Here is a 144,179-nt window from a genome sequence, read left to right as displayed (position 1 = left end):
TGATGAAGTGATGAGGTACTCTATCTTAGAGCGGTCTGAGGGGAAGGAGGAGGGCTGCAGCTCGATGATGAAGCATCACTGAGCGAGAAACGCCCGACAGGTGCCCGACTCTCAATTGAAGCATTCCGAGGGAGGTAAGCGGGGTTCCCGGGAAATCGGGGTGACCGGGGAAGCGGCGGTGGTAACAGCCAGGTTACTGAGGGGTTGTTATCATTGTGGTATGCTGCCTAACAGACAACCTGTGGAATTGCTCCAGCAATGGGTTCAACGCTCGGTCATGGATGTCGGGCAAGGTCTGGAACCCTTCCATAAGACACGAAGCAACTCCTCGTGCCTTCCAATGGTGGCTCCTTAGGAGGAGATGCCATTGCGGAGCTAGTCTGAGTCTGCTGGATCAGTCATGGCCAGTTCGTACTGTCACGTTTCAGGAGAAGACCCAGATGCAGACAGTGTCAAAGTTACAAAAGTTTATTTCTAGAACAGGGAGCAGGAAAAACGACAGGTCAAGTGCAGACAGAGGTCAGTAATCCAGATCAGAGTCCAAAAAGAAACTGAACGGCAGGCAGTCTCAGGGTCAGGGCAGGCAGAGATCAATAATCCAGGGTGGTGTGACAATAGTACAGAACTGAAGGCAGGCTCAAGGTCAGGGCAGGCAGAATGGTCAAAACCAGGAAAACTAGAAAACAGGAACTAGTAGGCTGGTAGGCTTGACGAAAACAAAATGGCAACAGACAAACAGAGAACACAGGTATAAATACACTGGGGATAATGGGGAAGATGGGCGACACCTGGAGGGGGGTGGAGACAAGCCCAAAGACAGGTGAAACAGGTCATGGTGTGACAATTTGAGTCACTATGTGTAGGTAATCCTGTTTTACACAGCTTTTTTTAGGGTTAGGCATCCAGTCAATGGGGATGTTGTAAATCATGGAGCGCCTTGTGTCACCATCACAGATTTTAGAGAAACAAAAAATGTCAGTACATATAAGTGTCTTATATCGGCTGAAAGCTTAAATTCTTGTTAATATAACTGCACTGTCCAATTTACAGTAGCTATTACTGCACTAAATGCCATGGTATTGTTTGAGGAGAGCTCCTAACAACAAAACACTTTTTTCACCGCAATAGGTTTGATAAATCCACCTCTGAAGGTGAAATGTTTATTTTTTTTATTTTTTTATTTCACCTTTATTTAACCAGGTAGGCAAATTGAGAACACGTTCTCATTTACAATTGCGACCTGATGTGTATGTGTACATACATTCTGAAATATTGCTCTTATTTATCATCCAAAGGGTCCCAGAGATAACATGAAGTGTCGTTTGTTAGATAAAATCCTTTTTCATATCCTATAAAGGTCCATATAGCATGCATGATCGATTTTTGTATTCCACTCGTTCAATTTACAAAGAAAGGAACCTGTGAAATTCTCACCCTAAACGTTGTTTCAACCATTCAAATTGTGTTCGTATGTATTCTTCAGAGATCCTAGAACGTAACGAGACTTCACTATATCAGTAGGGGTGTAGTATATACTATAGGACACCATATTTGGTCAGAGAGCGACGCCTTCATGGCACCCCGATGACGCGGGCGGTCTTCACTTGATTGACTAACTTTGTCAAATAAGCACCAATCGGGGTCAAACAAAGCTAGCTAGATAGCCAATGAGCTGGGCTTTACTGAAGCTACTGAGTGATGGATGGGGATAGAGCAGAGCAACACTATTTTTAGAAACGCTGCACAGCTAGTGTTCATCATAAAGCTTTGTGTAAACCTTTCACATTTGATGACATAGTTAGGTAAGAGATTAATGGTTTCAGTGGTGTCGTGGACGGAGAAGATTACAGCGGAATCCTATCTCCCCTGTAACCTCAGTGTTCCTCCTCTCAGTACAGCGAGCAAGACCAAACAACACAGTCCCGCACCAGAAGACGCTATCTGAGAGGTTGAAGTCTGCGGCCATTTAAAGCAGATGCTGTGTTAATTAGCTGAGCCCTCCCCTTGGTGCCTCGTAAAGTACATGTTCTCCAGATACCAGCATTACTCCAGGTCAACAAGAGCTCCACTTAACAGCTGTGAAGAACAACATTTCTGACACTGTCCCCTCCTCTGCTGCTAATTGAGCCACGTGAGAAATATGAAATATTTTCAGCAGCTGAATTATCATGGGGGCAGAGTTTAAGCAGACATACTGTAGCTACTGATCAGTGGAGGCTGCTGATGGGAGGACGAATCATAATAATGGCTGGAACAGAGCAAATGGAATGGCGTCAAACCATGTGTTTGATACCATTCCACTGATTCCGCTCCAGCCATTACCACAAGCCCGTCCTCCTCAATCAAGGTGACACCAACCACCTGTGCTAATGATGTCTGGTTCCTCAGCCTCAAACTGATTGACAATGTGTTTCAGAAGGTGGGCTGTGGGTAAAGTGGGTTGTCAACAAGACCTATTTACTGATGTGACTGTTCTAAACTCCTGACACACGCCGGCTGGTTCTAATGTATCCTAAACTGTTACTTGCCTGAAAAGTGCCCCTGACATTTAGCACAATGCAGCTCTGTAATATACTGGAGACAGAACGGTGGGCTGAATAAATGTAACGAAATAGGAGAGCCATTTGATAAAGGCACTAAAGGTTCAGAATTTATGTTGACACTGTCATTGGGTGAGGACTTGTCAAAGGAGCATGTAATCATGTGCTGTTCACTCACTGACAACACTTAGAGTATGTTGAGTAATACAACATAATACATTAGGAAATTTAGGAAACACTATTTTGTTTACCTTATCTGCCTGGGAATAGAAGTACAAGATCAGAAAATACACGTTGCAAGATAACTGAAGCTCTGCTAATGAGTAAGTTATCCATAAAAAGTAGAAGTAAACTAAAAAGAAAACAACAGTTCATATATATTGTATGATGCTCACCCAACCGTGAGCCACATAGGAATTGCAATTTAGGTGACGGACATATATAGAAGCAATAGGTTTCCATAACAAAGAGCCTGGGAGCTGAAAATCTAAATTCTGTTTGGATTTTTGCCTGGCATATCAATTCTGTTATAGTCTCAGATATTATTTTAACAGTTCTAGAAACTTCAGAGTGTTTTCTATCCAATGCTACCAATTATATGCATATCCTGGCATATCTGGGCCTGAGTAACAGGCAGTTTACTTTGGGCACGTCAGTCAGGGTGAAATTCAGGAAACTAGACTCTAGCCCTAACAAGTTTTAACACATCACACTGATCTAGTGTTTACATGTTTCTGCAATGATCTACAGCTGCTTGACGGTCAAAATACTATGATCTTATCATACCAGCGTATAGAAATACCATGAACCCTTTTTATTTTATCAAGGACATAATATATTCACATAACAAAGTTGGCTATATATTATTGTTTATCATGAAGCCTCAAAATGTTTGTGTGCAAGTATATCCAACCACATCAATGGCATCCTTGTATACATCGCTCAAGGCTGCCTTTGACATTTTATGAAACTTACAAATCCTTTCTATCCTGTCAGCCACTCAATAACGACAGGCCACCAAGGTAAGCCTCGGGACCCAATACTTACACAGCATCATTAATAAAGATTTGGTCATTCTTCAAAGAACCAGAGAGAGAAAGAGAAAGGGGGAAAACATTGTTTGTTTAAATAAGAGTGAGAGTCGCTGCCTTGTCAATTCACATTGTCAGGATGTCGGTGAAAAGCCCAGCCCCTACCGATCACACTTGACATTGGGCCAGCTCACATAAATCCCGCTCTCTGCGAGGGACAAAGAAATATAACCTTTTTAATTTCAGTCATTAACCTGCTTGACTTATTGCTAAGAGATGGTGAAACTCCCTCACCCCCAGCTAGCAGGATACAGTGGGATGATGAAGCACGAGTGGCTGGTACCCTAGCTGGCCTCTCTCTGTGTGATACAACAGGGATTTATATTGCCTCTGCCCATTTTCAAAATGGCTCACGGTAAAATATAATTAGAGGTACTGTGAATCAGGGGATAGAGTCTTTCAATGTAATGCACACCATCCCACCACATTTTCCCCTTTATGCTCATTTACTTACCATGATAAAATAGGAAGCCAGGCATACAGAGAGACACAAATACTCAGAGAATTCCTCAGCCCCAGTGAGAAATGCAGTGTAAAAGCACTTGACCTTGACTACCCTTAAGCCCCGCACAGAATGTATGATTTTAGCCATCTTATGCCACGATGTTGCCTTCCCATACAAAATGTCCACATCGTGGGAAAATTATGAAGTCATAAGCGATTGTTGGACGTCTTGGCTCGTTCAGTGTGACAGGGTCTACATCGGATGATTTTAAGTAACACTACGTGCGGTCGTAGGAAAGGTTTTGGCAATGTCAGATGTGTAGTGTGGCTGGTGTTACGAGCCAATCCCGGTAACTGACCAATAAGAACACAGTCGGCACTGAGTATTCCCAGTTATGTGAAATCCATAGATTAGGTCCTAACAAATGTATTTCAATTGACTGATTTCCTTATATAAACTGGAACTCAATCAAATCTTAGAAATTGTTGCATGTTGCATTTTATATTTTTGTTCAGTATATATAAAACACAGAAAAATCACCGATCCCGAAGAAGTTTTAAATTCAACACTCATCATTCCCAGATGTAACTGCACCCTCAATAATCAATGTATGGTATAACTCAAAGAGCCTTGCCAATCATGCCAATGCAGGCCAAAAGGTGATGGCAACTGAGAGTTAGATCCACTCATAGTCTCTTCAGTAAGAGACAATTATTTAAATCCTACATACTTAAATATCTTCATAAGTGTCCTTATTTGCTTGAGTGGGAGATCATAGGGACTTCATCTGGAAGCGAAAGGTTGATCATGGCCCTCAGCTAAGGGCTTATTGGCAGATAATAATGCGGTAGTACCAGTGTCAGACTCATAAGCTGCTCCTTACCTCTATGGTGGTCCACTTAGTGCCAAGGCCCATGATGAGGGACCCTCAAGGCTCATGATGATGGAGGGAAGTGGGGTGGGGTGGGATGGTGATCAGAAGTGGGCAGTGGCTATGGTGCACTAGGGGAATTTTAATGAGAAATCATATTACCCAAAACGTATAAAGGCATTGTTGTCCAAGGCTGTTCTTAAAGCCTGTGTTAGTTACGGCAGAAACGCATTAAATCAGTCTAATTAATAAAAGGTGCTTTTTGCCTTTTGGAATCATTTTGAAGCCAAACATTCTTTAAGGTACACTTTTTCTAATTAGCATAGAAGCTGTTGTGTCATTTGCTGTATAAATAATTGTCTCGTGGTGTCTTGGAATTAAGGTAGTGTGGATCTAGGCTTGAGAGTCAGCTAAATGAGGCCCCCTCAGCAGTGTGTACTTGTGGGTGCTGTCACATTTCCATGGTTGCCTGCCCTTCATTTGTACAGTATATGTGCTGGTGAGGTGCTGCTGGCTATATCAAGCAACGTGCATGCCCTGCCCGTCTTTCTAGCCATTATTTCCCTGTTTTTGTGGGTTGTAAATTCACTTGTTACATAATTGTTGCTGAATACATTTATTTGAAAAGAAAAGCAATGTACATTCAAACTCTTGCTTGCACAAAGCACATCTTCCCATTCATTTTACGATTGTGCAAATCTCTGTTATGACCGCAATTCTGATGACCGTTGCTACTATCACTGTTCTTTATGGGTTGAATAATGATAAGAGGCCTACTGTCACAAAATACATAGGGTCCAAAACCAGTTCCTAACACTTCCTAATCAAGACAACCACATGTCCCATCTTTGTCAGTGAGGGAAAGATTGTCAACATATTACGGAAATGTAATATCCGCTTGATAAATCATTGTTAGTTTCAGGTGCTTAATCACTGAAATGAAAGACAGCAGCAATATGTTTCCCTTCCAGCATTCTGATAATTTGGGAAGAGATAATGAATTCTCATTTCATCTGGGGTGCCGGAAACAACCTTCACAGTAAATGGCTTCTGTAAAATGGCCTTATTTATTATCACCATAACAGCAATGGTATTATTGATAAGTGGATATAGCAGCGCACATAAAGAAAAGTGATTGTATTTAATGTTAACATAAGACACCATTCAATATTTTTTATATATTTAATCCCTAAAAATGTAAATTCATATTGGCAAGCTAATTGCATTTTGGCATTTGTCACAAAAAAACCATATACAGTGGGGAGAACAAGTATTTGATTTTGCAGGTTTTCCTACTTACAAAGCATGTAGAGGTCTGTAATTTTTATCATAGGTACACTTCAACTGTGAGAGACGAAATCTAAAACAAAAATCCAGAAAATCACATTTTATGATTTTGAAGTAATTAATTTGCATTTTATTGCATGACATAAGTATTTGATACATCAGAAAAGCAGAACTAAATATTTGGTACAGAAACCTTTGTTTGCAATTACAGAGATCATACGTTTCCTGTAGTTCTTGACCAAGTTTGCACACACTGCAGCAGGGATTTTGGCCCACTCCTCCATACAGACCTTCTCCAGATCCTTCAGGTTTTGGGGCTGTCGCTGGGGAATACGGACTTTCAGCTCCCTCCAAAGATTTTCTATTGGGTTCAGGTCTGGAGACTGGCTAGGCCACTCCAGGACCTTGAGATGCTTCTTACGGAGCCACTCCTTTGTTGCCCTGGCTGTGTGTTTCGGGTCGTTGTCATGCTGGAAGACCCAGCCACGACCCATCTTCAATGCTCTTACTGAGGGTAGGAGGTTGTTGGCCAAGATCTCGCGATACATGGCCCCATCCATCCGCCCCTCAATACGGTGCAGTCGTCCTGTCCCCTTTGCAGATAGCATCCCCAAAGAATGATGTTTCCACCTCCATGCTTCACGGTTGGGATGGTGTTCTTGGGGTTGTACTCATCCTTCTTCCTCCTCCAAACACGGCGAGTGGAGTTTAGACCAACAAGCTCTATTTTTGTCTCATCAGACCACATGACCTTCTCCCATTCCTCCTCTGGATCATCCAGATGGTCATTGGCAAACTTCAGACGGGCCTGGACATGCGCTGGCTTGAGCAGGGGGACCTTGCGTGCGCTGCAGGATTTTAATCCATGACGGCGTAGTGTGTTACTAATGGTTTTCTTTGAGACTGTGGTCCCAGCTCTCTTCAGGTCATTGACCAGGTCCTGCTGTGTAGTTCTGGGCTGATCCCTCACCTTCCTCATGATCATTGATGCCCCACGAGGTGAGATCTTGCATGGAGCCCCAGACCGAGGGTGATTGACCGTCATCTTGAACTTCCTCCATTTTCTAATAATTGCGCCAACAGTTGTTGCCTTCTCACCAAGCTGCTTGCCTATTGTCCTGTAGCCCATCCCAGCCTTGTGCAGGCCTACAATTTTTTCCCTGATGTCCTTACACAGCTCTCTCGTCTTGGCCATTGTGGAGAGGTTGGAGTCTGTTTGATTGAGTGTGTGGACAGGTGTCTTTTATACAGGTAACGAGTTCAAACAGGTGCAGTTAATACAGGTAATGAGTGGAGAACAGCAGGGCTTCTTAAAGAAAAACTAACAGGTCTGTGAGAGACGGAATTCTTACTGGTTGGTAGGTGATCAAATACTTATGTCATGCAATAAAATGCAAATTAATTACTTAAAAATCATACAATGTGATTTTCTGGATTTTTGTTTTAGATTCCGTCTCTCACAGTTGAAGTGTACCTATGATAGAAATTACAGACCTCTACATGCTTTGTAAGTAGGAAAACCTGCAAAATCGGCAGTGTATCAAATACTTGTTCTCCCCACTGTATATATATATATATGTATATATATTGTTTTTGAAGTATTGTTACCATGGCAATATTGTGTGTGTGGGTTAAATATTGAGGGCTGTAGGAGCAGACCCTGAGCTCTTTCCTGTGTTAAGCCTCTTTGTTCAATCATTCCTTGTTGGCTCTGTAAGAGTCATGTGGTGAGTGTTAAGCAGGGGCTGAGAGTAGGGTCATCTTTGAGAGAATTCAAATCAAATTTTATTTGTCAAATACACATGGTTAGCAGATGTTAATGCGAGTGTAGCGAAATGCTTGTGCTTCTAGTTCCGACAATGCAGTAATAACCAACGAGTATTCTAAACTAACAATTTCACAACAAGTACCTTATACACACAAGTGTAAAGGGATGAAGAATATGTACATAAAAATATATGAATAAGTGATGGTACAGAATGGCATAGGCAAGATGCAGTAGATGGTATAGAGTACAGTATATACATATGAGATGAGTAATGTAGGGTATGTAAACATTATTTTAAGTGGCATTGTTTAAAGTGGCTAGTGATACATTTTTTACATGAATTTTTTCATTATTAAAGTGGCTGGAGTTGAGTCAGTATGTTGGCAGCAGCCACTCGATGTTAGTGGTGGCTGTTTAACAGTCTGATGGCCTTGAGATAGAAGCTGTTTTTCAGTCTCTCGGTCCCTGCTTTGATGCACCTGTACTGACCTCGCCTTCTGGATGATAGCGAGGTGAACAGGCAGTGGCTCGGGTGGTTGTTGTCCTTGATGATCTTTATGGCCTTCCTGTGACATTGGGTGGTGTAGGTGTCCTGGAGGGCAGGTAGTTTGCCCCCGGTGATGCGTTGTGCAGACCTCACTACCCTCTGGAGAGCCTTACGGTTGTGGGCGGAGCAGTTAACGTACCAGGCGGTGAAACAGCCTGACAGGATGCTCTCGATTGTGCATCTGTAAGTGCTTTTGGTGACAAGCCGAATTTCTTAAGCTTCCTGAGGTTGAAGAAGCGCTGCTGCGCCTTCTTCACCACGCTGTCTGTGTGGGTGGACCAATTCAGTTTGTCCGTGATGTGTACGCCGAGGAGCTTAAAACGTACTACCCTCTCCACTACTGTCCCATCGATGTGGATAGGGGGGTGCTCCCTCTGCTGTTTCCTGAAGTCCACGACCATCTCTTTTGTTTTTGTTGACGTTGAGTGTGAGGTTATTTTCCTGACACCACACTCCGAGGGCCCTCACCTCCTCCCTGTAGGCCGTCTCGTCGTTGTTGGTAATCAAGCCTACCACTGTAGTGTCGTCTGCAAACTTGATGATTGAGTTGGAGGTGTGCATGGCCACGCAGTCGTGGGTGAACAGGGAGTATAGGAGAGGGCTCAGAACGCACCCTTGTGGGGCCCCAGTGTTGAGGATCAGTGGGGTGGAGATGTTGTTACCTACCTTCACCACCTGTGGGCGGCCCGTCAGGAAGTCCAGTGTCCAGTTGCACAGGGCGGGGTCGAGACCCAGGGTTTCGAGCTTGATGACGAGTTTGGAGGGTACTATGGTGTTAAATGCTGAGCTGTTGTCGATGAACAGCATTCTCACATAGGTATTTCTCTTGTCCAGATGGGTTAGGGCAGTGTGCAGTGTGGTTGCGATTGCGTCGTCTGTGGACCTATTGGGGCGGTAAGCAAATTGGAGTGGGTCTAGGGTGTCAGGTAGGGTGGAAGTAATATGGTCCTTGACTAGTCTCTCAAAGCACTTCATGATGACGGAAGTGAGTGCTACAGGGCGGTAGTCGTTTAGCTCAGTTACCTTAGCTTTCTTGGGAACAGGAACAATGGTGGCCCTCTTGAAGCATGTGGGAACAGCAGACTGGGATAAGGATTGATTGAATATGTCCGTAAACACACCAGCCAGCTGGTCTGCGCATGCTCTGAGGACGCAGCTGGGGATGCCGTCTGGGCCTGCAGCCTTGCGAGGGTTAACACGTTTAAATGTTTTACTCACGTCGGCTGCAGTGAAGGAGAGTCCACAGGTTTTGGTAGCGGGCCGTGTAGGTGGCACTGTATTGTCCTCAAAGCGAGCAAAGAAGTTGTTTAGTCTGTCTGGAAGCAAGACATCCTGGTCCGCGACGGGGCTGGTTTTCTTTTTGTAATCTGCAATTGACTGTAGACCCTGCCACATACCTCTTGTGTCTGAGCCGTTGAATTGCGACTCTACTTTGTCTCTATACTGACGCTTAGCTTGTTTGATTGCCTTGCGGAGGGAATAGCTACACTGTTTGTATTCGGTCATGTTTCCGGTCACCTTGCCCTGGTTAAAAGCAGTGGTTCGCGCGAATGCTGCCATCAATCCACGGTTTCTGGTTTGGAAATGTTTTAATAGTTGCTGTGGGTACTACATCGCCGATGCACTTGCTAATAAACTCGCTCACCGAATTAGCGTATTCGTCAATGTTGTTGTTTGACGCAGTGCAGAACATATCCCAATCCACGTGATCGAAGCAATCTTGAAGCGTGGAATCAGACTGGTAGGACCAGCGTTGAACAGACCTGAGCGCGGGAGCTTCCTGTTTTAGTCTCTGTCTATAGGCTTGGAGCAAAAAAATGGAGTCGTGGTCAGCTTTTCCAAAAGGAGGGGGTGGGAGGGCCTTATATGCGTCACGGAAGTTAGAATGACAATGATCTAGGGTTTTACCAGCCCTGGTAGCACAATCGATATGCTGATAGAATTTAGGGAGTCATGTTTTCAGATTAGCCTTGTTAAAATCCCCAGCTACAATTAATGCAGCCTCAGGATATGTGGTTTCCAGTTTACATAGAGTCAAATAAAGTTCGTTCAGGGCCGTCGATGTGTCTGCTTGAATATATGCGGCTGTGATTATAATCGAAGAGAATTCTCTTGGTAGATAATGTGGTCGACATTTGAGTGTGTGGAATTCTAAGTCAGGTGAACAGAAGGACTTGACTTCCTGTATGTTTTTATGATCACACCACGTCTCTTTAATCATAAGGCATACCCCCCCGCCCCTCTTCTTACCAGAAAGATGCTTGTTTCTGTCGGCGCGATGCGTGAAGAAACCAGCTGGCTGTACCGACTCCGATAGTGTGTCTCGAGTGAGCCATGTTTCCGTGAAGCAAGGAACGTTACAGTCTTTTATGTCTCTCTGGAATGCTACCCTTGCTCGGATTTCATCAACCTTGTTGTCAAGAGACTGGACATTGGCGAGTAGTATGCTCGGGAGCGGTGCGCGATGTGCCCGTCCCTGGAGCCTGACCAGAAGACCGCTTCGTCTGCCTCTTTTACGGCAACGTTGTTTTGGTTCGCCGGCTGGGATCCGATCCATTGTCCTGGGTGGTGGGCAAAACAGGGGATCCGCTTCGGGAAAGTCGTATTCCTGGTCGTAATGATGGTGAGTTGACGTTGCTCTTATATCCAGTAGTTCCTCCCGATTGTATGTAATAAAACCTAAGATTACCTGGGGTACCAATGTAAGAAATAACACATAAAAAAACGAAATACTGCATAGTTTCCTAGGAACGCGAAGCGAGGCGGCCATCTCTGTCAGCGCCGGAAGTCAAGTGTTAACGTGCCGAAAACCCAGGATTTTAACTTTTTAGTGATAGGGGGCCGTATTCGGAAATTTGGATAAATGTCATGGCCAAAGTAAACTACATGTTTCTCAGGCCCAGAAGCTAGGATATGCATATACTTGGTAGCATTGGATAGAAAACTCTCTGAAGTTTTAAAACTGTTAAAATAATGTCTGTGAGTATAACAGAACTGATATGGCAGTCATTATTTTTTTGATGTGAGTGGTTTTCCATTGAATGCCTATTGACTATGTTTTGGGTTAGGGCCCAGATTGCAGTTCCTATGGCTTCCACTAGATGTCAACAGTCTTTAGACATGGTTTCAGGCTTGTTTTCTGAAAAATGAAGAAGGAGACCTTTTGGTCAGGGGACTGGGGAATCATGCAGTACTGGTTTGCGCGCGTGACTGTGTGCGCGCTCTTCGTTATTTTTCCTTTCTATTGAATACGCTATTGTCCAGTTTAAATATTATCGATTATTTAGATAATTTACACCCCGAGGATTAGTTACAAACATTGTTTGACATGTTTCAACAAACTTTACCGGTGCTATTAGGATGTATTCGTCTGCATGTTTGACCGCCTTTGAGCCATTGGATTACTGAGTTTTTGGGATATAAAGAAGGACTTTATCGAACAAAAGGACCATTTGTTATGTAGCTGGGACCCTTGTGATTGCAACCAGATGAAGATCTTCAAAGGTAAGTGATTTATTTTATTACTCTTTCTGTCTTTCGTGACTCCTCTGCTTGGTTGGAAAATGGTTGTATACTTTTGTGTGCGCGGCGCTGTTCTCAGATAATTGCATGTTATGCTTTCGCTGTAAAGCCTTTTTGAAATCTGACAAAGCGGCTGGATTAACAAGAAGTTAATCTTTTAACCAATGTATAACACTTGTATTTTCATGAATGTTTATTATTACTATTTTGGTAATTTGAATTTGGCGCTCTGCAATTTCACAGAATGTTGTCGAGGTGGGTCGGTAGCGGCATGCCTTGGCCAAATAAGTTTAAGAGAGCAGAAATCAGTGAAGCAGATATCAGAGCACAAGTCAGAATTGGAGCTAGCAACAGTAGATGAGCCAGGGTGTTCATGCACATTTCCAGATATCATCAGCAGTAAAACTATCAAGGCAAGGCGTAGGACAGGGAGAGCTCTGCAGTGTGGCTTTATGACATCAGATAACATGAATACAAAGCTGGCGAGAGGTGGTTAGAATAGGATGGGAGGCGAAAAGTCTGCGTAACCAATAGAGAGTCAGTCCCGAGTGTGGGAACAAACATAGTCTGTCCCACGGTTGGGTAAACAAGAAAGTTTATAGTCAACAAAGCATGCAGGAGTCATGAGGCAAATAGCAAAATGCACAATATTTAAAATATATATATATAACGACTTGGGGATAGCCATTGTAAATTCAGCGTCAGTCACCCCAACAGTACCTGTACCAGAGAGGGGGAGACAGGCCAGGGCAGATGGTGAACAGATCGCCAGGAATCCAAGCAGCAGTGCAGCAGGCAACAGGAGTAGGTGTCACACCCACTTGGGAGAAGCTTTTTTCTGGAGGCAGATTTCTTGTAGAAAATGCCAGTGGATAGTCTTTGAACAGCGGGAGGGGACTTCAAAGACTCCTGCCACTTGTTGGGTCCAAAGGCCTCGACACAGCTCACTTCACACCTTAGTGCTAATTGAAGTTGTATCTGGTCTGTCCTAGCAAGCCTGGCAGCCTTAACTCAGCATTCAGTCCCATACAGTAAAATATATTATTGTAATGTACTTTATTATATTAAAAAATCATACAAATCATTAATTTTCTTCTTGGCTTTCAAAATAGCATCAGACCAAACACTACTCACTCAGTTCCAGGTTGGTTGGTGTCCTCGGGTCTCTGCTGTTTGTTTGCTAGAGCACTCTTTGTATAGCTTGGAAAATGGAATCCTTGGTAGCAGTAATCCCTCAAGGTAATTTTTGCCAAAATTAGGTTGTAGGTTTGGAGTTTTGATCTGGACCGAATGCCATGCTGTGGAGAGCAGCATCATGCATATGTCCCTGCCAAAAAAATCTAAGTTTATCTACCTCTATCCTTTTGTTAAAAAAACATGTTGAAAAATGTGAGAGCTCACATGCAGCTGTGTCTCTCTCTCTCTCTCTCTCAGGATACTTTTACAGTGGGGATTAATTTTATAAGTTGCATGGCTGCGCAGATGAGACAGTGGTTCTGTAAAAGTAGTAGTGCATTGCTAGGTAAGGACTTAAATGATGGCACTTTCTATGAATGTGGCTATGTGTATGTTGTCTAGTATATCATGGGCAGGATAGACTCTAACAATGGGAATTCCATACCACCCGATGTATAATTACAGTATTATGGACATATACCACAAGCCCCCGAGGTGCATTATTGCTATTATAAACTGCTTACCAACTTAATTACAGCAGTAAAAATACCTGTGGAATATGGTCTGATATACCATGGCTGTCAGCCAATCAGCATTCAGTGCTTGAACCACCCATTTTATAATGGACATTTGTAGTGCACACAACAAAGAGTTGAAGTCGGAAGTTTACATACACTTAGGTTGGAGTCATTAAAACTCGTTTTCAACTATAGATTTGGCAAGTCGGTTAGGACATCTACTTTGTGCATGACACAAGTAATTTTTCCAACAATTGTTTACAGACAGATTATTTCACTTATAATTCGCTGTATCACAATTTCCAGTGGGTCAGAAGTTTACACACACCCAGTTGACTGTGCCTTTAAAGGGCTTGGAAAATTCCAGAAAATGATGTCATGGCTTTGAAAGCTTCTGATAGGCTAATTGACATCATTTGAGTCAATTGGAGGTGTACCTGTGGATGTATTTCAAGTCCTACCTTCAAACTCAGTTCCTCTTTGCTTGACATCACGGGAAAATCCAAAGAAATCAGCCAAGACCTCAGAAAAAAATTGTAGACCTCCACAAGTCTGGTTCGTCCTTGGGAGTACCACGTTCATCTGTACAAACAATAGTACGCAGCCATCAAACCAATCAGGAAGGAGATGTGTTCTGTCTCCTACAGATGAACGTACTTTGATGCGAAAAGTGCAAATCAATCCCAGAACAACAGCAAAGGACCTTGTGAAGATGCTGGAGGAAACAGGTACATAAGTATCTATATCCACAGTAAAAGTAGTCATATGTCGACAACATGAAAGGCCGCTCAGCAAGGAAGAAGCCACTGCTCCAAAGACGCCAAAAAAACCAGACTACGGTTTGTAACTGCACATGGGGACAAAGATCGTACTTTTGAGAAATGTCCTCTTTTCCGATGAAACAAAAATAGATTAAACAAAAATAGAACTGTTTGGCCATAATGACCATCGCTATGTTTGCAGGAAAAAGGGGGAGACTTGCAAGCAGAAGAACACCATCCCAACCCTGAAGCATAGGGGTGGCAGCATCATGTTGTGGGGGTGCTTTGCTGCAGGAGGGACTGGTGCACTTCACAAAATAGATGGCGTCATGAGGAAGGACAATTATGTGGATATATTGAAGACATCAGTCAGGAAGTTAAAGCTTGGACGCAAATGGGTCTTCCAAATAGACAATGACCACAAGCATACTTCCAAACTTGTGGCAAAATGGCTTAATTCTTATGGCTGCAGTCCCGGTAACGGGACCGATATGACAACAGCCAGTCCAAGTGCAGGGCGCCAAATTCAAAAACCAGAAATCTCATAATTCAAATTCCTCAGACATTCATGTGTCTTATATCATTTTAAAAGTAGTCTTCTTGTTAATCCCACCAAAGTGTCCGATTTCAAATATGCTTTTCAGCGAAAGCACTACAAACGATTATGTTAGGTCACCACAAAACCACAATAAGCATAGCCATTTTTCCCAGCTAAATATAGCTTCACAAAAACCAGAATAGAGATAAATTTAATCACTAACCTTCGATTATTTTCATCAGATGACACTCATAGGACTTCATGTTACACAATACATGCATGTTTTGTTTGATTAAATTCATATTTATATAAAAAAATCTGAGTTTACATTGAGGCGACTAGATTGACTAAATGCAAAATTATCAAGTGACTTTGCATAGCCCATCGTTTCAACATAAATACTCATCATAAATATAGATGATAATACAAGTTATACACATTGAATTATAGATATACCTCTCCTTAATGCAACCGCTATGTCAGATTTCAAAAAAACTTTACGGTAATATAAACCATGCAATAATCTGAGACGGCACTCAGGTGATTAGCCACCATGTTGGGGTCAACAGAAACCAGAAAATACATGATAAATGTTTCCTTACCTTTGATGAACTTCATCAGAATGCAGTCCTATGAATCCCAGGTCCACAATAAATGCTTGATTTGTTCGTTCATGTCCATTATTTATGTCAAATTAGCTACTTTCGAATTGTTTACCAAAACCCTAACCAAAGTCTCAAAGCGCGACCACTATAACGTGACGAAATGTCCAAACATTCCGTTACAGTCAGTAGAGACATGGCAAACGATGTACTGAATCAATCTTTAGAATGTAGTTATTAACATACATCTTGAATAACGTTCCAACCGGAGAATTAGATTGACTTCAATTGAGAGATGGAACACAGCTGCCTCTCACGTGAACGAGCGTGGGAAATGCATGGTCACCTCATGGGACCTGATACTAAATTCTGTCTAATTCGACCCCCCTTCACATTAGAGTCATCAGACTTAGTTCTGTTGATTGCTGACATCTAGTGGAAGCAGTGCAACATCATTAATATCTCAAGTGGATTTCTTTAGGGACTCTGGTGAATACACACAGGCTCAGATTTCTGACTTCCTGTTTTGATTTCAACTCAGGATTTTGCCTGCCAATATGAGTTCTGTTAATCTCACAGACATAATTCAAACAGTTTTAGAAACTTTAGAGTGTTTTCTATCCAATACTAATAATAATATGCAAATATTAGGAACTATGACTGAGGAGCAGGCCGTTTGATATGGGCACCTTTCATCCAAGCTACTCAATAATGCCACTTCAGCCATAAGAAGTTAAGGACAACAAAGTCAAGGTATTGGAGGGGTCATCACAACACCCTGACCTCAATCGTATAGAAAATGTGTGGGCAGAACTGAAAAAGCGTGTGCGAGCAAGGAGGCCTATAAACCTGACTCAGTTACACCAGCTCTGTCAGGAGGAATGGGCCAAAATTCACCCAACTTATTTTGGGAAGCTTGTGGAAGGGCTACCTGATACATTTGACCCAAGTTAAACAATTTAAAGGCAATGCTACCAAATACTAATTGAGTGTATGTAAACTTCTGACCCACTGGGAATGTGATGAAAGAACTAAAAGCTGAAATAAATCATTCTCTCTACTATTATTCTGACATTTCACATTCTTAAAATAAAGTGGTGATCCTAACTGACCTAAGACAGGGATTTTTTACCAGGATTAAATGTCAGGAATTGTGAAAAACGGAGTTTAAATGTATTTGGCTAAGGTGTATTGAAACTTCCGACTTCAACTGTATGTTTTCATAAAATCTGAGCCATACTATATTTGTTCGGTCGTGAACGAGCGCTACAACCCCATCTGGACAACGCCCTCCTTCACCTTTTATGGTAACAAAAACACTTATTTGCTGTATGATTGGGAGATGTTGGAACTGGGCCATGAAAGTTCCTAAAAGAAAACTATATTGCAAATTTGACCACATATCTGTAGAGGTGTGGGCAGAATGCCTAGAACCTAGAGAGTGCCAAACACTGGCCGTGCAAATTTGATTGTCCGTTCAAACAATTTAAAATTAGGTTAAATGCTACAACCCACAATTTTATAGAAAATACAAAATGTTGTTCAATATTTTGTTCATCAGTACATGATTGTGTTTCTATCTCCTGTCTTGGCACAGGCTCTGAAATTAAATATGATTAGGAGCGCGATATAATAGCCTATTGCACAGCAATACTGTAGCCTACCCATACTGTCACATGTGTAGACTACCAGTCTATTTACTTTCGAGCATGCTTTGCTATTGAATTTTTATATTATTTCTATTTTATTTATTTTTTTACCGTTATTTTACCAGGTGAGTTAACTGAGAACACCTTCTCATTTACAGCAACGACCTGGGGAATAGTTACAGGAGAGAAGAGGGGGATGAATGAGCCAATTGTAGGCTTAGGTGACCGTGTGAGGGACAGCTTGGGAATTTAGCCAGGACACCGGGGTTAACACTTATGATAAGTGCCACGGGATCTTTAGTGACCATAGAGAGTCAGGACACCCATTTAACGTCCCATCCGAAAGACGGCACCCTACACAGGGCAGTGTCCTGGGACATTGGGGTATTTTTTTCAGACCTGAGGAAAGAGTGCCTCCTACTGGCCCTCCAACACCACTTGAGTGATTTAGCTTTCTATTTTTACTGTAGCGGGAATAATATAAAATCAGTTACGTCAGAAAAGGATTATGATTCACGTACAGCAATATGATTATGATTTAGGCCTACATAAATGTAAAATAAACATACAGTGTGGGCCTCCCGAGTGGCGCAGCGGTCTAAGTCACTGCATCACTCCCGCAACCGGGAGACCCATGAGGCGGCGCAGAATTGGCCCAGCATCATCCGTGTTAGAGGAGGGTCTGGCCGGCCGGGATGTCCTTGTCCCATCACGTTCTAGTGACTCCTGTGGCGGGCGGGATGCATGAACGCTGACACTGTCGCCAGTTGGATTGTGTTTCCTCGGACTAATTGGTGCGGCTTGCTGAAGGGTAAAGCGAGCAGTGTGTCAAAAAGCAGTGCGGCTTGGCAGGTTTGTGTTTTGGAGGATGCATGGCTCTCAAACTTCACCTTTCCTGAGTCCGTACAGGAGTTACAGTGATGGGACAAGACTGTAATTTGTCATGGAAATTTCAGTACTGAGAGAGACTTGAAAAATTATTCGAGCAATGATCTTTATTTAAAGCTTAACTTTTACAGAAATGCAGAGTTTTGTATATAGTAGACACAAAAATGCTGTCATGGCAGGCTAAACACACACCATATCTTGTTTATGGAATGCTAGCTTCATCAGACCGGAGACATATGTCTCACATGCACCACTAATCATAGAATTGAATGTGGCTGTTGGTTTTTATCACTAAGATGTCAGCTCGAGCTATCTCTAGTAAAACTATATGCCCAGGTTAGCTGCAGGGTAATAGAGTGGAGACCATAAAACACAGCATTAGCAGGACAGAAATATGTTACTGTTTGTTAAGTAAATAATTGGTAAATATCCAACAAATGAGGTAAATACGTAATTTATCCATCACAAACTACCAATTGGATATCATGAAATTGGGGAGAAAAAGGTTTAAAGAAAATAATAATAATACATTAAAATTGAAGGAACTTCACTGGACTCTATGCAAACTGGAATCCATATATCCTAATGCTGCATTTATTGTAGCTGTGGAGTTTAACAAAGCAAATTTGAGAACAAGGGCTACCTAAATTCTATCAGCATATTGATTGTAGCACTCATGTGGGCAATGCACTGAAACACTGCTACTCTAACTTCCGCGTGCATACAAGGCCCTCCCCCACCCTCCCTTTGGAAAATCTGACCACGACTCTATTTTGCTACTCCCGTCCTATAGGCAGAAACTCAAACAGGATGTACCCGTGATGAGAACTGTTCAACAATGGTCGTACCAATCGGAATCCACGATTCAAGATTGTTTTGATGACTTGGACTGGGAAATAATCCGGGTAGCCTCAGAGAATAATATTGATTGAAGGTTCCCCGACTATGTTCAAAATCTGTCAATTGTTCCTGTAAGTCACTCTGGATAAGAGCGTCTGCTAAATGACTAAAATGTAAATGTACAGTGCATTCGGAAAGTATTCAGACCCCTTGACTTTCTTTCCACATTTTGTTATGTTACAGTCTTATTTTAATTTCACTAGGGTATGCGTCCCACCTCGTCAACAGCCAGTGAAACTGCAGGGCGCCAAATTCAAAACAACAGAAATCCCATAATTAAAATTCCTCAAACATACAAGTATTTTACACCCTTTTAAAGATACACTTGTTGTAAATCCAGCCACAGTGTCCGATTGCAAAAAGGCTTTACGATGAAAGCACACCAAACGGTCAGAGCCAAGTCACAGAAAAACACAGCCATTTTTCCAGGCAAAGAGAGGAGCCACAAAAAGCAGAAATAGAGATAAAATGAATCACTAACCTTTGATGATCTTCATCAGATGACACTCATAGGACTTCATGTTACACAATACATGTATGTTTTGATCAGTAAAGTTCATATTTATATCTAAAAATCGGAGTTTACATTGGCACGTTATGTTCAGTAGTTCCAAAACATCCGGTGATTTTGCAGAGAGCCACATCAATTTACAGAAATACTCATAATAAACATTGCTAAAAGATACAACTGTTATGCATGGAATTTTAGAACCACTTCTCCTTAATGCAACCGCTGTCAGATTTTTAAAAAAACTTTACGGAAAAAGCACACCATGCAATAATCTGAGTACAGTGCTCAGACACAAAACCAAGCCATACAGATATCCGCCATGTTGTGTAGTCAACAGAAGTCAAAAATAGCATTATAAATATTAACTTACCTTTGATGATCTTCATCAGAATGCATTCTCAGGAATCCCAGTTCCACAATAAATGTTTGATTTGTTCGATAATGTCCATCATTTATGTCCAAATACCTCCTTTTTGTTCGCGCGTTTAGCCCAGTAATCAAAATTCATGAAGCGCGATCACTAGGTGCAGACGAAAAGTCAAAAAGTTCCGTTACAGTCCGTAGAAACATGTCAAACAATGTGTAGAATCAATCTTTAGGATGTTTTTAACATAAATCTTCAATAATGTTCCAACCGGAGAATTATTTTCTCTTTAGAATTGCAATGGAACGCAAGCTACCTCTCACGTGAACGTGCGTGGTCAGCTCATTGCACTCTGGGAGAGACCTTACTCAATCCCCTCTCATTCGGCCCCACTTCACAGTAGAAGCATCAAACAATGTTCTCAAGACTGTTGACATCTAGTGGAAGCCTTAGGAAGTATATGACCCCATAGACACTGTGTATTCGATAGGCAATGAGTTGAAAAACTACAAACCTCAGATTTCCCACTTCATGGTTGGATTCTTTCTCAGGTTTTTGCCTGCCATATGAGTTTTGTTATACTAACAGACATCATTCAAACAGTTTTAGAAACGTCAGCGTGTTGTCTATCCAAATCTACTAATTATATGCATATTATAGTTTTATGGCTGAGTAGCAGGCAGTTTAATTTGGGCACGCTTTTCATCCAAAATTCCCAATGCTGCCCCCTACGCTAGTGAAGTTAAAATGGATTAAATAAATAAAAATCCTCGTCAATCTACACGCAATAACCCCATAATGACAAAGTGAAAACAGTTTCAAAAATGTTTGCTAATTTTTTACAAATAAAATCAGCAATATCTTATTTACATAAGTATTCAGACAGTTTGCTATGAGACTCGAAATTGAGCTCAGGTGCATGCTGTGTCCATTGATCATCCTTGAGATGTTTCTACAACTTTATTAGAGTCCACCTGTGGTAAATGCGAATGATTTGGAAAGGCACACACCTGTCTATATAAGGTCCTACTGTTGACAGTGCATGTCAGAGCAAAAACCAAGCCATGAGGTCAAAGGAATTGTTCGTAGAGCTTTGAGACAAGATTGTGTCTAGGCACAGATGTTTGTAAGGGTACCAAAACATTTCTGCAGCATTGAAGGTCTCCAAGAACACAGTGGCATCCAAGATTCTTAAATGGAATAAGTTTGGAACCACCAAGACTGTTCCTAGAGCTGGCCACCCGGCCAAACTGAGTAATCAGGGGAGAAGGGCCTTGGTCATGGTTGGTCATGGAGGTGACCAAGTACCCGATGGTCACTCTGACAGATCTCCAGAGTTCCTCTGTGGAGATGGGAGAACCTTCCAGAAGGACAACCTTCTCTGCAGCACTCCACCAATCAGGCCTTTATGGTAGAGTGGCCAAACAGAAGCCACTCCTCAGTAAAAGGCACATGACAGCCCACTTCGAGTTTGCCAAAAAAAGCACCTAAAGGACACTAAGACAATGAGAAACAAGACTCTCTGGTCTGATGAAACCAAGATTGGGACTGGTAGACTAGTCAGGATTAAGGGAAAGATGAACAGAGCAAATTACAGAGATCCTTCATGAAAACCTGCTTCAGAGCGCTCAGGACCTCCGACTGGGGGCGAAAGTTCACCTCCCAAAAGAACAACGAACCTAAGCAAACAGCTGCCAGCAATGGTTTGGGTCTCATGTTCACGGTGCCTCCCTTTCAGATGGTTAAGCATTGCACCTGTAGTGCCACTGTAGCTCAATTCCACCTTGCAAAGTTTGCATTTCACCACCTTCTCAATGAATGGCCATGATATTGGTGGGCAGTATTTAACATTGGGGTGTACTGCATTTGCTACTACATTCTGTTACCATGTTCAGCAACTTCAAGGTAGACATTTTTGCTCAGAATGATAAGACGTTTGGTTTCAAAAAGTGTTGGAAGGAACTGCATTTTAGGATGCATAAACCAGCTGATCCAATGGAGTTGTTGATCTGTGTGTTTATTGCTAAGGGGGGAAAGCAATAAAAATGCATTGCTCTCTCTAGACGCCACACTGTGTCTGTTAGCGGGGATACAAATAAATTAGTCTCCCTGTCCCTTTAGAGTTTATTAGTAGTTTATTTTCTAGTAGACAGCAACGCAGCTAGCAAGCTATATCACGGTGTGTGTGGTTCCTGCCTGCTGCACTCTTCAGCTGGCCAATCAGGAGGATTCTCGAGACTAGCGGCAAGTAACCAATCGCAGCCTTTTAGCTTCAGCGGGGGTGTTACCTGGCCAGAAGACGAGATGGAAATCAAATAATGCCTCTCTGGCAATAGAAGAGGCTTTCTGTGGATAATCCAAGAGAGTCACTCCCGTGCTGTGAGGTTATGATGGCATATTTTAAATTGCATGTTTGTCAGTCTCATGCATTTTCACCCCACCTCGGCCCGCCACTCCATTTCCCAGGAAACAAAGAGCATGCGGTCCGCCCATGAGAGAGGCACAATTATGAGTAACATTTTTCACAGTGGAAAATAAGTAGCGACTAAGACATCCTGACACTGAGAAGGGGGCAATGTGTAAAGGACCAGTGCTGATTTTAGCATGTAAATCTTGGTTGGGCAAAAAAATGTGACAAACGGTGCACACAAACTGTTAGGGCCTAAATAAAGTTGTCCCAACAGCAGAGCATTCTTTTCAGCACCATGGAGTGAATCCTTACCACTGCTACACCTGGCAATCATCAGAGCCTCGTCTGGCAGCGAAACAGTTCATTCAGCCTCATTTACTGCCTTTTAAAAAACCATAGCTGATATGGCTGACTTGCTTAACTTCTACTTGCTACGCATCCCGGATCCGGGAGCACCCCCATCAGTAAAAAAAGCTGACTAGCATAGCCTAGCATAGCGCCACAAGTAAATACTAGCATCTAAATATCATTAAATCACAAGTCCAAGACACCAGATGAAAGATACAGATCTTGTGAATCCAGCCATCATTTCTGATTTTTAAAATGTTTTACAGGGAAGACACAATATGTAAATCTATTAGCTAACCACGAGAGCAAAAGACACAACTTTTTTTTCTCCATTTTTTTCCTGCATAGGTAGCTATCACAATTTCGACCAAATAAAGATATAAATAGCCACTAACCAAGAAACAACTTCATCAAATGACAGTCTGATAACATATTTATTGTATAGCATATGTTTTGTTAGAAAAATGTGCATATTTCAGGTATAAATCACAGTTCTACATTGCAGCTGCAATCTGAAATAGCGTCGATGCAGCCAGAATAATTACAGAGACCAACGTCAAATACCTAATTACTCATCATAAATCATTTCTGAAAAATACACAGCGTACAGCAAATGAAAGCCCAACATCTTGTGAATCCAGCCAATATGTCAGATTTTTTAAGTGTTTTACAGCGAAAACACAATATATTATTATATTAGCTTACCACAATAGCCAGAAACACAACCGCATTTACCAGCAGCAAATGTTAGCGATCGTAACAATCCAGCAAAAGATATATAATTGGACTAACCTTGATAAACTTCATCAGATGACAGTCCTGTAACATCATATTACACAATGCATATAGGTCTTGTTCGAAAATTTGCATATTTAGCAGCACAAATCGTGGTTATACAATGTGATCAGTAGCAGCATTTCATGCATTCTGGCCGGCGCCATCTTGGAGAGGCACCTAATCTAATCGATAAATAATCGTAAACTTGACAAAAAAATACAGGTTGGACAGCAAATGAAAGATGCATTAGTTATTAATGCAACCGCTGTGTTAGATTTTTAAAATTAACGTTACTAGACATACAGTGTGCGTTACAGCCAGACCAGTGCCGCAATAATGGCGGACAAATCCTTTTACATTTTTCCACATAAATACGGAATAACATCATAAATAGCTCTTACTTTTGGACGAGCTTCCATCAGAATCTTGGGCAAGTTGTCCTTTGTCCAAAAGAATCGTTGCTCGGTTGTAAAACGTCCTCTTCAACTTTGGAACTAGCAGCTAGCAATAGCTATGTGGCGCAGACATGCCCAAATGTTCAAAACGCAATACTAAGGAAATTCCGAAAATCACAATATACTCGCATAAACTGATATAACTCGGTTTAAAATAACTTTGTTATGATGTTCCTAACACCTATATCGAATTAAATCACAGACGGATATATCTTAGGCCTATAACGAGAGCTTTGGAGCATGCCATCCTGAGGTCCTCCTTTGCGTCTTGACGAACGTCGAAAAGAGCGCACCCCCCATGCCATGCCCTTTTATAAGGTCTGAGATCTACGTAGAAACTTCATTCCAATTCTCATTGGTTACTGACATCCAGGGGAAGGCGCGTGCAGTTCATGTCGACCCATAGGATACATACAGAGCTTTAAACTGATCTGAGAACAGAGCCTCGTTTTCAGACCTTCGCAGTTCCTGTCATGAATTTCGCTGCAGAAAGAGTTGTTTCACCCACAGACATAATTCAAACGGTTTTAGAAACTAGAGATTGTTTTCTATCCAATAGTAATAATAATATGCATATTGTACGAGCAAGAATTGAGTACGAGGCAGTTTAATTTGGGAACGATAAATGGTAACGTTGAAACAGCACCCCCTATATTGAGAAAAGGTTAAACAAATTTGGTTTGTACTGACAATTGAGATGTACAAACTATGGCATAAGGGGGCGACGAGCGGATAAAAGGCAATCCGTAATTCTGATTAAGACATTAATAAGCGAGCTAGAACAGAAGTATTTAATATAACAATTTTTCAGCACTTTTGAAATGTACAGCGACAGAATTCAGAACAGGGGTTGATATTACAGTATTCTCCCTGTACACCAAGTCAGAACCGTACGATAAATAAAGTGGGCATAAAAGCAGCAAATTAAAGCTCTTACAATATCCGATGATTACATTTCTAGAAAACAGGCTGCAGGCTACACGTGCACCACCAATTAGTAGGCAAAATTATGAGTGAGAAAGGGAACAAATTATTAGGGTGAGGTACATGGGCTACTAACAGCTTACTACACAACATACACTTAGTATTTCTTTCTTCGCTACAGTATACATATCTCCCTGGCATATAACATAATTTATGCAGTAGCACACAATACATTTTTAGACTCACTTTGTTGTGCTGAACAGGAAAGTGGCGCGACAGTCTTCGTGGGCAAATTTTGTCATCAAACTTTGTTTTCAAAGTCTGGTATTCTCTGGATTTATGGTGCTTTCAAGACAACTGGGAACTCGGAAAAAAACAAGTTTGAATCATGACGTCAGTGATGTTCAGGTCAGAGCTTTAGAAAGAGGCCCGACTTCCCGACTTGGAATTCCGAGTTGGACACATCTGCTTATTCAAGGGTTGTTCTTTATTTTTACATTGTAGAATAATAGTGAAGACATCAACACTATGAAATAACACATATGGAATCATGTAGTAACTAAAAATGTGTTCAACAAATCAAAATATTTTATATTTGAGATTCATCAAAGTAGCCACCCTTTGCCTTGATGACAGCTTTGCCACTCTTGGCATTCCCTCAACCAGCTTCATGAGGTAGCCACATGGAATGCATTTCAATTAACAGGTGTGCCTTATTAAAAGTTAATTTGTGCAATTTCTTTTATTGTTTGCAAAAAGGGACTAAAGTAAAAATGCAAAAAAAAAATATATATATATATAATAATAATAATTTTATGTCCTGAAAATAAAGCCTTATATTTGGGGCAAATCCAACACAACACATCACTGGGTACCACTCTTTATATTTTCAAGCATGGTGGTGGCTGCATCATGTTATGGGTATGGTAGTCATCGACAAGGACAAGGGAGTTTTTTCATGATCAAAAGAAACTGAATAGAGCTAAGCACATGTAAAATCCTAGAGGAAAATCTGGTTCAGTTTCCAATAGACACCGGGAGACAAATTCACATATCTCCGGGTTTTAGGACTACAAGCTGACGAGCGCTATTACTGTTTGATCATTATCTCATCATTCAATGAGAAAGGAAGTAGTACACAGGTAGTAGTACTTTTTTTAAAGAAACAAGATCTGTCAGCAACGTGGGTTTATAATGAGGACAATAACCTTAAACACAAAGCCAAATATTCACTGGTGTTGTGTACCAAGACGACATTTAATGTTCCTGGGTGGTCAAGTTACAGTTTTGACTTAAATCGTCTTAAAATCTATGGCATGAATTGAAAATGTCTGTGTAGGAATTATCAACAACCAACTTGAGAGACATTTAAAAAATGATATGTAAATATTTTACATTACAGGTGTGCAAAAGCTATTTGAGACTTATTTTTTTAACTTTACCTTTATTTAACTAGGCAAGTCAGTTAAGAACAAATTCTTATTCACAATGACAGCCTAGGAACAGTGGGTTAACTGCCTTGTTCAGGGGCAGAACGACAGATTTTTACCTTGTCAGCTCGGGGATTCGATCTAGCAACCTTTCGGTTACTGGCCCAGACTCACAGTTTAAATCGCTGCCAATGGTGATTCTAAGATGTATTGACTCAGAAGTTTGAATACTTATCTAATAAAAATATATTAGTGTTTTATTTTTTCATATTTCTTTAGAATATTTCTTCCACTTTGACATTAGAGTATGTTGTGTAGATTGTTGACAACAAATGACAATTAAAGCTGCAATATGTAACTTTTTGGGTGACCCGACCAAAGTCACATAAAAATGTGGCAGTTTTGATCTCTCATTCTCATTGAAAGCAAGTCTAAGAAGCAGTAGATCTGTTCTATGTGCGCTATTTCTATGCTGCGTCTTTTACTTTCGGCTGCATCTTTTACACCAGCTTCAAACAGCTAAAAATGGAAAAGGCCTGGTTTTAGAAAACAAATAAACCTCACGGCACAACACCTCTCCCCCCTGTGACCTACTTGTTGTGTGTATGTACTGACATGCATGTGTAATTTATAGAGGCACACACATACACAACATGTTAATGTTTTTAAATGTATTTAACTTGCAAAGTATTTTGTTTGTAATGTATTTTCTGTTATGTGTTGGACCCCAGTAAGATTAGCTGTCGCCATTGGCCAATGGGGATCTTGATACATTTTTAAAAAGACATGCTTGTTATTTCACATAAACTGAAATTAGGTGAATTATTAGAATGTCTGCATACTGCATCTTTAAATCCATTTTAATCCTACTTTGTAAGTCAATTGGTGTGAATACTTTTTGAAGGCACTGTACATTTTCATTGATAAAGCCATGCTGGGACCACTTTCAAAACCATTTTTGGCCATTTTGATAATGGATGAATTAGAGCCCAGTGATACAGCATGGGGAAAAACTACTTGACTTTGTAAGGAGAAAGTGGAGATGTGTCTCCAAACCCATAGAATGCCCTTACGGGTGATATAAGAAATCGATATTCCCGTGTGTTATCCCACAGCTCAGATTGAGGACTTCACATTAACTGAACAGAAAATGTAAATTACTCTGGTTGATGCCTCCTTCTTGCTGAGCAAATGTGTGCAGCCTGAAGGAAGTTCAATACCCAAAAATCTTTATAGTAACTTTTTTATCATTCCTTAAAAGTTGAGGTTGTTGACTCCCCAAACAATACTGCTACAAGTTATTCCTCTGTCATGCAGAAAGGTCCTGGATGCCTAGAGTGTTGCTTTTAACTTTAGGCATTGCACAGCACCCCTTTAGTGCTCCTAGCCATGCTAAATAATTTAATTATGCTCCAATATTGAAGATGTTCAATATGAGCCATGATCATTGGCTGGAGAAACCTAGCCCCCCTTAGGCAATATCCACCTGAGATTGTGCAATCACAGCAAAATACTGTAATTATTGGTAGGATATTAAGGAGACAAATGTAAACAACCAGGCAAAGCACAAGGGGTGAGACAAGGTGAGTGCATGCAAGGCCCAACCCTTGCTGTTTTCTCATTGGACATTGACTCCCTGTGCTCTGTAATAAATGGGGGGTCTAAAAGGTCTCTGTCGCAAAATAGGGCTAGCACTCAGATGGTGGTCTCTTCAGCACTGCTTCTCATCACAGAGGGCTGGGGTCAGCCTCAACCTCTAATTACTCATTAATATTGTATGAGGGTCTGGAGGAGTGCTCTTTCTCTCACATGGACGCCTGGCTGGTGGCTGGTGATGATAGGGAAAAAATAAAAATAAGACCAGGGGAGAGCTAGTGAACTGATTGCAGAGTGGAGTGGCAGTCCCTATTCTAGGGAATAGACAGGTGTTGTGTCCGAAATGGCAACCATTTCCCTATATAGCGCACTACTTTAGACACGGATCAAAAGTAGTGCACTAAATAGGAAATATGGTGTCATTTGAGACAACCAGGGGAATGCTCAGTGGTTGAACAGCTCCAGACGACAGTCCACACCTGCTGGTCAGGTTGTTCTATGATGACTCCTCCTCCCTCCCCTGTTACCCACCACACCCACAGGGTGGCTTCAAACATGGCCTCAGTCTTCAAAAAGAAAGGAGGACCAAGGCACTCTTCATATAATTAATTAAAATGCCTTTATTAGTATGGCATGTTCAATAGAAACAAAGTTGTTTAAAAACCGACGCGTTTCGGCTGCATGGCCTTCGTCAGGGAGTACAGAAAAAGGAGAATACAATGTCCTCTTTTGAAAGGCTTTTCCAATTAGCCCTAATTAGAAGAGGGAGTGGTTACCAAATTGGACAGACCTAGTAAGCAATAATATACACATGAAAAGGTGAAATACTTTAGCTATGTTATCATGAGCATACAACTCCAAGCTAGAAGCATCAGAACACCCAGAGAGGCAGTTCCAACCCTAACCATGACTGGGAGAAGTGTCCAGAACAAGAAAGCAATATATTCCACAGTACTGGCCTCAGTCTTGTCTCCTCAGTCATGTGTCTCATTTGGCTTCTCTCTCCTTTGAGAATGTGGAATGTGGTGACTAATGTACAACTCTGATTTAACAATACTTCTTTATACAATTTGATGAATCATTCTATTTGTTTCAGCTCTCGTTTTTGGTCCTCAAATAACCAAATGTAGGATGTACAGCAATACAAGTTAATTTGTTTGAATTAAAATGACTTGCCTTTGAAAAAAAATATGGCGCACTCTTTGTTACACAGACAGACTGCTAATCGGATAAGATTATAGTAGACACTCAAAATAACTTTGTCAGACAGTGACAAAGTAAAATTTGATTGCTTGGACAGTGATACACATATGCAAGACCCGGATTCTTTAGGATCAACTAGCACTATCATCCAGCTGAGAATAAATCCATTAGAATGACACAATCAAAACAACCTGGTGAGGGTTGAGATGGCCAGACAGTGTCCCTGGTCTGCTAACAGATTCTTCTCACTAACCTATAGACAGGAATAAAAGTCTTTTCCATTTAAGGTGAATGTTACGCACGCCTCTAAGAAGAGGGAACGCAACACCCTGCTGCCACTCAACTCCCCGTGAAGCAAAAGAGGTATGGGACTGTAGGTGCGAGTAAGGATGACAAAAGGCAGAGAATTACCATTTACTAGGAATTTATTCCTTCACACGGTAATGTGGGGAAAAGGGGCTGGACGGAACCAAAGCAAAGAAAGTAAAAATCAATTCCCTCTCCTACCTTACCTGCCTACCCACTACTTAAATATTTTAGCACCACCTGGTGCCCTAACCAAAAGGGGGTGGTCCGCCCAGGTCTTACCTAGTGTGCCTAGACAGTGAATATACTACGGGTATATGTATGCCCGCGGGCCTCTTGCCTAAGCACTCCCTAGGTGCCTTCCCCTTCCCCCCTGGGAACAAAAGAAACAGAATATTAAACAATTTCACAAACAAACTGAGAAACACAGGACATCAAATAAGCTCTATCTGAGCAACAAACTAACATACCAATCTGCTCCCATCAACAACTAACATAGTACATACCAACTGCCTGTGTCACTCTCAGCAATGATCTCCCTTCTGAACATAACACTGGCTTTTATATAGCTTCAGAAGGAATGGGTAATTGGAGACAGCTGCGTCTCGACGAGGGGGCGGGGTCAGCTCCAATTAGCCATGGAGTTGACCAATCAGCTGCTTGGGGAGAATTCAGGAAGCCAACTCCTGAAACACACACTCAAATACACAAACTACAACACAGAAACTGGGGAACGTAACAGTGAATTAGCATGAAATGGTGCTGGTCGGACGCCTGTGACAGACCTTTAAGTGGATAAAATCTGTCAAATCTTGACAGACTAGCAGGTGGAACATTATTCTGAGTTAGAGAGCACCAAGACGAAAGGCAACAAATATAAAATATATCTACGAGCAGCAATGAACAGGGTTCACAGGATGACAGAAAGGACACAAGATCAGTTGGATAACAAAACGAGCACTCTATCATGTAGGAACTATCTTCCTTTAAGTGTGTGCAATCAGTGAAAGAGTTACCATGTTTATCTCTCAATAACACAAGGATGACGGAATTAAAGTTTTTGAATGCAGCAGGTAATCATTAGTCAGTACGTAATTGAGTTTATATACCAATTCGGGAGTCAATTTCACTAATGGTTTATGAGTTGATAGTTCCCTTGTTTTTCTAGATATCAATACCAAATTTGTCCATGATAGTGATAACATATCCCTTAGCTTTTCACAAACTAAGTTAAGAGATGTACCATGGGCCGAAATACCAAATTTGGTTTTATTTGTAAAATGTCCAAGATGTAGGAAAATCTATCCTGATAGACTGCTTATAACAGCGCCACCTATAGGCCAATCGGTGATATTATTTTTGAACAAGTTACTCATGGCTTCTAGTTTCTGTGTGCCAAATTTGAAAAAAGTTACCAATCTATAGTTTAGTTAATTGAGCATGTCGAGGAAAAATAAATAATCTAAGAATAACAATAGGTTTCACAGCGTTGCTATGAACCCCTAATAAGAATTCAGACAATAACAATAAATCAAATCAAATTTTTATTTGTCACATACACAATGGTTAGCAGATGTTAATGCGAGTGTAGCGAAATGCTTGTGCTTCTAGTTCCGACAATGCAGTAATAACCAACAAGTATTCTAACCTAACAATTCCGAACACAATAGGTGTTAACAGTGAAGTAGTGAACACTAATGTGGCAGTGACTTTTGAAGGACGACCTACTGAAAGAGGAAATAAAAGTGAGGGAAGCTGTCCCAGAGTGAAGCTCTGTTCATTGGCCAGAGCTCAGAAAACTCTGCAAGAACATTTTAATCGTTTTTAATGAGTATAGAACCAGGGGAGGATGCTCAAAGTCCTATCACTTGTTGTCTGCTGTATTCTTGCCAACCTGAGGGTCTTTCCCTGTTTGGTTTTCCAATTCATATTTAGATACAGTAGCTTGGTGCTGCAATGTTTTCAGAGGCAAATAAAAACTTTGACACTCTCACTGAAACTTAGTTCGAAAGTGACATTGTTTGTAACCTATTGTGTCACATATCTGCGTACTGTATAGTACCAGTGATCTGATAGAAAGTGGTGCTGCTACAAAGTACTCAAATGATTTCAGACAAATGAAAACTGAAACTACTGAAACTCTAAGATCAACAGTGACAATGTCTGTGACCCATTGTATCACATGTCAGCATACTGTACAGGAGCAGTGGTATGACAGAACGTTATTGTGCCAAATGAACCAATTAAATTGCTGTAAGGACAGGTTCAAAGACCCCCGGGACTGTCAATTTGGTCTTAAAAAATGACTGCATGTAGTGAAATACTTTGCTGAAGCAAGTAGATTCTGTTTTATGAGGCCTGCCTACAGACAGAATGCTGTGTCAAACCAAATTTGATTTGCGTTCTGTACATCAGCGATACAACCCCCCTATATGAAACCCATTTGGAGAAACTTGTCACAAAAAATGAGAAATATGGAAAATCTATAAAACAACTTGCAGCACCACCATACCAATCTAAAAGCCAATGACGATGCATAAATCTTCCAACCATACCTAATACATCAGTACATAAGAACATTTTCGGTATTATAACAAAACAAAAAACGTATAAGTAAAACAGGCCAAATGGAAGGCAGATGAATCATTGTGCAAGATACATTTGCATGTCACTCATAAAAAATGATGTAACAAAACAATAATAGCTCTCAGGGGCAGAACCAGTGAGTGGACGCGGAGCCACGTTGGCGTCTGTCTTTTCCCTCTGTGGGTTAGTAGAGTTAGTAAATCAGTCATTATTGCACTGAGCTGGAGCTGGGAGAATCATACAAGGCTTGATTCATGGGGGGACTGCAGAGAGAAACACATGCTCTACAAAGCAGAGAAATATGTCCTTTGTTTAGAGAAAGCATGCGTGGGAATTTTACGGTTGAGATTTATAGATTTTGAGGCAAAAGATCCGGGTGCCGCACCGAGCTAAAGGGCAGAGCAGCCGCTTTCTAGGAGTGGGACTCTAACCCAGAAGCTAATAAGAAATCCCACTATAATCTCCGACGAATCATCAAACAGGCAAATCGTCAATACAGGACTAAGATCGGATCGTACTTTACCGGCTCCGACGCTCATCGAATGTGGCAGGGCTAGCAAACTATTACAGACTACGAAGGGAAGCACAACCGAGAGCTGCCCAGTGACACAAGCCTACCAGACGAGCTAAATAACTTCTATGCTCGCTTTTGAGGCAAGTAACACTGAAACATGCATGAGAGCATCAGCTGATACGGATGACTGTGTGATCACGCTCTCCGCAGCGGATGTAATTAAGACCTTTAAACAGGTCAACATTCACGAGGCAGCTGGGCCAGACGGATTACCAGGACGTGTACTCCGAGCATAAACTGACCAACTGGCAAGTGTCTTCACTGACATTTTCAACCTCTCCCTGTCTGAGTCTGTAATACCAACATGTTTCAAGCAGAACACCATAGTCCCTGTGCCCAAGAACACTAAGGTAACCTGCCTAAATGACTACCGACCCGTAGCACTCATGTCTGTAGCCATGACATGCTTTGAAAGGCTGGTCATGGCTTACATCAACACCATTATGCCAGAAACCATAGACCCACTCCGATTTGCATATCGCAACAACAGATGATGCAATCTCCATTGCACTCCACACTGCCCTTTCCCACCTGGACAAAAGGAACACCTATGTGAGAATGCTATTCATTGACTACAGCTCAGCGTTCAACACCATAGTTCCCTCAAAGCTCATCACAAAGCTAAGGACCCTGGGACTAAACATCTCCCTCTGCAACTGAATCCTAGACTTCCTGACGGGCCGCCCCCAGGTGGTAAGGGTAGGTAACAACACATCCGCCACGCTGATCCTCAACATGGGGGCCCCTCGGGTGCGTTCTCAGTCCCCTCCTGTACTCCCTGTTCACTCATGACTGCACGGCCAGCACAACTCCAACAACATCATCACCAACACATCAGTTTGCTGATGACAGTGATGAGACAGCCTATAGGGAGGAGGTCAGAGACCTAGCCGTGTGGTGCAAGGACAACTACCTCTCCCTTAACGTAATCAAGACAAAGAGATGATTGTGAACTACAGGAAAAGGACGACCGAGGACTGTCTTGACGGGGCTGTATTGGAGCAGATTGAGAGCTTCAAGTTCCTTGGCGACTACATCACCAACAAACTAACATGGTCCAAGCACATCAAGACAGTCGTGAAGAGGGCACGACAAAACCTATTCCCCCTCAGGAGACTGAAAACATTTGGCATGGGTTCTCAGATCCTCAAAAGGTTCTACAGCTGCACCATCGAGAGAATCCTGACGGGTTGCATCACCGCCTGGTTTGGCAACTGCTTGGCCTCCGACCACAAGGCACTACAGAGAGTAATGCGTACGGCACAGTACATCACTGGGGCCAAGCTTCCTGCTTTCCAGGACCTCTGATACCAGGCGGTGTCAGAGGAAGGCCCTAAAAATTGTCAAAGACTCCAGCCACCCTAGTCATAGACTGTTCTCTCTGCTAGCGCATGGTAAGCGGTACCGGAGCGCCAAGTCTAGGTCCAAGAGGTTTCTAAACATCTTCTACCCCCAAGTCATAAGACTCCTGAACAGCTAATCAAATGGCTAACCAGACTATTTGCATCCCCCCACACTGCTGCTACTCTCTGTTGTTATCTATGCCACTTTAATAACCCTACCTGCATGTACATTAATTACCTCAATTACCTTGACACCGGTGCCCCCGCACATTGACACATTGACTCTGAACCGCTACCCCCTGAATATAGCCCCGCTATTGATATTTACTGCTGCTCCTTAATTATTTGTTTTTCCTATCCCTTACTTTTTTTTAGGTATTTTCTTAGAACTGCATTGTTGGTTAAGGGCTTGTAAGTAAGTATTTCACTGTAAGGTCTACAGCTGTTGTATTTGGCCCATGTGACAAAGACAAAATTGATATAGTGGGTAGGGGGTAAAAGTCTTTGGCTGTTCAGGCAACATTTGGTCGGTGGTGTCTGCCTCTCCTACCCCCCAGTTTCTCCCTGCCTCCCCCATTTATCTGTACTCTCTCCTCTAGCTCTCAGTTTGGTTTAAGTTAATAATAAGAGATACCTGTTCTTTCACCTTGTGAGTTCCCTACTCTCCCTTTCCTGCATTTCAGTTTATGGAAATACACCCCGACGGAACTCAGGGATACTACCTTTGCAAACTCTTCTGATAACATTCAATGGTAAAGTTTTGAAAGTTAACAGTAGAGTGCTGAGATACTTCACAGAGTAAATAAAAGGGAGAGAGGCCAGTGAACTCCAGGCAAGCATAGGGAGGCAAAGGAGAGAAAGAAAAAAACTGACAGCCTCAGTCATAGCAATGATGAGAAAGTCGGATACAAACAGAAGTCTCGGCCTTGCTCCGACTGTTCTTCCTTAACCTGAAAGTACACAGACATGGTTCTCTAGAGTCCAGAGAAAAGCTGAGGAAGAATACTAATCCTGTCATTTTCATAGTAATGGCACAGAATAATCATTGGACATCTGTTGTTTCCTCTGAAGACGTTAGAGATGTTTAAAGGGACAAAACAAGATCGCTTTCAAATGTCAGCAAATATTGAAAAGATTTAAGCCCACATATTAAAAAAGTTAAGGACACTAGGAGCTGAATTAGGGAATTGGAAAAGTTTGCTGTGGTGTCTGTTTGTGTTGTAAAGTTTGAGGAGTGTTGCAACTCTATCACTGGCCAGTTGGCAGGCCGGTGCTTTGTTTGCAGAGAACGGAAAGCATTGTGTCTTCTCTAGCCACTTTGACAAAATGGCACTCCTACAGTGAACTGCAGCATAACCTAATTTCTCACTCATTTGCATTGCTGAGATATGGACTGAACTGTCACACAGGGAGTACTCCGACGTACTTCCTCATCTAAATATGTCCCTCCAATTTGTCCCATCACTGGGCGGTGGCGGGGTGGAGAGCTACAGTGGTGGCAAAATAATGGCATTCATCCGTTTTACTCTCTGGCTCCTATAATGCTGCTTCTCTCCAACGAATGTTATAGCATGTGGCTATGTCTCTAAAAATGTCCCAGTCTAATTCATATTTAATGACTATATTAATTCACATTTGCATATTTATTATATGTGAGGTTATAGCAGAATAGTCTGAAAGTCATTGCAGCTACCCACCAACCTGCAAATAACTTATAGAACATCACTTCAAGGCTTGTTCTAATGAGTTTCTAAATATTTCATTTCTATTCATATGTGACCCATTTCAGGTAGCTAGGCGTATTTCGCAAGTCACGACTTCACAGGACAGCTGTTTGAACGTAATATATATATTTTTTTCAAAATATTTTTGGGGGGACAGAAATGCCTTCTTGAACATGTGAACTTTCATGTGCCTTAATAACAAACTTGTATGCCATCTGTAAATACTGATACTGGACTGGACATGCCAAGAGAGGAGAGAGGATTGGTCTGCCATAGAAGCTCGTCAATCTGTGTTGGTAATCCTGTCGGACGTGGCTTTTGAAAAAATGTATTGTGTAGTGGAGCTGCAAAAGTGTTGCTCTCCACTTTCTGGAGGATCAAGTTTTGAAATCAGTGGAATTAGAGTATGATAGCTAAAGATATGGAGAAAACACCTGTCTCCAGATTACATCTTGAATGTAAGGGCAATTGTGGCATGGCATTCCTGACAGGGAGACATGTCCATGTATAATGATGTATACAGGTAAGATAGTCTATAGTTAGCTAGCTACATTTTCAGATATTACACATTTTTACATTTTGACAGAAAGTGGTTTCATTTCAAGCTAAAGTGTACTGTTAGCTAGCTAACGTTAGCTGGCTGGCTCCCTAGCTGACGGTATTATTTGCTGTTCTAGTTAGAGCCTAATGTTAGCTAGCTAACATTGAACAGGATTGGTTATCTCCCAGCACTGTGCTAACGTTGGCTGGCTAGCTGGTTAGCTAATGTTGTGTACAACACCCGTTGAATATTGCCGGTGTCAGTAAGCGTCTGCAAAAAAGCATAATAAAATTGTTGCCAGCAGAGCTGGTTAGGCTGTTTTCATGTTATCAGAGGTAAACAAATCATCAGCCAGAGTGTCAAGTGTGCGCTTCGAGAGTGAAACGAGATGGGTGGGGCTAAAACTTAAGAGGGCGTGAACAATGCTGAATGGGTGTAGACAAAGGAGAGCTCTTCACCAGATAGCAAAACATTCAAAGGCGATTTTATCAAAAGTGAGTTTACAGGTTGATCAACTTTCAAAGCAGAATTACTTTCCCATTGTTCCTCAAATGCAGTGTATAATATACCATTTTGTAGCTCTGAGTCTCTACTTTCATCTAATGTAAAAAAATATATATATATATTCAAATTTTGTTACATAAGACCGATTCCAGGTTGTGAGGTACAAATGTACTCTGAATGAATGCAAGTTTCTCTCAACAATGAAACTAACGATCATCACTTACTGTACTGTTTGTTGAGGTGCACTGTGTACTCACACTACACTAACTTTTTATCACTTACAAAAGACGTTCTGAAATTTTTGCACCCCTTGAATGTTCAGCCAGACGACTAAAGGCTATAGAGTCCTTCTCCAACTGCATCCATTTTTTCTTTACTGTTTTTTTCTGGGTGGTGTTGTCACTTTACTGTTTTGTTCTGGGTGGTGTTGTCACTTTACTATTTTATTCTGGGTGGTGTTGTCACTACTGTTTTATTCCGGGTGGTGTTGTCTCTTTAATGTTTTGTTTTGGGTGGTGTTGTCACTTTGTTTTGTTCTGGTGGTATTGTGTTTCTGACTTTTCTGACAATGTTTTTGTTTGTTGAATCATAACAGTTCTTAAGCACTAGAGGGAAGGCGGTTTGAACAGATGCAGCAGATGAAGAGAGGCACAGCCATAATCCCTCCAAAACATGAGGAAAATTAAAGCCATTCTCTGATACTCTCTACCATGCATCATCGGTGGAGAATGAACCCCAAAGAGCGAGGTTTGATGTAAACATATCCTAATGATCTCCATTGTGAAAGACAGTGAAGATTATTGCATCTCTGAATATATCGCATTTTAATTAAGGTAGATAGCATGCTGAGATTACAGCAGCTGCCTAGTAATTTTTTATAGATAGGCTGGCATGGCTGGTGTAGTCCTCCTAGCACAGCTATTACTACCAGCCCTGGCAGGGTACACCACCCTGTACCAGGGACTCATTGTGCTCCCCTTTGTGCATTCTCCCTGAGGGGAAAGGTGTGTCCTACCTCCTGCCCCCGGGCTGTGTGTGACACCGCGGATTCCACTGCAGCAGATGTGCCTTTGATGCACAATGGGACACATGCTTCCGTTGACAATGTTTTATTAACCTCTAACGAGCCTCTACCCCGGGTCCGGGAGCACCCCCCATCCCCCCACACACTGATTAGCATAGCTAGCATAGCTTCACAAGTAGATAGTAGCATTTAAATATCATTAAATCACAAGTCCAAGACACCAGATGAAAGATACAGATCTTGTGAATAAAGCCACCATTTCAGATTTTTAAAATGTTTTACAGGGAAGACAAAATATGTAAATCTATTAGCTAAACACGTTAGCAAAATACACCACTATTCTAACTCCATCAGTTTCTTACTCCTTCAGGTGCTATCACCAATTCGGCTCAACTAAGATATTGATAGCCACTAACCAAGAAAAAACCTCTTCAGATGACAGTCTGATAACATATTCATGGTATAGGATAGTTTTTGTTAGAAAAAAGTGCATATTTCAGGTAGAAATCACAGTTTACAATTGCACTGACCATCACAAGACGACTAGAATTACTATAGAGAGCAACGTGTATGACCAATTTACTCTTAATAAAACATTTCATAAGAATAGACAAAGCATAGCAATGGAAAGACCCAGATCTTGTGATTCCAGACAATATTTCAGATTTTCTAAGCGTTTTACAGCGAAAACACAATAAATCGATAAGTTAGCATACCACATGTGAAAACGTTACCAGAGCATCGATTCCAGCCAAAGAGCGCTATAACGTAATCACCGCCAAAATATATTAATTTTTTCACTAACCTTCTCAGAATTCTTCCGATGACACTCCTGTAACATCATTTTACAACATACATATACAGTTTGTTCGAAAAGGTGCATATTTAGCCATACAAAACCGTGGTTACACAATAAAAATACTAGGAAATCAAGCCTCAATATGTCTGACGTCATCTATCAGAGTGATCTAGTTTAATTGAAAGCTAATCATATACTTGACTAAAAAATACAGGGTTGACAGGAATCGAAAGACAAATTAGTTCTTAATGCAACCGCTGATTTACATTTTTAAAATTATCCTTACTTTTCAATACAGGGTTCGCCAAGTGAAGCTATACCAAACAAAATGGCGAAATATGCGTTTAAAATATTTCGACAGAACAACGATTTATCATATTAAATATTGCTTACTTTGAGCTGTTCTTCCATCAGATTCTTGGGCAATGTATCCTTTCTATGTTATAAACGTCTTTTGGTCGATAGATGTCCTCTGTCCTTCGAAATGTCCACTAACGATCGAACGGGACCCCAAAACGTGTCCAAAGTTTCAGAGTGCACAACAAAGAAATTCCTCAAAATCGCACTAAACGGATATAAATTGCTATAAAACGGTTCAAATTAACTACATTATGATGTTTTTAACAACTATAACGACTGAAAACATGACCGGAGAAATATTGCTGGTTAGACAACGATTTGGAATGAGGCAAGTCCGATGTCCTTCACGCTTCAGGCGCGCGACGAGAAAGGGAGGTCCCTATACATTTTGTGGTTTTATAATGGCTGTGATTGTGCAATCGATTCCATTCAAAACGTGATGACGTACAGACACCCAGAGGAAGACGTAGGCAGTGTCGGTTTCTTCATAGCATTCACTGTCGCCTTAAAAACAGACTCCAGATCAGGGGTAAAAATTTCTGAAATCTGACCCCTGTCATGAAAAGTGCTGTAGATATTGTTCTGTACCACTCAGAGACAAAATTCCAACTTCTATAGAAACTAGAAGGTGTTTTCTATCCAATAATAACAATAATATGCATATTGTACGATCAAGAATTTAGCACGAGGCAGTTTAATTTGGAGACCCAAATATGCTAATGCGGAACAGCACCCCCTATAGTTGCAAGAAGTTAAACAAGGCTAAAAAAAGAAAGAAAAAATGATAAAATAACAAACTGGCTTTATTTACCACAGTGTGGAAAGAGTGATAGCCCCCCTACACTGCCTTCGGAAAGTATTCAGACCTCCTTCACTTTTTTCACATTTTGTTACACTACAGCTTTATTAATAAATTGCTTAAATAGTTTTTTTTAAAGTTCTTGCAAATGTATATATAAAAAAACGTCAATATCACATTTACATAAGTATTCAGACAATTTACTCAGTACTTTGTTGAAGCAACTTTGGTAGCTATTACAGTATCGAGTCTTCTTGGGTATGACGCTACAAGCGTGGCACAGCTGTATTTGGGGAGTTTCTCCCATTCTTCTCTGCAGATCCTTAAAAGCTCTGTCGGGTTGGATGGGGAGCATTGCTGCACAGCTATTTTCAGGTCTCTCCAGAGATGTTCGATCAGGTTCAAGTCTGAGCTCTGGCTGGGCCACTCAAGGACATTCAGAGACTTGTCCCAAAGCCACTCCTGCGTTATCTTGGCTGTGTGCTTAGGGTCGTTGTCCTGTTGGATGGTGAACCTTCGCCCTAGTCTGAGGTCCTGAGCGCTCTGCAGCACGTTTTTTTATCAAGGATATCTTTATACTTTGCTCCGTTCATCTTTCCGTCGGTACTGACCAGTCTCCCAGTCCCTGCCGCTGAAAAACATCCCCACAGCATGATGCTGCCACCACCATGCTTCACCGTAGGGATGGTGACAGGTTTCCTCCAAACGTGACGCTTGGCATTCAGGCCAAAGAGTTCAATCTTGGTTTCATCAGACCAGAGAATCTTGTTTCTCATGGTCGGGGAGTCTTTAGGTGCCTTTTGGCAAACTCCAAGTGGGCTCTCATGTGCCTTTTACTGAGGAGTGGATTCCGTCTGGCCACTCCACCATGAAGGCCTGATTTGTGGAGTGCTGCAGAGATGGTTATCCTTCTGGAAGGTCCTCCCATCTTCACAGAGCAACTCTAGAGCTCTGTCAGAGTGACCATCGGGATCTTGGTCACCTCCCTGACCAAGGCCCTTCTCCCCCGATTGCTCCGTTTGGCCAAGCGGCCAGCTCTAAGAAGAGTCTTGGTGGTTCCAAACTTCTTTCATTTAAGAATGATGAAGGCCACTGTGTTCTTGGGGACCTTCAATGCTGAATAATTTTTTGGGGTACCCTTCCCTAGATCTGTGCCTTGACACAATTCTGTCTCGGAGCTCTACGGTCAATTCTTTGAAGAAAGAAGCCACCTCTTATGAGTTCCAAGAGCCAATCCGTTAACCTGATGAGGACAGAGGGCGCTGTTTTCACTTTGGGGGAAATTCGTGCCCAATTTAAACGGCCTCGTACTCAATTCTTGCTCGTACAATATGCATATTATTATTACTATTGGATAGAAAACACTCTCTAGTTTCTAAAACCGTTTGAATTTTGTCTGTGAGTAAAACAGAACTCATTTGGCAGCACACTTTCTGACCAGGAAGTGGAAAGTCTGAAAATGATGCTCTGTTCAAGGGCCTGCCTATAAATGGGCATGATACGTATTAGTATACATGCACGTCATACACCTTCCCCTAGATGTCAAGAGGAAGTGAGAGAAGAAATGAAGTGTTTATCTTGGTCTTAGGTGGAATAAATCCTCTTGGAATGACGTGTCCGCCATTTCCTGTTTTCTGAAAAGCGCGAGAAGTTGGACCTGGAATTGCCTTCTGGAAAGCTGTCGTTATAGGCGAGTACTATCTCCGGCTTTGATTTTATTTGATACATGTTACAATATCATCGTACAGTATGTTTTTTCAATATAGTTTTATTAGATTATTGAACATTTTTCGGGACGTTAGGCGTGTTGTGTTGTCTGTGTTTGTTGACGATGGAGAGCTTTGCGCCACTTGGCCAGTGTGCTTGCTAATTCAAGAGGGAAAAACGATGTTCTAAATCCAAACAACAACTGTTCTGGACAAAGGACCCCTTGTACAACATTCTGATGGAAGATCACCAAAAGTAGGACCCATTTTGTGATGCTATTTCATATATCTGTCGAACTGTGTACTAGTAGTTTTGCGCACAGGTTTTGGCCACTCTCTCGCTATAACGTAAGCCTTATGTCGTAATGAAGATATTTTTTGAATTCTAACACTGCGATTGCATTAAGAACTAGTGTATCTATCATTTCCTATACAACATGTATTTTTTTGTAATGTTTATGAATAGCTATTTGGTCAGAATAGGTGAGAGTCTAATAGAAATATCCGCACATTCTGGGAAAAAGATGCTACGTTAGCATAATGGATAACCACTGATTTCAGCTCTAAATATGCACATTTTCGAACAAAACATAAGTGTATGTATAACCTGATGTTATAGGACTGTCATCTGAGGAAGGTTTATGAAGGTTAGTGAAAATTAATATATTTTGCTGGTTTATTCGCTAACGCTAACGTGCCTATTGCTATCGCTAACGTGCCTTGATGAATGAATGCGGTTGTGTGGTAGGCTATTGTAGTAAGCTAATATAATGCTATATTGTGTTTTCGCTGTAAAACACTTAAAAAAACGAAAATATTGGCTGGATTCACAAGATGTTTGTCTTTAATTTGCTGTACACCATGTATTTTTCAGAAATGATTTATGATGAGTATTTAGGTATTTCACGTTGGTCTCTATAATTACTCTGGCTGCTTCGGTGCTATTTCTGACGGTAGCTGTGATGGTAGCAGCAATGTAAAACTGATTTATACCTCAAATATGCAAATTTTTCGAACAAAACATAGATTTATTGTGTAACATGTTATAGGACTGTCATCTGATGAAGTTGTTTCTTGGTTAGTTTGGTTGGTTCTTGGTTAGTTTGGTTGGTTTCGTGCATGCTACCTGTGCTGTGAAAAATGTCTGTCCTTTTTTGTATTTGGTGGTGAGCTAACATAAATATATGTGGTGTTTTCGCTGTAAAACATTTAAAAAATCGTACATGTTGACTGGATTCACAAGATGTGTATCTTTCATTTGCTGTATTGGACTTGTTAATGTGTGAAAGTTAAATATTTCAAAATAAAAAAAATGAATTTCGCGCTCTGCCTTTTCAGTGGAATGTGGGAGGAGTTCCGCTAGCGGAACGCCGGGGCTAGAAAGGTTAACCAACAAAATAACATACATTTATTTAGCCTAATTGTTTTTATGACAAAATTAGGCTATTATTCCTCTTTTCCTGCATGAATTATTTTGTCTGCATGTAGATTCAATATTTGGCTAAAAAGCGACCATGCCATGAAATAAGAACAATATATTATTTTTTTCTCACAATGCTATGCCGCACATTGACAAGCCAAATCACTTCTAAAGAGCCGTCTAATTTTTGTTAACAAATAAAACTACTAAAACAATATCTTCAAAAATTGTCCATCCATCACTTGTATTTCTTCACATTGCTGTGCAGGAAAAGCCTGTTTTCAACCATACATGGTCTTAGGCTCGCAGCTGGCTTCTCTCTGACACCACAAACCTATCTGTAGGTGACGCTTTATCCTTTGAAACCACACAATTACCAGGTGAAAAGTAGGCGGTTTGCTTGCATCCAAGGCAAGCCTGGCCTCTTCGAAAAATAGAGGAAATCAACACGAAATTCACAATAGCTGACCTGTATCTGCAGTTTTGAGCTGGAACTGTCCCTTTGTTGGTTTGCACCCTCTCCACGAGCACCCACTATTTGTTTTAAGTAATGGTCTGTAAGACACAATGATCCTTTTTTTTTTTCATCGTCAGTCCTCATGTCAAGTGTAATTGCGCAATTGTTTATTCCCAAGTTCACTCTGAACTCCATTGTTTAGATAATATTTGTTTTATAGAAACTTAAATAAACAATTCCCAAAATGGAATATAGGCTGCAAAAATCCTACGTTTTATTTAATTTGCCGACAAATAAAGCTAAAACAATGTAGGGCTGTAAGGCACAAGTATCGTAATTTTAGAAAATCAAATGTAATTTCACCATTGTATTTACCCATGTTCTCTCATGACCACCCACCAGCTGATTTTCTTGCCCAATGCAGTACGAACGGAGAGAGACTCTTGGACAGAAACAGTCACACTCCCATTAATTTACAAAAGGATAGTCTAATAGCTTGGCTAGGTGTGAATGCTGTGGTCAATCATCCGAGCGAGGGAAGGAGCAGAGACTAATCTCTAGAAATAGACTTTGATTTGTGCCACTGCAGTTCTCAATGCACTAGCAAGCTTTGAGAATAGTGTGAATACTGATGATACCTTATGGTAATAGCTTGTCATATTTAATGACAAAATATTTTAAAAAATATTTATTTTAAGCCTTCCCAAAACCATAACCCTAACCTTAATCACTAAACTATTAACCTTTTAAGTTGTTTCTGTTTTAACCCTGTAACAGATGCGGAATTAACCCTGTAAATATAAGGACAAAAGGCGAGACCTGAATGCAGACATAGGAAGCAGATGGTTGAGCTCCGATATTTATTAATCCAAGGGGTAGGCAAAAGGTAGGTCGGGGACAGGCGAGAGTTCATAAACAGTACAAGACGAAGGGCAGTCTCGAGGTCAGGCCAGGCAGGGGTTCAGTAACCAGATCCTGGTCCAAACAGTGCAAGGGGATAGGCATGCTTGAAGACATAACAGGCAGAGTGGTCAGGCAGGCGGGTTCAGTGTCAGGACAGGCACGGGTCGAAACCAGGAGGACTAGAACCAAAAGAGACCGGGAAAAAATAGGAGCAAGGAAAACCGCTGGTTGACTTGGCAAACAAGATAGACAGGAAACAGCAAACTGGCACAGAGAGACAGGAAACACATGGATATATACACCGGGGATAATAACCGACACTGTAGGGTGGGGGGGAGACAATCACAAGGACAGGTGAAACAGATCAGGGTGTGACAGTAAAGATAAGGAAAGAAAGAACACACTTTTTATGATTATATGTATATGACTATATATAATGATTTATTTTAGTTGCTGTGAGACTGGAATGTTACCGAATAGAATAAAGCACTAGATAAAACCAACACATGAAATAATAGTACAGCCAAGATTAAAAACAGGTGCATGCATTCGTGATTGGAATTGCTTTAGCCAATATGTTGCAGTTAATTTATTGTTTAATTGTTCAAGGCTCCCTTTGATATTTATTTTTATAAGTAAAATGCTTGAACTAAATTGTCAGACCAAAGCTGTCAGTTCACCTGACACAAGACTAAAGTTTGACATTTCTAAGTCATTATCACAGACCTGATTTGCCCTGATGTATCAACCCCCTACACATATGTAAATCTATTATATTCCTCATAATAATCAAAACTACCTTTTAACTTCTCTGCGCTACAGATCCCTTTTACGGGATCATTTTCCTAAACAACCGCTGAATTGCAGGGCGCAAATATTACTAAAAATATTTATAATCTCGCAATCACAAGTGAAATATACCAAAACCTTTGATAATCTTCGGATGTTTGCACTCACGAGACTCCCAGTTACACAACAAATGTTATTTTTGTTCGATAAATATTACTTTTATAACAAAAAAAATTGGGTTGCGCGTTTTCAGAAAACCAAAGCCTCGTTCCGTTCGACGTAAATTCCAAAAAGTATCCGTAATGGTCGTAGAAACATGTCAAATGTTTTTTATAATCAATCCTCAGGTTGTTTTTAACAAACTGTCACGATCTTGTGGAGGAGAGACGGACCAAAACGCAGCATTTGGAAAATAAGCCATCTTCTTTTATTTTACTACGAAGATGAACATGAAACGAAACACTATTACAAACTATACAAAAACAACAAACGACCGTGAAGCTATAAACGTAGTGCACACACACAGGCTACAAACGTTCAACATAGACAATTCCCCACAAACAGCTAAAGCCTATGGTTGCCTTAAATATGGCTCCCAATCAGAGACAACAATAACCAGCTGTCTCTAATTGAGACCCAATTCAGGCAACCATAGACTTTCCTAGATACCTACACTCAACCATAGACACAGCTAGACTACTATACTAAACATAAACCCAACTACTCTAATAAACCCCCTAAACCTTACAACCACCCTAGACACTACAAAAACCACATACATTCCCCATGTCACACCCTGACCTAACCAAAATAATTAAGAAAACAAAGAATACTAAGGCCAGGGCGTGACATAACCCCCCCCTTAAGGTGCGAACTCCGGGCGCACCAGCACAAAGTCTAGGGGAGGGTCTGGGTGGGCTTCCGTCCACGGCGGCGGCTCCGGCACTGGTCGTGGTCCCCACCCCACCATAGTCACTACCCGCTTTCGTAGCCTCCTCCAAATGGCCACCCTCCACATTAACCCCACTGGATTAAGGGGCAGCACCGGACTAAGGGGCAGCACCGGACTAAGGGGCAGCACCGGACTAAGGGGCAGCACCGGACTAAGGGGCAGCACCGGACTAAGGGGCAGCACCGGACTAAGGGGCAGCACCAGGATAAGGGGCAGCACCAGGATAAGGGGCAGCACCAGGATAAGGGGCAGCACCAGGATAAGGGGCAGCACCAGGATAAGGGGCAGCACCAGGATAAGGGGCAGCACCAGGATAAGGGGCAGCACCAGGATAAGGGGCAGCTCCGCACTGAGGGACGGCAGCTCCGGACTGAGGGACGGATCCTGGCTGGATGACGGCTCTGGCGGATCCTGGCTGGACGGCTCTGGCGGATCCTGGCTGGACGGCTCATGGCTGGCTGACGGATCTGGCTGCTCATGGCTGGCTGACGGATCTGGCTGCTCATGGCTGGCTGACGGCTCTGGACGCTCATGGCTGGCTGACGGCTCTGGCAGATCCTGTTTGGTTGGCGGCTCTGGCAGATCCTGTCTGGTTGGCGGCTCTGGCAGATCCTGTCTGGTTGGCGGCTCTGGCAGATCCTGGCCCGCTGACGGCTCTGGCTGGTCATGGCTCGCTGACGGCTCTGGCTGGTCATGGCTCGCTGACGGCTCTGGCTGGTCATGGCTCGCTGACGGCTCTGGCTGGTCATGGCTGGGGGAAGGCTCTGGCTGATCCGGTCTGGCGGAAGGCTCTGGCTGATCCGGTCTGGCGGAAGGCTCTGGCTGATCCGGTCTGGCGGAAGGCTCTAGCGGCTCCTGTCTGGCAGACGGCTCTGTAGGCTCATGGCAGACGGGGGGCTTTGCAGGCTCATGGCAGACGGGCGGCTTTGAAGGCTCAATACAGACGGGCAGTTCATGCGGCGTAGGCCTGGTGCGTGGTGCCGGAACTGGAGGTACCGGGCTAAGGACACGCACCTTCAGGCTAGTGCGGGGAACAACAACAGGGCGCACTATAGGACTGGTGCGTGGTACCAGAACTGGTGGTACCGGGCTGAGGGCACGCACCTCAGGACGAGTGCGGGGAGAAGGATCAGTGCGTACAGGGCTCTGGAGACGCACAGGAGGCTTGGTGCGTGGTGCCGGGACTGGAGGCACTGGGCTGGAGACACGCACCACAGGGAGAGTGCGTGGAGGAGGAACAGGGCTCTGGAGACGCACTGGAAGCCTGGTGCGTGGTGTCAGCACTGGTGGTACTGGGCTGGGAACACACACCACAGGGCTAGTGCGAGGAGCAGTAACAGGACGCACAGGACTCTGGAGACGCACAGGAGGCTTTGTGCGTGCTGTAGGCACTGTCTTAACCAGACGGCTAGCACGCACCTCAGGACGAGTATGGAGAGCTGTTCCCGGTGACATTAAATCACCAACACGTTCATTCGGACGGATGCCGTGCCTCATACACCAAACCAATACATCCCTCATAACTCTCTCCTCCAATTTCTCCATTAACTCCTTTACTGTCTCTGCGTCACTCTCCTCCAAATCCGCCCTCACCGGCTCCTTACGGTAAGCAGGAGGAGTTGGCTCACGTCTCCCGACTGACCCAACTAAACTACCCGAGAGCCCCCCCCCCCAAGAAATTTTTGGGTTTGACTTACGGGCTTCCAGCCTTGTTTCCTTGCTGCCTCCTCATATCTACGCCTCTCTGCTTTCGCTGCCTCCAGCTCAGCTCCTGGTACTTCGCGGTCCAGATTTTCCTCCCAATTCCAATAGTCCTGTGTAGGTGGGTCCTGTTGTTGTTGCACACGCTGCTTGATCCGATGATGGTGGGGAATTCTGTCACGATCGTGTGGAGGAGAGACGGACCAGAACGCAGCATGTGGAAAATAAGCCATCTTCTTTTATTTTACTACGAAGATGAACATGAAACGAAACACTATTACAAACTATACAAAAACAACAAACGACCGTGAAGCTATAAACGTAGTGCACGCACACGCACACGCACACGCACACGCACACGCACACGCACACGCACACGCACACGCTACAAACGTTCAACATAGACAATTCCCCACAAACAGCTAAAGCCTATGGTTGCCTTAAATATGGCTCCCAATCAGAGACAACAATAACCAGCTGTCTCTAATTGAGACCCAATTCAGGCAACCATAGACTTTCCTAGATACCTACACTCAACCATAGACACAGCTAGACTACTATACTAAACATAAACCCAACTACTCTAATAAACCCCCTAAACCTTACAACCACCCTAGACACTACAAAAACCACATACATTCCCCATGTCACACCCTGACCTAACCAAAATAATTAAGAAAACAAAGAATACTAAGGCCAGGGCGTGACACAAACATAATCGATAATATTTCAACCGGACCGTAACCTATTCAATAAGAGAGAAAAAGAAAATGGAGAGCTACCCCTCTTGCACGCAGGAACTAATCAGAGGACACCTGACTAGTTTTGAAAAATTTCGCTAATTTAAAAAAATAAAAGCCTGAAACTATGTCTAAAGCCTGATCACAGCCTGAGGAAGCCATTGGAAAAGGAATCTGGTTTATACCCCTTTAAATGGAAGAAAGACGGGCCAGGAAACACAGATAAAAAAATAAAAATAAATCACTTCCGGGTTAGATTTTCTCAGGTTTTCGCCTGCAGAATCAAATTTGTTATACTCACAGACAATATTTTGACAGTTTTGGAAACTTTGGAGTGTTTTCTATCCTAATCTGTAAATTATATGCATATTCTACGATCTGGACCTGAGAAATAGTCTGTTTACCTTGGGAACGTTATTTAAAAAATAAATAAAAAATCTGACCCCTAGCGTCAAGAGGTTTTAATAGGTAATGATTTATATACTGTATATCTAATAGAAATAAGCACATACAGTTCATTTCCATTATTAAAGTGGCTGGAGTTGAGTCAGTATGTTGGCAGCAGCCACTCATTGTTAGTGGTGGCTGTTTAACAGTCTGATGGCCTTGAGATAGAAGCTGTTTTTCAATCTCTCGGTCCCTGCTTTGATGCACCTGTACTGACCTCGCCTTCTGGATGATAGCGGGGTGAACAAACAGTGGCTCGGGTGGTTGTTGTCCTTGATGATCTTTATGGCCTTCCTGTGACATCGGGTGGTGTAGATGTCCTGGAGGGCAGGTAGTTTGCCCCCGGTGATGCGTTATGACCCCGGTGATGCTTTTGGTGACAAGCCGACTTTCTTCAGCCTCCTGAAGAAGGTGCGCCTTCTTCACAATGCTGTCTGTGTGGGTGGACCAATTCAGTTTGTCCGTGATGTGTACGACGAGGAACTTAAAACTTACTACCCTCTCCACTACTGTCCCGTCGATGTGGATAGGGTGCTGCTCCCTCTGCTGTTTCCTGAAGTCCATAATCATCTTCTTTGTTTTGTTGACGTTGAGTGTGAGGTTATTTTCCTGACACCACACTCCGAGGGCCCTCACCTCCTCCCTGTAGGCCGTCTCGTCGTTGTTGGTAATCAAGCCTACCACTGTAGTGTCGTCCGCAAACTTGATGATTGAGTTGGAGGCGTGCATGGCCACGCAGTCGTGGGTGAAGAGGGAGTACAGGAGAGGGCTCAGAACGCATCCTTGTGGGGCCCCAGTGTTGAGGATCAGTGGGGTGGAGATGTTGTTACCTACCCTCACCACCTGGGGGCGGCCTGTCAGTAAGTCCAGTACCCAGTTGCACAGGGCGGGGTCGAGACCCAGGGTCTCGAGCTTGATGACGAGTTTGGAGGGTACTATGGTGTTAAATGCTGAGCTGTAGTCGATGAACAGCATTCTCACATAAGTATTCCTCTTGTCCAGATGGGTTAGGGCAGTGTGCAGTGTGGTTGCGATTGCGTCGTCTGTGGACCTATTTGGGCGGTAAGCAAATTGGAGTGGGATTAGGGTGTCAGGTAGGGTGGAGGTAATATGGTCCTTGACTAGTCTCTCAAAGCACTTCATGATGACGGAAGTCGTTTAGCTCAGTTACCTTAGTTTTCTTGGGAACAGGGACAATGGTGGCCCTCTTGAAGCATGTGGGAACAGCAGACTGGGATAAGGATTGATTGAATATGTCCGTAAACACACCAGCCAGCTGGTCTGCGCATGCTTGGAGGACGCGGCTGGGGATGCCGTCTGGGCCTGCAGCCTTGCGAGGGTTAACACAATGGTTCTTCCTTTAAAAGTTGAGCTTATGTCTCAACAGATTGTGGTAAATGGTGGCAGATTGTGGTAAATTGCGTCATTCTGGCAACAATGGCTGACACATAAATAACGTGCCATAGAATTCTACGGCACCCCGCATGTTGTGCTGCAGTACGCCACAACTTTTAAAGGAAGAACCACTGTAGTTCCTTGCTCAAAGTGTGGAAGACCTTGGACAGGTCAACAAAGGTCATGGAAGGTCCTGATGTTTTTCACGCCACTTCTCCTGGAGTTGCAGTGCTGTGAATATCATGTTGACTGTACTCCTGTTCTTTCTGAAGCCAAATTGTGGATGCTGTCAGCGCCAGGAGTCTTGTTGTTCTTGAGGGAACGAATAGCTAATAACACCTCTTGAAAGCTTGGGGAATCGTGTTCTGTAGGAGAGCGCTGATTGAGTAGTGCTTCAAAGTGGTCAGCCCACCTCATCAGGATCTGGTTTTGGTCCTTCAAGAGAGTCAGACCATCAGCTGTTTTCAGGGGGTGATGGAGCAACTTCTAGGGCTATAAATAGTTTTAGCTGAGTTGAAGAAATTGTGCATGTTGTTTTTGTTGCCATAATTTTGCATTTCCTGTGACTTATTCATCCACCATTCATTCTGCAGAGCATGCAAGGTTGTATGCACTTCCTTGCGTGATGCATACCATTACTGGTGGAGGGTAGCAGATGTGAGGCTGTTGAGAGTAGCTCTTTGTACTTTGCACATTATCCAGTAAGTTTGTGATGGTGTCCGAGTTCTCATCAAAGCAGTCCTGATGTTTCCTACCTCAGTAGCCAATGGAATGGACCACTGCCTGATAGATGCACTGAGCTGATAGATGCCCTCTTCATGGACTCCTCTGCGCTCAGAAGAGGCTCAGTCTCCCTCAGCCTTCCGTCGAGAGAGCGATAGATCTCGTCCCTTGCTGCAGCTTTCTCATGCAGGGTACAATACAGACGCCTCATACTGGACTTCTGCAAGCATTTGGGGGTACGTATTCTCACCTGGAGTTTAGCCAGTATTATACAGTGATCTGTCCATTATGGCACCACTCATGGCACGTGTCAGAAGAACATCATTAGTGTCAGAATGTATCACTATCAAGTAGTCGATCAGGTGCCAGTGTTTGGAGTGTGGGTGAATCTATGATGTTTTATATTTGATCTTCTGCTGCAACAAGGTGTTAGTGATGATGAGATCATGCTCGGCACATTGAGGTAGCAGTCTCATGCCGTTCTGATTGACCTGGCCAAGACCATGCCTACCCAGCACTCCCCCCCTATCCTGTTGTTCTGTCCCACCCAAGCGTTGAAGTCAACCAGCAGAAAGATCTTGTCATTCCTGGGGATGCGGTGAAGGGCCTCATCTAGTTACTGGTAGAAGCAGTCCTTTGCCTCATTTAAAGCTACACTTGTTGTGAATCCTGCCAACGTGTCAGATTTCGAAAATGCTTTACGGCGAAAGCAAACAGTGCTATTATCTGAGGATAGCACCCCAGCTAACAATCACAGACCATCACATTTCAACCCTCCCGGCGCGACACAAAACACAGAAATAAAGATATAATTCATGCCTTACCTTTGACGAGCTCCTACTGTTGGCACTCCCATATCTCCCATAAACATCACAAATGGTCCTTTTGTTAGATTAATTCCGTCGATATATATCCAAAATGTCCATTTATTTGGCGTGTTTGATCCAGAAAAACACCGGTTCCAACTTGCACAACGTGACTACAAAATATCTCAAAAGTTACCTGTCAGCTTTGTCCAAACATTTCAAACTACTTTTGTAATACAACTTTAGGTATTTTTATACGTAAATAATCGATAAAATTGAAGACGGGATGATCTGTGTTCAATCCCGGAGGAATGTAGCATGCTTTCTGGTCACGTGCCTCTAACAAACAGTACACTTCACTGGAGCCTCATTTTGAACACGGCTACTTCTTCATTTCTCAAAAGAAAAACCTCAACCAATTTCTAAAGACTGTTGACATCCAGTGGAAGCGATAGGAACTGCAGGAAGGTCCCTTAGAAATCTGGATTCCCAATGAAAAAACATTGAAAAGAGAGTGACCTCAAAGAAAATAAATCTGAATGGTTTGTCCTCTGAGTTTTGCCTGCCAAATAAGTTATGTTATAGTCACAGACATGATTCAAACAGTTTTAGAAACTTAAGAGTGTTTTTTTTATCTAATACTAATAATAATATGCAATATGCATATATTAGCATCTGGGACTGAGTAAGAGGCAGATTACTCTGGGCACGCTTTTCATCCAAACGTGAAAATGCTGCCCCCTATCCTAGAGAAGTTAATCAATCGTCTTCCTCAAATGAAGGGAATGATGACTCAAGAGGGAGGGAATCTGATTTAATTGGTCCTCAACTCTCGGATCAGTCATTTCATTCAGGTTAAGTGGAGTTAGCCGTGAGTTAGCCTGCCCAGGAGCAGGGCCCCGTTTCCCGATAGAACTTAGGCTTACGAGTGTTTTAACGATGCATCTTTCCCACAACGGCCGACGATGTAACATGCTTTTCCCAATCACCACGCAGAAAGAATGTTTGCTAAGTGTGTCGTTGGAGTAGGTGTCGATACCGATAAGATCGAAAGAAAGGCAGAGCTGCTCTCTGATCAGATCTTTCATTGAAATCTTACCTTAAACCTGTTATGGCTGCAGCCCGACACCGGTACACCTATGACAACATCCAGCTCAAATGCAGGGCGCGAAATTCAAAATCTATTTTTTTTAAATATTTAACTTTCACACATTAACAAGTCCAATACAGCATTTGAAAGATAAACATCTTGTCAATCCAGCCAACATGTCCGATTTTTTAAATGTTTTACAGAGAAAACACCACATATATTTATGTTAGCTCACCACCAAATAAAAAAGAGGACAGACATTTTTCACAGCACAAGTAGGATGCAAGTAGGATGCACAAGCCAACCTAACTAACCTAGAACCAACCTAAATAACCTAGAAAAAACTACCTCAGATGACAGTCCTATAACATGTTACACAATAAATCTATGTTTTGTTCAAAAAAATTGCATATTTTAGCTATAAATCAGTTTTACATTACTGCTACCATCATAGCTACAGTCAGAAATCGCACGGGAGTAGCCAGAGAAAATAGACACCAACGTCAACTACCTAATTACTCATCATAAATCATTTCAGACAAATATATGGTGGATAGCTAATGAAAGACAAATATCTTGTGAATACAGACAATATTTCCGATTGTTGAAGTGTTTTACAGCGAAAACACAATATATCGTTATATTAGCTTACTACAATAGCTAGCACACAGCAACATTGATTCTAGTCAAACGGTAGCGTTAGCACAGTTCGACAGATATATGAAAAAGCATCCCAAATTGGGTCCTTATCTTTGTGGATCTTCCATCAGAATGTTCTCCAAGGGGTCCTTTGTTCAGAAACGTCTTTATTTCGATCCAGAACGAACAATTTCCCTCTTGAATTAGCAAGCACACTGGCAGTGCGACGCTAACCTCTCCATCTTGAAAAAATTCTTGCGTCGCATCACGTCTAAAGTCCAGAAAACATTTCAATAATATAATTAAAGTATATTGAAATAACATACTTTAGGATGATATTGTGACATGTATCAAATAAAATCTAAGCCAGAGATCATATTCACCTTTACAGAGTGTTTTCCAGGAGCCGAGTCCAGGTGCTACTTCGCGCCCAGAAAGAAAAATAAACTGCGCAACACTCAATCAAAGAGGCTGTGTTCAAATACAGGACGAGATAATCAACTGATTTCAACTCTCACTTCCGCATGACACACAGAGGAAGGCGTATGACGTGTTTCTACAGTCCTAAGTGACATGCCCTTTTATAGACAAGTGCTCGAAGAGCGACATCGATTTTGGAAATCTCACTTCCGGATAGGAAATGGACTGTAAAAATAGTTCTGTTCCACTTAGAGAAATAATTAAAACGGTTTTAGAAACTAGAGACTGTTTTCTATCCAATAGTAATAACAATATGCATATTGTAAGAGCAAAAATTGATTAAGAGGCCGTTTGAAAATTTGCACATATTTTCCAGTTTTTCAATACGCCCCCTGCAGCCATAACAAGTTAATTAACATTAGAATTATTTCACAATACCGACAACAGACAATCTCCGAGAGAGATATTATCACCCAAATAATGGCTGCAAATATTGATGCCGATTATTCTAATGCTTACCCTATAATAATGCACTTAATCACAGATTAATTTGGCACATCATTGCGCACATGTTACACATGAAATATATTGATGCAAAAATAATAGACAGTGTAGCCAGTGTAGCCTATAAATTACTGAACATGAAATTAATTTCAATATGAAATAATATAAATATATACGATATGTAGCCTATCGGCCTGCTATAGATGCAAAGACATTGGCAACTTTGTATGTGTAGTTGTCACACCCAATCCAGCTCCCCTCTCCAGTGCTCGACGCCGGTCTACTAACCACCGGTCCTGGCACCATCATTATGCACACCTGGACCTCATCATCACCTTGATTACTCTCCCTTTCTTTAGCCCTCAGTAACCTCAGTCATCAGGCAGTATTGGTTATGTCTCGTTCAGTGCGCTTCATCTGATTTTCTTTATTCTTTTGTGATATCCAATTGGTAGTTACAGTCTTGTCCCGTCGCTGCAACTCCCGTTCAGACTGGGGAGAGGTGAAGGTTGAGAGCCATGCGTCCTTTGAAACACGACCCTGCCAAGCCACACTGCTTCTTGACACACTGGTCGCTTAACCCGGAAGCCAGCCGCACCAATGTGTCAGAGGAAACACCATACAACTGGCGACTGAAGTCACTGTGCATGTGCCCATGTGCATGTGCCCCGCTAGAGTACGATGGGACAAGGACATCCCAGCCAGCCAAATCCCCCCTAACCCAGATGACGCTGGGCCAAATGTGCGCCGCCTCATGGGGCACCCGACCGGGATCGAACGTGGGTCTGTAGTGATGCCTCAAGCACTGCGATGCAGTGCCTTAGACCGCTGCACCACTCGGGAGGCCACTGTTTTGTTTATTCTGACTTTTATTATTATTAAACTCACCTTCTGGAGTGCTGCACCAGATTACCTGGCCTCCACAATCACCCGACCTCAACCCAATTGGGATTGTTTGGGATGAGTTGGACCGTAGAGTGAAGGAAAAGCAGCCAAAATGTGCAAAAAAAGTAAAAGTAAAAGCAGCCAAAATGTAAAGTAAAAGTAAAAGTATTCCAGGTGAAGAGGGTTGATAGAATTCCAAGAGTGTGCAGAGCTGTCATCAAGGCAAAGGGTGGCTACTTTGAAGAATTTATAATATAAAATATATTTTGATTTGTTTAACAGTTTTTTGGTTACTACATGATTCCATATGTGTTATTTCATAGTTGTGATATCTTCACTATTATTTAATAATGTAGAAAATAGTAAAAATAAATAAAAACAACCCTTGGAAGAGTGAGCTGTTCTCTCATTTGTGTCTGGAAGTAGCTAGCAAGCTAGCCAATGTCAGCCAGTTAGCTTGGGTGCTTCATTGCCGTTGTGAGGTCAGAACGTTCAGATCAATCCTACTCATCGGCCACAGCGTCCGGTGTGCGATCTGAACGCAAAACGCTCTGAATTTACGAATGGACATTCTGACAGCAAAGTTGCAGTCACCAACGCTCTTGATAACATAACAGCCTACTAGGGCAAGTAATGTTCAGTGAGCTGTTCTCTCTCACGTAGATGTCTTGAAGTAGCTAGCAAGTTAGCTTGGGTGCTCGAGTGCTGTTTTTAGTACATTCGGATCAACCCTTAAAGAGATGGGTGGGGCTAAAGCTTAAGAGGGTGTGAACGATGCTGAATTAGTGTCGACAGTGAAGGGCTCTCCAATAGTAGTACCAAAACATTCAAAGGCCATTTTCTCAGAAGTAAGTTTACAAGTTTCTAAACTTTCAAAGCAAAATTACTTTCCCATTGTTCCTCAACTGTAGTATATGATACACCATGTTTTAGCTCTGAGTCTCTACTTTTATCCAATGTAAAAAAACATAATTTGAAATTTTGCTACATAAGACTAAGATTTGAGCCGGTCAGTCACATATATATTCTTATTTTTTGCCAAAAGCAATGCCTTTTTGAACATGTAAAATATAATATGCCTTCATTACAAACTTGTATGGGATCTGTAAATAAAAATAAAAATGTTCATCCTAGTTGACCCAAGGAGCAAGCACTGAGCTATACAGTGAGAAAGACAGAATCCTTCCCTTCTTGTCATGATTGCCTGAGATAATGGAGTGGTTGGAAATAACGAGAGATGAGTCCTGATTGGTTTGTCATGTCACAGGCTTCTGTCTATAACAGAACGGGCTCTTACCTGGTCCGTCTATACATATACAGTGCCTTCGGAAATTCGTAAAACCCCTTTACTTTTTCCACATTTTGTTACGTTACAGCCATATTCTAAAATTGTTAAAAAATATATAAATCTACACACAATACCCCATAATCAAGAAGCAAAAAACGTTATTTCGACATTTTTGCTAATTTATAAAAAATATATCAGAAATATTATATTTCCATAAGTATTCAGACCCTTTTCCTCAGTACTTTGTCAAAGCAACTTTGGCAGTGATTACAGCAGATTAAACTCTTTGACCTGAATTCCAAGCATCATGTCTGGAGGAACCTGGCACCATCCCTATGTTGAAGCATGGTGGTGGCAGCATCATGTTGTGGGCATGTTATTTAGCGGCAGGGACTGGGAGACTAGTCAAGATCGAGGCAAAGATAAATGGAGCAAAGTACAGAGAGATCCTCAATGAAAACCTGCTCAGGACCTCAGACTGGGGTGAACAACGACCTTAAGCACACAGCCAAGACAACGCAGGAGTGGCTTTGGGACAAGTCTCTGATAGTCCTTGAGTGGCCCAGCCAGAGCCCTGACTTGAATCCGATCTAACATCTCTGGAGGGATCTGCAAATAGCTGTGCAGTAACGCCCCCCCCATCCAACCTGACAGAGCTTGAGAGGATTTGCAGAGAAGAATGAAAGTAACTCACCAAATACAGGTGTGCCAAACTGGTAGCGTCACACCCAAGAAGATTCGAGGCTTTAAACACTGCCAAAGGTGCTTCAACAGAGTACTGAGCAAAGCGGCTGAATACTTATGTAAATGTGATATTTCAGTCCCTCTCCAGGACTCAGGTCACTGCTTCATACTGTCAAATCCAGGCATAATATCTGCAGCTATTTTCCTACCGCCCGCTCTCTCTGTCCATCAACTCATCCTGAATGTCACTCAAATGAAGCCCTGAAAATTAAATAGGACTCAGATCTACTTATGAGCACCGATTACTTTTTATACAGAAACATTTGTTCTGTTTAGGATCACCTATCTTGTAGTTTCCCCATTGCTAATTACCAGCCTCAATCTTCCTTGTTAGGCAATTAAATAAGTAATTAGCAAACTCTTTTCCAGCTTGAAGAAACACTTTCAAGAAAAAAACGTAATCAGTGTCTCCTCAGATGTGTGGAAACAAACAGGCAACTAGGGCGTAGTAATTATTTTACAGTGCAAGCGATAGGTAAATATTGGTCAGGTCATATCCCTATCCTTATTTTATCTGCATTTTTATTCACACATTAAATCAATTAATTATTTATTTATTTTGTTTTTCTGTGTGTTTGTAGAATTCTGTTGATCTTTTTTGATACAGATTATCAGCCAGTATGTTCTAACTGCCAAGTCAGTTCTTTAGGTGATGTCTCTATGTGAGAATTCTTCCAACATTTTGCATCACAGACAGACATGGTTCTGCACAAGTTTCCAGGGAATAGGACAATACAATTTGTGATTAAGCTGAGCACCTGGTCATTCACTGGACTGTAAATATGCACCAGTGTCATGTCGTCTCTCTCTAATAAACCACAAAATGTTTTGCTCGACAAACATACACGTAAGCCTAACAGAGGACATTGGATAACAACATGGCTGATGCACTTTGGGGCTGGTTGTACTGACATCCTCTACATTTCTTCATAAATATACATTTTGTTTGAAAGCAGGAGTTTTTGTATGAATATATTGCAAATATGCAGCACATTATTCATAACCCACAAACCTAAAAACTGGAATATGCCTCTGTACTGTTCATATTCATAGCCAGCTCATGGTACCTGTAACATTTTAAGAATAGTTTAGTTTTTGAAGGAAACCAGTTACATCTGTACAACGGAGGAACAAAAGTAACCCGGAAATATACGAGGCCTCTCTGCCTCCCTCCTCTATGTTCTGCTGAAATCTGCTGTGAGTCAGAGTTGAGTGAAGCGGATTGCTAAGGGGCCATGGTGAATCCAAAATCAGTTATAAATAACCCAGTGCAAGGGAAGGACAAGGGATCACACAAATCATTAACATAAAAAATGCAGCCATGGCAGAGGGTCAAGCTAATTGAACACATGAATGGACGAGTGTGAATAGTAAGGCAAGAAAGTGGTGTCGCGCTGTATACTGCAACTTCTGTACTTTTTTGATACTAGAACATGAAAAACTAGTTTGGTACTAGAATTTCTGTCAAATGTGTCTCACGGATGAAGCCTGTCTATCAGTGCAGCTGGCCTCTTATTATAGTGCCTGCTCCACTTACTCATTGCTAGCCTGCACTGGGAGTCTGGGCTGCATTATGTTAGCTCCCCACTCATGCGAAACAGAAGTTAATATACTTGAATAAGGTGTGTAGAAATGTTGAAACTGTTAATTACTGTTAGCAAATCAATGTCCATACAAGCTAGAACACTTTATAATACAAGAAGAAACCGGTGGCTTCCAGGTAGCTAACTTTCCTTGTTAGCTAACAGCTAGGTTAGTATTGTGGAGTAACTTGTCACGTTCCTGACCTATTTCTGTTAGTTTGTTGTATGTGTTAGTTGGTCAGGACGTGAGTTTGGGTGGGCATTCTATGTTGTCTGTTTCTATGTTGGTTTAAGGGTTGCCTGGTATGGCTCTCAATTAGAGGCAGGTGTTTGGCGTTCCTCTAATTGAGAGTCATATTTAGGTAGGTTGTTTCACAGTGTTCGTTGTGGGTGGTTGTCTCCTGTGTCTGTATGTATGTTCGTGCCACACGGGACTGTAGCGTTTGTTTGTAGTCGTGTACCTGTTCGTGCGTTCTTCATGTTGTATGTAAGTTCCATGTTCAGGTCTGTCTACGTCGTGTTTGTTATTTTGTAATTTTCAAGTGTTTTCGTGTTCGTTTCGTAATTCAATAAATATCAGTTATGTCATCATACCTCGCTGCACATTGGTCTTCAGATCCCTCTCTCCTCTCCTCGTCCGAGGAGGAGGAGGAATTAGAGAATCGTTACAGAACCACCCACCAAATTACCAGAACCAAGCAGCGGGGAAAAGGGCAGCGACAGCAACCGCAGAGATCCCAGGATTCATGGACATGGGAGGAGATCTTGAACGGAGAAGGACCCTGGGCACAGGCTGGGGAGTATCGCCGCCCCAAAGCTGAGCTGGAGGAAGCGAAAGCTGAGCGGCGGCGATATGAGGAGGCAGCACGGCAGCGGGACAGGTACGAGAGGCAACCCCAGAATTTTTTTTGGGGGGGCTAGAGAGGAGTGTGGCTAAGCCAGGTAGCAGACCTGAGCGCACTCCTCGTGCTTATTATAAGCAACGCGTCACTGGTCAGGCACCGTGTTATGCGGTTAAGCGCACGGTGTCCCCAGTGCGTGCCCATAGCCCGGTGCGCTATAGAGCAGCCCCCCGAAAGTGTCATGTGAGTGTGGGCATCCAGCCGGGGCGTATTGTGCCTGCTCAGCGCGTTTGGTCTCCGGTACGCAGTTTCGGTCCAGGGTATCCTGCGCCGGCTCTGCGTGCTGTGTCTCCGGAGCGCTGGGAGGGTGCAGTGCGTCCTATGCCTACGCTCCGCTCGTACCGGGCAAATGTGGTAGTAGAGCCTAAGAGAGAAGTGCGCGTAGTAGGCACTAGATCTCCAGTGCTCATCCACAGCCCGGTTCAACCTGTGCCTGCACTCTGGAGGGTACGGGCTGGTGTAGTATTCCAGCCTGGGGGAGTGGTGCCAAGGCTGCGCACCAGAGCTCCAGTACTCCCCCACAGCCCGGTCCTTCAGGTGCCTCTTAACATCAAGCCTCCTGTAGGTCTCTCCAGCCTGGTGGGTCCTGTGGCAGCCCCACGCACCAGGCTGTCTCTCCGTCTCCTCCCTACAGGTGTGCCCATCTGCCCAGCGGCGCCTGAACTGCCCGTCTGCCCAGCGGCGCCTGAACTGCCCGTCTGCCCAGCGGCGCCTGAACTGCCCGTCTGCCCAGCGGCGCCTGAACTGCCCGTCTGCCCAGCGGCGCCTGAACTGCCCGTCTGCCCAGCGGCGCCTGAACTGCCCGTCTGCCCAGCGGCGCCTGAACTGCCCGTCTGCCCAGCGGCGCCTGAACTGCCCGTCTGCCCAGCGGCGCCTGAACTGCCCGTCTGCCCAGCGGCGCCTGAACTGCCAGTCTGCCCAATGGCGCCTGAACTGTCCGTCTGCCCAACGGCGCCTAAACTGTCCGTCTGCCATGAGCCTGCAAAGCTGCCCGTCTGCCATGAGCCTGCAAAGCCGCCCGTCTGCCAAGAGCCTACAGAGCCGTCCGCCAGACAGGAGCCGCTAGAGCCTTCCGCCAGACCGGATCAGCCAGAGCCTTCCGCCAGACCGGATCAGCCAGAGCCTTCCGCCAGACCGGATCAGCCAGAGCCTTCCGCCAGACCGGATCAGCCAGAGCCTTCCGCCAGACCGGATCAGCCAGAGCCTTCCGCCAGACCGGATCAGCCAGAGCCTTCCGCCAGACCGGATCAGCCAGAGCCTTCCGCCAGACCGGATCAGCCAGAGCCTTCCGCCAGACCGGATCAGCCAGAGCCTTCCGCCAGACCGGACCAGCCTTCAGAGCCGTCCAGCCAGGACCAGCCTTCAGAGCCGTCCAGCCAGGACCAGCCAGAGCCGTCCAGCCAGGACCAGCCAGAGCCGTCCAGCCAGGACCAGCCAGAGCCGTCCAGCCAGGACCTGCCAGAGCCGTCCAGCCAGGACCTGCCAGAGCCGTCCAGCCAGGACCTGCCAGAGTCCCTCAGCCAGGACCTGCCAGAGTCCCTCAGCCAGGACCTGCCAGAGTCCCTCAGCCAGGACCTGCCAGAGTCCCTCAGCCAGGACCTGCCAGAGTCCCTCAGCCAGGACCTGCCAGAGTCCCTCAGCCCGGAGCTGCTGCCCCTTATCCCGGTGCTGCCCCTTATCCCGATGCTGCCCCTTCATTTAGGTGGGTTTAGTTGGAGGGTGGTCATTGGGAGGGGGATACAGAAGCGGGGAGTGACTATGGTGGTGTGGGGACAGCGTCCGGAGCCTGAGCCACCACCGTGGTCAGATGCCCACACAGACCCTCCCCTAGACTTTGTGCTGGTGCGCCCGGAGTTCGCACCTTAAGGGGGGGGTTATGTCACGTTCCTGACCTATTTCTGTTAGTTTGTTGTATGTGTTAGTTGGTCAGGACGTGAGTTTGGGTGGGCATTCTATGTTGTCTGTTTCTATGTTGGTTTAAGGGTTGCCTGGTATGGCTCTCAATTAGAGGCAGGTGTTTGGCGTTCCTCTAATTGAGAGTCATATTTAGGTAGGTTGTTTCACAGTGTTCGTTGTGGGTGGTTGTCTCCTGTGTCTGTATGTATGTTCGTGCCACACGGGACTGTAGCGTTTGTTTGTAGTCGTGTACCTGTTCGTGCGTTCTTCATGTTGTATGTAAGTTCCATGTTCAGGTCTGTCTACGTCGTGTTTGTTATTTTGTAATTTTCAAGTGTTTTCGTGTTCGTTTCGTAATTCAATAAATATCAGTTATGTCATCATACCTCGCTGCACATTGGTCTTCAGATCCCTCTCTCCTCTCCTCGTCCGAGGAGGAGGAGGAATTAGAGAATCGTTACATAACTACAATGTTGTTGATCCATCCTCAGTTTTTTTCTATCACAGCCATTAAACTCTAACTATTGTAATGTCAACATTGCCCTCATGGTGAAATCCCTGAGCGGTTTCCTTCCTCTCCGGCAACTGAGTTAGGAAGGACTCTTGTATCTTTGTAGTGAGTGGGTGTATTGATTCACCATCCAACATGTAATTAATAACTTCACCAAGGGATATTTATTGTCTACCAATAGGTGCCTTTCTTTGCGAGGCTTTGGAAAACCTCCTGGGTCTTGGAAATTCAATGCTCGACTGAGGGACCTTACATTATTTGTGTGTGGTGTACAGATATTAGGTAGTCATTCAGAAATCATGTTAAACACCATTATTGCACAAGTTATTATATGACTTGTTCAGCAAATTTTTACTCATGAACTTATTTAGTATTGCATTAACAAACAGGTTGAATACTTATTGGCTCAAGACATTTCAGCTTTTGATTTTTAATTAATGTGTAAAAATGTCAAAAAGCATAATTCCACTTTGACATTATGGGGTATTTTGTGTAGGCCAGTGATAAAAAATCGCAATAATCCATTTTAAATTCAGTCTGTAACACATCAAAATTTGAAAAAAGTCAAGAGGTGAAGGCACATGGATGCATACACACCTCAGAAGAGTCTCACCCATTAAAGCCTAAAGATGACAATATTGTGTGCAACTTATCACAAAAGCAGGAACAGTTGCTTTAAATATGACAGCAGAAGTTAGACATGATTTTTTCCCCATCCCCTAGCTGACAGTAATTACCTTCTATCTCATTCTTAATCCAGCTGTATCTGTAGCTCAGAGACCCCAGTATGAAGGTACATTAATAACATAACAAAAAAAACAGAGAGTGGTTGGTTACAGATGTCGTGTCCTAATACCCATACTTGCGTCCTAATTAGTAGGCCATTTGAGTATGCAAAATATATTGTATCTGTTTTTTTGTATTGGATGAGTCTCAATCCACCGCATCCGCCTATGTAACACTTCTGCATCTGCTGTGAAAGGTGACAGAGCTAGAGCAGTGTTTGTCAGACCATGAGACATCCCCAAAAATCGTCTGTAGCGTCCGAATGGATTGGCATAAAACTATTATGACCCCTCTATGGAAAGATGAGATTCTCACGAACATGTACATGTCGGTTTTGCTCTAGGACGCCCACAGGCTTCACAAAGCTCGTCTGAAGGTCCTCCGGTACCAGTCGGAAAAATTACTGGGAGTATGTATGGTGACTGTTTAGTGTCAAAAATAAGGGGTTAAATACATGTAAAAAAAATATATACATGTTTCCTGATCTATCTTATGTCTCTCAGATATAGGATAGACACTTCAGAACAAAATTCCCTTAGATTGTCACGACTTCCGCCGAAGTCGGTCCCTCTCCTTGTTCTGGCGGTATCGCCGCTCCATTTTTCATTTATCCATTTATCCATGGTTCATTCCCCAATCACACTACATGTATTTATTCCTCTGTTCCCCCTCATGTCTTTGTGTGAGATTGTTTTGTGTTATGTGTCTATGTTGACGAGCTTTACTGGTATGCGTTTATTCTGTGTTTTATTTCACGAGGTATGTTATTGTGTTTATACAATATTATTGTGATTGTTTGCGCGTTTGCACTTTTGCATTGGCTGGAGGTTTCGGCGCAGTGGCGTCAGTCTGTTGGTTTCTCCTGCCTAAATAAAGTGTGCGCCTGTTCACAACTCTCTGCTCTGCTCTCCTGCACCTGACTCCATTCCCAGTACACACGCCATTGACATAGATTTTTTGGGGGGTGGGGACTATCTGTTGTGCCATGTAGTGAATCTGTTATTCAATGCGTTGTTATAGGCTAACAGCAGTAAGGTCAAAATTCTTTTTATGAAATACTTTTTTTATATATATTTTCCTGGCTTAGACAGGATTTAATAGAATATGGCATTTAAAAATCTTGTAAACCTTAATAAATGCCTGGAGGTCATACTCATTTCGTCTTTGACAAAGCTAATCAATTAGATATGGGGATGCGTTTCCAAAATGAAGGAATAGCGGGAAACAATGCAATCGCGCATGACGCATTCTCAGTATGTAAAAATAGAAAGTGTTATAGATAGTATGTGAAATGTTGAAAATGGAGTATGCTTTAAATGCCAGAATGTTAGTCTGAATACATTTTTCTTGCCAACTAAAACCCTCACACACTTTTACAGATGCACAATTGAGAGCATCCTGTGGGGCTGTTTCACTGCCTGGTACAGCAACTGCACCGCCCGCAACCAGAGGGCTCTCCAGAGGGTGGTGCGGTCTGCCCAACGCATCACCGGGGGCAAACTAACTGCCCTCCAGGACACCTACAGCATCAGATGTCACAGAAAGGTCAAAAAGATCATCAAGGACAACAACCACCCGAGCCACTGCCTGTTCACCCCGCTATCATCCAGAAGGCGAGGTCAGTACAAGTGCACCAAAGCTTGGACCGAGAGACTGAAAAACAACTTCTATCTCAAGGCCATCAGACTGTTAAATAGCCATCACTAGCACCTTAGAGGCTATTGCCCTATATTCATAGACTTGAAGTCGCTGGCAACTTTAATAATGTTGACATATTTTGCATTACTCATCTCATATGTGTATATATACTCATCTCATATGCATATACTGTATTCTATTCCATTCCATTCTACTGTAATTTAGTCTATACCGCGCCGACATTGCTCGTCCAAATATTTATATATTTTTAATTCCATTCGTTTACTTTAGATTTGTGTGTATTGTTGTGAAATTGTTAGATGACTTGTTAGATATTACTGCACTGTTGGAGCTAGAAACACATTCATTTTGCTACACTCACAATAACATCTGCTAAACGTCTATGTGACCAATACATTTTGGTTTGATTTGATTTGTTATACTAATTTCAGCTTTTCATTTAGTGGAATTCGCTGCAGACTTTTCGGGAATTTCACAGCCACAATGCATTAGAAGAGGGGTGCTGCGAGTTTTGATAGCTAAAGCTCTTCAAGTAAACAACAAAACAACTTTGAAGATGATGTGTAGTGTCTTAGCTCTTATTACTTATTTATATAATAAGAAAGACTCTGAATACAAGGAATTTAACTGGAGCTTCACATTTACTAAAACGAGTTAGTACCAGAATAACATAGAACAACACTGCGCATGACCAAGGGTGCTCCTTCTTAAAGGGGACATCAGTAATTAACAGAACATAACATGATGAATAGAGAAGCTTCTACTGTGGTGTTCAAATGTAAGTTGTTTTTGTTCTTCTGTAAACAGATCTGCAGCCTTCTGCCTGCCGTGTCTTTAGCTAGATACGTGCTTTAGTAGGACTAGAAGTTATAACTGTTCAGACACTAACGTTAGCTACAGGGTTACTTGCTTGCTTTTGAGCGACAACTTTATATTTAACATTAGCCTAGTTAGCTAGCTAGCTACTTGTTGTTAAATCAATCCATGATTGTGCACCCCAATACGTCAAACATGCTTTTAATGTATGTACCCAGTAGGTCCCTCAGGTCCTCTGGCACTGGCTTTTTAACTATCCCAAAGCCTAGGACCAAGAGTCATGGAGAGGCAGCATTTAGTTATTATGCCTTCAGCCTCTGAAATAGCCTGCCAGAGACACTAAGGGGGGCTGAAACTGTAGACATGTTTAAAAGAGATCTTAAAACACATCCTTGAGGAAGAATTCATTAACATCATTGAAGTTTTTTCTCCCTTACAAAAAACAACCCACTTCAAATGCAGATAAGCAACGTATGTGGGATTAGGTTTGTAATGAGAAATGCATGAATTGAATAATCCAATCAATTGCTATGGCACTAAAAAAGCGCTAGCTGCAATAATCATAAAGGAATTGAAAGCATGGGAACAGAGATAATGCATTGATTTCTTGCATCTGCATCTCTCTTCCTCTCCCTGTGCTCACCACCACACTCTCTATCACTTTTCCTTTCTCTTGTAGCAGGTTTGTAATCAACAGGGCTTCTACAGTCCGCCACTGAAGTCGTCTGTGGTCTCTCTTCAGCTCATGCTCAAACAGCAGGCACACGAGGCAGATGAAAGGCAGCCTTGAGTAAAGAGGCCCACTTTGTCCTGCTGCACAGACTCGCCTCTCCTCACAGCATCAGCCATGCATCACATTCACTGTGTCTGCATATCTCTGTCTCTTCAGTGGCAGGGATATGCTAAACTATTCTGTCAGTGTCGGTACAACTATGGCCCCTTGGCTACACATTTAAAATAACAGTGCAGCTGAAAATGGCACAAATTACATTTGGTGCTTTTCTATCCCTGCTGATATGATGAGTGATATTGTCGCACCCGACTCAATTAGCGCAAGACAGGTTAAACAGTCCTTCAGGATTGTTTCCAGGTATGGGCGTTTAGATTTGTTTTTAATGGACATATTCCCCACAAAGTGTAGAGGTCGTTTGCAACGACGTGATGTCCCATTTCTGTTCAAGGTGGAAGCAGATCGACTTTTCAGATGTTGAGTGGGCTTGGCTTTAACGAAGCGTTTTACCTTTTTCTTCGCAACCTTTGTATCAGAGTCTATAGACAAAGCCCGTGGGCTTGTTTCTTGATCAAGCGGGCCCTGGATAGGCTCTCGAATGAGAGTGGGAGAAATTTGAACTTTAACGTCCTTGCTATCGGTGTTAATTCCTGCGGACCTGCTGTCCGGTAATTCCCCGTCTAGTCCTTGTAACATAACTTCTTTCAGCTAGGGGGCAGAATTTTTATGTTTGGAAAAATAACGTTCCCAAGGTAAACGGACTATTTCTCAGGTCCAGATGCTAGAATATGCATATAATTGACAGATTAGGATAGAAAACACTCTAAAGTTTCCAAAACTGTCAAAATATTGTCTGTGAGTATAACAGAACTGATTTTGCAGGCGAAAACCTGAGGAAATCCAACCCAGAAGTGCCTTTTTATTTGGAAAAATCCCTGTTTCGTTGCCTGTCCCTCCTCCATTTAAAGGGGTATCAACCAGATTCTTTTTCCAATGGCTTCCTCAGGCTGTGACCAGGCTTTAGACATAGTTTCAAGCTTAGCGAGATTTTTCAAAACGCGTCAGGTGTCCTTTGATTAGTTCCTGCGCGCGAGAGATGTAGCTCGACATTTTCTTTCTCTGTAGTATTGAATAGGTTACCTTCCGGTTGAAATATTATCGATTATGTTTGTTAAAAACAACCTGAGGATTGATTATAAAGACATTTGACATGTTTCTACGAACATTACGGATACTTTTTGTAATTTTCGTCGAACGGAACGAGGATGTGGTTTTCTGAACATAACGCGCAACCCAAATGGCGTTTTTTTTTTATAAAACTAATATTTATCGAACAAAAGAACATTTATTGTGTAACTGGGAGTCTCGTGAGTGCAAATATCTGAAGATTATCAAAGGTAAGCGATACATTTTTATTGCTTTTCTGACTTTCGTGACAATGCTAATTTGGGGCTAGCTGTTCTAGCATTGATTGATACACTCACAAAAGCTTGGATTGCTTTCGCTGTAAAGCATATTTTCAAAATCTGACACGATCATCCCATTAACAACAAGCTAAGCTGTGTTTTGGTATATTTCACTTGTGATTGCATGATTATAAATATTTTTAGTAATATTTTGCGCCCTGCAATTCAGCGGTTGTTTAGGAAAATGATCCCGCTAAAGGGATCCGTAGCGCAGAGAGGTTAACAACATTCTAAAGATTGATTCAGTACATCGTTTGACATGTTTCTACTGACTGTTACGGAACTTTTGGACATTTCGTCACGTTATAGTGGATGTGCTTTGTGACTTTGGAATTGTTAACCGCTAACGCGCTAACCAAAGTAGCTAATTGGACATAAATAACGGACATTATCGAACAAATCAAGCATTTATTGTGGACCTGGGATTCCTAGGACTGCATTCTGATGAAGTTCATCAAAGGTAAGGAAACATTTATCATGTATTTTCTGGTTTCTGTTGACCCCAACATGGCGGCTAATTTGGCTATTGTTCTGAGCTCCGTCTCAGATTATTGCATGATTTGCTTTTTCCGTAAAGTTTTTTTGAAATCTGACACAGCGGTTGCATTAAGGAGAGGTATATCTATAATTCCATGTGTATAACTTGTATTATCATCTACATTTATGATCAGTATTTCTGTTGAAACGATGTGGCTATGCAAAATCACTTGATGTTTTTGGAACTAGTGAATGTAACGCGCCAATGTAAACTCAGATTTTTTGGTATAAATATGAACTTTATCAAACAAAACATGCATGTATTGTGTAACATGAAGTCCTATGAGTGTCATCTGATGAAGATAATCAAAGGTTAGTGATTCATTTTATCTCTATTTCTGCTTTTTTGAAAGCTATCTTTCGCTGGAAAAATGGCTGTGCTTATTGTGGTTTAGTGGTGACCTAACATAATCGTTTGTAGTGCTTTCGCTGAAAAGCATATTTGAAATCGGACACTTTGGTGGGATTAACAACAAGATTACCGTTAAAATGATATAAAACACATGTATGTTTGAGGAATTTTAATTATGAGATTTCTGTTGTTTGAAATTGGCGCCCTACACTTTCACTGTCTGCTGTCATATCGATCCCGGTAGCGGGATGCAGCCATAAGAAGTTAAGAAGAATCATTGAGTGTCAGCTAAAGACTTACAGAAATCTCTGGAACCTGCTAACATCTCTGTTGACTAGTCTATGATACGTTAAACACTAAACAAGAATGGTGTTCATGGGAAGACACCACGGAAGAAGCCACTGCTGTGCAAAAAAAACATTGCTGCGTGTCTGAATTTCGCAAAAACGCATCTGGATGTTCCATGCAAAATATTCTGAGGAAAGATTAAACTAAAGTTGAGTTGTTTGGAAGGAACACACAACACTGTGTGGAGAAAAAAGGCACAGCATACCAACATCAAAATCTCATCCCAACTGTAAAGTATTGTGAAGGGAGCATCATGGTTTGAAGCTGCTTTGCTGCCTCGGCCTGGACAGCTTGATATCATCGACGGAAAAATTAATTTCCAAGTTTATCAAGACATTTCACAGGAGAATACGATTTGAGATGCTGTGGCAGGACCTCGAGAGCGGTTCACACTAGACATCCCAAGAATATTGCTGAACTGAAACAGTTTTGTTAAGAGGAATGGTCCAAAATTCCTCCTGACCATTGTGCAGGTCTGATCAGCAACTACAGAAAATGTTTGGTTGAGGTTATTGCTGCCAAAGGAGGGTCAAGCAGTTATTAAATCCAGGGGTGCACATACTTTTTCCACCCTGCACTGTGAATGTTAACACGGTGTATTCAGTAAAGACATGAAAACGTATAATTGTTTGTGTGTTATTAATTTGATGACCAATTTATGCAGAAGTCCAGGTAATTGCAAAGGGTTCACATACCTTTTCTTGCCACTGTAGATATTCCGTTAAAAAAATTATCAGTTTCCAGCTACAATAGTCATTTACAACATGAACAAACAATTTGCTTTTCTTTCAAAAACAAGGACATTTCTAAGTGACCCCAAACTTTTGAATGGTAGTGTACAGTGATCCTATTCTCATCCTACTATCTTTCAAAGACTACTCTCTGTTCCTGGCCTGTTTCCCTTCTGTGTCAGATGGTATCTTGAGGTAGATGCCGCACGTCTGAGCTTCCAGTCCACTAACGCCAACCTGCCCTTGGATGATCCTCAACAGACAATCACACTATCTCCTCTTGTACAGCTACAAGAGCAATGTGTATTGCACATAAGATGTTAATCAAACGTAGATAATGCAAAGTTGCACAAACTAAAATGAAATATGAAATATGAAACGAGAAATATGAATTTATCTTCCCTCATGAATACTTTACAGGCAATGATTTTGTAAGAATTCCTTTTCACCTCATAAAACAACCACAATTTCCACTGCAAGCCCAGGCATACTAGTGGAGAAGTCTCCATTAAATATTGAAGACAATCCCTTCATAAGTGGCTCCTGTGCTGTATGTGCAAAGTACTGAAGCTGAATGAACACTGAGGGAAACTTCACTGGGTTCATCTCTATGTGGGCAGTTTTCATCCAAAGGACACTGCTCATTGATTTATTATACAACAACCACAAACAAAAGTCTGCCATGGATGCCAACATCTTACCAGGCATACGTCTAAATTTAGACAAACTTCGTAAAATATTGTAATCTTTTATGGTGGTGACATGTTCAATTTATTCCTGATAGCTGTGTACCTTTAATATCAGGTCTAGCACAGCAACTAGACCCTGATACCCTGATGAAGACAGCTTGTCTGTCGAAACGTTGGACATAAATATTTTTGCATCTTTGCATCTAAGCTCTAAGCATCTAAGCTCTCCTTAATTTTTTAAAAGTGTTCCACTCCGCTAGCCAGCACCTCGCCAAAATAGGTGTGTGTTTCTTTCGCCTCTAGACTAGCACAGCAACTGCCTTTTCTGTCAGACGTTCATATGTTGATTGACAGTTGACTGAATGTAACCATTTAAACCCTCCTTATCTTGCTCTGTGAAACATGGGTTGAAAGGACAGACAATGTGGCTATTATATGTGGCCATTGATGTTCAAGTCTAATTTTATTTGTCACATGCACCGAATACAGGTGTAGTCAACCTTTTACCGTGAAATGCTTACTTACGAGCCCTTAAAAAAAGCGTGATTCTAGAATATAACTATAATAACATGTCCGTCTATCTATCCATCTAGCCATCTTTCTATCCATCTATCTACAGTGCATTCAGAAAGTATTCAACCACTTCACTTTTTCTACATTTTGTAATATTATCCGTTTTAGAATAAGGCTGTAAAGTAACAAAATGTGGAAAGGGGGAAGGGGTCTGAATACTTTCCGAATGCACTGTCACGATGACGCTGGAGAACAATAAAGCTTACTTCTTTTGGACAGCAGGGGCACGTTCAGTAGCCAAACATAATCCTACATTGCAGATAGATATGTCAACAACTGAGTCAACATGATTCCATATTTTACCTGACAGGGAGGGGTGTTTGTTCTAGCATATTTCTATATAAATGTTCCAAAGTGTTATACACAAAGAGCAATAATTATACTGAACAAAAATATAAAACGCAACAGGTGAAGTGTTGGTCTATGTTTCATGAGCTGAAATATAAGATCCCAGACATTTTTCACAGGCACAAAAAGCCTATTTCTCTCAGATTGTGTGCACAAATGTGTTTACATCCCTGTTAGTGAGCAATTTTCCTTTGCTAAGATAATACATCCACCTGACAGGTGTGGCCTATCAAGAAGCTGATTAAACTGCATGACAATTACACAGGTGCGCCTTGTGCTAGGGTAAAAGGCCACTCTAAAATGTGCAGTTTTGTCGCACTACACAATGCCACAGATGTCTCAATTTGAGGAAGTGTGCAATTAGCATGCTGACTGTAGGAATGTCCACCAGAACTGTTGCCACATGATTGGATGATCATTTCTATACCATAAGTCGCCTCCAAAGTTATTTTGAGAATTTGGCAGTATGTCCAACTGACCTCACAACCGCAGACCACGTTTAACCACGCCAGCCCAGGACCTCTACACCTGGCTTCTTCACCTGCGGGATTGTCTGAGACCAGCCACCCAGACAGCTGTTGAAACTGGGTTTGCACAACCCATCTCAGAGGGTGCTCATCTGCATGCGCGTCCTCCTAAGCAGAGTCTTGACCTGACTGCAAATCGGCGTCGTAATCAACTTCAGTGGGCAAATGCTCACCTTCGATGGCCACTGACACACTGGAGAAGTGTGCTCTTCATGGATTAATCCAGGTTTGAACTGTACTGGGCAGATGGCAGACAGCGTGTATGGTGTTGTGTGGGCTAGCGGTTTACTGATGTCAATGTTGTGAACAGAGTGCCCCATGGTGGCAGTGGGATTACGGTATGTGCAGGGATATGCAATGAACACAATTGCCGGTGGCAATTTGAATGCACAGAAATACCGTGACGAGATCCTGAGGCCCATTCTCGTGCCATTCATCCACCGCCATCACCTCATGTTTCAGCATGATAATTTATGGCACATGTTGCAAGGATCTGTACACAATTCCTGGATGTTGAAAGTGTCTGCATACTCACCTGACAGGGCACCCATTGAGCAAGTTGTGTACGACAGCGTGTTCCAGTTCCCGCCAATATCCAGCGACTTCGCACAGCCATTGAAGAGGAGTGGGACAACATTCCAAAGGTCACAATCAACAGCCTGATCAACTCTATGTGAAGGAGATGTGTTGTGCTGTATGAGGCAAACGTTGGTCACACCAGAAACTGACTGGTTTTCTGATCCACGGCCCTACCTTTAAAAAATGATCGTTCATTTTGCCGATATTTTTATTTCTTATTACCTCAAAAGCTAATTTAAGTCCTCAGGAATTGAGTGTCATTACGCACACCTGCCACCATCGTTACGTGCATCAGCACGTCATGGGACTCATCTGGACTCTATTACCTTATTGATTGCCTCCCCTATAGCTGTCACTTCCTCAGTTTCTTCCGCGTGTCTTCATTAATGTTGTTTTATTCCCCTTGTTTCATGTGCATTATTTATTAAATATTCACTCCCTGTTCTTGCTTCTCATCTCCCAGCGCCTGTACTCACAGAATGCAGACACCAATATCGGGAGTTTTTGTTTTTTGTTGGGGTTGGTGATGTCGGGACCGGGTGCCACTGCCGAAGGAACCGGGGTTGCCTCAGCTGGTTCATCGGGCTCCCACGCCCCAGCTGGCTCATCAGGCTCTCATCCCACGTCATGCGTCAGCCTCGGCCGGCCCGTCGGGCTGTCATTCCTACTCCCGCTCCCCCTCTCTGGCGCACAAGGGCACCAGGCGGCCCATCATAACGTACACCTGTCACCATCGTTACGCGCATCACCGCTTCAGGGGAGTCACCTGGACTCTATTACTTTATTGATTGCCTACCCTGTATCTGTCACTTCCTCAGTTTCTTCCCCAAGTCTGCCTTTAATGTTGTTTTGTTCCCCTTGTCCGAACGCTGTCCCTGTTTTGTTTCATGTCCGTTATTTATTAAATATTCACCCCCTGTACTTGCTTCTCATCTCCCACAATAGTATGAACAAACCAGTCACACGCTTTGGAAAAATCAACTAAACATACTTTGCACTGTGCCAAAGCAACGTCACCAAAGATTGTGACCATCCCACCCTCTACGGCTACTCCGATAACACTGGAGGTTCTCACCAGAGCTAGCCAGGTCACGGGAAAGTCTGCCATCAGAACTCACCGAGTCGCTGAATAACTCCCTAGTGCCTTCTCTGGCCCCAATTCAGGCGACTGTTGAAACCATCTGTCGGTCTGTGGCATCCCATACCACCACACTGGCTGAAGTCGAGGCCGGGCTGTCGGACCACAGCGACCAGATCACCACCCTGGAGACCAGGCTTGATGAGGTGATTGACGGGAACGAGTTGCTACAGGCAGCTATAGGTGGAGGATTTCATTTCACGGTCAAAACGTCAAAATATACGCAAGGTTGGACTTCCCTGAGACAAGAACTCCAACCCAATTAATGCCGGAGCTGGTGGGCGATGAGACTTTGCGAAAAAACGGGCCACACTCAATGAGATCAAGTCTACTCTGTACAAGAATGGAATCCGCTTCAGGCTGATTCATCCTACCTGCCTCCGCATCATCTTTAACAGCGAGGACCACTTTTTAAGACCCCCGAAGAAACGGAATCCTTCTACCGACAGCACTAACGTTGAAGGGCTGGACAAGGCTACGGATTTCTCATCGGCCTTTGTCGGTAGCTCTATTAGACGGCTGTATCCTACTGTTTACACTCGGACAAGGACCTGTTGCATGTGGAGTTAATAACATGGAGCCATTTCATCTAGTGAGTTTTAGGTTAGGCTATAACACTGACTTCCCACCTCTGGTCATGTTACCTTCCTTTCATATGGACAGTATGGACCCTACATGAATCTACATGGATCATATTATTGATCTGTTGCGCATTAATATTTACAGCCTATGCTTGCTATGTCTATTGAAGCAACACACTTTTGTTTTTGATACAATTTGATTTGATATGTTATATTTGTCACATGCGCTGAATGTAGACTTACAGTGAAATTATTACTTACAAGCCAACCAACAATGCTGTTTTAAGAAAAATAAGTGGTAAGACAGTATTTACTCAAATAAACTGAAGTAAAAAATACACATAAAATAAAGAAGAAAAATTACAAATAATTAAGGAGCAACAATAAAATAACAGTGACGAGGCTATTTACAGGGGGTACCGGTACAGAGTCGATGTGCAGGGGCACAGGTTAGTCGAGGTAATTTAGGTAATATGTACATGTAGGTAGAGGTAAAGTGACTATGCATGGATAATAAACAGAGTAGCAGCAGCTTAAAAATGGGGACACTGCAAATAGTATGGGTAGCCATTTGATTAGCTGGTCAGGAGTCTTATTGCTTGGGAGTAGAAGCTGTTATATTATATGAATAGGGTGGCTGGAGTCTTTGGCAATGTTTAGGTCCTTCCTCTCACACCGCCTGTTATAGAGGTCCTGGATGGCAGGAAGCTTGGCCCCAGTGATGTACTAGGTTGTACGCACTACCCTCTGTAGTGCCTTGCGGTCGGTGGCCAAGCAGTTGCCATTACCAGGCAGTGATGCAACCAGTCAGGATGCTCTCAATGGTGCAGCTGTGGAACCTTTTGAAGATCTGAGGACCCATGCCAAATCTTTTCAGTCTCCTGAGGGGTAATAGGTGTCGTCGTGCCCTCTTCACGACTGTCTTGGTGTGTTTGGACCACGATAGTTTGTTGGTGATGTGGACACCAAGGAACTTGAAGCTCACAACCTGCTCCACTACAGCCCCGTCAATGAGAATGGGGGGCGTGCTTGGTCCTCCTTTTCCTTACGTCCACTATCATCTCCTTTGTCTTGATCACGTTGACGGAGAGGTTGGTATCCTGGCACCACACTGACAGGTCTCTGATCTCCTCCCTATATGCGTCTCTCATCGTTGTCGGTGATCAGGCCTACCACTGTTCTGTCATCCGCCAACTTAATGATGGTGTTGGATTCATGCTTGGCCATGCAGTCATTGGTGACTACATTGCTAGACTACTGTATTGACAACCATGAGGTCGCCTAGGCAGAAAGCATTTTGTTAATATTTATTACTTTTTAAGTGTTTTAATAGCCAAATGTGTATAGATTAAGCCTGGATTACATTAATTTGTTTTCTGCCCGTGAATTCATGGCAAATCAGCTTTCTTAAGATAGCTAGCTAGTAATGCTACCAAGGTAGCTAGCCAAAGTTAATGTATATTGATTAGAATTCACCAGCCTGAAATAAAAAGTAATGGCCTGGTGATTGATGTGGTGTGCAGTGGCCTTGTTGATCTTAAAGAAATAAGTAAAATATGTTTGGAGAAAAACGTTTTTTGTTTGAACTGTTTGAACACTTGAAACAGTTGGGAATTTTTGTAGTGAACTTATGGAGCTGCTGTTTAGTGATCTTATGACCCCTTGTAGAATGAACAGGAATAAGTCATTTCTGGGTAGGTCTGCTAAGTAAGTCACAGACTTGTCCTGCGAACATAAAATGTGTACCCAGGCAGGGATGTTCCACTCAGTACCTGTTCGATCTGACATGGAGCAAGTCTTATCTTAGCCATTCTGTCATGCGAAACCAGGAGAAAAACTGAAAGACTCAAAGGGGGCCGCTACTTGGAATGACAAAGGACAGTTTATCTCTCAGGGGGATGTTGTCAAGGGGTCTCATATGACGGACTTACTTAAAAGTATCCCACAAGATTGTTGAGGATAGAAGACCTCCTGGGTAGCGTCAGTTTCTTAAAGCCATGGCAGTCCTCAACATTCCTCCAGAAAACCCCTCAAACCTCTCCAAGAGCTACAGCACTCCTAAAGGTAGTATTGTCAGCCCTCCCCCTTTAAATTGGTTAATAATACCTTCTTTATGGATGAGACCTCATCCCTGGCCGCCTCCGGACCTTTTCCTTATCCTGACCTCTCAGCATGGTTAGACTTTTGAATGACTTTTGATTAAATTCAATAAAATTATACAATGTAACATTTGTGACATTCTTTAAACATTTGACGTGATAATACACATTGATTATAGGGTCTTAAAGGACATATACTTAAACACTTTTGATATTTTCGAACAAAACGATCTACTCTATTACTTCTTAATTAAATCATGATTATAAAGAGATATAACATCTTCAAAAGAAACTCCACAGGCTCGTTGACACAGGTAGAATGCACAGTGTTGACCACAGGTAGTAGAAAGGTTATCTAGTACTTGTTTGATGCTGTAGTATATTTTAAAACATTTTAATAGATGGGGGGAAATGAGAAAATCTGGGGGGAAAGTCATAGGAATCAAAAAAGGTTGAGATTGTTCTACCTACATCATCCTCTAATGTCACAGCTACCCAATGTTCACCAGGCATGTGTTTAGGATGGGTATTGACAATAAACATGTCAGGTCGATCCAGTCATTTCTCAATAGGTATTTCATCAACAGCCCATAATCCACAAAATGATTTACCTTTCAAGCGGCGCATGAGACCTTGTAGCTCTTGGGTATTCATGTTTTGATCATCAATATCTTAATTAAAAAGATTCCACGAAGACTTCTGGCATTCACTCCCAAGATTGAATCAGAGCATGCATTAACGTCCCATCCGAAAGACGGCACCCTACACAGGCCATTAAAAAAACGGAAGGCAATATGACATTTTATTAAATAGTTTGGGGAATGGCGTCGTAAGATGATGTGATTGCAGTTAGCCCTATGCGGGGCTCCAGGCATTGACCCCCCCCACCCCCCCCCAAGAGTGAGCCCATAGCTTAAAATCAAATCAAATCAAATCAATCAAATCAAATTTTATTAGTCACATACACATGGTTAGCAGATGTTAATGCGAGTGTAGCGAAATGCTTGTGCTTCTAGTTCCGACAATGCAGTAATAACCAACAGTAATCTAACCTAACAATTCCACACTTCTACCTTACACACACACACACAAGTGTAAAGGGATAAAGAATATGTACATAAAGATATATGGATGAGTGGTGGTACAGAACGGCATGGCAGATGCAGTAGATGGTATAGGGTACGGTATATACATATGAGATGAGTACTGTAGGGTATGTAAACATAAAGTGGCATAGTTTAAAGTGGCTAGTGGTACATGTATTGCATAAAGATGGCAAGATGCAGTAGATGATATAGAGTACAGTATATATACATATGAGATGGGTAATGTAGGGTATGTAAACATTGTATTAAGTGGCATTGCTTAAAGTGGCTAGTGGTACATTTTTACATAATTTCCATCAATTCCCATTTTTAAAGTGGCTGGAGTTGAGTCAGTATGTTGGCAGCGGCCGCTAAATGTTAGTGGTGGCTGTTTAACAGTCTGATGGCCTTGAGAACAGTAAACAGTAAGCGCGAGGAATGTGCATTATTGTGCCATGCTTATAGGCTCTCAGTTAAATAGGCACATGGCTTATAGGAAAGAGGAGGAGAAACAAGATGCTATGCTGATACATTTGTATTTATTCCCACTATGCCCGTAGATTAGGAAACTAAGTGAATTATGTTATGCTTATTTGATGAAGTTAAACGAGCATTCTTACCAGCCTTTCTGATTGAACTTTCGTAAGTGACATTTCACTCGAGTACAGGCATAAGTGAATGAACAACAAAAACTAAATGCAATATAACATTTTCTTAAATAGTTTGGGGAATGGCCTCGTCTCCGAGGGAAGATCCTCTAAGCCAGATGATATGATGGCAGGTAGCCCTATGCAGGGCTGCAGGCATAAAAAATAACATTAGTTACTTACCAGGGAGAAGGGACTCAACAACGCGACAATTGGATCTAAAGATTGAAAACGATAATGAATTAGATGTAAAAGAGATGCATGCAAGGAATAGAATAAAAGTGAGATTATCCATGCACCGCCACACCGCTTTCAAACAGCATCACCGAACGTGTTTACCAGACATTCATTTGTTCACTTCATAGAAAAACCTTTTGCAACGGAAAAGAAAGCAGGCATTTCTTATTGAACATTAAGAAAACTGGCATTTCTAATTGGACAAGTTGACATAGTACCTCCCCCAATTTCAGCCCGTTTGCCTCCATTTTGTCTTGTGCATGCAACCCTATCCCTGGGATTTCCGAACACGGTCATCCCCACGCTCTCTGCGACAGGTGGATTCACTTGGTAAAACAGTGGTCTCCTAGATACAGCCAACAGAGCCTCATCAACCACGCCTCAACAACTGTTTGGTTGGCACTCTTTCTTCACTCACAGTCCTCTCTGGTCTGTGGAATCTGACTTTGTGGCTGTGTAATCTAGTAGAAACCCTCCTCTCCTGCCTGCCTGGTTGCCTGCCTCATGAGAGAGCAAAAACTCAATTGAATGGAAAACAAGGTATGTGTTGATAAAAGCAGTTAATAGTCGTCCTCTAAAACTAGTGATCCAATCTATAGCTAGTTTTAAAAGTATTTTCTAAGTAAAAAATATACTATTTCCGCCACAGAGCAGTCTACACAGAGAATATGAACACGTGTCCAACCATAACAGATGGATGGCTATTGCATAAAAATAAAATGTATGGATTCTAGCACAAACATAACTTACAGAGACATGCAGCCATCATTGCATCAGCCGTTTTTGACTAGCTAGTGCATAGTGACACCTGTTGATATAAACTGGTAAGGCAGGTTTGGTTAGAATAGAGTGCTATAGAATGAGTGACATTCAATAAAATATGCTTAATGAAAAAGGGGATATTATTTTAAATGAACATGTTGAAAGTTGTTGATTTAATGATTGGATCTATGGATTTTACAGCCAATAAATTCGTACAGTGAGCACCAGGGACCCAACCTCTGATGGAGACCAGGACAACAACACAAGGTTAGTGGTTTTATAACTTACACATAAAACTTTGTTACGAAGTCTACTGTGTATAGTTTTAACCTGCCCTGTTACAAAGTATACTGTGTATAGTGTTAAATGTAACCCTGCTTTACAGTACATGAAGCTTACAGAATGAATAATTCCAGAAGAGCACTAATCTTAATGAACATCACTCCAGAGAACACATTTTCACTGCTCCAGAGTCCAATGGCAGTGAGCTTTACCCCACTCCTGAGGACTCTTGGCATTTCGCATGGCGATCTTAGGCTTGTGTGCGACTGCTCGGCCATTGAAACCAATTTCATGAAGCTCCCGACGAATAGTTGTTGTGCTGACGCTGCTTCCAGAAGTACTGAGTGTTGCAACCGAGGACAGACGATTTTACAAACTGACTTTGTAAAGGTTGCATCCTATGACGGTGCCACGTTGAAAGTCGCTGAGCACTTCAGTAAGGCCTCTCTACTGCAAATGTTTTTTTATAGAGATTGTATGGCTGTGTGCTCGATTTTATACACCTATCAGCAACAGGTGTGTTTGAAATAGCCAAATCCACCAATTTGAAGGTGTGTCCACATACTTTTGTATAACTAGTGTATATGTTAGCGACTGAGACGTCTACACTTGGAAGCGTAGATGCTAGGTTTTAGGGAGCTATGAATTAGAGGTCCATACCATACTTAAAGTCGGACATGGTTTCTGTTTGCGAATCGCAGGTGTTTGAAGGTTTCTACAACAACAACTGGATGCTTCATTTATTCACAGCTGTAGTCTTCATCTATAAGAATGACATCCTGGCATTCAAAGCGTACACCATCTTCAAAATGTATTAGAGGGACAACTATAAAACAATTTAGAATGCAAGTACAGGTATTCGGACACGGTGTGTGTGTGTGTGTGTGTGTGTGTGTGTGTGTGTGTGTGTGTGTGTGTGTGTGTGTGTGTGTGTGTGTGTGTGTGTGTGTGTGTGTGTGTGTGTGTGTGTGTGTGTGTGTGTGTGTGGTCACGAACCGGCTCAAAGCCCGTAACAAAAGGGAGACCACGTGGAGTTAAGGAGTAACAAAATATATATTTACTAAATAAAGTAACTAAGTACAATATACAATGGTGTGTGTAATCAGTAGTGTAAGTGAGTGTTTAGCATGCATGAATGTGATAATGCAGGGTGTTGAAAGGTGCCAAAGCAAACAACCAAAAAGCACCACGAAACACAACAAAATCTATCAAGGTGTCTGCATGGAGAGAGTCTCCTCCATGAATGGGGAAGTGGTGCATTTATCCTATGACAGTGGGCCCAGGTGTTTCCCATGTAGCTGACGACCCTCCCAACTCCGCCCACCGGCATCCTAATAAGGAAACAAGAACAAAGAGAGAATACGGCAGACAGAGTGGGAGGGTCGTCACATAGACTTGTAAGTGTGTGTGTCAGTCATAGTGAGTGAGACTGATGAACTGAGTGTGTGAGCGTCATGTACCCATGAGTTGTACTTATGAGAAAAACTAATGTGGACTGAGGAGTCCAAATATTTTACAAAACATTTGAGCCTTGAGCATTAAAATGTGCGTGTGTGTGTGTGTCCGGATTCATTCACAGACGCAACAATCAGCTTGTTGGGGGTGCTACAGAAGCGGTGGGACAGAGGATACGGCAACAGACACACACTGTGACACACACACTGTGACACACACATGGTGAGATGCACACACAACAACCACCATTCAGTTTTATCTCTCTCTGTCAGTCTAATGTCTGGGATGCAGTGAGATGTTCAATGAGTATCCATGTCACTTCAGTATCCTCCCTTCAGCTTGTTATTCTATTTTTAGAAAGTTTAATAGCCGTATTTACCTCGACAAACACCCCATTCCCTGCAGGCATTCCTGTATTTATACTGATAAAATCATATAAATGTGCAGGCATTCCTGATAAAATCATTTAAATGTTCTCGCCTTCCTGTAGCCCCACCCCCTCATCCTCAGTGTCGTCCAAAGAAACCTGTACATGATACAACAAGCAAGATTAGGTTAGTCATTTTTGCCTTTTACAGTATGTAGTGTACTTGGACTGTGGGGGTATCATTAATTGGTTTTTAAAACTACCATTTGCAAAACAAATTTATTGTGACATTATATGTTTTTCAAATGATCATGGTGACAGTCCACCACAAAGCTGTATGAGGATGACCAGATCCAGGTACCAACCAGAGGCTCAGAGTCAATGGTCTCAGATTCCACTTAAGATCCAGCATTGTCTTATCACTGCAACATGACATTGCCTGAAGCTTGGCCTACTCCAAGGCGATCTCCACTGCACTAAGGGACCGAGAAGGAGGAAAACAGAGACCCCTTCATTCTACCACATTTCACGAAGTCATTCAACGTTTGATTCATTCACCATTATATCATAATTAACAATAAAGTGAATAATCTTTGCTTCTACTGTCACGGCTCCTCCTCTGCAGTGCAGGGGCGGTTCCTCCTGCAGGCAGAGGAGGGATGTTAGTGATTGGAGTCACCTGGGCTCTAAGTATTTCAACTGTCACTAATCACTTCTCTCTCTCTGCTCCTCCAGGTATGCTCATGTTTTGTTTGTTCCTTTGTAGTTTTGCATAGTTTTCACTCAGTCATGTTCACACACACATATTCACGCATCCATGCACTTTACATACACCTTACATTATGATACTTCCACACCTCATTCCTTTTTCATAGTTTAAGTTAATAGTTTGTTGTAGAATAAAGAACCTTTTTAAATTGGCCTATACCTGTTGTTCGTGTCCCCTCATTTTTGTCACAGGCTATGAGCCAGCTTGTTATTATTATTATTTGTGCTACATGTAAGGTTCACTAGGTTATTGTGGACTATACAGATTACTCAATTACAATGTTTAGGTTGACTTAAAAATATTATGTTTTGGTATTGTCTACTTTCTATAACTGGTCTCATCACCTGCCTCTTGCATTTCAAGAAGTTGTTTATGAATTACACTTGCCAGAAAGTAGAGCAAGCACAGGACTTGAACCTCACTGGTGTAGTGTTCGATACAACATCAGGGTTAGTGCAAGACGAGGATTGTTTTGATTAGCTAAGAGGTCAGGCAGATGCGATTTCATGTTGGCTTTTATGACCAAACCTGGACGACTCTGGGCCAATTGTGCGCCGCCCTATGGGGCTCCCAATCACAGCCGGTTGTGATACAGCCTGGAATCGAACCAGGGTGTCTAAAGTAACCCCTCAAGCACTGAGATGCAGTGCCTTAGACCGCTGTGCCACTCGGGAGCCCCAAATAGCTAGCTATCTACCTTAGTTGGGTTATCAAACAAATGCCTGTATTGGAAAATAGCTAGTTTACTTGCTGGCTTTAGGTTGCTTGTAAATGTTCATGTTCAAAATGCTCAACAGCTAACGTTAGCTCAGCAGCTTCAGTCACTATCACTTTCGTCCATGCAGTCCCTCCTGACCATCTGTTATTGATGTGAACTAGCTGGTCTAGTTCTTTGAATTGGACACAAAGTGGTAATGTTGTTTTCTCAATAATAGTTCTGATTTGTGCTGATGAAGAGTGACACCGCTTCTGCCTTGCCTCAAGCTAGCTAGCTAATGTTAGCTATAGAGGTCTCTTTCTATTTTACCTTTAGGGAAGTGAATTCTTATTTTCAATGACGGCCTAGGGACAGTGGGTTAACTGCCTTGTTCAGGGGCAGAACGACAGATTTTTTTACCTTGTCAGCTCGGGGATTCGATCTTGCAACATTTTGGTTACTTGTCCAATGCTCTAACCACTAGGCTACCTGCAGCCCCTCTTTGCTGTGTTGTTGTTGGGTTCCTCGGACGGGATGTGAAACCTGGAGCCTGGCTGGCTAACGTAGATAGCTAACTACTGAGCAACTAATGTTACAATGCGAACTTACAAGAACAGATAAAATTGTAAAAATGCAGGCTATCTGGCTTGAATTAAATATTGAATATGGCTGAGAACCAAAATATATTGAGCGTCAATGTTGTCAACATTAGCTACAGTTTTTTAGCGAGCTAAGAGACGAGAGAGTGGCTGTTTTTTTGTCTTAATTTTATTTATTTGCACCAAAGAAAACAAGTGATAAACAACAATACAGATTAAAACAAGCCCAAGGGCTTATGAAAACCACACCACAAAAACATCTATATGTGACCAACCGGCTCAAAATGGTCTTGAAATTGTATTTTCTACATTGGATAAGAACCAGAGACTCAGAACCACAAAATGCTATATCATACACTACAGTTGAGGAACAATGGGAAAGTAATTTTGCTTTGAAAGTTGATTAACTTGTATACTCACTTTTGAGAAAATGGCGTTTGAATGTGTTGGTACTACTATTGGAGAGCCCTTTGTCTACACCAATTCAGCATTGTTCACACCCTCTTAAGCTTTAGCCCCACCCATCTCTTTAAGGGTTGATCAGAATGTACTAACAACTGCAGTCAAGCACCCAAGCTAACTTGCTAGCTACTTTCAGACACATAATGAGAGAATGCCCCACTCTGACCATTTTACTCGCCCGAGCAGAGCTGGTTCGGCTGTTTTTATGTATTCCAGAGCATTGGTGACTGTAACAGTGCTGCTGGCAACAATTGAATTCCTCTTTTTTGCCGACGTTTACTGACACCGGCCATATTCAACGGGTGTTGAGCGTTTGTATATTCATCAGTTATTCTGTACTCTCTGGCACACTCAGATGAGAGTGCTCTGAAATCGGGGTAGATGGCCAGACTGAATTTAAGAACACACCCGAAATGGTTACTTGCATAGTGGAGTCTTTTGTTTAGACATGTAGCTAGCTAGCTAAACAATTAACCATAATCACAACTCATGACGTTACTACCCTGCATGAATTTGCAGATAGCTAACCAACCAGGTTCAATGATAGCTAGCTAACATTAGCCTGTAGCTAGCCAAGCAAATGGCTATGAGAGACGAATAATAAGGTCATACACGTAACGTCAGCTAGCGAGCCAGCCAGCTAACATTAGCTAAGTAGCTAGTTCCACAATGAACCATAATCACAACTCATAACATTACTATCCTGCATGAATCTGCAGGTAGCTAACCAACCAGGTTCAATGTTAGCTAGCTAACATTAGGCTATAGCTAGCCAAGAAAATGGCTCTATCTGTCAAAATTAGAAATTTGTAATATCTGAAAATGTAGCTAGCTAAGCTATGTTACCCATATAAATCATTCATTGTTGGACGCGTCTCCTGTCGGATGCCATGGTTACCCTTAGTTTGGAGATTTATTCTGGAGACAGGTGTTTTCTCCATCTCCTTAGCTATCATACTCAAAATCCACTGATTTCAAAACTCAGTCCTCCAGAAAGTGGAGAGCAACACTTATGCAGTTTTAATACACAACACATAAACATCATTTAAAAAAGCTGCGTTAGACAGAATTACCTAGACATACCGACCAGCTCAAATAGACAGAAGCGTTCTATATGGCAGACCAATCCAAACTCATCTCTCGGCAACTCCAGCCCACTCATTATCTCAGCCAATCATGGCTAGCGGGAAGGTTGCTGGCATTTTCTTTGGTTAAACCAACTAGGCTCGTAATTTAACAATTGTATTTGTATTTACAGATGGCATACACATTTGTTATTAAGGCACATACAAGTTCACATGTTCAAGAAGGCATTTCTGTCCAAAAAAACGCTTTTTGATCAAAATAAAAAAAAGTTTACGTTCAAACAGCTCTCCTCTGAAGTAATGACCTGCAACATATGCCTATTTACGTAAAATGGATCACATGTACAATCAAATCAAATTGTATTTGTTACATGTGCCGAATACAACAGGCGCGTAGCCCTTACCATGAAATGCTTACTTACAAGCCCTTAACCAACAATGCATTTTGAAGAAAAATAAGAGTTAAGAAAAATATTTACTAAATACACTAAAGTAAAAAATGGAAAGAGTCATGACTCTCATGTGATGATCCAAAATATGAGGTTACAGTGGATCAGCTCTACAGAGTTCTCTCTCTCCCTTAGAGGGGGAGATGGATGGATATGGGGGTTTTATGACACCTCACGTCGATCGTAAACCAAAGGCAGCAGACGATTCCTTTTGAGGCCTAGTTTGGGCAAATGGAGTGTCTCTTTGTGTTACAGAAGAGTTTGCTGCCCAAGAACTTCAACATCAAACAATGGACACGGGGGCAATATATATTGAACATCCTAATGTTGGGAATGATGGAATATGGTAAAATAATGTATATTTTGATGTCATTAACCTCACTAGGGTATGTGGGACGGTAGCGTCCCACCTCGTCAACAGCCAGTGAAACTGCAGGGCGCCAAATTCAAAACAACAGAAATCCCATAATAACAATTCCTCAAATATACATGTATTTTACACCATTTTAAAGATACACTTGTTGTAAATCCAGCCACAGTGTCCAATTTCAAAAAGGCTTTACGACGAAAGTAAACCAAACGATTATGTTAGGTCAGAGCCAAGTCACAGAAAAACACAGCCATTTTTCCAGCCAAAGAGAGGAGTCACAAAAAGCAGAAATATAGATCAAATCAATCACTAACCTTTGATGATCTTCATCAGATGACACTCATAGGACTTCATGTTACACAATACAATGTATGTTTTGTTTGGTAAAGTTCATATTCATATCCATAAATCTGAGTTTAGGCAAGACGCTACTGTATCACTTGGCAAAAAGCCTGAGAAAATGCAGAGCGCCAAATTAAAATTAATTAATATGAAAATTACTATAAAATCAAACTTTCATTAAATCACACATGAAAGATACCAAATTAAAGCTACACTGGTTGTGAATCCAGCCAACATGTCAGAATTCCAAATAGGCTTTTCAGCGAAAGCATACGATGCTATTATCTGAGCTTAGCACTTATAGTAAACAAAAGAGAGAATGCATCTATAATATAGGGAATAGGGTGCCATTTGGGACACATGGAGAATCTGCCCAGGAGGAGCAGGAGTCAGAGAGGGGGATGTGGAGATTCACTGCAGGGTTCAAAGGAGCTGAACCACAACGACATTAGGCTACACGTGGAGAGAGATGGATGAGATCATTGATAGGTGTCAAGCTATCCCATTCCCCTGCGGGAGAAACACCAATTCCCATTAATAAATACTTCAGAGAGGGTCAATAGCTTCAGATGCCACTTCGCCTCTGCGTCAAACTCTAATCTCTATCCATTTCATTGCTGCCACCCGACACCCTACTCTCAATGACTTAGCTATAGGAGTGATGTACTGTACAACGCTGTGTTTTCACAAAGTGTTTTGACCACAGTCTGATAGTGAATGGCTAATAAAAAGCATACCGGTACAGTGCTTTAGGAAAGTATTCAGAAAAGTATTCAGACCCCTTGACTTTTTCCACATTTTGTTACGTTACAGCCTTATTCTAAAATGGATTACATTTTTAAAAATCCTCAGCAATCTACAAATAATACTACTACATAATGACAAAGAAAAATAGGTTTTTAGAAATTTTTGAAAATGTATTAAATATAAAAAACAGAGCCCGTATTTACGTAAGTATTCGGGCCCTTTGCTTTGAGACACGAAATCGAGCTCAGGTGCATCCTGTTTCCATTGACCATCCTTTCTACAACTTGATTGAAGTCCACCTGTGGTAAATTCAATTGATTGGACATAATTTGGAAATGCACACACCTGTCTATATAAGGTCCCACAGTTGACAGTGCATGTCAGAGCAAAAACCAAGACATGAGGTCGAAGGAATTGTCCGTAGACCCCCGAGACAGGATTGTGTCGAGGTACAGATATGGTGAAGGGTACAAAAAAAAATCTGCAGCATTGAATGTCCCCAAGAACATAGTGGCCTCCATCATTCTTAAATTAAAGAAGTTTGGAACAACCAAGCTCTCTTCCTAGAGCTGGCCGCCCAGCCAAACTGAGCAATCACAGGAGAAGGGCCTTGGTCAGGGAGGTGACCAAGAACCCGATGGTCACTCTGACATAGTTCTAGAGTTCCTCTTTGGAGATGGGAGAACCTTCCAGAAGGAGCAACATCTCTGCAGCACTCCACCAATCAGGCTTTTATGGTAGTGGCCAGGCAGAAACCACTCCTCAGTAAAAGGCAAATGTCAGCCCGCTTGGAGTTTGCCATAAGGCACCTAAAGACTCTCAGACCACGAGACACAAGATTCTCTTGTCTGATGAAACCAAATTTCAACTCTTTGGCCTGAATGCCAAGCGTCACGTCTGAAGAACCTGGCACCATCCCTACGGTAAAGCATGGTGGTGGCAGCATCATGCTGTTTTTTTTTGTGGCAGGGACTGGGAGACTAGTCAGGATCAAGGCAAAGAGGAATGGCACAAAGTACAGAGAGATCCTTGATGAAAACCTGCTCCAGAGTACTCAGGACCTCAGACTGGGACGAAGGTTCACCTTCCAACAGAACAACGACCCTAAGCACGCAGCCAATACAATGCAGGAGTGGATTCAGGACAAGTCTCTGAATGTCCTTGAGTGGCCCAGCCAAAGCCCGGACTTGAAACCGATCTAACATCTCTGGAGAAACCTGAAAATAGCCATGAAGCAACGCTCCCCATCCAACCTGACAGAGCTTGAGAGGATCTGGAGAGAAGAATGGGAGAAACTCCCCAAATACAGGTGTGCCAAGCTTGTAGCGTCATACCCAAGAAGAATCGAGGCTGTAATTGCTGCCAAAAGTGCTTCAACAAAGTACTGAGTAAAGGGTCTGAATACTTAAGTAAAAGTGATATTTCTGTTTTTAAATTATTTAAATTCTAGAAATCGGTTTTTGCCTTGTCATTATGGGGTATTGTGTGTAGATTGATGAGGGGAAAAAATGATTTCATAAATTTTTGAATAAGGCTGTAACCTAACAAAATGTGGAAAAATACTTTCGGAAGGCACTGTATATAGACTTTTCTAGAGACATTATACTTTGGAGCCTTATTATACAGTGAAAGAGGCCGAGTGAGAGAGCTTTTGCAAATTTCAGCGGCAGCATTGCCTGGCCTGATCTTCATTGGAGGGGATGATCATTGATCATTGCACAAGACACCTTTTCTCATCTTTATTCCACACATGACAATAGTTGATAAAAGATTAAACTATATTTTTGCAGGAGCGATGCCATAGCCAGCAGTGAAATTAATTGGAGAGTCATAAGAAGATAAACACATTCAGCCTTTAATAACTCCAAGGTCTGAAGATGATTGGGGGTTGATCTTAAAGATCTGACAGCCAATCTGAGAAGCGCAACCAATCAGCCACAGCAAAGATTTACTTTGTCTCTAACCCAACTCCCCAATAATACAGGGATCACTCTTGTACTTTGTATCTCAGTAATAGATTATGGAAGTGCCTGGTAATATAAAATGAATGGTATTCAAAGCCATTGCCTTTATCAAATAATAATTTGCATATTAAAGCAAATTGCCACAACCAGCGCTGTGCTGCGCTTTCACGATAAAGAAAAGAAGCTCCCGCGCTCAGATCTGTTCAACGCTGGTCCGACCAATCTGATTCCATGCTTCAAGACTGCTTCGATCACGTTGATTGGGATATGTTCCGCATTGCGTCCAACAACAACATTGACGAATACGCTGATTCGGTGAGCGAGTTCATTAGAAAGTGCATCGGAGACGTCGTACCCACAGCAACGATTAAAACTTTCCCAAACTAGAAACCGTGGATTGATGGCAGCATTCGCGCGAAACTGAAAGTGCGAACCACTGCTTTTAACCAGGGCAAGGTGACCGGAAACATGACCGAATACAAACAGTGTAGCTATTCCCTCCGCAAGGCAATCAAACAAGCTAAGTGCCAGTATAGAGACAAAGTATAGTCGCAATTCAACAGCTCAGACACAAGAGGTATGTGGCAGGGTCTACAGTCAATCACGGATTACAAAAAGAAAACCAGTCCCGTCGCGGACCAGGATGTCTTGCTCCCAGACAGACTAAATAACTTTTTTGCTCGCTTTGAGGACAATACAGTGCCACTGACACGGCCCGCTGCCAAAACCTGCGGGCTTTCCTTCACTGCAGCCGAGGTGAGTAAAACATTTAAACGTTACCCCTCGCAAGGCTGCAGGCCCAGACGGCATTCCCAGCCGCGTCCTCAGAGCATGCGCAGACCATCTGGCTGGTGTGTTTACGGACATATTCAATCAATCCTTATCCCAGTCTGCTGTTCCCACATGCTTCAAGAGGGCCACCTTTGTTCCAGTTCCCAAGAAAGCTAAGGTAACTGAGCTAAACGACTACCGCCCCGTAGCACTCACTTCCGTCATCATGAAGTGCTTTGAGAGACTAGTCAAGGACCATATCACCTCCACCCTACCTGACACCCTAGACCCACTCCAATTTGCTTACCGACCCAATAGGTCCACAGATGACGCAATCGCAACCACACTGCACACTGCCCTAACCCATCTGGACAAGAGGCATACCTATGTGAGAATGCTGTTCATCGACTACAGCTCAGCATTTAACACCATAGTACCCTCCAAACTCGTCATCCAGCTCGAGACCCTGGGTCTCGACCCCGCCCTGTGCAACTGGGTACTGGACTTCCTGACGGGCCGCTCCCAGGTGGTGAGGGTAGGTAACAACATCTCCACCCCGCTGATCCTCAACACTGGGGCCCCACAAGGGTGCGTTCTGAGCCCTCTCCTGTACTCCCTGTTCACCCACGACTGTGTGGCCATGCACGCCTCCAAATCAATCATCAAGTTTGCGGACGACACTACAGTGGTAGGCTTGATTACCAACAACGACGAGACGGCCTACAGGGAGGAGGTGAGGGCCCTCGGAATGTGGTGTCAGGAAAATAACCTCACACTCAACGTCAACAAAACAAAAGAGATGATTGTGGACTTCAGGAAACAGCAGAGGGAGCACCCCCCTATCCACATCGACGAGACAGTAGTGGAGAGGGTAGAAAGTTTTAAGTTCCTCGGCGTACATATCACGGACAAACTGAATTGGTCCACCCACACAGACAGCGTTGTGAAGAAGGCGCAGCAGCGCCACTTCAACCTCAGGCGGCTGAAGAAATTTGGCTTGTCACCAAAAGCACTCACAAACTTCTACAGATGCACAATCGAGAGCATCCTGTCGGGCTGTATCACCGCCTGGTACGGCAATTTGATTTGATTTGATTTGACTAGTGGGAAATTTGCCAAGCAAGTCATCTTTACGCCTTAAAGCAAACTAAACATTTTATGCGGAAGAAATATAATATCGTCGGTAATTAAAATGGATCAATCTGATTCCTTCTGGACAATGGCATTGAATGAATTCAAACGCAAACTCCGAGGAGGTGTGATGTAACTACTTTAAGAGGGAGGTGGATGAGCTCCAATGAGTAATAATCTTAATATCTACTATCCTTTAAACACTTCTCATTTAAAAATCCTAGCTAACTCCTGGGTGGGGAATCTTATGGTTAGAGGGTTTCTGAAGGCTAAAGGCCTTGATCATTGTCCATTGCAAATTACTTCCCAATTACCTTTTCGGAGAAATACGGAGCACAAAAGCGACACATCTGACCACTTCAAAGGGTGATTCTCCTTATAATGTCTCTTTTTATGGACTAATTATAGTTTTGTTTTAATAAAGAAGTCATCTCGACTGTAATAATATTGGTATCTTCAAACTATCAGTCTTTTTAATAACGTGGATCTTACTGATTAAATGTTAAATGTTCCTGCTCACTCCTTCATGCATTAAACCAGGTTTGGCTGTTTAATTTAAAATGGAGCACCTGCATTATATTTCTCGGCACCAGTAAAATGAATCAGTCATTGGGACCAAATTGAAGTGTGTTATTCAACTGTATTAAACTCCAGATAACAGGTAAATTGAGTGTTGGGGAACTATTAATTTCATTCCCCTCTGTTCAGTACACACAGAGGGCTAGGCCAGGCATACATTTTGGGAGCTTACCACCAACCTTGTAGAAATCTTGATTCATGGCTGGCTATCAACAGGCCTCAACTTAAATAGTCCTGAAGGGCAATGCTAATGGAAGGGAGGGGGTCGCCATATTTTTCACGTCAGAGTGTGCATTTTCTCGTCAGCGCATTATGTTGTATCATTTACTGCAAATGTGTTTGGCAATCTCACAAACTGATACTTAAATTCAGTCTGCTGTTGCTTTTGGGACATCTCCAGATACTGAGTCACCCACAAGTAGAAGCTGTGGCAAACATATTTATGGTCCAATACCGGTCAGTGATGAAGCAACTAGTCACTTTTTAAATTAAAGAAATGTGTTAGAGTTCATGAGAGAAACTCCAGTAAGCAATATCTTAAACCTCTTACTTTAACCCCCCACTGCTCAAAAATAACATATATATTTCATGTGTATTGCTTTGCTCACCTTTAATATTGTCTAAATGGTGTATTTTGCAGGGCTTCTTCCAATTCCATGGAACAATTATTGTTTTTCTTAGGCCAGCCAACTATGGCCAGGTGTCTGTATAAAAAGCACTGCCCAAACTTTCAATCAAAGTTAAAGGAAAAATAAGCATTGTGAATTTAATTTGGTCAAATGTTTGCAAAGTGAAAATTGTTATAGAACATCATTATTTAATATTACATTTGAAAAATAATGTTTTTATGACTGCAGGTCCTGTCTAAAGTATGAATGGGTGTGATTTGAATAGATGTCAAGGATTTCAAACCAGATTAACCTTTTCCAGGCAGAAAATGTTTCAGTATTTTCAGATTCAGATCAACTTTATTATCCCACCAGGGGGAAATACATATGGTCATGTGCTTCAAAATAGAGCACATAAAACATAAACACACAATATAATTAATTGAACGTGCTATAGCTTCACGTTTAAAGTGAAAGTGCAATATACTGTATACTCGAGGGACCATCAGACTATCCCTTATACAGCCTAATTGCTGTTGGAATAAAAGAGTCCCCATATCTATCTGTTTTGATTTGATTTTGAAGAAGTCTCTTTCCCCTTGTCCAGCTGCTGCTGTGACTGAGTTTTGAGTGGAGATGAGTACTGTTCTGTAAAATTCTTTCAAATTTTAGGAGGATGAGATTTGTGTACAGGTTTGTGACTGATAATTGATCTATACCAATTATCCTTCCCGCCGTCCTGAAGCTTGACTTGGTCTTGCGCTCGCATGTTTCCAAACACGCATATCAGACCAAAGGACAGCACACTCTGCAGGACAGATTTGTAGAACAGTTGTAAGAAAGCAGTTGCAGTGGGAACTCCAGGTGGCATGCTGTTGATTTAAAAAAAATCCCTGGGGACCTCATACGTCCCCCTACCATCAGAACCTGCCCTAGCCACTAAGTGACATAAGCGACCACTAGGGGGCCCTGACCTTCCCAAAAAGTCTACAAAAAATGTATTAATCGGTAAGTTAGTCTAGCCAGCTGTCTAATAAATGTTAATTCCCCTATTTAGGGGACTTCCATTATAATTTATTTGTTTTATCAAGGCATATAAAAGTAATTTGCTTATTGATCAACTTCAGTTCGGCCAAATCGCTTCATGACAGTTCTGGCTGACAGCCCCGCTTTCATACTTCAATTCAGTTGGCCTCGAAGGACTCTGGGGTCTCAGGTTACATATCCACAGCCATTGAATGCTTGGGAGTCCCGCCTTAACACTCATTAGCTGATTGTGCTGTCCGTCAATTTGTGCCAGAATGATACATCACAGGCACGCAAACTGCATAGCCCTGCAAAGCTGAGAGTCTATTGCAGTGATCCTATTGTTCTATGACAAACACGCATCGATTTATATCGAATTTCAGAAATAAAAACTCTAACACAATTTGAAAATGTGTAACAAAACCACTTTGTGTTCATCACTTTATATTAGATGAAAGCTGAGATCGTGACGAATCAGTAGATTAGTTCACAGGGGGGATAGACAACAATGAATGAGAGCAGTGCATCAGGAAATTAGTCGGATTTTCCCTGACCTCTAGTTACATAAAAAATTATTACAGTAATAAGGCAGCTGAAATCTTATAGCATGTCAGTTGTAAAGTTGATTGTGAGTATATGTAGATCAGTGGAGGCTCTTCAGAGGAGGAAGGGGAGGACCATTCTCAGTGAAAATTCATAAAAATAATGAAACATTAAAAAAGTTGGCCTTTTTAGATAAAACTATACTAAATATATACATATGTCACCAAATAATTGATTAAAATACACTGTTTTGCAATGAAGGTCTACAGTAACTTCAACAGCATTGTCTGTGGTAGCACCATGGTGTAGCGGCTCAGGACAGACGGGCGGCTCAGATGGCGCTGGACAGATGGGCGGCTCAGATGGCGCTGGGCAGACGGGCAGCTCAGATGGCGCTGGGCAGACGGGCAGCTCAGATGGCGCTGGGCAGACGGGCAGCGCAGGCGGCGCTGGGCAGACGGCAGACTCTGACCTGCTGAGGCGCACACTAGCCTCAAGGCTAGTGCGGGGAGCAGCAACAGGGCGTACAGGGCTCTGGAGATGCACAGGAGGCTTGGTGCGTGGTGCCGGAACTGGTGGTACCGGGCTGGAGACACGCACCACAGAGCGAGTGCGTGGAGGAGGAACAGGGCTCTGGAGACGCACAGGAAGCCTGGTGCGTGGTGTTGGCACTGGTGGTACTGGGCTGGTGCGAGGAGGTGGCACCGGATATACCGGACCGTGAAGGCGTACTGGAGCTCTTGAGCTGCCCAACCTTACCTGGTTGAATGCTCCCCGTAGCCAGGCCAGTGCGGCGAGGTGGAATAACCCGCACTGGGCTGTGCTGGCGAACGGGGGACACCATGCGTAAGGCTGGTGCCATGTACACCGGCCCAAGGAGACGCACTGGAGACCAGATGCATTGAGCCAGCTTCATGGCACCTGGCTCGATGCCCACTCTAGCCCGGCCGATACGAGGAGCTGGGATGTACCGCACCGGGCTATTCACACGTACAGGAGACACCGTGCGCTCTTCCGCATAACACAGTGTCTGCCCGTACTCTCGCTCTCCACGGTAAGCACGGGACGTTGGCGCAGGTCTCCTACCTGACTTCGCCACACTCCCCGTGTCTTCCCCCCCAATACATTTTGGGGGCTGCCTCTCTGGCTTCCAGCCACGCTTCCGTGCTGCCTCCTCATGCCACCGCCTCTCGGCTTTAGCTGCCTCCAGCTCTTCACGAGGGCGGCGATATTCTCCAGCTTGAACCCAGGGTCCCTTACCGTCCAGAATTTCCTCCCATGTCCAGGAGTCCTGTGTACTTGGCCGCTGCTGCTGCTGTCCCTTACCACGCTGCTTGGTCCGGTTTTGGTGGGTGGTTCTGTAACGGCAGATTTCCTCCTCTTCGTCTGAAGAGGAGGTGTAGCAGGGATCGGACCAAGACGCAGCGTAGTTAGTGTTCATCATGTTTAATAACGACAAAACCGTGAACACTACAAAATACAAAATAACAAATGTGGCAAAACCGGTGCACAGAACACAAAGACAGAAGACAACCACCCACAAACCCCAACACAAAACAGGCTACCTAAATATGGTTCCCAATCAGAGACAATGACTAACACCTGCCTCTGATTGAGAACCATATCAGGCCAAACATAGAAACGTGAAAACTAGACACACAACATAGAATTCCCACTCAGCTCACGTCCTGACCAACACTAAAACAAAGAAAACACAAGAACTATGGTCAGAACGTGACACTTGGTGACATTGTTGGATAGAGATTATGAGTGAATAGTGCTAGTTGAGCATGTTTTGGATGTTATTCCAATGGATGGAGTGACGGACTCCATCCTAGCTGGAGGGGTGCTCTCATCTTATCTACAAACATAGATAGGGCTCTAACTCCACTAGCTCCACAATGAAATAGGGTGCAGGCCAGGCAGCAGGCTGTTAGCCAACCTGCCAGCTTAGTGGAGTCTGCCAATAGCACAGTCAGTGTAGTTAGCTCAGCCATCCCCATTGAGACTGTGTCTGTGCCTCGACCTAGGTTGGGCAAAACTAAACATGGCGGTGTTCGCCTTAGCAATCTCATTAGGATAAAGACCTCCTCCATTCCTGCCATTATTGAAAGAGATCCTGATACCTCACATCTCAAAATAGGGTTACTTAATGTTAGATCCCTCACTTCAAAGGCAGTTATAGTCAATGAACTAATCACTGATCATAATCTTGATGTGATTGGCCTGACTGAAACATGGCTTAAGCCTGATGAATTTACTGTGTTAAATGAGGCCTCACCTCCTGGTTACACTAGTGACCATATCCCCCGTGCATCCCGCAAAGGCGGAGGTGTTGCTAACATTTACGATAGCAAATTTCAATTTACAAAAAAAAAAATGACGTTTTCGTCTTTTGAGCTTCTAGTCATGAAATCTATGCAGCCTACTCAATCACTTTTTATAGCCACTGTTTATAGGCCTCCTGGGCCATATACAGCGTTCCTCTCTGAGTTCCCTGAATTCCTATCAGACCTTGTAGTCATAGCAGATCATATTCTAATTTTTGGTGATTTTAATATTCATATGGAGAAGTCCACAGACCCACTCCAAAAGTCTTTCGGAGCCATCATCGACTCAGTGGGTTTTGTCCAACATGTCTCTGGACCTACTCACTGCCACAGTCATACTCTGGACTTAGTTTTGTCCCATGGAATAAATGTTGTAGATCTTAATGTTTTTCCTCATAATCCTGGACTGTCGGACCACCATTTTATTACGTTTGCAATCGCAACAAATAATCTGCTCAGACCCCAACCAAGGAGCATCAAAAGTCGTGCTATAAATTCTCAGACAACACAAAAATTCCTTGATGCCCTTCCAGACTCCTTCTGCCTACCCAAGGACGTCAGAGGACAAAAATCAGTTAACCACCTAACTGAGGAACTCAATTTAACCTTGCGCAATACCCTAGATGCAGTTGCACCCCTAAAAACGAAAAACATTTGTCATAAGAAACTAGCTCCCTGGTATACAGAAAATACCCGAGCTTTGAAGCAAGCTTCCAGAAAATTGGAACGGAAATGGCGCCACACCAAACTGGAAGCCTTCCGACTAGCTTGGAAAGACAGTACCGTGCAGTACCGAAGAGCCCTCACTGCTGCTCGATCATCCTACTTTTCCAACTTAATTGAGGAAAATAAGAACAATCCAAAATTTCTTTTTGATACTGTTGCAAAGCTAACTAAAAAGCAGCATTCCCCAAGAGAGGATGGCTTTCACTTCAGCAGTAATAAATTCCTGAACTTCTTTGAGGAAAAGATCATGATCGTTAGAAAGCAAATTATGGACTCCTCTTTAAATCTGCGTATTCCTCCAAAGCTCAATTGTCCTGAGTCTGCACAACTCTGCCAGGACCTAGGATCAAGGGAGACACTCAAGTGTTTTAGTACTATATCTCTTGACACAATGATGAAAATAATCATGGCCTCTAAACCTTCTAGCTGCATACTGGATCCTATTCCTACTAAACTACTGAAAGAGCTGCTTCCTGTGCTTGGCCCTCATATGTTGAACATAATAAACGGCTCTCTATCCACCGGATGTGTACCAAACTCACTAAAAGTGGCAGTAATAAAGCCTCTCTTGAAAAAGCCAGACCTTGACCCGGAAAATATAAAAAACTATCGGCCTATATCGAATCTTCCATTCCTCTCAAAAATTTTAGAAAAAGCTGTTGCGCAGCAACTCACTGCCTTCCTGAAGACAAACAATGTATACGAAATGCTTCAGTCTGGTTTTAGACCCCATCATAGCACTGAGACTGCACTTGTGAAGGTGGTAAATGACCTTTTAATGGCGTCAGACCGAGGCTCTGCATCTGTCCTCGTGCTACTAGACCTTAGTGCTGCATTTGACACCATCGATCACCACATTCTTTTGGAGAGACTGGAAACCCAAATTGGTCTACACGGACAAGTTCTGGCCTGGTTTAGATCTTACCTGTCGGAAAGATATCAGTTTGTCTCTGTGAATGGTTTGTCCTCTGACAAATCAACTGTACATTTCGGTGTTCCTCAAGGTTCCGTTTTAGGACCACTATTGTTTTCACTATATATTTTACCTCTTGGGGATGTTATTCGAAAACATAATGTTAACTTTCACTGCTATGCGGATGACACACAGCTCTACATTTCAATGAAACATGGTGAAGCCTCAAAATTGCCCTCGCTAGAAGCCTGTGTTTCAGACATAAGGAAGTGGATGGCTGCAAACTTTCTACTTTTAAACTCGGACAAAACAGAGATGCTTGTTCTAGGTCCCAAGAAACAAAGAGATCTTCTGTTAAATCTGACAATTAATCTTGATGGTTGTAAAGTCGTCTCAAATAAAACTGTGAAGGACCTCGGCGTTACTCTTGACCCTGATCTCTCTTTTGACGAACATATCAAGACTGTTTCAAGGACAGCTTTTTTCCATCTACGCAACATTGCAAAAATCAGAAATTTTCTGTCCAAAAATGATGCAGAAAAATTAATCCATGCATTTGTTACTTCTAGGTTAGACTACTGCAATGCTCTACTTTCCGGCTACCCGGATAAAGCACTAAATAAACTTCAGTTAGTGCTAAATACGGCTGCTAGAATCCTGACTAGAACCAAGAAATTTGATCATATTACTCCAGTGCTAGCCTCCCTACACTGGCTTCCTGTTAAGGCAAGGGCTGATTTCAAGGTTTTACTGTTAACCTATAAAGGGTTACATGGGCTTGCTCCTACCTATCTTTCCGAGTTGGTCCTGCCGTACATACCTACACGTACGCTACGGTCACAAGACGCAGGCCTCCTAATTGTCCCTAGAATTTCTAAGCAAACAGCGGGAGGCAGGGCTTTCTCCTATAGATCTCAATTTTTATGGAATAGTCTGCCTACCCATGTGAGAGACGCAGACTCGGTCTCAACCTTTAAGTCTTTACTGAAGACTTATCTCTTCAGTAGGTCATATGATTGAGTGTAGTCTGGCACAGGAGTGTGAAGGTGAACGGAAAGGCTCTGGAGCAACGAACCGCCCTTGCTGTCTCTGCCTGGCCGGTTCCCCTCTCTCCACTGGGATTTCTCTGCCCCTAACCCTATTACAGGGGCTGAGTCACTGGCTTACTGGTGCTCTTTCATGCCGTCCCTAGGAGGGGTGCGTCACTTGAGTGGGTTGAGTTACTGACGTGATCTTCCTGTCTGGGTTGGCTCCCCCCCTTGGTTTGTGCTGTGGTGGAGATCTTTGTGGGCTATACTCGGCCTTGTCTCAGGATTGTAAGTTGGTGGTTGAAGGTATCCCTCTAGTGGTGTGGGGGCTGTGCTTTGGCAGAGTGGGTGGGGTTATATCCTTCCTGTTTGGCCCTGTCCGGGGGTATCATCGGATGGGGCCACAGTGTCTCCTGACCCCTCCTGTCTCAGCCTCCAGTATTTATGCTGGAGTAGTTTATGTGTCGGGGGGCTAGGGTCAGTTGGTTATACCTGGAGTACTTCTCCTATCTTATCCAGTGTCCTGTGTGAATTTAAGTATGCTCTCTCTAATTCTCTCGTTCTCTCTTTCTTTCTCTCGGAGAACCTGAGCGCTAAGACCATACGTCACGGCAAACCGGGCATGATGACTCCTTGCTGTCCCCAGTCCACCTGGCCTTGCTGCTGTTCCAGTTTCAACTGTTCTGCCTGCTGTTATGGAACCCCTACCTGTTCAACTCTTAATGATCGGCTATGAAAAGCCAACTGACTTTTATTCCTGATTATTATTTGACCATGCTTGTCATTTATGAACATTTTGAAAATCTTGGCTCTCTCTAATTCTCTCCTTCTCTCTTTCTTTCTCTCTCTCGGAGGACCGGAGCCCTAGGACCATACGTCAGGACTACCGGGCATGATGACTCCTTGCTGTCCCCAGTCCGCCTGGCCCTGCTGCTATTCCAGTTTCAACTGTTCTGCCTGCGGTTATGGAACCCCTACCTGTCCCAGACCTGCTGTTTTCAATTCTTAATGATCGGCTATGAAAAGCCAACTGACATTTATTCCTGATTATTATTTGACCATGCTTGTCATTTATGAACATTTTGAAAATGTTGGCTCTCTCTAATTCTCTCCTTCTCTCTCTCTTTCTCTCTCTCGGAGGACCTGAGCCCTGGGACCGTGCGTCGGGGCTGCCGGGCGTGATGGCTCCTTGCTGTCCCCAGTCCACCTGGCCTTGCTGCTATTCCAGTTTCAGCTGTTCTGCCTGCGGTTATGGAACCGCCACCTGTCCCGGACCTGCTATTTTCAACTCTTGATGATCGGCTATGAAAAGCCAACTGAAAATTATTCATGATTATTATTTGACCATGCTTGTCACTTATGAACATTTTGAACATCTTGGCATAGTTCTGTTATAATCTCCACCCAGCACAGCCAGAAGAGGACTGGCCACCCCTCATAGCCTGGTTCCTCTCTAGGTTTCTTCCTAGGTTTTGGCCTTTCTATGGAGTTTTTCCTAGCCACCGTGCTTCTACACCTGCATTGCTTGCTGTTTGGGGTTTTAGGCTGGGTGTCTGCACAGCACTTCGAGATATTAGCTGATGTACGAAGGGCTATATAAAATAAACTTGATTGATTGATTGATATTCAATTCAAATTAGTTTTTTCAAATTACAGGAGACTGAGGAGGTATATTCTAAATAGTTTTCTTTGTTATAGAACTTTATTTTTTTGTTCAATTAGTGAAATTTTGTTAAATTTGCTTTGCTAACTTCAGTAACTAGCTAGCTACCAGCACGAGTGTGCAGTTTTCCCCGCCAGAATGGTAGAATGACCAAGGCTGACGTAAATGTTGTGGCCTTTTTGTGAAGAACCCCTTTCACCCTCTGGGGTACATGGATAAGGTGTGAATTAAAAGCTACGGGCGAGCTCTGCCTGATATCAGTTTCATGAAGACAGATGAAAATGTGAGGGAGTTCAATACTAACTTGAATCAAAAGTATAGCTGGTTAACAGGGAGCCTTTCATCTGGACATAAATTGGACACAATTGGACATAAATAACGGACATTATCGAACAAATCAAACATTTATTGTGGACCTGGGATTCCTGGGAGTGCATTCTGATGAAGATCATCAAAGGTAAGGGAATATTTATCATGTAATTTCTGATTTCTGTTGACTCCAACATTTTGTGAGTGTATCAATCAATGCTACAACAGCTAGCCCCAAATTAGCATGGTCACGAAAGTCAGAAAAGCAATAAAATGAATCGCTTACCTTTGATAATCTTCGGATGTGTCAGGATTTCAAAAGTGGTGAGTGAAGGAGTCAGGCGCAGAGAGCAGGGTAGTTCAAAAGGACGTGGATTTAATATTCCAAAAATACCAGAGAAACGGTCACGCCATACACACAAGGGCGCGTAAAGTCCCAGTCCAAACAAACAGGACTAAACTGAATAGGAACAGACACCACAAGAATAAACGAAACACCACAAACAGAAAAACAAGCCCGCACAAATGTTGGCGGGCCAACTGGGTTTAAATAGCCCACAATCAAACCTAAACACGAAACAGGTGCAACAAATCAGACACAACTAAATGAAACAGAAAAGGGGATCGGTGGCAGCTAGTAGGCCGGCGACGACGACCGCCGAGCGCCGCCCGAACGGGAAGAGGCACCATCTTCGGCGTGATTCGTGAGAGGATGTTTGCACTCACGAGACTCCCAGTTACACAATAAATGTTATTTTTGTTCGATAAATATTACTTTTATAACAAAACAACGCCATTTGGGTAGTGCATTATGTTCAGAAAACTACAGCCTCGTTCCGGTCCTGAAAGGCAGAAGAAAATTCCCAAACGTATCAGATTCAAAAATATTACTAAAAATATTTATAATCATGCAATCACAAGTGAAATATACCAAAACACAGCTTAGTTTGTTGTTAATCCACCTATCGTGTCAGATTTTGAAAATATGCTTTGCAGCGAAAGCAATTCAAGCTTTTGTGAGTGTATCAATCAATGCTACAACAGCTAGCCCCAAATTTGCATGGTCACGAAAGTCAGAAAAGCAATAAAATTAATCGGTTACCTTTGATAATCTTCGGATGTTTGCACTCACGAGACTCCCAGTTACACAACAAATGTTATTTTTGTATAATAAATATTACTTTTATAACAAAAAAACGCCATTTGGGTTGCGCGTTATGTTCAGAAAGCCAAAGCCTCGTTCCGTTCGACGAAAATTCCAAAAAGTATCCGTAATGTTCGTAGAAACATGTCAAATGTTTTTTATAATCAATCCTCAGGTTGTTTTTATCAAACATAATCGATAATATTTCAAACGGACAGTAACCTATTCAATAAAAGAGAGAAAGAAAATGGAGAGCTACCCCTCTCGCGCGCAGGAACTTTCAAAATAAAAGCCTGAAACCATGATCAGGAGACCCATGAGGCGATGGTGGGTTTTTGGTTTCTCTCCCTCTAAAAACCTAAATAAATTATTCTGAATAACTAACTGGCTTTATTTACATATTAGTAAGAATGTCTCACCCCATGTTCAAGAATTGCCTACCCGCGTGTGATCAACTATTTCAGCACCATTTCGCACTGCTCAGAGACAAGCATGGGGACTGGTCTTGATAAATCAAAGAGATTTTATTTTCACTGAATCTCCGTTTGGGTATTCGTTAGACTCCAAATACGGTGTGGAAATGTTATGCTCTTAGTACTGTAGCCTACTCTCGACTGTCAGGTTGTACAGCGCCATATTTTCCTAATGGAAACCCTGAATATTAATCAAATTAATGAAGCTGCATTTCTTAAAATTAATCCCATATACTATGTTCTTACAAAAAAGGTTTTAAATTCTCCCAGACAATATTGAAGACTATCAAATGCTTCTCAAAGATGCCCTCTGGTGGTCAAACTAGCACTAACTAGCATTAATGGCAACAGTGGCTGACAATTAAATAATGTGCCAATTCTGCGGCAGCCTGCATGGTGTGCTACGGTATAAAGCAACTTTTAATGGAAGATCCACTCTAGGTACTGTTCATGGCCCTCTTATGAAGATACAGTATGTTTTATACGGCCATCCGCATAACATTAACATTCATCAGGCTAAACTTGTAGAAATCATGGCCGCATTACCGACCGGGCACGGAGGGCATGTGCCCAGGGGCCCTGACCTCCAGGGGGCCCCAACTGATTTTGTTAGTCACTCTCACTCAGATGTCATATTGACATGGTATAAGTCATGGCAAAATGTGTAGAACCGCAGAACATTTGCTGTAAAACTGCAATTTTTTCGCTTTTCCTCTGTACATTTTTCTCCATGGCAAAAGTAGTGGAATTGCATGAAATCTGTTATAAAATTGCTGCATTTTCTCTACTCCCCATTGCAAAATGTGACCCACCACCTCGATTCGGTCTTATGTAGCAACATTTGAAATTGTGTTTTAATATTGGATAAAAGTAGAAGCTCACAGCTAGAAAAGGGTATATCATACACTGCAGTATAGGAACAATAGGAAAATATTTCTGCTTTGAAAGTTGATCAACTTGTAATCCCACTTTAGAGAAAATGGCCCTTGAATGTTTTGGTATACCTAGTGGATAGCTTTTCATTGTCTACACCCATTCAGCATCTTTCACACCCTCTTAAGCCTTATCCCCACTCATCTCTTTAAGGATTTACATGTGAGGCCATGTGCTAAAGAGAGTGAGCTAAACAATTAACCATAATCCCAACCCATACTAGCGATGCAAACTGATTGTCATAGATAGCCACCATGCATGAATCTGCAAGTAGCTAAAGCTAACCAACAAGGTTCAATGTTAGCTAGCTAGCTAACATTAGGTTATAAGTAGCAATGCAAATGGATTTATGAGATACAAATAATATTATTACACAAATCATAAACATAACGTTAGCTAGTGAGCCAGCCAGCCAGTTAACGTTAGCTAACAGTACACTTTAACTTGCAATTAAAATGACTTTCTGACTAAATTTGAAATGTAAAATATCTGAAGATGTACTCGAAACTAATTCATTTTCACAAAAAGAATATGTTCAACTCATAGATAGTTTCTCTACTGACCACCAAATTTAGGAGGATAACTGGCTGAAATGCTATGTTAGCTGGAAACAACTGGTCAAATGAGAAACATGTGTGATTTGACAGCACTAGCGCCACTTGCGTCTAGACTGAAACTTTGTAACAGATACCAGAGAATGTTCATCGCTCACCATCAGATGCTGCAAAAAAAGAGGTCTCTTAAAAAAATGTTTAAGAATGCTAGCTAGCAAAAGCTTTCCCTCGCTGGACCTGTGTTTACTATATATCCAACAAATATAAATGCCTGGAGTTTGCTAAATGGCTTTGGCACTTGCATTGGAACCAGCGCTAATGTCTTATGACATGAAAGTAGACCTCTTTGGCCATGCACACCAGTTGTTGGTTTGACGTCGAAATAAGGATGCAGAAAATATGCAGAAAGGTACATCATACATACTGTAAAATATGGTGGTGGATCATTAATGTTTGGGGGCTATTTTTCTCCCGAGTGGCACAGCGCTCTAAGGCACTGCATGTCAGTACAAGAGGTTTCACTGCAGCCACTGGTTCGAATCCAGGCTGTATCACATCCGGTCATGATTGGGTGTCCCATAGGGCGGCGCACAATTGGCCCAACATCGTCTGGGTTGTAAATAAAAATGCGTTCTTAACTGACTTGCCTAGTTAAATTAAGGTTATACACACACATGTCCTGGGGCACTTGTTATAAACTTTACCTAGCACCCGGATATTTTAGCACAAAACTTGGCCGCAAGTGGATCTTCCAACAAGACAATAACCCCAACGATACATCAAAATCAACAAGAAAGTTGTTAATTGACCACAAAAATCTACATTTTGCAATGGCCATCTCAGTCTTTGAACTTGAACCCCATTGAAAACCTGTGGTTTGAATTGAAGAGGGCAGTCCATAAGCACAGACAAAGGATATCAAGGATCTGGAAAGATTCTGTGGTTTAAGATCCCTCCCAATGTGTTCTCCAATCTCATGAAACAAACATTTTAGAAAATGTCTCAGGGCAGTTATGCTCGCAAGGGGACAATTAGATTGTTTTATACTAATACAATTCCTCAGAGAAAAATATTTTGTAACAGCTACTTTTTTTTCTTCCAAAAATATAGGGGTCATAATTATTGAAAAATACATATTTTTTAGAGAAAAAAATCTCTAAGCAATTGTATTTGTATAAAATAATATAATTGTACATTTTTTGGACAATATAATATAGCTCATTATTTGTATTTATTTTACAGTCCTTTTTGCTCTGTATTTGCATACAAGTAGTCACACATTTTAGTACACTGTCATATACAGTATACACATTGTATTTTTCAACACAACCTGTTTGTGGTATCTACATTGTGATTTATATGTAAATCTATGAATTGAGCATCCCACAAACTGGTATAACAACAGTAAGTAACTAATATGTACAGTACAGTAACATCCAAACTGTAGTTGTAATTCTAATGCTGGTCTGTGAACCCTGACTCTGACCATACCAATGTTGTAAATGTGTATATTATGTTAGAGGCGGCAGGTAGCCTAGTGGAGAGTTGCGTCAGTAACCGAAATGTTGCTGGTCTGAATCTCTGAGCCGACTAGGTGAAAAATCTGTAGGTGTGCCCTTAACCCTAATTGCTCCTGTAAGTTGCTCTGGATAAGAGCAGCAGCCACATTTCTTAAATGTATGTGAGAGTAGCCTACTTATGGATGTGTAAGCATTTTTAGCAATTTTAATGTGTGTAACTTTACTTAATCCATTCTCCCTCTATCCCTTTTCCATCAATCCATACACATCTTGTTTCTGACAGACTGTCTCTCATTCTCTCTTCCCCCTCTTCCATCTATTCACTCTTATCTTCTCCCTCTCTCCCTGAAAGCCCATTATCTTTGAAGATGGGGGGCCATTATGCACCAGCCAATGCAATCAGTTGATTAAATGCCACTTCGACCTCGTGCTCCAATCAGTCACAGGAGGGGGAGCTCACTAATAAAATAAAATACGATTTGATTTGATTTGATAACTCAGTGTCCACTCGTCATATGGGCCAGGATATCCACTACTGCACTGCCTCACTTGCTGTGGGCTCCACGACCCTCTACATGGGACCTATGTTTGTACCTCAGCCATCAGAGAGGTCCCAGCCCTGACAGATGAGCTAAATATCTTCTAAGATATTAGTTGGGTTGTTTTATTTTTCCCCTAGAGGCACTGTGTCATTGAAAATCCCCTCAATGCCCAATCGAACGTATTAGTCATTCACAGAGAGAAAGACACTGCATGCTGAATTTTTTAAAATATGTATTTATTTAACTTTTATTTAACTAGGCAAGTCAGTTAAGAACAAATTCTTATTTACAATGATGGCCTACCAAAAGGCAAAAGACCTCCTGCGGGGACTGGGGCTGGGATGAAAAATATATAAATATAGGACAAAGCACACATCACGACAAGAGAGACAACACAACACTACATAAAGAGACCTAAGACAATATGGCAAGGCAGCAACACATGACAACATAGCATGGTAGCAACACAACATGACTACAACACAAAATGGTAGCAGCAAAAAACTTGGTACTAACATTATTGGGCACAGACAACAGCACAAAGGGCAAGAAGGTAGAGACAACAATACATCAAGCAAAGCAGTCACAACTGTCAGAACGAGTGTTCATGACTGAGTCTTTGAATGAAGAGATTGAGATAAAACTGTCCAGTTTGAGTGTTTGTTGCAGCTCGTTCCAGTCGCTAGCTGCAGCGAACTGAAAAGACAAGCGACCCAGGGATGTGTGTGCTTTGGCAGAACGGGTGTTGTATGTGAGGATGAGGGCTGCAGTAGATATCTCAGATAGGGGGGAGTGAGGCCTGAGAGTGTTTTAGCTGTGGAATTTATAGAGAGAGCAGAGCCTGATGGAGAAACAAGGCCAATGATCAAGCTCTTCCCCCAAGCTACCCAGGCAACAGCCTCTCACTGGAAATGTAAAATGTGATGGCTGCTCTTAGTCCAGGAATTAAGATGAATTGGTGGTTCTGATACCACCACTTTTATGCCAAGGGCATGCTTATGTTGTCTTTGATAAACACTTAAAATTTTGGAAAGCCAGTGGTGGATTTATTTGCACATAGGCATGGTACACCCACATGCATAATTCATTGCATGGACAAAGAGGTATTTATAATGTTGGTTTAGCGATGGTGTATAATGAAGGTACAGGGATTTGGGTGTTTCTATCCATGTCTTTGCACAGACAAGGTCTGGAACCCATGATAATTCATCATTATCTCTCTTCGCCTTCCAAATGTCACCGTTTCACATTGGAGGAAAGGATATATAACCAGAGCTGAAGCCACACCCCTGAAGGTCGTTCAGATTAGATAAATGCAGGGGCATACTGTATGTGGCTAGTACAGTATATCAACATTATAAAAATCCATGTGATCCAGTTTATGGCCCAGTGAACCAATACCATATTATTAGCCGATATTGTATCTATTAGAATTCTTATGGACTTTTAATAAGCCACTCTCAAAAAAATTCAAGAGACAAATACATACAGTGGGGAGAACAAGTATTTGATACACTGACAATTTTGCAGGTTTTCCTACTTACAAAGCATGTAGAGGTCTGTAATTTTTATCATAGGTACACTTCAACTGTGAGAGAAGGAATCTAAAACAAAAATCCAGAAAATCACATTGTATGATTTTTAAGTAATTAATTTGCATTTTATTGCATGACATAAGTATTTGATACATCAGAAAAGCAGAACTGAATATTTGGTACAGAAACCTTAGTTTGCAATTACAGAGATCATACGTTTCCTGTAGTTCTTGACCAGGTTTGCACACACTGCAGCAGGGATTTTGGCCCACTCTTCCATACAGACCTTCTCCAGATCCTTCAGGTTTCGGGGCTGTCACTGGGCAATACGGACTTTCGGCTCCCTCCAAAGATTTTCTATTGGGTTCAGGTCTGGAGACTGGCTAGGCCACTCCAGGACCTTGAGATGCTTCTTACGGAGCCACTCCTTAGTTGCCCTGGCTGTGTGTTTCGAGTCGTTGTCATGCTGGAAGACCCAGCCACGACCCATCTTCAATGCTCTTACTGAGGGAAGGAGGTTGTTGATCAAGATCTCGCGATACATGGCCCCATCCATCCTCCCTTCAATACGGTGCAGTCGTCCTGTCCCCTTTGCAGAAAAGCATCCCCAAAGAATGATGTTTCCACCTCCATGCTTCACGGTTGGGATGGTGTTCTTGGGGTTGTACTCATCCTTCTATTCCTCCAAACACGGCGAGTGGAGTTTAGAGCAAAAAGCTCTATTTTTGTCTCATCAGACCACATGACCTTCTCCCATTCCTCCTCTGGATCATCCAGATGGTCATTGGCAAACTTCAGACGGGCCTGGACATGCGCTGGCTTGAGCAGGGGGACCTTGCGTGCGCTGCAGGATTTTAATCCATGACGGCGTAGTGTGTTACTAATGGTTTTCTTTGAGACTGTGGTCCCAGCTCTCTTCAGGTCATTGACCAGGTCCTGCCGTGTAGTTCTGGGCTGATCCCTCACATTCCTCATGATCATTGATGCCCCACGAGGTGAGATCTTGCATGGAGCCCCAGACCGAGGGTGATTGACCATCATCTTGAACTTCTTCCATTTTCTAATAATTGTGCCAACAGTTGTTGCCTTCTCACCAAGCTGCTTGGCTATTGTCCTGTAGCCCATCCCAGCCTTGTACAGGTCTACAATTTATCCCTGATGTCCTTACACAGCTCTCTGGTCTTGGCCATTGTGGAGAGGTTGGAGTCTGTTTGATTGAGTGTGTGGACAGGTGTCTTTTATACAGGTAACGAGTTCAAACAGGTGCAGTTAATACAGGTAATGAGTGGAGAACAGGAGGGCTTCTTAAAGAAAAACTAACAGGTCTGTGAGAGCCGGAATTCTTACTGGTTGGTAGGTGATCAAATACTTATGTCATGCAATAAAATGCAAATTAATTACTTAAAAATCATACAATGTGATTTTCTGGATTTTTGTTTTAGATTCCGTCTCTCACAGTTGAAGTGTACCTATGATAAAAATGACAGACCTCTACATGCTTTGTAAGTAGGAAAACCTGCAAAATCGGCAGTGTATCAAATACTTGTTCTCCCCACTGTATGTCTGATATACTAACTCAACATATCTCCTTTCAGATAACATCTCTCATTCACATTCATACAGCAATACTCACTCAACCATTTTCATGTAAGGAGCTACTAGTGAATAAGGAGCTACTCCCCTCCAACCTCCTCAGCTGCCCTGCCTCATCATGCCCGCTCAGCATCAGCTATAGTATGCAGTAGAGCAGCTCAGTGTCTCCCATCCAAGCAGCCTGTAGAATTGGATCTCTCATTGGACTGTTATGAGTATAGCTGCTTTATAGGCAGCAGGCCAGTGGATCTGTCACATCATTAAAGGGGAACGGGGCCAACGACACTTTCATTTGGCATGACCAATAACCATTCATCTGTGTGGCAGTTATCACAGGAAGGCATTGCCATGGCGATCCCACCATTATCTCGCTGCTCAATGCTCACCTCATCTAGAGTGAGATTGAAATGGAACGTGATTTTTGTCAATTTTTGTCCCACTGCAAAAAAGGAGAGTGAGAGAGATCTAGAGTGGGGGTAACAGAGTCTCTACTGCCAGAAGAAGGATTTACAAATAGTAATTACGTTACCTGTTATGATGGGGACCTATTGTGAGCAAAAACAAATATCAGTTTACAGACATCTACGGTGTTATGGTTCAGTTTGACTAAAGTGCTCTCTGATGGCTTGGCCGTGTTACTGTGCTGCAGCCAAGCTGCCTGGGCTTGCAGGGAATGAAGCTTCTCTCCCTCTGAGCTTGTATGTACTGCACAGCACAAATCCAATGGATCATCCAGCTTCAATAATATCTGACTATAACTGACAGGACAGCTGTGCCTTTCCCCTGTCACTGCCATAGTCAATGCTGTTTTCTGCAGAATTGGAGAGCTCTGAAATATTTTCCAGATTTCCGGTCCTCCTTCCCAGAGGACCCTTGATCAAATAATGCCCTTCATCCAATAAGCACTTAATTGAGCAGGCATAATGTTGAACATTGGCGGCCATAACGGCTACCGTCTCGGAAGCCCAGACATGGCGAGTAGTAAATCTGACTTTGTCTGTTATGTTAATGTTGCCTGTGTTGAACAGACATCGGCTCTGGGTTTAACCAGGTGGCCTGTTTTATTGTCTGTGAAGGCTGTATGGCAGTGGCTGTGGGTGCTGTGCTGCTCATGGTGCAATGCCCCTGGCCTCTTTTCAGGAGTCTTAGCCTTGTCTCCAGCCTCACCAGTAAGGACCTAGCTGCCCCAGAATGCAAAATTAGAAAGCAGCCCAGCAGTAATTTTTTGTGTCCGTCTCAACACAAGACAAATCCTCTTCAATCGAGACCTCAAACTGTCTGTTCTGTAAGTTAACCCATGTTTTATTACAGACACTGTAAGACGAGTCCTCTGCTGCACCAGTTCGTGTGAGACACCATGAAAATCATTCAGACCCTGTTTTTGACACAAGGGGCTAAAAATAATGTTTCTGTTGACATGCTGACGATTCAGCATGTCAACATGACAGTCGATAATGACAGTCGGTAGACAGTGTCTCAGTAGACTCTGTTGCTCATACATTTGTAGGGTCAGTTAGCATCTCTTGGAATGACTGGCCCTTTGAGAGAGGAGGGAGGGAAAAGCACACTGGAGTCAATGACCCACTCTTCTCTGAGTTCTTTGACCTGGTAATAAATCCAATGACAATGGCAGAAAACAACTGGGTATGTCTGCTGTCAGGCCTTCTGCATGAGGACCACAATGTGCTCTGGATGTCTAAAGACAAGGAGGAGGAGAAGCGGAGGAGGATGAAGGCAAGCGAGCACTCAACTCTGTGAGAGTCCATGATCACGCTGTCCTCTTCCACTCCAAAGCCTCAGACAGCTGGGCATCATCATCCCCCCCCTCCCGCCCGTCCCTTGATCTCTCTCTTTGGGCTGCCCAGCCCAGCTGTGCTCCCCACTGAAATGTCCCTCTATCTCTCTCTATTGGTTTGTTACCAGCTGGGATCCTGGTGGGTGTTTGCTGTTATCAAAGGCTCCCCTTGCTGGGCCTGACACACCAACAGTGCTGCCTGGATCAGCCCCATGATCAGATCAGAGCAGCGCATGAAGGGAGAGGGAGGAGTATCTGGGTCAGGATTTAGGTCCCCCCTTGGTGGAGAGAGAGAGAGAAAAAGAGAAACACGCAGGCCAAGACTCATTAAGCCCCCTCTTTCCCTCTCTTTTTCTGTCTTTTTATCTCCATCCTTGTCACTGCCAGCAAGCAAAATCTTGCAGACATTTATGATGAGGCAGATTTCTGCTCTTCACTGCAATGCCTCTTCCTCAAGCAGAGTCTAAAAAGCCAGCAATTCTGCTATCAATGTGTAATTTGATGAAAATACATTCCACCTTCCTAATTTTGAGTTGCACCCCCTTTTGCCCTCAGAACAGCCTCAAAACAAATGGGAAATGGGAGCATGAAAAATCCAGCAGCGTTGCAGTGTGCCTGGCACCTACTACCATACCTCATTCAAAGCACTTAAATCTTTTGTCTTGCCCATTTACCCTCTGAATGGCACATATACAGTATAACAATCCATGTCTCAAGGCTTAAAAGTCCTTCTTTAACTTCTCTAGGATAGGGGGCAGCATTTTCACATTTGGATAAAAAGCATACCAAAAATTCAACTGCCAGCTACTCATCCCCAGAAGATAAGATATGCATATTATTAGTAGATTTGGATAGAAAACACTCTGAATTTTCTAAAACTGTTTGAATCATGTCTGTGAGTATAACAGAACTTATAAACCCCGAGGACAAACCATTCAGATTATTTTTATTTTGAGGGCACTCTCTTTTCAATGGATGTTCATTTGGAATCCAGATTTCTAATTGACCTTCTTGCAGTTCCTACCGCTCCCACTGGATGCCAACAGTCTTTAGAAATTGGTTGAGGGTTTTTCCTTTGTGTAATGAAGAAGTACGGCCATTTTGAACGAGGGTCACTGGAAGTGTCCTGTTAGTTAGAGGCGCGTGACCAGAAAGCTAGCTACAGTTTGTTTTAATCCTGTATGAAACAAAGATCATCCCGTCTTCAATTTTATCGATTATTTACGTTAAAAAAATACCTAAAGTTGTATTACAAAAGTAGTTTGAAATGTTTTGGCAAAGTTTACAGGTAACTTTTGAGATATTTTGTAGTCACGCTTCACAAGTTGGAACCGGTGTTTTTCTGGATCAAACGGGCCAAATAAATGGACATTTTGGATATATACCGACGGAATTAATCAAACAAAAGGACTATTTGTGATGTTTATGGGACATATTGGAGTGCCAACAACAGAAGCTTCTGCGTTTTGTGTCGCGCCTGCAGGGTTGAAATATGCTTATCTCTCTTTGTTTACTATGGTGCTAACTCAGATAATAGCATCGTCTGCTTTCGCCAAAAAGCCTATGTGAATTCTGACATGTTGGGTGGATTCACAACCAGTGTAGCTTTAATTTGGTATCTTTCATGTGTGATTTAATGAAAGTTAGATTTTTATAGTAATTTATTTGAATTTGGCACTTTGCATTTTCTCTGGCTTTTGGCCAAGTGAGACAGTAGCGTCCCGCCTAAACTACAATTTTTGGATATAAATATGAACTTTACCGAACAAAACATACATGTATTGTATAACATGAATTCCTATGAGTGTCATCTGATGAAGATCATCAAAGGTTAGTGATTCATTTTATCTCTATTTCTGCTTTTTGTTACTCCTCTCTTTGGCTGGATAAATGTCTGTGTTTTTCTGTGGCTATGTACTGACCTAACATAATCGCAAGGTGTGCTTTCGCCGTAAATAATTTTTGAAATCAGACATGTTGGCTGGATTCACAACAAGTGTAGCTTTAATTTGGTGTCTTTCATGTGTGATTTCATGAAAGTTTGATTTTTATAGTAACTTATTTGAATTTGGCGCTCTGCATTTTTACTGGCTTTTGGCCAAGTGGGAGGTTAGTGTCCCACATATCCCAGAGAAGTTAACCTGTTTCCTCCCCTTCATCCACATTGATTGAAATGACAATATGGGATCATAGCTTTCATTCATCTAGTCAGTCTGTCATGGAAAGAGCAGGTGTTCCTAATGTTATGTACACTCAGTGTACATTAATATATACTGAACAAAAATATAAACGCTACATGTAAAGTGTTTCCATCAGCTGAAAAAAAAATCCCTGAAAATGTCCATACTCACAAAAAGCTTATTTTCTCAAAAATGTGCCATCCGCCTGTTTCATCCACCTGACAGGTATGGAATACCACAAGAAGCTGATTAAACAGCATGATCGTTACACAGGTGCACCTTGTGCTGGAGACAATAAAAGGCCACTCTAAAATGTGCAGTTTTGTAACACAACACAATGGGGGAGAAAAAAGGTCTTAAGCGATGAGACATGAAATGAGGAGGAGGGAGGATAGCCCTCATCCCTGTTGCTCTTTCTACAGCTGCTCCCTGATATAACAAAGCTGGGCGCTGGGAGCCCAGCCTTCACAGGAGGAGAATCGGCTCAGGGGGAGATAGTTCCCCCGTTGACAGAGATGGATGATCATGGCAGCAGATTGAGGGCACAGTGAACCGGAGTTCTCGAATTCACTCTCTCCGTGGCGTGCCACATTGTGGCTTGTAGCGTGAAGAATGTGCTAGGGGAAGTGGAGGTAATCCTGACGCAGAAGAAAGGAGCTGGACGAGGATAAAACAAGGAGACTAAGAAATGTCTCAGCGTGTTGACTGGACTGGCAGGATGAGGAAATTGTCCATCTCGACGGGAGGCCAAGAACAGTGGCTGTTTCAGTGGAAGAAACTGCGGTCAGACAGAGAACCAGCAAACCAGCTGAATTCTGTCAACTCTGTTAATTACGCTTTTTGACAGTTCCTTAGCACTGTATCCAAATTCTCACATTCTCACAAATTCTCACATGTCACATATAGTTTATGGGGCGGCAGTGTAGTGGTCAGAGGTCAGTGCGTTGGACTTGTAACCGAAAGGTTGCAAGATCGAATCCCCGAGCTGACAAGGTACAAATCTGTCGTTCTGCCCCTGAACAAGGCAGTTAACCCACTGTTCCTAGGCCGTCATTGAAAATAAGAATTTGTTCTTAACTGACTTGCCTAGTTAAATAAATGTAAAATAAAAATAATTAATAAAATGCCAACCAAATATTGACACTACTTCTGCAGGAAAAAAACAATTCTGTCAAGAAAGAACTTAGATGTTTATGAGTGCATTACGTAAGCTTTATTGACAACACATTATCAAGGAAAGTAACTCCCGGGTGGCGCAGTGGTCTAGGGCACTGCATCGCAGTGCTAGCTGCGTCACCAGAGTCTCTGGGTTCGCGCCCAGGCTGGGCTGGGTTCGCGCCCAGGCTCTGTCGCAGCCGGCCGCAACCGGGAGGTCCGTGGGGCGACGCACAATTGGCATAGCGTCGTCCGGGTTAGGGAGGGTTTGGCCAGTAGGGATATCCTTGTCTCAGTATGAAAAAAAAAAAATGAAAAAAATGTAATAAAAAATGTATGCACTCTACTGTAAGTCGCTCTGGATAAGAGCGTCTGCTAAATGACTAAAATGTAAAATGTAAATGTAACTGGCTTTCCAGAATACAGCTGGATGAGTGTGTGTGTCCTCCGATGGCCAGTGTATTTCTCCCTAGTCATTTGTGTTATAGCTCTCCATCTTCATTGATGGCTGTAATTAGTGTCAAGGGGGTCATTTTGTTATTCAAAACATCTGTGTAGACACTTTTTCTACATAATGTGCCATTATAATTTGTCTTCCTCTTTTAATTTTTATGTATTAAAGTATTTTTCTCTGACAAGCTTTCCTTGATGACATTTAATGAATATGCTTTATAATTGTCAGTGAAATTAGCTGAGATTACCATGCAACACAATTTTTGGAGCAACCCTAAGCTAATTGGACAGCCAGCTGTGAGCGTAAGGTATTGGCCAAGAAACGTATCCCTGAACTACCAAGTGTCTACTTCATTCTCAATCATATTACAGAAGTACACTGAAATGAAACCATACCAATAAAAACATCACTCCAATAGCTGCAGAGGCTATAGATAGTTCTGGGAGCATTTGCAACAGGAGCAGTGAAAAGACTCACAGTAGATAGTCACAGTTCTAATCTTTCATCCCAGCTGCCCACACTAGCCAGTATAATTAAGCGACGGCCAGAGTGTGTGCAGGAGAACAAGACGAGTGAAGCAGCTGTCTACTTGATGAACTGCATGGCCTCTGGCTTCCCTCCGCTCTCCTCCCTTCCACCTTCCATTACTCCCCGCCACCCGCAGCTCATTGAGAGACTGCCTGCCCCTTCTCGATACCGCCTGCCCCTTCTCGATACCTCCAGCCAGGGGACTGAGGGGAGGACCTCATTCCCAAGTACTGGGAACCACAGGAGAGAGGAGTGAGACACAGGTTCCCTCCTGCAGGTAGTGGGAAATAGGGGGCAGAGAGACTGAGGAGGAGTCCCAAATGGCACAATATTACCTAAATAGTACATATTCCCTGTGGTCCCTGGTCAAAACTAGTGCACTATATAGGGAATAGGGTGTCTTTTGGGACATAACCTATGACAAAAGCTGTGCAGTGTTTCCTGGCATGGAGAGGCACTGTGCACTCTGAACAGCTGACCATGCAGGAACTAGGGGAGAACAGAGGGGAAACGTACTTATTTAGACTGGGTGAGGTAATGAAAACGTTGTCATGGCTTTTCCAGAGAGGCCCTTTTGGGGAACCTAAGCAAGATTTGGTTCGTGGCCCGCCCGATTGACGGTAAAGAGATTTATTTAAAAGTTAATTTCCTGCAATTCTACACATTTTGCCACGGGGTGTAGAGAACATTTTTCTGTTTTAAAAGGCCTGGTGCTGTCAAAAACGAGCTTTCCTGTGTTTTCTATATATTTCCACACCATGAAGTTGGAATAATACTGTGAAATTCTGAACATGATAATAATGCCCTTTTAGTGTAGGAGCTATTTGAATAGACCACCTGAAAGTTCAGCCTGTTTTTGTGGATGGAGTTTTGGCCTTCCATGCTGTAAATGAGTTAAAAGACCAATTAGAAAGAGTTCCAAACTTCGCTGCCAATAATGACTAATTTTCGGTTATCCCCTCCCCACTCAGATCACTCCCAGATAGTCCTGTCAAAATTTTTGCTTGACAAATTGGTCTTTGCTAAGAAGCATTTATTTTATTTGTAAAAAATAAAAATTGCCCTTTTTTCTCCCCAATTTCGTGGTATCCAATTGGTAGTAGATACAGTCTTGTCTCATCGCTGCTTCTCCCGTACGGACTCGGGAGAGGCGAAGGTCGAGAGCCATGCGTCCTCCGAAACACAACCCAACCAAGCCGCACTGCTTCTTAACACATTCAACTTGGAAGCCTGCTGCAGCAATGTGTCGGAGGAAACACCGTACACCTTGCGACCGTGTCAGCATGCACTGCGCCCGGCCCGTCACAGGAGTCGCTAGTGCGCGATGAGACAAGGATATCCCTGCCGGCCAAACCCTCCCTAACCCGGACGATGCTGGGCCAATTGAGCGCAGCCCCCTAGGCCTCCCGGTTGCGGCCAGCTGCGACAGAGCCTGGACTCGAACCCAGAATCTCTAGTGGCACCGCTAGCACTGCGATGCAGTGCCACTCGGGAGGCCCCAAGAAACATTATTCAAAAAAACATTTTTTTTATCCATTTTATTTGAAAACAATCACTGTAAGATTACTTCATTTTTACCCAGAAATTAATTGATATTGAGATAAAAACGGCTGTGTAATATTCATATGTGTAAAAATACTGAATTGTAATTGGATGCATTTTACTGACGTATCATACTGCGCTATGATTGGTTAAGACCACCCAAGTGGTGAGATCATGTTCAGTTGATCATGGTATGAGACACGTGAACATGCCAGTTATAGCTAGCTAATAAAGAGCTACGTTAAGAAATATCCTGTCGTACTGCATTTTATTATTCTGTACAAAAAGAGACAGGCTGAATTTGAGTTTTCTGCAATTCTACACATTTTGCAAACGTAGCCATTTTACAACAAATGTCATGCAATTCTACTCATTTTGCAAGGCAGATCATTTTTGCAATTGTACCCACTTGCCATGGGGTGGAGAGAAATTATGCAGTTTTAAAGCTAATTTACTACAATTCTACATGTTTGAAATGACTTATGCCATGTTAATATGATATTTGAGAGAGATAGACTAACAAAATCAATTCCCCTGGAGGTCAAAGCTCAGTCAGTATTCGGCCATGATTACGAGAAGTTTAGATAGTTTAGCCAGCTAACTACCAAATCTTTTTTTTTTTTTTTGCGGAGATGGCTAATTACATGACTGTCAGTGACTGACACATCATGAGAAACTAATGATGCTGTCACATATTGTTACGGGAGCAACGCAGGAGATGAGAAGCAAGTACAAGGAGTGAAGGTTTATTAGCTGACGGACATGAAACGGAACAGGAAGAGCGACTGGACAGGAACACATAACAAACACAATGCGGACAAAGGGAACACAACCAAGGAACAGACAGATAGACAGGGGGTAATCAACAAAGTGAAGGAGTCCAGGTGAGTCGAATGAGCGCAGCTGCGCGTAATGTTGGTAACAGGAGTGTATGATGATGGGTAGCCTGGCGCCCTCGAGCTCCAGGAAGGAGGAGTGGGAGCAGGCGTGACAGATGCACAACCAAACCTGGTGTATTCTACTATTCTTACTCTCAATAGTAAGTTGAGACCCCGACTCAATTCCGAAAAATGTCTAAATAAATAAAAATGTTTGTTTGGTGTAAGGGCCCCCTACTGGCCGGGGGCCCAAAGTGAACGCTTATGTCGCTTATGCTTGGAACCGGCCCTGCAGAGAGGTTTCAAGGCTGGTCTGAAACACACACTCTTCACTGCGGATCAAGACTTAAGCCTTGTTCACATTACTCATAAGCACTCCGTTATGTTGCACCGGATGTAATGCATTTCAATGGGACGTTCACAATGGAGTGGAAACACAATGCCCCCTTGCGGTTGAAGGCTCCGTTGCGAGACGGATGCCACATACATTTTTCAAACTTTGCTTCGTCTTCATTCCAGCCAGTGTGCTTCGAAGAACAAGAAGTTACCAAACCCAATAAGATGAAATGAAAGTAAGTGTTTTTTGGTGATGGCTTTATGGGATAGCTAGCAACTTGTAAACAATTACCCATTCCTATAAGTGAGTACTTTTTTAATAATAATGTTACATTATACACAATACCCCCTTATTGTATGGGACACTATTAAATGTGCCTTAAGAGGCCATGCAATTCAGTAATCATCTCTAAAACAAAAGCAATTTAGGTCAAAAAAGTGCATAATAGCAAAGGAAATGGAAGGACTAACAGTACAAATAGACAGCAATAACAACGTGTACAATAGAGGCTCAAATTAATAAAAAGAAATTGAGGAACTTATTCCAGAAAGATCAAGTGTAATATATTATAAAAAATAAAGCGAACTGAATGGAATATGGGAAGAAATGCAGCAAATATTTTTTTCTTCTTCAACATAGAGATGCTACCAAAAAATTATTTACTGAAACTTGTTACAAATGACGGAGTCACCCATGATTCACCAAACAATCTTTTGAAAGAGGAAGTAAAGTACTTTAAGCATACATTTTTGATTCGGTCTCCTCCATTAACCAAAGCTAATTTTAAAGATTTTTTCTATTTATAATGTCAAATTAACAGCTGTACAGAAAGACTCATGTGAAGGACAAATTAGAGAGGAATAATTTCTTAAAGCCTATAAATCCGTGAAAACTCCAGGGCTGGATGTTATACCAGTGGATGTATACTAAACCTTTTTGATATACTCAGAGGACCGTTATTAGCATGTTTAACCACTCCTGTTTAAACGGTAGATTATCAGACATTCAACAAGAAGGTCTGATTTCATTATTACTGAAACAGGATCCAAGTGGATAACATAAAGCTACAGTCCATAAAAAAAATTGGAGGCCCCTTACATTTCAGTGTTGTGATGCAAAAATTCTAGCAAAATGCATAGCGCATAGAATTAAAAAGGTATTGTCGGACATTATTCATCCTAATCAGACAGGTTATTTACATGGACGATATATTGGAGATGATATAAGAAAAGTACTGGAAACAATAGAACATAATGAAAAATTGGGGAAACCAGGCCTGGTATTCATAGCTGACTTTGAAAAGGATTTTGATAAAGTACGACTGTAGTTTATATATAAATACCTGGAATATTTCAATTTTGGAGTGTACCCCTCAATGCCATCGGAAGAATTCCAGTCTGTGCTAGCAAAACAGTCCTGTAGCTTAGCATCTGCGTCATCTGACCACTTGTTTATTGACCGAGTCACCGGTGCTTCCTGCTTTAGTTTTTGCTTGCAAGCAGGAATCAAGAGGATATAATTATGGTCAGATTTTCCAAATGGAGGGTGAGGGAGAGCTTTGTACGCGTCTCTGTGGATAGTTTAATTTCCCTCTGGTTGCACATTTAACATCCTTGTAGAAATTAGGTAAAACGAATGTAAGTTTAACTGCATTAAAGTCCACGGCCACTAGGAGCGCCGCCTCTGGATGAGCATTTTCCTGTTTGCTTATGGCCGTTTCGAGCTCACTGAGTGCAGTCTTAGTGCCAGCATCGGTTTGTGGTGGTAAATAGACAGCTACAAAGAATATAGATGAAAACTCTCTTGGTAAATAGTGTGGTCTACATCTTTTCATAAGATACTCTACTCAGGCGAGCAAAACCTCTAGACGTTCTTACTATTAGATTTCGTGCACCAGCTGTTGTTTACAATTATACACAGACCGCCACCCCTTGTCTTACCGGAGGCGGCTGTTCTATCTTGCCGATGCAGCGTAAAACCCACCAGCTGTATGTTATTCATTTCGTCGTTCAGCCATGACTCGGTGATACATAAGATATCACAGTTTTTAATTTCCCGTTGGTAGGACACTCGTTATCGTAGTTTGTCTATTTTATCATCCAATGATTGTACGTTGGCTAATAGGACTGATGGTAGAGGCAGATTACCCACTCGCCGTTGGATCCTTACAAGGCACCCCGACCTACGTCCCCGATATCTCCGTCTCTTTCTCATGCGAATCACAGGGATTTAGACTTGTCGGGTGTCTGAAGTAAATCCTTTGCGTCCGACTTGTTAAAACTTCTTATGGCTGCAATCCCGGTAACGGGATCGATATAACAACAGCAAGTGAAAGTGCAGGGCGCCAAATTCAAACAACAGAAATCTCATAATTAAAATTCCTCAAACATACATGTGTCTTATACCATTTTAAAGGTAATATTGTTGTTAATCCCACCAAAGTGTCCGATTTCAAATTGGCTTTTCAGCGAAAGCACCACAAACGATTATGTTAGGTCACCACCAACTCATAGAAAAATTCAGCCATTTTTCCAGCCAAAGAGAGGAGTCACAAAAAGCACAAATAGAGATAAAATGAATCACTAACCTTTGATTATCTTCATCAGATGACACTCATAGGACTTCATGTAACACAATACATATATGTCTTGTTCGATTAAGTTCATATTTATATCAAAAAACCTCAGTTTACATCGGCGCCATGTTCAGAAATGCCTCCAAAATACCCGGAGAAATTGCAGAGAGCCACGTCAAATACAGAAATACTCATCATAAACTTTGATGAAAGATACATGTTTTACATAGAATTAAAGATACACTTGTTCTTAATGCAACCGCTGTGTCAGATTTCAAAAAGCTTTACGGCAAAACACAATATTCAATCATCTGAGAACAGCGTTCAGCCACAAAAGCAAGCCATACAGTTACCCGCCCAAATTGTGCAGTCAACAAAACTCATAAAAAGCATTATAAATCTTCACTTACCTTTGCTGATCTTCGTCTGTATGTACTCCCAGGACTCAAACTTCCACAAGAAATGTTCGTTTTTTTTGGTAATGTCCATCATTTATGTCCAAATAGCTATTTTTGTAGCGTGTTTAGTAAACAAATCCAACGTCAGGGAAGCGCGTTCACTAAAACCTGACGAAATGTTCAAAAGTTCCGTAACAGTCCGTAGAAACATGTCAAACGATGTATTGAATCAATCTTTAGAATGTTTTTTATCAATAAATCTTGAATAACGTTCCAACCGGAGAATTACATTGACTTCAGATGAGCGATGGAACGGAGCTCCCTCTCATGCATGGTCAAAGAATGGTCAGGTCATGGCAAGCCATAGGAAGTGCAAACTCATCCATATCTCGCTGTGATTTCAATGGGATCTTGGTTGAAAATCGACCAGCCTCAGAATTTCCACTTCCTGTTTGGATTTCTTCTCAGGTTTTTGCCTGCCATATGAGGTCTGTTATACTCACAGACATAATTCAAACAGTTTTAGAAACTTCAGAGTGTTTTCTATCCAATACTAATAATAATATGCATATATTAGCAACTATGACTGAGGAGGCCGTTTACTCTGGGCACCTCTGTGCACCTTTCATCCAAGCAACTCAATACTGCCCCTGCAGCTATAAGAAGTTAAAGGAAAAATATTCTTCCAGTACGAGGTGAGTAATCGCTGTCTTGATATCTACGAGCTCTTTTCGGTCATAAGAGACGGTGGCAGAAACATTATGGACAAAATAATAATAATGCGAAAAATACAAACACAATAGCACAATTGGTTAGGAGACCACAAATCCACAATTTGGATCCCTCCACATTCTCATAGAAGATCTAGATAGTTTTTCTAACCTCTCTGGATTAGAACCAAATTATGATAATTGTACTATATTTAAGCAATAAGGCCGTAGGGGGTGTTGTATATGGCCAATATACCACGGCTAAGGGCTGTTCTTAATCACGACACAATGCGAAGTGCCTGGACACAGCCCTTAGCCGTGGTATATTGGCCAAAAATCACAAACCCCCGAGGTGCCTTATTGCTATTATAAACTTTTTACAAACAGAATTAGAGCAGTAAAAATAAGTGTTTTGTCATATGCGTGGTAAACGCAGCCAATCAGCATTCAGGGCTCAAACCACCCAGTTAATAATACATATTGGATCATTAAAAAAATATAACTTCTACATTACCATGTAGTTTACCAATAAAATGGTCTGACGGTGATGTGGACATGCTCGGTATACATCCAGTTGAAGTCGGAAGTTTACATACACCTTAGCCAAATACATTTAAATTCAGTTTTTCACAACTCCTGACATTTAATTCAAATAGAAATTCCCTATCTTAGGTCAGTTAGGATCACCACTTTATTTTAAGAATGTGAAATGTCAGAATAATTGTAGAGAGAATTATTTATTTCAGCTTTTATTTCTTTCATCACATTCCCAGTGGATCAGAAGTTTACATACACTCAATTAGTATTTGACAGCATTGCCTTTAAATTGTATAAGTTGGGTCAAACAATTTGGTTAGCCTTCCACAAGCTTCCCACAATTAGTTGGGTGAATTCTGGCCCATTCCTCCTGACAGAGCTGGTGTAACTGAGTCAGGTTTGTAGGCCTCTTTGCTCGCACATGCTTTTTCAGTTCTGCCCACACATGTTCTATGGAATTGAGGTCAGGGCTTTGTGATGGCCACTCCAATACCTTGACTTTGTTGTCCTTAAGCCATTTTGCCACAACTTTCTCCAAAAATTACAATCTTTGTCCCTTTGTGCAGTTGCAAAATGTAGTCTGGATTTTTTATGGCGGTTTTGAAGCAGTGGCTTCTTCCTTTCTGAGCGGCCTTTCAGGTTATGTCGATATAGGACTCATTTTACTGTGGAAATAGATCCTTTTGTACCTGTTTCCTCCAGCATCTTCAAGTCATTTGCTGTTGTTCTGGGATTGATTTGCACTTTTCGCACCTTTTGGAAATTGCTCCCAAAGATGAACCAGACTTGTGGAGGTCTACAATTTGTGGAGGTCTACAATTTGGAGGTCTTGGCTGATTTATTTTGATTTTCCCATGATGTCAAGCAAGGAGGCACTGAGTTTGAAGGTAGGCCTTGAAATACATCCACAGGTACACCTCCAAATGACTCAAATTATGTCAATTTGCCTTTCAGAAGCTTCTAAAGCCATGACATCATTTTATGGAATTTTCTAAACTGTTTAAAGGCACAGTCAACTTAGTGTATGTAGACTTCTGACCCACTGGAATTGTAATACAGTGAATTATAAGTGAAATAATCTGTCTGTAACAATTGTTGGAAAAATTACTTGTGTCATGCACAAAGTAGATGTCCTAACCGACTTGCCAAAACGATGATTTGTTAACAAGAAATGTGTGGAGTGGTTGAAAAATGAGTTTTAATGATTCCAACCTAAGTGTATGTAAACTTCCGACTTCAACTGTATATGTATAATTTGACTGTAGCACAGAGCCCAGGGGAAAGAGGTCTATTATCCAAGCCGGGCTGTGGGAAAAGCTCCTTTTGTTGGTGGAAAAGGAGTGGGAAATAGAAGACAGCATGAAAGAAGGGGAAATCCTATGAGCTTGGTTCACTTATCAGAAACAAGGCCTAACCTTTAAATTACCTCTGCACCTCCATGCTCCTCACTCCTTCAGTCCCCTGGCAGATGGCCAGACAGAGTGATGAAGGAAGTGATGGGAGTTGTAGAATAAGTTGAAAAAGGATTTGTAATAGGCTCAGCTCCTTGAAAGAGTTCAGGACCATCTCTACAGTTCACAACACCCCCGTCAAAGCTTTCCCTTCACCGCAGAGAAGCCTACACTCAGAACTCGAGGTCTTAGACTGACTGAAGGGGACGCTCCTTCTGAGAAGCTCCTCCTGACACTAACACTCAAAACATCTTAGCGAACAGCCCGTGATCATAGTGATGGAGAGATGTGGGTCTGTCTTGTAAGCTCCTATCATATTGATAGGTTTGGTTTCTGAGCGTTATATATATTTAATCATTAGGTATAATAGATACATGAGGGGTCCCATAAGTAAGCTTGGGAAGGGAAGAGTGCAGGGAAAACGATCACATGTAGCAGTACTGATAAGGGGAGGAACTGTTTAAGGCCCATATCACTCAGCTCCCTGCCTAGCAATAATGATGCAATGTTTAGTGATAAGGAGGAGACTCCACCCAAAGTGGGGTATGTATACTACCACGGGTGAAACCATGTTTTTGTCTAATGCAGCTGTATTGACCCTCTGGCCAGAAACAACTTGGTTTAAAGCTTTCATAGTGTCCGTTGAGTTGGTACTCTGAGAATTAGAACCTAACAATATGTTTCACATACTGTGCCAAAATATCCTTCCCTACTGTATTTGCCAGAAAGGCTGCATTGGGTTGGCTGTAAATTCTTCAACATTGCTGGTTGTTGAATATGGTTCTATTTAATCAGAAAATTTCCCCATTAACTGCGTTCGTTAGTAGCTCTACAGCACAAAATGTGGTGGGGAATAACACATCACATAGATGTGTAACACCCAGCTGGACTACTGACAGCATATATTTTGCTTGCAGAGAACCTCTCTCACATTTGTTTAATTTATTCATTCAAGTGTTTCCCACATTCAGGTATTGTATCCATCGAGGCCCTTAATTTTCTGCAGTCAAATTACCAACTCGCCCTCTAGTGACCTCATGGGTGGAATGTTATTCATATTTTTCATAATTAATACACTTTTTTTACGTGACAAAAATCTGGTGTTTCTATGTCAAACAATTTTGTTATATTTCAGTCTTCTGTGATGTATATAAAGTGTAATATTGGGATGCAATTTTTTTTTTTACACGTTTTAACTCTAAATCTCAAATTGACTGAAATTATGTCAATTAGCCTATTAGAAGCTTCTTTTAATTTTTTGTTTTATTTATTTCACCTTTATTTAACCAGGTAAGCTAGTTGAGAACAAGTTCTCATTTACAACTGCGACCTGGCCAAGATATAGCAGTGCGACACAAACTACAACACAGAGTTACACAATAGAAAAAAATAAAGTATATATACAGTGTGTGCAAATGGCGTGAGGAGGTAAGGCAATAAATAGGACATATTAGCGAAGTAATTACAATTTATCAGAATAACACTGGATGTAACGATTGTTCTCCTCCTCGTCTGAGGAGGAGCAAGGATCGGACCAAAATGCAGCTGGTGATGAATACATGTTGATTTATTAAACAAGACGAACACGAAGCACACTTGATAAATTACAAAATAACAAAAACGACATAGACCGACCTGGACATGTGAACTTACATATAACGAAGAACACACGAACAAGTACAGACTAAACAAACGAAACAGTCCCGCGTGGTACAAACACTGACACGGAAAACAATCAAACACAAACAAACGGTGTGAACAGCCTACCTTAATATGGTTCTCAATCAGAGGAAACGTCAAACACCTGCCCCTGATTGAGAACCATATCAGGCTAATTAAACATGAACCTAAACATAGAAACAAATAACATAGACTGCCCACCCAGCTCACGTCCTGACCAACTAAACAAAGCTAAACAAGGTCAGGAACGTGACACTGGAAAGATAGATGAGCAGATGATTATGTGCAAGTAGTGATACTGGTGTGCAAAAGAGCAGAAAAGTAAATAAAAATCCATTACATAATTTTCTGGAATTTTCCAAGCTGTTTAAAGGCACAGTCAACTTAGTGTATGTAAACTTCTGACCCACTGGAATTGTGATACAGTGAATTATACGTGAAATAATCTGTCTGTAAACAATTTTTGGAAACATTCCTTTTGTCATGCACAAAGTAGATGTCCTAACCAACTTTCCAAAACTATAGTTTGTTAACAAGAAATTTGTGGAGTGGTTGAAAAACTAGTTTTAATGACTCCAACCTAAGTATATGTGAATTTCTGACTTCAACTGTACATGTTGAGACCCCCTGTACAGTTGACTGCCTGGGGATCTGATCAGCCACTCAGTACTGCTAACCCAGCAAGCTAATCGTCTGACGACAGACACTGACATGTAAACCCCACTGACCCCGGTGACTTTGTGACTCAGAATGTTTGGTGTATAGATGATGCATGGAGTGTTACAGGTAACCTCTGGTACACTGCCTCCCTCACATGCTTATCTCACTGCTTCCGCTTGTTTTACAAGAAGCAATCAATATATTCTTAATGTCATGTAATCCATCTCCCAACTGCCAATACTCCCAAATTAAGGGGTGCACAGAGAATCCGTTGTTGCAGTACAGGTAGGTGCTGCACTGTATTTTCAACCACATCCAAGCTTGAAGATCAGAATTGTGCTCGTATTCAAAGTATTTTTTTTCTGATTAATTCTCCAGGTCCTTACTTTGCCAGTGTTCTCGTTACAAAAATAATATTTTCCTCTGCAGCGGCTGAAAAGTAGTGAGGTTGGTTGTGTAAACCTTTAAATTAAATCCAGAGAGCATTCAGAGCAAAGTCTTTATCTCCCTGAACGATGACACTGCCTCCATTTCAATGGAGGCGGTGGGTTGGAGGGATGGGGCAGTAGCGAGGCATGACTCGAGTGTTCTCAACCAATTCACTGTCTATTAAAGTTTTAATCATCAAGATGGATCGAGTATGAGTTTCCATTCAAACTACTAGGTGTATTTGTGCACTCATAATGGAGCAAAAAAGACATAGTGCACTAATTTTGTGTGAGATTATTATTTTATATATATATATATACACCGTTCAAATGTTAGGGGTCTCTTCAAAATGTCCTTGTTTTTGAAAGAAAAGCTAATTTTTTTGTACATTAGAATAACATCAAATTGCTCAGAAATACAGTGTAGACATTGTTAATGTCGTAAATGACTATTGTAGCTGGAAACGGCAGATTGTTTATGGAATATCTACATAGGCGTACAGAAACCCATTATCAGCAATTATCACTCCTGTGTTCCAATGGCACGTTGTGTTAGCTAATCCAAAGTATATCATTTTAAAAGGCTAATTGATCATTAGAAAACCCTTTTGCAAATATGTTAGCACAGCTGAAAACTGTGTGCTGATTAAAGAAGCAATAAAACGGGCCTTCTTTAGACTAGTTGAGTATGTGGAGCATCAGCATTTGTGGGTCAATTACAGGCTCAAAATGGCCAGGAACAAATAACTTTCTTCTGAAACTTGTCAGTCTATTCTTGTTCTGAGAAATGAAGGATATTCCATGCAAGAAATTGCCAAGAAACAGAAGATCTCGTACAACACTGTGTACTACTCCCTTCACAGAACAGCGCAAACTGGCGAGGAGAGGAGTGGGAGGCCCGGTGCACAACTGAGCAAGAGGACAGTACATTAGAGTGTCTAGTTTGAGAAACAAGTCCTAAACTGGCAGCTTCATTAAAATTTTCCCGCAAAACACAATGTCAACAGTGAAGAGGCGACTCCGGGATGTTGGCCTTCTAGGCAGAGTTCCTCTGTCCAGTGTTTGTGTTCTTTTGCCCATCTTAATCTTTCATTTTTATTGGCCAGTCTGAGATACGTATTTTTCTTTGCAACTCTGCCTAGAAGGTCAGTCCCGGAGTTGCCTCTTCACTGTTGATGTTGAAACTGGTGTTTTGCAGGTACTATTTAATGAAGCTGCCAGTTGAGGACTTGTGAGGCGTCTAAAGAAGGCCAGTTTTATTGCTTCTTTAAAAAGGACACAGTTTTCAGCTGTGGTAACATAATTGCAAAAGGGTTTTCTAATGATCAATTAGCCTTTTAAAATTATAAACTTGGATTAGCTAACACGATGTGCCATTGGAACACAGGAGTGATGGTTGCTGATAATGGGCCTCTGTAGGCCTATGTAGATATTCTATAAAAAATCTGCCGTTTCCAGCTACAATAGTCATTTACAAATTTAATAATGTCCACACTGTATTTCTGATGTTATTTCAATGGACAAAAAATGTGTTTTTCTTTCAAAAACAAGGACATTCCTAAGTGACCCCAAACTTTTTTAATGGTAGTGTGTATGTATATATATATATATATACACTGCCCCAAAAAATAAAGGGAACACTAAAATCACACATCCTAGATCTGAATGAATGAAATATTCTTATTAAATACTTTTTTCTTTACATAGTTGAATGTGCTGACAACAAAATCACACAAAAATTATCAATGGAAATCAAATTTATCAACCCATGGAGGTCTGGATTTGGAGTCACACTCAAAATTAAAGTGCAAAACCACACTACAGGCTGATCCAACTTTGATGTAATGTCCTTAAAACAAGTCAAAATGAGGTTCAGTAGTGTGTGTGGCCTCCACGTGCCTGTATGACCTCCCTACAACGCCTGGGCATGCTCCTGATGAGATGGCGGATGGTCTCCTGAGGGATCTCCTCCCAGACCTGGACTAAGCATCCGCCAACTCCTGGACAGTCTGTTGATGGATGGAGCGAGACATGTTGTCCCAGATGTGCTCAATTGGATTCAGGTCTGGGGAACGGGTGGGCCAGTCCATAGCATCAATGCCTTCCTCTTGCAGGAACTGCTGACACACTCCAGCCACATGAGGTCTAGCATTGTCTTGCATTAGGAGGAACCCAGGGCCAACCGCACCAGCATATGGTCTCACAAGGGGTCTGAGGATCTCATCTCGGTACCTAATGGCAGTCAGGCTACCTCTGGCGAGCACATGGAGGGCTGTGCGGCCCCCCAAAGAAATGCCACCCCACACCATGACTGACCCACCACCAAACCGGTCATGCTGGAGGATGTTGCAGGCAGCAGAACGTTCTCCACGGCGTCTCCAGACTCTGTCACGTCTGTCACATGTGCTCAGTGTGAACCTGCTTTCATCTGTGAAGAGCACAGGGCGCCAGTGGCGAATTTGCCAATCTTGGTGTTCTCTGGCAAATGCCGAACGTCCTGCACGGTGTTGGGCTGTAAGCACAACCCCCACCTGTGGACGTCGGGCCCTCATACCACCCTCATGGAGTCTGTTTCTGACCGTTTGAGCAGACACATGCACATTTGTGGCCTGCTGGAGGTCATTTTGCAGGGCTCTGGCAGTGCTCCACCTGCTCCTCCTTGCACAAAGGCGGAGGTAGCGGTCCTGCTGCTGGGTTGTTGCCCTCCTACGGCCTCCTCCACGTCTCCTGATGTACTGGCCTGTCTCCTGGTAGCGCCTCCATGCTCTGGACACTACGCTGACAGACACAGCAAACCTTCTTGCCACAGCTCACATTGATGTGCCATCCTGGATGAGCTGCACTACCTGAGCCACTTGTGTGGGTTGTAGACTCTGTCTCATGCTACCACTAGAGTGAAAGCACCGCCAGCAGTCAAAAGTGACCAAAACATCAGCCAGGAAGCATAGGAACTGAGAAGTGGTCTGTGGTCACCACCTGCAGAACCACTCCTTTATTGGGGGTGTCTTGCTAATTGCATATAATTTCCACCTTTTGTCTATTCCATTTGCACAACAGCATGTGAAATTTATTGTCAATCAGTGTTGCTTCCTAAGTGGACAGTTTGATTTCACAGAAGTGTGATTGACTTGGAGTTACATTGTGTTGTTTAATATATATATACACTGCTCAAAAAAATAAAGGGAACACTTAAACAACACAATGTAGCTCCAATTCAATCACACTTCTGTGAAATCAAACTGTACCGAGATGAGATCCTCAGACCACTTGTGAGACCATATGCTGGTGCGGTTGGCCCTGGGTTCCTCCTAATGCAAGACAATGCTAGACCTCATGTGGCTGGAGTGTGTCAGCAGTTCCTGCAAGAGGAAGGCATTGATGCTATGGACTGGCCCGCCCGTTCCCCAGACCTGAATCCAATTGAGCACATCTGGGACATCATGTCTCGCTCCATCCACCAATGCCACGTTGCACCACAGACTGTCCAGGAGTTGGCGGATGCTTTAGTCCAGGTCTGGGAGGAGATCCCTCAGGAGACCATCCGCCACCTCATCAGGAGCATGCCCAGGCGTTGTAGGGAGGTCATACAGGCACGTGGAGGCCACACACACTACTGAGCCTCATTTTGACTTGTTTTAAGGACATTACATCAAAGTTGGATCAGCCTGTAGTGTGGTTTTCCACTTTAATTTTGAGTGTGACTCCAAATCCAGACCTCCATGGGTTGATAAATTTGATTTCCATTGATAATTTTTGTGTGATTTTGTTGTCAGCACATTCAACTATGTAAAGAAAAAAGTATTTAATAAGAATATTTCATTCATTCAGATCTAGGATGTGTTATTTTAGTGTTCCCTTTATTTTTTTGAGCAGTGTATATAGTACCAGTGAAAAGTTTGGATACACATTCCAGGGTGTTTCTTTATTTTTACTATTTTCTACATTGTAGAATAATAGTGAAGACATCAAAACTATGAAGTAACACTTATGAAGTATGAAGTAACACATATGGAATTATGTAGTAACCAAAAAAGTGTTCAAAAATCGAAATATATTTTATATTTGAGATTCTTCAAGGTGACCACCTTGATGACTGCTTTGCACACTCTTGGCATTCTCTCAACCAGCTTCATGAGGTAGTCACCTGGAATGCTTTTACAACAGTCTTGAAGGAGTTATCACCTATGTTGAGCACTTGTTGGCTGCTTTTCCTTCACTCTGCGGTCCAATTTATACCAAACCATCTCAATTGTGTTGAGGTTGTTTGATTGTTGAGGTCGGGTGATTGTTTATCATTTATAATTTTGTATGAAAGCCTTCCCATCATGGTTATACACATCAAATATTCATTCCATATCCGTTAGGGGAAATCTTGGGGGCCGAGGAAAGGAGAGGAGCAGGGAAATCCCCTCCCCTGCTTCCGTGCCTTGTATGTTTTTATTTTCTACTTAATCTTGCTGTTCATCTGCCACGGCACCGGCGGTTTATTGGTGCGTTAATCTTCTGTGTGGAGGAGATGGAGGCGGTTTGACTGAGGGATGAAGAGGAATGAAGAGAGAAGAGGAGAGGAGGGAGAGGAGAAGAGTCGGTCCCCTGAGACTAGCCTATTCCCAGGGGTGAGGCCTCCAGGAGCTCTGTGTCACAAGCCATTACTGCTCCTAATGCTCCTATGATGCTCCACAACATGCAAGGACACTGGTGGCTGTCTATTGGTGGGGCTGCTTGGCGGAACATCTTCAGGTTGTTTTGACAAACGGATGCATGTGTAATGCAGCTGGGCAAAGAGAAAATCCAACCCTGTCCGATAGGGCTATATAGCCTATAATAGACATGGCATGCTTTGTTCGATTCGTCCTTGTTATTCAAAGTCAATATTTCATCCCTGGTGGGAGGGGATGGTTGTGAAGTGCCTAAATTGGACTGAAGCCCGATATCCTTTCTACTGTAGATCTTGTGATCATTGAGATTCGGTGCACTTGCTTTTTGAAGGGTTTGTTAACCTTACTCCCCCAGATCTTCATTAGTTTAATTGAAAATCATCACTAAAACGTGCATTGCGGTGAGGCCTGCTGCTACCTGTCTCTGATTAAAAGAATGGTGCACTTGACAGATCCACCTTATTTTCTTCCCTCCTGCTTCTATCTACAGTGTCTGCAGGGCTCTACAGTACAACCATTTTACTTGCATATGTGCCTAAATATTTTGTTGTGCGACCTGGAATTTGTATTTAGTACCATAATAACTTAAGATTCTAGCTTTATTCCCTCAAATATTTGGCATTGTGCTCCTACATTTCTCTGTGCGCACCTACATTTTTCAACTTTGGCGCACACGTGCTCCTTGTAAAAAAGGTCAGCGTGGAGCCCTGAATGTCTGGAGAAATCATGTTGGGATGGGAAACACTTTGTGAGGCATGGATCTGTTGACCCAGAACCAATCTACACCACACCTATGGCCTATGGCTCACAGGAACCACTTAGGGAGTAATCAATGAGGAAGCAGACAACATCTGTCAGCCCTGCAATGGCCATCAGTCAAACTCCTACATACAGTATTTCTGGTTCTCATATTCACAAGTGGATACCAAGACGGCCATCAAGGAACTTCACTGGACGTTATGCAAACTGGAAACCATATATCCTGAAGCTGCATTTATTGTAGCTGGGGATTTTAACAAAGATCATCTGAGAACTGGGCTACCTAAATTCTATCATCAGATTGATTGCAATACACGAACGAGTAACACACTCAATCACTGCTATTTTAACTTCTGCAATGCATACAAGGCCCTCCTTTTGGCAAATCTGACCATGACTCAATCTTGTTGCTCCCCTCCTCTAGGCAGAAACTAAAACAGGAAGTGCCCGTGCTTAGGTCTATCCAATGCTGGTCTGACCAATCACATTCAACGCTTCAAGATTGCTTCGATCACGTGGACTTGGCTATGTTCTGGGTAGCCTCAGAGAATAACATTGACGTATACGCTGACTCTGTGTGAGAGAATATAAGGAAGTGTATAGGAGATTTTGTACCCACTGTGACTATTAAAACCTTCCCTAACCAGAAACCGTGGATTGATGGCAGCAGGTGCGCAAAACTGAAAGCACGTACCACCTCATTTAATCATGTCAAGGTGACTGGAAACATGGCCGAATACAAACAGTATAGTTATTCCCTTTGTAAGGCAATCAAACAAGCAAAGTGTCAGTATAGAGACAAAGTGGCAGGGTCTACAGACAATAACGGATTACAAAAAGAAAACCAGCCCCGTCGCGGACATCGACGTCTTGCTACCAGACAAACAACTTCTTTGCACGCTTTGAGGACAATACAGTGCCACAAACACGGCCCACTACCAAAGACTGTGGGCTCTCCTTCTCTGTGGCCGACGTGAGTAAAACATTTAAACGTGTTAACCCTCACAAGGCTGCTGGCCCAGACGGCATCCCTAGCCGCGTCCTCAGAGCATGTGCCAGCTGGCTGGTGTGTTTACGGACATATTCAATCAATCCCTATCACAGTCTGCTGTCCTCACATGCTTCAAGATGGCCACCATTGTTCCTGTTCACAAGAAAGCTAAGGTAACTGAACTAAATTACTATCGCCCCGTAGCACTCACTTCTGTCATCATGAAGTGCTTTGAGAGACTAGTCAAGGATCATATCACCTGCACCCTACCTGTCAGCCTAGACGCACTCCAATTTTCTTACCACCCCAATAGGTCCACAGACGGTGCACTCGCCAGCCCTATCCCATCTGGACAAGAGGAATACCTATGTAAGAATGCTGTTCATTGACCACAGCTCAGGAATCAAAACAATAGTACCCTCCAAACTTATCATTAAGCTTGAGACCCTGGGTTGCAACCCCGCCCTCTGCAACTGGGTCCTGGACTTCCTGACGGGCCGCCCCCAGGTGGTGAAGGTAAGAAACAACATCTCCTCTCCGCTGATCCTCAACACTGGGGCCCCACAAGGGTGCGTTCTCAGCCCTCACCTGTACTCCCTGTTCACCCACGACTGCGTGGCCGGACACCTCCAACTCAATCATTAAGTTGGCAGACGACACTACAGTGGTAGGCTTGATTACCAACAACAACAAGACAGCCTACAGGGAGGTGAGGGCCCTCGGAGTGTGGTGTCAGGAAAATAACCTCTCATAACCTCTCATGTCAGCAAAACGAAAGAGATGATCGTGGACTTCAGGAAACAGCAAAGGGAGCATGCCCCATCCACATCGACGGGACAGCAGTGGAGAAGGTGGAACATTTTAAGTTCCTCAATGTACATATCACAGACAAACTAAAATGGTCCACGCACACAGACAGGGTGGTGAAGAAGGCGCAGCAGTGCCTCTTCAACCTCAAGAGGCTAAAAAATTGTGGTTTGTCACAGAAAACTCTCACTAACTTTTACAGGTGCACAATTGAGAGCATCCTGTCGGGCTGTATCAGCGCCTGGTACGGCAACTGCACCGCCCTCAACCGCAGGGCTCTCCAGAGGGTAGTGTGGTCTGCACAATGCATCACCGGGGGCAAACTACCTGTCCTCCAGGACACCTACAGCACCCGATGTCACAGGAAGGCAAACAAAACCATCAAGGACAATAACCACCCGAGCCACTATCTGTTCACCCCGCTTCCATCCAGAAGGCCAGGTCAGTACAGGTGCATCAAAGCTGGGACAGAGAGATTGAAAATCTCAAGGCCATCAGATTGTTAAACATGCACCACTAGAACAGAGGCAGCTGCCTACCTACAGACATGATATCATTAGCCACTTTAATAAATGGATCACTAGTCACTTTAATAATGCCACTTTAATAATGTTTACATATCTCGCATTACTCATCTCATATGTATATACTGTATACTTTATCCCTCACTATCTATTCTTTACTATCTATTGCATCTTAGCCGCTATGCTCATCCATATATTTTATACTTATCTATCCTCATCCCATTCCTTTACTAGATTGTGTGTATTAGATTTTGTTGTGGAATTTGTTAGATATTATGTTTTCTTGTGGAGTTGTTAGATATTACCTGTTAGATACTGCTGCACTGTCGAATCTAGAAGCATAAGCATTTCGCTACACACGCAATAACATTTGCTAACCATGTGTATGTGACCAATAACATTTTATTTTATTTGAAGAGAATAAATAACAGATGAAGATCGCCCCCTACCCAATGAACAACAAGCCCCAAAGTACCCATAAATGTATTACGCAATTATGTTTCTCAGATAGAATATTGTTTTGGTCGCACTTGTTTTTTTATTTTGAGAATAGTCATTACGCTAGCCGGTATGTGTTGTTCATTATGTCATGCGAGGAGCTTAGGGCCCTGCTCTGCTAGCAGGAAGGAGCCAGCGGCTGGTGAGGAACCAGGTCCGGATGGTGCTGCAGTGAGCCTTTAAATCCTGCAGGAGCCATGGCAGCTACCGCAGCACAGATTAAAACTGAAATACGGATTAAAACTGTCCACTCTATCAAATCAAATCAAATCAAATTCCATCAGCTGATATCTCAAAGTGCTGTACAGAAACCCAGCCTAAAACCCCAAACAGCAAGCAAGGCCAAAACCTAGGAAGAAACCTAGAGAGGAACCAGGCTATGAGGGGTGGCCAGTCCTCTTCTGGCTGTGCCGGGTGGAGATTATAACAGAACATGGCCAAGATGTTCAAATGTTCATAAATGACCAGCATGGTCAAATAATAATAATCACAGTAGTTGTCGAGGGTGCAGCAAGTCAGCACCTCAGGAGTAAATGTCAGTTGGCTTTTCATAGCCGATCATTAAGAGTATCTCTACCGCTCCTGCGGTCTCTAGAGAGTTGAAAACAGCAGATCTGGGACAGGTAGCACGTCCGGTGAACAGGTCAGGGTTCCATAGCCGCAGGCAGAACAGTTGAAACTGGAGCAGCGGCATGGCCAGGTGGACTGGGGACAGCAAGGAGTCATCATGCCAGGTAGTCCTGAGGCATGGTCCTAGGGCACAGGTCCTCCGAGAGAGAAAAAGAAAGAGAGAAAGAGAGAATTAGAGAGAGCATACTTAAATGCACACAGGACACCGGATAAGACAGGAGAAGTACTCCAGATATAACAGACTGACCCTAGCCCCCCAACACATAAACTACTGCAGCATAAATACTGTAGACTGAGACAGGATGGGTCAGGAGACACTGTGGTCCCATCCGATGATACCCCCGGACAGGGCCAAAGAGGCAGGATATAACCCCACCCACTTTGCCAAAGCACAGCCCCCATACCACTAGAGGGATATCTTCAACCACCAACTTACCATCCTGAGAGAAGGCTGAGTATAGCCCACAAAGATCTCCGCCACGGCACAACCCAAGGGGGGGGCGCCAACCCAGACAGGAAGATCACATCAGTGACTCAACCCACTCAAGTGACGCACCCCTCCTAGGGACAGCATGGAAGAACACCAGTATGCACTTGTGCACAGCGATAAGCCTGACAGAGTGCATTGGAACAGAAAAGCTACACATTTGACCATTAATGAATTCTGTGGCCTGCCATTGGAAAACAATTTAAGCAATCTGGCGGGTGACCATTTTGAGGATATAAGAGTTACCATCACCTGTAAGCGTGTTATGTGATATAAAAGTGCACTGCTTCCAATGTAATGAGAAAACTGTCTATGGGTTATCTGAATGAGATCTGCTACACATTAAATTGACTTGTGTTTGTGTGTGTTTGTGTGTGTGTTCGTGCTTGCGTGTGTATACAGTGCCTTCAGACAGTATTTACATTTACATTTTACATTTAAGTCATTTAGCAGACGCTCTTATCCAGAGCGACTTACAAATTGGTGCATTCACCTTATGATATCCAGTGGAACAACCACTTTACAATAGTGCATCTAACTCTTTTAAGGGGGGGGGGGGGGGGGTTAGAAGGATTACTTTATCCTATCCTAGGTATTCCTTAAAGAGGTGGGGTTTCAGGTGTCTCCGGAAGGTGGTGATTGACTCCGCTGACCTGGCGTCGTGAGGGAGTTTGTTCCACCATTGGGGTGCCAGAGCAGCGAACAGTTTTGACTGGGCTGAGCGGGAACTGTACTTCCTCAGAGGTAGGGAGGCGAGCAGGCCAGAGGTGGATGAACGCAGTGCCCTTGTTTGGGTGTAGGGCCTGATCAGAGCCTGAAGGTACGGAGGTGCCGTTCCCCTCACAGCTCCGTAGGCAAGCACCATGGTCTTGTAGCGGATGCGAGCTTCAACTGGAAGCCAGTGGAGAGAGCGGAGGAGCGGGGTGACGTGAGAGAACTTGGGAAAGTTGAACACCAGACGGGCTGCGGCGTTCTGGATGAGTTGTAGGGGTTTAATGGCACAGGCAGGGAGCCCAGCCAACAGCGAGTTGCAGTAATCCAGACGGGAGATGACAAGTGCCTGGATTAGGACCTGCGCCGCTTCCTGCGTGAGGCAGGGTCGTACTCTGCGAATGTTGTAGAGCATGAACCTACAGGAACGGGTCACCGCCTTGATGTTAGTTGAGAACGACAGGGTGTTGTCCAGGATCACGCCAAGGTTCTTAGCACTCTGGGAGGAGGACACAATGGAGTTGTCAACCGTGATGGCGAGATCAGGACTTCCGGCGCCGGAAAGAGATGGCTGCCTCGCTTCGTGTCCCTTGGAAAATATGCAGTATTTTGTTTTTTTACGTGTTATTTCTTACATCGGTACCCCGGGTAATCTTAGGTTTCATTACATACAGTCGGGAGGAACTACTGAATATACGATTAACGTCAACTCATCATCGTTCCTACCAGGAATATGACTTTCCCGAAACGGATCCAGTGTCTTGCCTTCCACACAATACAATGGATCTGATCCCAGCCGGCGACCCTGTGCGACGCCGAAAAAGGGGAAAACGTGGCGGTCTCGTGGTCAGGCTTCGGAGACGGGCACATCGCGCTCCACTCCCTAGCATACTACTCGCCAATGTCCAGTCTCTTGACAATAAGGTTGATGAAATCCGAGCACGGGTAGCATTCCAGAGAGACATCAGGGATTGCAACGTGCTCTGCTTCACGGAAACATGGCTAACTCAAGGGACGCTAACGGAGTCGGTGCAGCCAGCTGGTTTCTCCATGCATCGCGCCGACAGAAACAAACATCTTTCCGGTAAGAAGAGGGGCGGGGGGGTATGCCTTATGATTAACGAGAAGTGGTGTGATCATCATAACAACACACAAGAACTCAAGTCGTTCTGTTCACCTGATCTAGAACTCCTCACAATCAAATGTCGACCGCATTATCTACCAAGGGAATTCTCGTCAATCATAATCACAGCCGTATACATTCCCCCACAAGCAGACACATCGATGGCCCTGAACGAACTTTATCTGACTCTTTGTAAACTGGAAACCACACACCCTGAGGCTGCATTCATCGTAGCTGGGGATTTTAACAAGGCTAATCTAAAAACAAAACTCCCTAAATTCTATCAGCATATCGATTGTGCTACCAGGGCTGGAAAAACACTAGACCATTGTTACACTAATTTCCGCGACGCTTATAAGGCCCTCCCCCGCCCCCCTTTCGGAAAAGCTGACCACGACTCCATTTTGTTGATTCCAGCCTACAAACAAAAACTCAAACAACAAGCTCCCGCGCTCAGGTCTGTTCAACGCTGGTCCGACCAATCTGAATCCACGCTTCAAGACTGCTTCGATCACGCAGATTGGAATATGTTCCGCATCGCGTCCAACAACAATATTGACGAATATGCTGATTCGGTGAGCGAGTTCATTAGGAAGTGCATTGACGATGTCGTACCCACAGCAACGATAAAAACATTCCCAAACCAGAAACCGTGGATTGACGGCAGCATTCGCGTGAAACTGAAAGCGCGAACCACTGCTTTTAACCAGGGCAAGGTGACCGGAAGCATGACCGAATACAAACAGTGTAGCTATTCTCTCCGCAAGGCAATCAAACAGGCCAAGTCTCAGTACAGAGACAAAATCGAGTCGAAATTCAACAGCTCAGACACAAGAGGTATGTGGCAGGGTCTACAGTCAATCACGGATTACAAAAAGAAAACCAGCCCCGTCGAGGACCAGGATGTCTTGCTCCCAGACAGGCTAAACAACTTTTTTGCCCGCTTTGAGGACAATACAGTGCCACTGACACGGCCCCCTACCAAAACCTGCGGGCTCTCCTTCACTGCAGCCGAGGTGAGTAAAACATTTAAACGTGTTAACCCTCGCAAGGCTGCAGGCCCAGACGGCATTCCCAGCCGCGTCCTCAGAGCATGCGCAGACCAGCTGGCTGGTGTGTTTACGGACATATTCAATCAATCCTTATCCCAGTCTGCTGTTCCCACATGCTTCAAGAGGGCCACCATTGTTCCTGTTCCCAAGAAAGCTAAGGTAACTGAGCTAAACGACTACCGCCCCGTAGCACTCACTTCCGTCATCATGAAGTGCTTTGAGAGACTAGTCAAGGACCATATCACCTCCACCCTACCGGACACCCTAGACCCACTCCAATTTGCTTACCGACCCAATAGGTCCACAGACGACGCAATCGCAACCACACTGCACACTGCCCTAACCCATCTGGACAAGAGGAATACCCATGTGAGAATGCTGTTCATCGATTACAGCTCAGCATTTAACACCATAGTACCCTCCAAACTCATCATCAAGCTCGAGACCCTGGGTCTCGACCCCGCCCTGTGCAACTGGGTCCTGGACTTCCTGACGGGCCGCCCCCAGGTGGTGAGGGTAGGTAACAACATCTCCACCCCGCTGATCCTCAACACTGGGGCCCCACAAGGGTGCGTTCTGAGCCCTCTCCTGTACTCCCTGTTCACCCACGACTGCGTGGCCATGCACGCCTCCAACTCAATCATCAAGTTTGCGGATGACACTACAGTGGTAGGCTTGATCACCAACAACGACGAGACGGCCTACAGGGAGGAGGTGAGGGCCCTCGGAGTGTGGTGTCAGGAAAATAACCTCATACTCAACGTCAACAAAACAAAGGAGATGATTGTGGACTTCAGGAAACAGCAGAGGGAGCACCCCCCTATCCACATCGACGGGTCAGTAGTGGAGAAGGTGGAAAGTTTTAAGTTCCTCGGTGTACACATCACGGACAAACTGAACTGGTCCACCCACACAGACAGCGTTGTGAAGAAGGCGCAGCAGCGCCTCTTCAACCTCAGGAGGCTGAAGAAATTCGGCTTGTCACCAAAAGCACTCACAAACTTCTACAGATGCACAATCGAGAGCATCCTGTCGGGCTGTATCACCGCCTGGTACGGCAACTGCTCCGCCCACAACCGTAAGGCTCTCCAGAGGGTAGTGAGGTCTGCAGAACGCATCACCAGGGGCAAACTACCTGCCCTCCAGGACACCTACACCACCCGATGTCACAGGAAGGCCATAAAGATCATCAAGGACAACAACCACCCAAGCCACTGCCTGTTCACCCCGCTATCATCCAGAAGGCGAGGTCAGTACAGGTGCATCAAAGCAGGGACCGAGAGACTGAAAAACAGCTTCTATCTCAAGGCCATCAGACTGTTAAACAGCCACCACTAACATTTAGCGGCCGCTGCCAACATACTGACTCAACTCCAGCCACTTTAAAAATGGGAATTGATGGAAATTATGTAAAAATGTACCACTAGCCACTTTAAGCAATGCCACTTAATACAATGTTTACATACCCTACATTACCCATCTCATATGTATATATACTGTACTCTATATCATCTACTGCATCTTGCCATCTTTATGCAATACATGTACCACTAGCCACTTTAAACTATGCCACTTTATGTTTACATACCCTACAGTACTCATCTCATATGTATATACCGTACTCTATACCATCTACTGCATCTGCCATGCCGTTCTGTACCACCACTCATCCATATATCTTTATGTACATATTCTTTATCCCTTACACTTGTGTGTGTGTGTAAGGTAGTAGTGTGGAATTGTTAGGTTAGATTACTGTTGGTTATTACTGCATTGTCGGAACTAGAAGCACAAGCATTTCGCTACACTCGCATTAACATCTGCTAACCATGTGTATGTGACTAATAAAATTTGATTTGATTTGATTTGATTTGATCATGGAACGGGCAGTCCTTCCCCGGGAGGAAGAGCAGCTCCGTCTTGCCGAGGTTCAGCTTGAGGTGGTGATCCGTCATCCACACTGATATGTCTGCCAGACATGCAGAGATGCGATTCACCACCTGGTTATCAGAGGGGGGAAAGGAGAAGATTAATTGTGTGTCGTCTGCATAGCAATGATAGGAGAGACCATGTGAGGATATGACAGAGCCAAGTGACTTGGTGTATAGCGAGAATAGGAGAGGGCCTAGAACAGAGCCCTGGGGGACACCAGTGGTGAGAGCACGTGGTGCGGAGACAGATTCTCACCACGCCACCTGGTAGGAGCGACCTGTCAGGTAGGACGCAATCCAAGCGTGGGCCGCGCCGGAGATGCCCAGCTCGGAGAGGGTGGAGAGGAGGATCTGATGGTTCACAGTATCAAAGGCAGCCGATAGGTCTAGAAGGATGAGAGCAGAGGAGAGAGAGTTAGCTTTAGCAGTGCGGAGCGCCTCCGTGACACAGAGAAGAGCAGTCTCAGTTGAATGACTAGTCTTGAAACCTGACTGATTTGGATCAAGAAGGTCATTCTGAGAGAGATAGCAGGAGAGCTGGCCAAGGACGGCACGTTCAAGAGTTTTGGAGAGAAAAGAAAGAAGGGATACTGGTCTGTAGTTGTTGACATCGGAGGGATCGAGTGTAGGTTTTTTCAGAAGGGGTGCAACTCTCGCTCTCTTGAAGACGGAAGGGACGTAGCCAGCGGTCAAGGATGAGTTGATGAGCGAGGTGAGGTAAGGGAGAAGGTCTCCGGAAATGGTCTGGAGAAGAGAGGAGGGGATAGGGTCAAGCGGGCAGGTTGTTGGGCGGCCGGCTGTCACAAGACGCGAGATTTCATCTGGAGAGAGAGGGGAGAAAGAGGTCAAAGCACAGGGTAGGGCAGTGTGAGCAGAACCAGCGGTGTCGTTTGACTTAGCAAACGAGGATCGGATGTCGTCGACCTTCTTTTCAAAATGGTTGACGAAGTCATCAGCAGAGAGGGAGGAGGGGGGAGGAGGGGGAGGAGGATTCAGGAGGGAGGAGAAGGTGGCAAAGAGCTTCCTAGGGTTAGAGGCAGATGCTTGGAATTTAGAGTGGTAGAAATTGGCTTTAGCAGCAGAGACAGAAGAGGAGAATGTAGAGAGGAGGGAGTGAAAGGATGCCAGGTCCGCAGGGAGGCGAGTTTTCCTCCATTTCCGCTCGGCTGCCCGGAGTCCTGTTCTGTGAGCTCGCAATGAGTCGTCGAGCCACGGAGCAGGAGGGGAGGACCGAGCCGGCCTGGAGGATAGGGGACATAGAGAGTCAAAGGATGCAGAAAGGGAGGAGAGGAGGGTTGAGGAGGCAGAATCAGGAGATAGGTTGGAGAAGGTTTGAGCAGAGGGAAGAGATGATAGGATGGAAGAGGAGAGAGTAGCGGGGGAGAGAGAGCGAAGGTTGGGACGGCGCGATACCATCCGAGTAGGTGCAGTGTGGGAAGTGTTGGATGAGAGCGAGAGGGAAAAGGATACAAGGTAGTGGTCGGAGACTTGGAGGGGAGTTGCAATGAGATTAGTGGAAGAACAGCATCTAGTAAAGATGAGGTCAAGCGTATTGCCTGCCTTGTGAGTAGGGGGGGAAGGTGAGAGGGTGAGGTCAAAAGAGGAGAGGAGTGGAAAGAAGGAGGCAGAGAGGAATGAGTCAAAGGTAGACGTGGGGAGGTTAACCTCGGCAAGACGGAGCTGCTCTTCCTCCCGGGGAAGGACTGCCCGTTCCATGATCTCGCCATCACGGTTGACAACTCCATTGTGTCCTCCTCCCAGAGTGCTAAGAACCTTGGCGTGATCCTGGACAACACCCTGTCGTTCTCAACTAACATCAAGGCGGTGACCCGTTCCTGTAGGTTCATGCTCTACAACATTCGCAGAGTACGACCCTGCCTCACGCAGGAAGCGGCGCAGGTCCTAATCCAGGCACTTGTCATCTCCCGTCTGGATTACTGCAACTCGCTGTTGGCTGGGCTCCCTGCCTGTGCCATTAAACCCCTACAACTCATCCAGAACGCCGCAGCCCGTCTGGTGTTCAACTTTCCCAAGTTCTCTCACGTCACCCCGCTCCTCCGCTCTCTCCACTGGCTTCCAGTTGAAGCTCGCATCCGCTACAAGACCATGGTGCTTGCCTACGGAGCTGTGAGGGGAACGGCACCTCCGTACCTTCAGGCTCTGATCAGGCCCTACACCCAAACAAGGGCACTGCGTTCATCCACCTCTGGCCTGCTCGCCTCCCTACCTCTGAGGAAGTACAGTTCCCGCTCAGCCCAGTCAAAACTGTTCGCTGCTCTGGCACCCCAATGGTGGAACAAACTCCCTCACGACGCCAGGTCAGCGGAGTCAATCACCACCTTCCGGAGACACCTGAAACCCCACCTCTTTAAGGAATACCTAGGATAGGATAAAGTAATCCTTCTAGCCCCCCCCCCCCCCTTAAAAGAGTTAGATGCACTATTGTAAAGTGGTTGTTCCACTGGATATCATAAGGTGAATGCACCAATTTGTAAGTCGCTCTGGATAAGAGCGTCTGCTAAATGACTTAAATGTAAATGTAAATGTTAAAGTCACCCAGAACTGTGAGAGGTGAGCCATCCTCAGGAAAGGAATTTATCAGGGCGTCAAGCTCATTGATGAACTCTCCAAGGGAACCTGGAGGGCGATTCACACCCCTTGACAATTTCCACATTTTGTTGTGTTACAGCCTGAATTTAGAATGGGTAAAAATACAAATAAATCTGTATAATCTTTGTAAATGATGTCATAAATAGGACTGGTGGAGTTTTGTCACACATGCAGCTAACAAAAATTACTGGAAATGTCTGCTCTAACCAAAATTAGAACAAACTAATTGCAGCATTACCGCAAAAATGGAAAAGGCAAGTGGAAAAGGAAGAAAGTAAGGAACGTGTCTGTCGGCCCTGCATTAAAGACCAAAATTGAATAAAAAAGTATACCAGTTTCATTTATGAATGAAAAAATTGACAGTTTTTTAAATAGTTGGAAAGAGATTTTCGATGTACTGATTCCATGGCACATGGTTTATTGACTGATACCCAAAATGATGCTGGATTCAAAACCTAGAGTTTTTCAATTTAAATTATTAACCCAGCTCTGCAGATTTTGCTGCGAAGAGACATAACCATTAGATAATTTGCTTTGATACTGTCAGGTAGCCTAGTGGTTAGAGCGTTAGGACAGTAACTGAAAGGTTGCTGGAACGAACCCCTGAGCTGAAAAGAAGAAAATCAGTCTTTCTGAGCATCAAATTTTATTTGTCACATACACATGATTAGCAGATGTTAATGCGAGTGTAGCGAAATGCTTGTACTTCTAGTTCCGACAGTGATATAATATCTAACAAGTAATCTAACAATTCGCCAACAACTACCTAATACAGACACATATAAAGGGGTGAATGAGAATATATACATGTAGGTATATGGATGAGCGATGGCCGAGCGGCATAGCCTAGGTGCAATATATGGTATAAAATACAGTATATACATGTGCTTTGAGTAATGTAAGATACGTGAACATTATTAAAGTGCCATTATTTAGAGTGCATTGTATGAAGTGACTAGTGATCCATTTATTAAAGTGGCCAGTGATTGGGTCTCAATGTTTTTTATTTATTTTATTTCACCTTTATTTAACCAGGTAGGCTAGTTGAGAACAAGTTCTCATTTGCAACTGTGACCTGGCCAAGATAAAGCATAGCAGTGTGAACAGACAACAACACAGAGTTACACATGGAGTAAACAATAAACAAGTCAATAACATAGTAGGGGAAAAAAAGAAAAAAAATGAGAATCTATATACAATGTGTGCAAAAGGCATGAGGAGGTAGGCAATAAATAGGCCACAGGAGCGAATAATTACAATTTAGCAGATTAACACTGGGGTGATAAATCAACAGATGATCATGTGCAAATAGAGATACTGATGTGCAAAAGAGCAGAAATGTAAATAAATGAAAACAGTATGGGGATGAGGTAGGTAAATTGGGTGGGCTATATACCGATGGACTATGTACAGCTGCAGCGATCGGTTAGCTGCTCAGATAGCAGATGTTTAAAGTTGTTGAGGGAGATAAAAGTCTCCAACTTCAGAGATTTTTGCAATTCGTTCCAGTCGCAGGCAGCAGAGAACTGGAAGGAAAGGCGGCCAAATTAGGTTTTGGCTTTAGGGATGATCAGTGAGATACACCTGCTGGAGCGCGTACTACGGGTGGGTGTTGCCATCGTGACCAGTGAACTGAGATAAGGCGGCGCTTTACCTAGCATAGCCTTGTAGATGACCTGGAGCCAGTGGGTCTGACGACGAACATGCAG

Source organism: Salvelinus alpinus, chromosome 4 (genome assembly GCF_045679555.1).
Source record: "Salvelinus alpinus chromosome 4, SLU_Salpinus.1, whole genome shotgun sequence".
NCBI classification, from domain to species: domain Eukaryota; kingdom Metazoa; phylum Chordata; class Actinopteri; order Salmoniformes; family Salmonidae; genus Salvelinus; species Salvelinus alpinus.
Note: the sequence above shows the minus strand (reverse complement) of the source record.